The 121,482-nt window shown below is 32.2% G+C and overlaps 3 protein-coding genes across 11 annotated transcripts; 2 read left to right on the forward strand and 1 right to left on the reverse strand.

Moving 5' to 3' along the window:
• Positions 1–1,663: 1,663 nt before the first annotated feature.
• Positions 1,664–13,493, reverse strand: LOC126748802 (uncharacterized). Of its 3 annotated transcripts, none has more exons than XM_050458268.1 (7): positions 13,333–13,493; positions 6,328–6,365; positions 5,627–5,782; positions 5,410–5,549; positions 5,124–5,309; positions 4,834–5,038; positions 1,664–2,490 (listed from the first exon to the last, which is right to left on the reverse strand). In XM_050458268.1, the coding sequence occupies exons 2-7, from the start codon at positions 6,350–6,352 to the stop codon at positions 1,916–1,918; spliced, it is 1,287 nt and encodes a 428-aa protein (XP_050314225.1). In that variant the 5' UTR covers positions 6,353–6,365; positions 13,333–13,493; the 3' UTR covers positions 1,664–1,915. The 3 variants fall into 3 exon arrangements, with proteins under 3 accessions (XP_050314225.1, XP_050314226.1, XP_050314224.1); XM_050458269.1 differs by having other exon boundaries at positions 13,329–13,489; XM_050458267.1 differs by lacking the exon at positions 13,333–13,493 and adding an exon at positions 13,045–13,112.
• Positions 13,494–22,173: 8,680 nt separating this feature from the next.
• LOC126748124 (IQ motif and SEC7 domain-containing protein 1) lies at positions 22,174–106,900 on the forward strand. 5 transcript variants are annotated; one of them, XM_050457144.1, is made up of 10 exons: positions 39,321–39,487; positions 51,843–52,201; positions 94,562–94,807; positions 97,819–98,480; positions 98,967–99,284; positions 99,699–99,979; positions 100,467–100,941; positions 101,003–101,197; positions 102,956–103,126; positions 104,244–106,900. In XM_050457144.1, exons 2-10 carry the CDS (start codon positions 51,909–51,911, stop codon positions 104,468–104,470), a joined length of 2,868 nt encoding a protein of 955 aa, XP_050313101.1. In that variant the 5' UTR covers positions 39,321–39,487; positions 51,843–51,908; the 3' UTR covers positions 104,471–106,900. The 5 variants fall into 5 exon arrangements, with proteins under 5 accessions (XP_050313103.1, XP_050313101.1, XP_050313105.1 ...); XM_050457148.1 differs by having other exon boundaries at positions 104,250–104,393; XM_050457145.1 differs by having other exon boundaries at positions 39,331–39,493.
• A 351-nt stretch (positions 106,901–107,251) lies between these two features.
• LOC126748527 (uncharacterized) lies at positions 107,252–113,375 on the forward strand. Of its 3 annotated transcripts, XM_050457819.1 has the most exons (8): positions 107,283–107,360; positions 111,453–111,657; positions 111,713–111,919; positions 111,989–112,370; positions 112,426–112,525; positions 112,665–112,754; positions 112,809–112,961; positions 113,227–113,375. In XM_050457819.1, exons 2-8 carry the CDS (start codon positions 111,471–111,473, stop codon positions 113,284–113,286), a joined length of 1,179 nt encoding a protein of 392 aa, XP_050313776.1. In that variant the 5' UTR covers positions 107,283–107,360; positions 111,453–111,470; the 3' UTR covers positions 113,287–113,375. The 3 variants fall into 3 exon arrangements, with proteins under 3 accessions (XP_050313775.1, XP_050313777.1, XP_050313776.1); XM_050457818.1 differs by having other exon boundaries at positions 107,252–111,657; XM_050457820.1 differs by having other exon boundaries at positions 107,253–111,919.
• The last annotated feature ends 8,107 nt before the right edge of the window (positions 113,376–121,482 follow it).

Below are 121,482 nucleotides of genomic sequence, written 5' to 3' on the forward strand. Positions count from 1 at the left end.
TGAATTGATATAAATGTTGCTTTCTTAGAAACGTAATCTGCATCTCAAATTGAAAGACTTATTGTCAAAACTTACCACATTTGATAAGCAATCTTCCTTATTCGTTGCATGTCATAGAAAGCAACATCCCTACCTATATCATTTTTTAACTAAAATTACTTATAGCATATAAACTTGCTTTAACTGCTTCCTAATCAAATCCACTATCAATTCGGCACCTTATCGTTCGATTAGATTTCTTTGAATAAAACCTAGCTGCACCAAACAGAGTAAAAGAAAAAACGCACTGAAGAAGGCTTTATTTATTTTTATAAAAAATGCACAATTTCAAAAGCAAAATGAGCTGAAAATGAAAATTAACACACATTTAATAATGGTTCAAAGCCATACACTGTATAAAATAAGAATTGATTCTTTTTATGAAATTGAACATAAAAAAACCATCCAGGGAAAATATTATATACAAAAATGCGTGTGGCTCAATAAAAGAAAATATGACTGCTTTTATTAAAAAAAAAAACAATATTTTTCTTTCATATGCAAAAGACTTGTGCCGGACCGATCCAAAAATTTAGTAAAATATTTTACAATTTTATTTTTTTTTTACATTTGGTTTATTTACACAGAAAAAAAAACAAAAGAAATTCAGTCTTTTTTCCTAAATTTTTGCAAGGGTTTAATTCGGTTTTTCTATTAATATAAAATCTCTCTTAAATAACTTAAAAATTGGTTCTGTACACCTAGTATTTTTTTTTGTCAAATGTGTGATTTTTATGTTAAAGATGTCAAAATATTATAGGTATAAGATTATGTTTGAATTTTGACAAATTCACATTCATTTAGTGCATCCTAACTCTTTGCAAAACGTCATAATACTAACTTTTACTAAAGATATGAGCCAAATAATGTACGTGAATAGTCTCTATACAAGATGGTTCTCCAGGGACTTGTGAAAATTTCTATGGATAGTGTCAAAACTAAAACCAGGAAAACATTGAAAATTGGGCCATGCGCTGCAAAAGTATTCTTACTTCATTAAATAGATATTAAAATTCGGTAAAATCATCAAAATATTTTCCTAGCCATAGTTTCAATCATTCATATTCGATCGATGGATTAAGCTTCTGGAGGACCACTCTATATATCAGCCAAAAGTTTAGATTTAAATTACATACATACATTTTGAGTATGTAACTTGCAAGACTTTTTAACATTTCCCGCTATGTATTTGTTTTAACTTAAACTCGTTGAATTAAATTTGTGAAAAAGATAGCTCACATAACTACGGTTTCTTTAGCTCTAAGAAAACTACAAGAGCTGCATTTTCATAGAATATCCTACAGTTTTTTCCATTTTTTTTTATAAGAAAAACTTAATTACCTAATAACAAGCAAAAGTAATTTGTATAATTGGGTATAGACAATCACATGCTATCTCATTCCTTGTTGCATAAAAATTAACATCTTTAACTATATCAGAAATTAAAACTAAATGTTTATTAAAGGCAATAAATAGAGGTTATAAGGATTTATATGAAATTATTAACGATTTTTCTCAAAAATAAATATCACAAAAAAGGTGTATCATCAACGACCGCATATTTTGCAATCTGCTCAAAATGAAGTCAAATAATTCGAGGCTTGTGTTTTATACTTTATGAAAGTAAGATTAAATAATTTTATATTTTAACTCTCTTATTCTACATATAAATATTTATTTTTAAAAATTATCTAATAGTACTAAAATTTGCATTTATAGGCCAGATTTTTAAGTTAAATCTGAGACCTTTTTTAGGGTTAATTATATGTTTTATAATAAAAAGAAACTTGAATCAACGACTCAAGTTCGCTTATTTGTCGTAGTTGTAGTCGTTCATCAAACACCTCACCTTTAAAACCCTGTTATGCCGTCGCACCTAAGTTGTGAATATACGTAGTACTTTATTTACAGTACCGTTGCAAATCGGACATCTCTTGATGCTCTTCAGCGTTTTTTTAGCACAAGGATAACAGCAACAGCAATGGGCAATGTTAGTATGTAAAAATATACTATTCTTAGGAGCATTATTGCAAAATATGCATAATTCGGGATCTGACTTATCAGATCCAAAACCGCTCGATCTATTCTGCATAACAGGAAGGTTATTTTCCGAGAAAAAACCGCTGCTTGAACTGTTGCTCCCGACAGACGAGAAACTATTCAAAACTGAGCTGCTAGCTTCTGAGCCCAGGTCAGACGTATGTTGTTCTGAGCCCTGACTTTCCGAAGCTTTTAATTTTTTAGGTGTTTCGTGTTCCGAAAGACTGCTTTCAGAGCTCGTGCGATTTCGTTTTAAACTAGGCACCGTTTTTTGGGGTAAAGCGTTTTCTGAATTTACACAGCGTGTTGGGGAATTAGGTGACTTTTCCGATGTTCTGGATATCTTTTCAATATTTTCTGGTTGCTTAGGGTCTAGAGGATTTGTAGAGGAATCATCAGTTTTTGACGTACCTATAAAAAAAAACAGGCTATACCTGACACTAAGTAGAAATATGCCAGCTTATGCAAATTTTTAAGCTACACACTTTTAAGTCTATTACACATTAACTTTTATATTAAAATGATAGTCAAGGATCAGCTTCATATTTGCTTTATTAATGCTATTTTGTTACTAAGGAAGTTCCAGTAGATTTACAGTACACTATAAAAAGAACCCTTATACAAGGTGTCCCAGAAAATGCGGAAAATCTGTCGGATTCAGGTAGAAAATAAAAAAATAATATGGAACTCCTATAAAAAAAATGTATTTTAGGCCCTCCTTACAAAGATACGGCCCCTTAAAGACACCGCTGGAAATCGGTTTTTCTTGAATAACTTTTGAAGTACTTGGTATAATTTAATAAAAATTTCACGTGATCTCAACACTTAGGTGTACATTATAATGCTTAAATTCTTAGCACCCTGTATAATAAAGACTTAATAGAAATAATTAATATGGATAGCTTGAACTTTAAACTAAAGAAATGGCACTCTTCTTCATTTTCGATAAAATGAACATAATTAAGAAATCACTGTTTTATTTTAATTAAAAAGAACCATAATATATGTATGTTCTTTTTTTCAACGATGCGACAGTTATTCAAACAGAGAAGTTCCATTTTAAGTTGTTTAATCTGAAAAAGTACATGTTTTTAAAAATGCAGTGTGGTTCTTAGAAAGATATCTTAACACAATTGTTTAAAAAATGTAAACCTATGTTTTTCTTAAAACGAAAAAACAACCTGAGAATGTAATAAATAAAGAAGCTAATAATTCAAAACAATTAATTAAAAACTTCATAAGTAGGTTCAACTTGGGTTCCGTGCCGTCTGATACACTCGCGAGTACGACGAATCGTGGACTGCTGTTGTCGCCACAACAACCTTGGATTGTCCTTTTCACATCACAATGAAGATTCTCTGTAAAAGTTTCTCCCGAGTATCGACAGAGCCAAGGTTTTGAGGTGACCCCATAGATAAAAATCCGATGGCGTTAGATCGGCAGATCGAGGAGGCCAGGCAATCCTCTTCCCAGCGGGTTGAAAAACGTTATTCAGGTGGTTTCTTGCAGCAACGCTGAAATGAGGTGGGGCTCCATCATGCATAAAATAAATGTTTCGGCGGATCGCAAATGGCAAATGCTCTATTAAATCCAGAAGATTGTTCCGAAGGTGCTCCAAATAAAGTTCTCCATTCAATCGTGCCGGTAATACGAATGACCCAATCAAAAAATTGCCAATGATACCTGCCCAGATATTAATTGATTGGAACTCATGTTGATGCTGAGAACCCCATACATGCGAGTTATGTAAATTCACAGTACCATTTTTGATAAACTCTGCTTCATCGGTAAAAAGAATAATGCGAATGAAGTTTGGATTAGTTCGCTGCTGATCGAATAGCCAGTACGCAAACTGTATTCTATGAGGAAAATCTTCAGGAGTTAGTTCATGCACTTTTTATAGATGATATGGATATAACAGCTGTTCTTGAAGTACTTTATAAATTATTGTTTTTGGTGTATTAAGCTGAGTGGCTAATTTTCGAGTGCTCGTTGTAGTATCAAGTAACAGTTCAAGTATCAGCTACAGCATCCAAAATATTTCCCTCCAATTGTGCCATCCAATTGTATTTTTAAAAACATGTACTTTTCCAGATTAAACAATAATACATAACAAAACAAAACAATAAGAAAATAGATTTTTTTAATTAAAATAAAACAATGATTCCTTAATTTTTTTTCTCTCCAAAACGGTTAATTTTATCGATAATGAACAAGAGTGTTTTTTCTTTAGTTTAAGGTTCAATCCATCCATATTTATTATTTCAGAGTCTTTATCATACTGGGGTGTTAAAAATTGAAGTATTATAATGTACAAATTTGTCCGCCCCTGGCAAAATAAACAAGCTACATGTATTTTAAAGACTTTGTTTTAAGACGTCCTTAATAGTGTTAATCAAGTATATTTTTTATTAAATTATAAGTACTTCATAAGTTATTCAAGAAAAACCGATTTCCAGCGGCGTCTTTAAGGGACGGTATCTTTGTAGGGAGGAACTATAGGAAATTTTTTTTAGGAAATTTTCCACACATTTTCCGGGACAGCCTGTATATTACTACACGCGTGCTACATTTTTTCTTTTAAAATCGTGGAACTTCTAGTTTCACCTTATGATTTGAGATATTGTTGTTAAGTATGGCATTTCCTCTTGTACTGTTTTGGACGTATATTGTGAATGTGAAGAACCAAGATTAATATTTAACCACTGTTCTTTACATACTTACATTAAATGCCAATTTAGTAAATGGACTTACCTGTACTTTGTAAGTGTTCCGGAACGACGATCTGATCCAATCCAAAAGATGGGCATTCCTGGCTCGAACCTAAACCAGAATCCTGACTTAGACCGCTCAAGCAACTTCTTAATGTATCCAGTTTAACTCGGGGCGGTGTAGCTTCCTTCTTTTTCGGTCGGTTTTTCCGCCTTTTCGGTCGCGGGGGAAAGTATTTTTTGCGTTCCTGTAAACAAAAAATTAATTTTAAAATTTACAATCTGAACTACTTCTTAAGTTTAATTCTTTTAACTAAGGAGATATTAACTTACCTGAAAACATTTTTCGCAATAACGATACATAGGATTAATATTCTCTCCCTTACATTGAACACACGTCGAAAAATCGGTCCGTTTAAACGATGACTCTTCCGTACTGGAATCAGAATCTTCCACGTCGGTAATCCAACCTTCAAAAGAGTTCTGACAGATAACGGCCGCTGCGGCTGCAAGCATCATCTGGAAAGTAATAATAAAATTTAGGTTAACTACCAAAACACACTAATGTAATTATTTTTTTATTATCAAATAGGTGTTACCTACAAAAATGCGTACTAACCTCTGAATCCGTTGTGGAGCCTTCAAACAAATTACCATCATCTTCTGACAAACTAGCCACTTCATACTCAAACTGTACATCATACTCACTGCCCTTTTCATCAGAATCTGTGTTTAGATCTGAGCTGTCCTGCACAAAATCTAAAATTTTTTAAATTTAAACTCTGCTATTCTGAAGCCAACTAAGGTCTCTGTGATAGGTTTTCCTTGAGACCTACCAGTTTCTCTCTCTTGAAAGCTGCATATGCTTTCAGTTCCATCATCTGAGGCTTTTGAACTCTCGCTCTCCAAGCGATAGTAATTTTGGCGTGGTCTCTTAATATCCTTAATATCCAAAGTGAAATCATCATATGGGCGTTTTCGCCATGGGGATCCTGTAATAGTGTTAGGTTAATAAAGTTAACAAAATTAAATAATAAACTACATTATTACAAGGGCCAGAACAAAAACTGATGTTATTGTTATTATTATCAATGCTTAAGCAATTGTTTTTAAATATCCTTGATACTTTCTTAATATTTTTGCTTTTTTAATTCTATTCTGATGATTTTAAACTATTCTGGTTCCCTTTTCAGCCCTTACTGTTTTCATAAAGAGTGTAATTTAAACTTTTCATTTTAACTATCTAACATATTGTCACCAAGGGATTTGTATATACAATTTTATAAACAATAGATGAGTAAGATTTTTTTACTTAATTTGTGATGTCATATATTTGCTAAATATAAACATCCTAGTTTTGTAGGATATTTGTTTTGTGGGTAGTGGTATTCAAAATTTTTGTAAATGTTGTACAATACTGTATAAGGAAGAACGGAATCTAATAAAGTAATTTGTATATACTCCTGATAAAGAAAATACATTATTCTATACTTTATTAATTCAATGAGCCTATATTTAATTAAAAAAAAAAACTTACCATGATTCTCCAAAGAAGTCGACATTGTCAGTAAATCCCTGAAAAAAAATTGAAAGAATTAATTTACACTGGATATTGTCATACTAAGTTGAAATTTGCTATTATAAAGAAGTTCTCACACTATCAGTATTTAAGACTATATTATCAATAAATTTAAATTATTACATGAAGATAGTTATATTACTAAATCATAAAACCTGCTATGGATATGGGTGGTTATATGGGACCATAATATATTATTCATAATTGTAAATTATTATACTTAAAAGCCACAATCACAAAAATTCTAAAGGTAAAGGATGAGTTTCTCTATAAAGAACAGAGCAACATTTTTGGCACCATGATAATGAAATATTTGTATTTCATTTGTGATTGATAACAAATTAATATTTATATGTTGGTTTTCTTATTTAGTTGTTTTTAAATGAAATCAAATCACATCAAAATAAGCTTTATTGTTATGAACAAATATTTGTTGTTAACAAAGCAACTTAAAATTAAGAAAAAAACAGAACAAAAACATTAAAAAAGAGAAATGTATACAAAAAAAGAAGGAAAATCATAAAACTCTAAATAAGCATAAAACTCTTGAACGTTATAGTAGGCCTTTTCTATCAGATACTTTTTAAGCCTATGTCTAAAGCATTTGAGTGTTGCAAGATCTCTTATGTTGCATGGCAGGTGATTGAATACCTTTATACCTTCATAAGAAAATTTATTTCTGAATAAGAGCGGATGTGGGAATGGGTAGTTGCAATGGGTATAATTTATTTTGAATACCTGTCAAAACTCCTGCTTGTTCCCAACACAACTCGGTTGCACCCTGTTAATTACTTTCTTTGTCAGATACTTTGACAAGTGACCAAAATTATGTCTGCTTTTATAAATTGAATCATATTATTTAAATCATGAACAAATTTAATTTAATTCTGTTTATGACAACTAACTCAACATTTCACAAATATATTGATAAAGTTCTTCAATCTTTCTTAAAAACTCTTAGTTTCATAATCAGGTTAACAAAAGAATTTAAAAAGTTGGATAGTCTTACCTTATATAATAGCCTAATTAAGTCTAAATTACTTTATGCAGCAACGGTAGCCAACTATAATAGACATACTTAAATATGTGCAGCTAGAGAGAAGAGTTAAATATTTTTTGTTCCCCCAACCACATTAGAAAACACCTCGGCTTTTATTTAGGAAAATTAACCTACCAACCATACCAGACCCATATCGAGCTTGCTCATAGTCACAATGTTTGGTAAATAAATAAATTATGCCTGATGGCAACTATATATGCTTTATTTTAGTATAAAGTAACAATATCTCAATTGGTCTGAAAAAAAAATATATATATATATCAGCTAAGAAGAAAATTTCATGGATACAGTAACAAGAAACAAAAGTCACTAAAAAAAATGGTTTTAGTATAAAATAACAATATGTCAAACAAAAAACTAATGGATTAATAATGGTAGGTTAAAAGATCTGACAAAATTTAAAAACAAACAAACCTGTTGGAAATAAATGCCTTTTTTTTTTATTGTGTGAACTCTCCAGAGATGGTAACTTGTGTGATATTGGTGAATACTGAAATGCATTCAAAACATAGAATGTTTCTTGATCAAACAAAATACACACACAAACATATGCATTAGTTAGGGTGAGAACTTTCGGATGGTTCAAGTGAATGTTTCATCAATCTCTGACCGACTTCAATTTAAAAAATTAATGTATATCATTATGGTGTCAAAACACCCAAAATAGCATGTTATTAGTGTAGCCATAGATGCACAATCAGGAAAGTCATGGATTAGAAAAATGCTATGTTTTCTTTAACTGGCAACTATAAATGAGATGAAAGTTTAAACCTTCCAACAAGTGTAGCAAGTCAATTAGAATTTGTATAAAAACTGCAGATCACCTGAGTTGCATTGGTCATTGAGCGGTTGTATGGAAAACTGATGTTCAGAAACACTCTCCCCTACTTAAACTATAGATATTTTAAGAATGTATGTTGTACGTTTTCAATACTTTCAATATGACACTGATATAAAGGCAAATGAACTTAAGAAGTGTATTTAAAACTGGTTCTAACTGGTGAAAAATATAATGTTTTTAGAGTAGGTATATTGTTACAATGCTGAGTAGGTAGTATTAATAAGAAAACCTAATATTTTATAACTATGGGTTACTTACTTACATAACCCTTAAGTCCTTAAAGACCACTAATATAGGAATAGGTGTATTGTCTAAATTGATCAACTATTGTCGTAAATCACTGTAATGGATAGGATTGATCATAAAGCTATAAAACATCACTGTGCACTTGGCAACATGAAGTGGTAGGTTATTATTTTTACACAAGCTGTTTATTAGGCTAAGATCATTTTGAAGTAAAAGACCTGATAGTAGATCAGATATGTTGTTTATTTTAAAACATATTTTATTATTATCAGCAAATAATAAACAGTTTACTTACTTTAAAAATATTATTTATAAATGAATTAAAGAATAATGGTCCAAAAATTGAGCCCTGGGGCACACCAGATGTGGAAATTATTTTGACCATAGTACTCAACATGCTGTATGCCTTCGGTTAAACAGGAAGTAAAAAAATTGTTGTGGAAAAGCCATAATATTAAACAAGATTATTTATGAGAATGCTATGGTCAAGTCTGTCAAAAATCGAGGTACAGTATTGTGCATAAATATAGCAACAAGTGATGTTTTCAAAAATATTATTTGCTCCTTTATTTATTCCATATTATTTCTTTACTTTTAAGTACACGCCTCTGTATTATTCTTAAACATACCGAGATATCATAAGAATGCCAATGCAGAGTAAGGAACTTCATGTTTGTTTATTTAGACAATGTGCATAAATATAGCAACATTCTTGTTTCAATTTTCAATTTACCTGCTGTAAAGTTGTTATTTTTGAATCTCAGAATTAACTTAAAATGGGTCGCTCAAAAACCGTCTCTGGTGATGTAAGAAAAATTATTGTGGAGCATTACGAAAATGGTGTTAGGCAGAGTGACATTGCAAGAAGCTTACGGCTTCATAGGTCAATTGTATCCAGAGTTTGCAAAAAATTTCGCCTTACTGGAACAGCTGCACCGGCGCCCATTCTTGGTAGACCCAGAAAAACAAATTTGAGGATCGATAGGCAGCTGCTACGAATTTCCAAAGAAAATCCTTTTTTGTCTTCTTCCCAAATTTTGGCAAAATTTAAAGAGGGTGGAGGAGTAAACCTCAGTTCCAGTACAGTAAGGAGAAGATTACTTGATGCCAACTTACCTGCTCGTCGCCCCGCCAAAAAACCGTTACTCTCAAAGAAGAACGTCAAGGCTCGTTTTCACTTTGCCCAATCTTATGTCCACTGGTCTGTAGCTGATTGGAAGAAAGTCGTATTTAGTGATGAATCTAAATATAATTTATTCAGGACTGATGGAGTGATGTACGTCAGACGCCCCAGTGAACAAAGATTAAACAAAAAGTACATTTGCCCCACAGTTAAACATGGAGGTGGAAATATTCTTGTATGGGGATGTTTCTCGGCTCGTGGCATGGGACCCATAGTAAGAATAGTGGACAAAATGGATCGTTTCATGTACAAAGACATTCTGCAAACACATTTAGTGCCATATATGGATGAAGTCATGCCAGTAACAGCCATATTTCAGCATGACAACGATCCAAAACATGCTTCTCAATTTGTTAACAGGTGCCTATCCGATGAAAAAATAAATGTAATGGTCTGGCCATATCAGTCGCCAGACATAAACCCTATAGAGAATTTATGGCATTACATTGACACCAAAATCAGGCACCTAACATGCTCTAATACAAATATTCTCTTTGAAATAGTGAAAAAGACTTGGAAAGAAGTGAACAATGACTATATTATTAAATTAATTGAGTCCATGCCAAGACGATGTGCAGATGTTATAAAGGAGAAGGGGTACTACACGAAATATTGAATTGATTTTAATTTAGTTGGGTTATATATTTTTTTAAATCAAAACTATTTTTTGTTGCTATATTTTTGAATAATAAATTTGCATAAAACAATTTGGTGTTTTATTTATTATGATACAAAAAATATGATATGAAAATATAAACAGGCTTTAACTATTCTTGTATATAATATATAAACCTTACTTAGGTAGTGGAAGGGATGCCCAAAATATTTTTAAGGCGCAAAAACGAATAATTCGGTGCATATTTGGACTCACTCCCAGAACATCATGTGAGGAGTATTTTGATGGTTTCGTTATTTCTCAGTTATTTCCAACAAATCAGGATGGGTAGTCACGGGACATGACGACCATAACAAGAAACAGAGAAGCTCTTGGAATACCTGCACACGGGTCAGCTTTCTTTGAAAGAAGCCCAACTTATCGAGCAGTAAAGGCATACCACATGTTACGACGAGCCGTAATTTATTTAAATAGAGTGTTAAGCGATTTCTTATTGAAAAAAGGTTCTACTCTTTTAAATTCAATAAATAAAAATGTGTGTTTGTGAATTACAGATTTTTAAGTTTTTGTGTTTATACGGGGTATTTGTTGATTTTAACGTTTTACTTTATAATTTTATTTATTTTGAAAAAAATTGTTTTAGATCTTTTTAACTTAGGTCATAAGATTTTAATTTGAGTCAAAATTTGTTGACATTTGCTTTGTCTTTTTATTAAGGATTTGGATGGCAATAAAGGAATTTATTTATTTTTTTTTTTACGTATAAATACTAAAAGATAATAATAAGCCTTTATTTCCAACAGGCAACTTGCCCAATAACAGGAAACAGTTGCAAAACAATGAAAAATATAGTTAAAAAAAACACACACACAAACAAACCTAAAAGAACGAAAAGAAAAAAAGTAAAGCCACAATCTCAAAAGTTATCCAAAAAATTAGAATAAATAACTATTAATATGATATAAAAACCAAATTAAAAAAGTTTAACAAGATAACCACATATTCAACAAACTTAAATTAAATTAACTGCAATATACCTACTAACTATAACACATGGGTCTTAATCCCAAGAGTAATGACCCACCAAGATATCGACAATCACATGAACCGGAGAGAAATTTATACCGCACATGTGACAGATCCGATTAAATATAGCGCATATTGTAAATAGTGGCGATTTCAACAGGATGTTAGTATGAGGCCTTGGCAGAAAGAATGTTAGGGGATGTCTAGCATTAAGACTAGGCACCATGAAATGTACACCAGAAAGAAGTACAGGACTATCAATGAATCCATTCAGTAACCCATGCAGGAATTTTACAAAGAAGATCATTCTTCTGAGGTGTAATGGATGTAAATTGAAGCTTTCCAATAGTTGCTGATGATCAAACCCTCTTACCAGATATATGCCATCCTGCCTAAAGGCCAAAAACTTAGCAAATCTACATTGAACAAATTCAAGGAGACCAACATGATTCTGATAGAGCGGGTTCCATATACTGCAACCAAACTCCAGTTTTGATCTCACAAAGCAATAGAAAAGCAGTCTTAATGTAGATTCCAAAGTACAACTCTGAGAACTTCTAATTATGAACCCAAGCCTTCTCAGGGCTGACTTGACTATGTTGTTGAAGTGTGGAACGAATGTAAATTCAGAGTCAAAGGTGATACCAAGATCAGTAATTTGCTCTAATCTACTCAAAATAGTATCATTAATAAAGTAATTAAAATTTAAGGGTGTTTTTGATCTAGAGTAACTGACCACACTACATTTAGCCACATTCAAGCCTAACCTGTTAACAGCGCACCATACCTCCAATGTATTTAGACAGTTCTGAAGAAAAACACAATCCTCCAAACCATATACATTTAAATATAGCTTCAAATCATAGGCAAAAGCCAGCCATGACAAGTGAGTGACTCAATCAAGTCATTTATAAAAAAACTAAACAGGAGCAGACCCAGGTTCGAGCCCTGTGGCACACCCGATGCTACGTTAAAAAGTGTTGATTTAAACCTGAATATTCCACATATTGAGATCTACCAATCAAGTAGGAATGAAATAAATTGAATAATCTCCGTGAAAAACCATACTGAGTTATTTTATGCAGCAAAATATAGTAATCTATCAGATCAAAGGCTTTTTGGAAGTCAGTATAAATAACATCGACTTGAGTATTAACATCAAGTGGTTCACAGATGTGGCTAGACAGACGGGATTAGTTAGTAACACAAGATCGCCCGCTAAAAAAATCCATGCTGGTCTATAGAGATTAGTTCTTTTGTGTGACCGATTCAGGATAATTTCGAAAATTTTTGAAAAAAAAAAATATATAACAGGAAAGTTCAATGTTGCTATCTTTTTGCACAATACTGTATATGATGTCTACCTGCAAATTTAACTGAGTTAGAAATTAATTCAGTGGTAGTAACTAAATTCATGTTGGCAAAAGTCAATTATATTTTTCATGCAGGGATAGAAGGTAGAATGATGAACTCGTTCAAAATGCTTAGAAAAATTACTTATAATAGTTATTGGGTGGTAGCTTTCAATTTTATTTCAGATAATTTTTTTATGTACAGGAATAATTTTGGAAGCTTTCCATGAATCTGGAAATGTTTCTGATTTTCAGGATAGAAAGAAGGCTGTCAGGGGTTTAATTATGCTACTTTTTGATTCCATAAATGCGGTAATGGTTTTAATGAATGTAATAACTCGATATACTCACGCCAATGTATCATTTTCAGGTTCTGTCTTGCTCAGTTTTATCATGTTGATCATGTTTATTTATGAGATTATTTTTATGAGGTTTTGCAGATAAGCATATTTTTTCAAAATGTGCAAATTCCTTAGTTTTTATTAAAATAACAAAAGGAACAAACCGCAATAAAGCCAATAATTCAAAACTAGGATTGCTGATAATACAGTGCCAGGTGGAAGCAAAAATACTGACAGTATGAGGGCCGCGTTAAATGAATTTTAATATAGTGCATGTTTCAAATAACAATTTACTTGCTTGCTAATTCTTGTATTGAACTTCTGGTCCTGGGGCCCTAAGGAAGGATAAAATAGAGTTTGAGTTAATCTGGATCAGATACAAAACAAATAACAACTGGAACTGGATAAACGAAGGAAAACGATAAAAGAGAACGACGAACCAAGGACGGAACGACTAACAACGTACGTCACAAATGTCAATTGTGACATTGAGAAGCGACTAATCATAGCAACGTTCTCCGATGTTGCCAAAGCTAAGGTTTTTCGTGCCTTCAGTACCCCAATTAGGATGTATAGGAACCATCCATACATCTATGCTATCCTAATGTATTAATCGTATCATAAACATATATCTAGATTAAAGTTATAAGTGTAGTTAGGTTCTTAGTTAGTACTTAGTTCTAAGTTTCTGAAATTTTTAGTTATATTCTATCGAAATCAGGAATAAATGTTACTAATGAGTTGACAATGTCTTTTTTTATTTGTTACATGTATCAATAGGTATGAAGGGAATTACAGATACTAAGTTAAGATGCTATAAAATCCACTTATAAGATAAATAATAGAAGAAACACAAGAGCAAATAAGCACACAATACACAAATTAACAGAAATTACCTACACCAATAAAATAGAATAATAAATATCTAGACATATTACTGGTCAGTTCAGTTCTGTTTCAGTTTATTTAGTATTACTGCCTTAAAGTAATTCAAATAAACTGAATTAATGTTAATAGCAAAGGCAGACGTGTTAAAAGATTCACAAAGTGTGTAAATGAGAGAACTTTTATAAAGGTCTGCTCGTGGATATGCCAAATAAAAAAAACAACTTGGCTGGCCAGTGTTCTTTCTTTTTTTAAAACAACAGGTAACTGACTAAAAACCTTAGGACAATCTATTTTGTTTTTTGGCAAAGCTATCAAAATGCTACCAAACATATATAGGCTATCAAAAAGATGAAGGCTAACTTCAATACTTAGCTCCTTAGTGGTTCTAGTAATAAATGAAGATATTTTTTGGGGATTTTCTACTTCTAGATAAAATGTGTTCAGAAAATTTTAGAGTGGGGTCAAAAATTACTCCTAGATCCTTCTGCTGTGGTACTCTTTGAAGTTGATCATCATTTAAGGTGTAATTGACATACCAGTAAATGACATACAAGCACACTTACTGATATTTAATCTAAAGTTATTTAATTCGCACCAAGCAAGGAAATGGAAAACATTTGGAATTATCGTTAAAAAATAATCCTTTTGCATTTTTAATATTGCAATCCAAACTATTGATAGTAGCCAAAAAAAAAGAGTGGTCCAAGATTGGCTCATGAAAGACCACAAGTACTTTTAAAGACACATGACTTAAAACCTTTAATTTCAACATTCTGGAATCTATAAGTGAGATATGACCAAATTAGGCAAGTAATGTATGGAAGCCTGAAAAATATTTGGAAATTTTACAGTCCCTTAGTCTATCAAATGCTTTCTCCATATCTGTGCAGATAACATCAATCTGGAATTTTCGATTGATAGCTCCATGGATATACTAACAGAATAAGGTAAGATTTGTAAAAGTTGAGTTTTATTAAAAGAACCCATGTTGACATGTATAATCAGATATTTAACCAAACAGACGATCAAGGATAATTAATTCAAAGACTTTGTTAGTTTAATTTTTTGTTACTGAATAAATTTAAATTAGCAGCTATGAAAATTGTATTTCCCTAGATTTAAACTTATTATTACTGGATCTTTTAGATCTAAGCTTAACTCTGTAAAATATATTTTATTTTAATAAATAAATAAATGATTTAAAGCTTAAAAGAAAAAAGCGTTGAAAAATTTAATAGACTCCATTGATGCCAATCGAGTTTCATGGCTTGGAAATGGTTTTTGATTTGTTGCAAAATCAATGCTTCAACAGCGTATGTTGCAATACTTCTGAATCACTGACGTCATAAAGCAAGCCTACTTGACCTAGTTAAAGTATGCCTCTATATGGATTGAGCAGTGATTTTTTCATTCATGTTTTGGGTTAGCACAATCCAACACTAGTAGCACAATATTTGTTTTATGTTCGACTGAGATTTTTGCATCTCTCAATATGCAGCAAATCGAATACTACAGAGCATGGGTAATTTGCTACTTTCGCCCCTCGTTATATGTAATCTACTAGTTGTTTAAATTGTTCTTATAACCATAACACCGCTAAGTGACAAATGACTAATATTTTACGCACTTTGGTGACAACTTCGCCACTAAAGTCATCAATATCAATGCAGATTCTATTTAAGATGTAACATCTCAACCGTAGTACGGTCGAACAGAAATGGCAAATACGAAAGATATAAATTACATCTCATGCATCGACATCGACAATATCACTTTCTCTTTTTCTTTATTTCAGATTTGGGTCGCCTCTACTTGTGGCATCTGGAGGTTCCACCTAATTAATAAATATGAGTGCGGTAGCAATCTACTCCTCACTCCCGTTGAAGTGCCGGATACTGGACTTCCACCATGCATGGAAGAAGGTCCTGTCATTTTTGAAAGGTAGAAGTGACATATATAAGTTATTAGAGTCATATATAAAAAACAGAAAACAATATATAAAATTAGATAAAAATAGTCGCACTCTGGAATTTACGAAGTGTGGAGTACCACAGGGATCTGTGCTTGGACCCCTGCCATATTACCTATATGCAGTTACCGTGACAGTGGCAGGGTTAAAAGCGCAATACTATTTGTTCGCCGATAACACTGTTACAATGAAAAATCATCAGACAACAGATAAATTCAGATCTTAAAACAAAACACTCGAACTTGTTCTTATTCAATAAACTTTAGATTAATATAATTAAAACCATCTATATAAAATTTAAGCCAAAAAGTAAAATTATTCATGAACCAGTTCTTCCAGAATTAACAACATAATTAAAAAAAAGCACTTTTTATAAAATATCTAATTCTAATATTACTAGTTATTTAATTTGTTCTTATAACCATAAGTGACAAATGACTAATATTTTACGCACTTTAGTGACAACTTCGCCACTAAAGTCATCAATATCAATGCAGATTTTATTTAAGATGTAACATCTCAACCGTAGAACGGTTGAACAGAAATGGCAAATACGAAAGATATAAATTACATCTAATGCATTGACATCGACAATATCACTTTCTCTTTTTCTTTGTTTCAGGTTTGGGTCGCCTCTACTTGTGGCATCTGGAGGTTCCACCTAATTAATAAATATGAGTGCGGTAGCAATTTACTCCTCACTCCCGTTGGAGTGCCGGATACCGGACTTCCACCCTGCATGGAAGAAGATCCTGTCATTTTTGAAAGGTAGAAGTGATATATATAAGTTATTAGAGTCATATATAAAAAACAGAAAACAATATTTAAAATTAGTCAACAACAACCCCATCTCCAACAATTTGAGGCCGATGTTCCTCGATTAGTAAATCTGGCTTATCCTTCCGCCCCAATGGAGTTTCAAAAAAATGAAAAATGTCTATAAATTGTTTTATTTACGGAGTTCAAGATACAGGGTGTCCCAAAAATATACCGATAAACTTCAAGAGGTGGTAGGGGACATCAAAACAAAATTTTGTTGTCCCGTACAGATATGTCCGCAAATGAGCTGTTTGGGCTCTAGAGCAGAAAAACTGTTCTTGGTACTTTAGGTCCCAATCATTGGGTCATTCTTTGGAATACTCTGGGAATAGCTTCTACATATGGGTACAGCCGGCCATTATCCTTGCTAGCAGATCTCCTTCCTCATTAGGAACAGGTATTATGAAGACCAAACCTTTCAGATAACCCCAAAAATCTAGAGGATTGAGATCAGGAGAACGCGCGTGCCAAGCAACGGCACTTCCTCGCCCAATCTATCGTTGAGGAAATCGCTGACCTAAATACCGGCGCACGTATGCGTCAAAATGTGGAGGTGCTCCGTCATGTTGAAACCACATGTTATTTGTAAGGTTTATAGGGATATTTCGCAATAATTAAGGCAAAGTATTTTGTAGAAGATGGAGATCTTCAATCAAAGAGGATGGATATCTTCAATCAAACGGACAGGCAAAAAGAAAACAATTATGTTCTCTCCAAAAATACCAGCCGAGATATTTTCAGAAAATTGTTGTTGGTGTCTTCTAGGGGCCACAGCGTGCAGATTTTCATTATGACAAATATGGCTGTTTCTGGTATTGAAGTAGCCATCGCGCGTAAAACATGTCTCATCTAAAACAATATTCTTTCAATCTCCTCACGATTCAAAAAACCATTGACAAAAAGCCAACCGGTGCGGATAATCTTCAGGATTTAAAGCTTGTACGCGTTGTAAATGAAATGGGTACAAAAGTCAAAAGTTATTCCTGGAACTCGATGTACCGAATTTTACATGATTCCATCTGGTGTGCAATGGCACGAACACTTGTAGATTGGTTATCTTCCACATGGTGTAATATTTCTTCTTCAACCTGAACTGTACGAGCTGTTCTTGGGCGACCAGTTCCACCAGGACGTCTTGTTGTTGATGATAAAGAAATGTGTTCTGCACTGTAAATAGCGAATCAGTTAGTGCGCAAAATAATAGTACCAAAAACAGCTTTTTTGCTCTAGAGTCCAAACGGCTCATTTGCGGACTTATGTTTACTGAACAAAAAATATTTGTTTTAATATCCCCTACCACCCTTTGAAGTTTGTCGGTATATTTTTGGCACACCCGGTATAGATATTAATTATCCTGTATGGATGCCTCACCATAAAAGTATTTCGGAAGCTTTATCCCATGGAGTATGAGGCAGCTTTTCAAGCAACTAGAAGACAGCTAGCTCCAACTACTCAACTCCAAACTTTGTTATTTTTAGATTTAGACTATTATTGTAAATAAACTTTTTTATTAAGCAAAAATTATTTTCTTTTTATTTATGTAAAAATATACAGGGAATTCAAATTAACCAAAGGACATTTTTCACACTTTCTCTAAAAAAGGACGATGATCCTACTAGTTTGCTAATTTATTCAACCCTAAATCTTAAATATTAAGAAAGATACCAATAATACCGACTTACTCGCAGGCACCCTGTATATATAGTGTAGATCCATTAAGGTGATATGCACTTTTGCTGATATTGCTTCCACCTTGATAAAATGTTCCAAGAAGATCAAAAATGTACCCTCCCTAAAGCACCTCTTTCTTACAGACGATAAGACTCCAAATTACAACTGCATAGAAATCTTAGAAAGCAGTTTCATGACCGACTTGAAGCTGGCGAAGAGGACCCGAGAATTGTTTATAGCAATGGCGCTCCAAAAATTATATCTGGTCATGACAGAATTTAAACTGAGTAATTTGTCTAACAGGAAGCTTTCTGTATTGTATCAGAATATTCGAGGTCTTAACAGTGAAACTCATGCTTTATATAAATCTGTATGTGAGGGCGAGTATGATGTGGTTGCAAGATCTGAAACTTGTCTACAGGATGGGGTCTACGACAGCGAGTTGTTATCTGGTGATTACACTGTATATCGCAAGGACAGGAACTTGGAGGATATGGAAGTCACCCGTGGGGTGGGGTAATGCATGGTGTGTTGAATGATCTATCTTCAATCAAAGTTGATCTCATAGTTTAGTACCGAACTTTAGCTGCCTTGACAGGACCAGAAATGGCATGAAATACATCTTGGCATAAACTTTTTTTAATAATCTACTTCCATATTTTAAAATTAAAACATTCCTAATTAACATTGCTTTTTAGACTTTTGAGCAGTACTTTGCTTTAAATGTAAATAATTCAATCAATCAATCAATGAGTATTCGACAAAGAAGGCTTATTTCTCAAAGCATTAAAAATCGACCATGTTTCCTTAGCCACATTTTTAGATTTAGCCAGTCTCCTATTATAGTAAATATCCTTGGCGGCTTTTAAAGTTCTCTGATAAATCTTTTTGTAAAGTCTTACGTATTCATGAAAAAAAGCGCTGTCTGAAAATTTCTTAAGATGAAGCATAACATAAGCGCATGTTCTTAGCAGATGTGCGCAAGCCTTGGGTAGACCAGGGGTTATGTTGCTTCTTTTTAAGAGGTCTCAAAGGAAAGGATTTGTGAGAAAGACTAGATAGCGTTTTTACAAATCTAGAGAACTCTGAATCAACGTAGTCAGAGAGAATATTCGAGTCAGTTGATTGACAAAGGTGCCTAAAATGTAAAAAAATTTTATCCGACAAAAAACGGCCTAATTTGCATGGAACCTTTTTACTTTTAGATTTAGTTATGGAAAACTTTGTTAACACTGCTTCATCGTCTGAGAAACCTGAGCTTAAGACAGTACAATCGACGAAATCTGGCTCAAAGAAAGATACGACATAATCTATTGTACTAGAGCTGGTTTTAGTTATTCTGGTAGGTGATTTAATGTGCACTGGAAAAATCAATGTTTAGGTCGCCACATAAAATGAGTTTGCTTTTTAACGGCAGAGACTTAAGCAAGCTTAGTAATTTTTGGAAAAAAACATTTACGTCAGCATCAGGTATTCTGTAAATACAAACAACGTAAAGATCAAAATTATTATTGTGGACAATGGAAAATTCAAATATTTTTTCAGAAACTAAATTATCGAACTTGGTTACCATTGAAAAGTCGTTGCTAGTAGATAATATCACAGTACCTCCATGAGTTAGATTTGTTCTATCAAATCTGGCAACTGTAGTGTAATTATCCACCATCACAGGCTCACCAACATGCAACCAATGTTCAGTTATGGCAACGATTTCTGGAAAATGAAGCTCTTCTAGTAAAAGAAATAAATCATTTGTTTTATGTCTTAAGGACTGAATATTCAGAGAGAAAATACTAAGCTTGCCATTGTCCAGTATTTCAGAGGGTGCTTGATCCTCTGTTCGCGTCAAGTCATTTAAAAATTTTTATTCCTGGCGGGAGATCCACCAGAATAATAATTACTATGACTCTCTCTGATTTTTTGAAGGCGTAGCAGCTTTTCTGATGAGAAGAAGGACCTGAAGGCTGACAGATCTGCTTTAACCTCAGTTGGACCAATACCATAGGCATCATGGTACCGAAAGTAGAGCCTCCGCAAAGAGTCCACAATCGGATGCTGGTGTTCGTATGTCCTTCAAAACACACACTGGAGGGTTGATCATGCAGATAGGTAAGGAATAGCCTAAGAGGTTTTAAGATGGAAGGGTCTCTCAGTCTGGCCAATAAATAGCGATCATCAGTCGCATCTGAGTCTCTTGATAGTCGCACTATTGGTGGAGTCAACGGGTTCATATTTGCTGCTTTATTCGCCACTGAATTATTATCGATGACAAAATCAACCTCTAATAATTCTGTTGCAAGGGATTTAGAGGCAGCAATGGCCTCCCTATCAGAACTCATTTTCAAAGATTGAATCTCTCTGGATATTGTAGCAGATGTTGATGGAATTGAGCGATGTGGCAGGTTATGGCTGTCTGGAGAGTGAGGCTTAGACTTAGACTGAGAAGGCTTAGATTTGGGCGAGGTGGTACTATTTATTTGGACTGGCGCTTTAGAGGTTTCCAAACATGAATTTATGAGAGTGCCCGGTGGCCACATACTAATACCCTTCAGCCGCTTTAAGTGATTTAAGTTCTGCACACCAATTTTGAAGTCGGAATGTGGAATGTCCTTGGTTTTTAGCATTGGGAAACATCGGATAAAGTCCGTCGTTCCCAGTTTTTTTGATGAAGTGTGCAAGCTGATTTCCGGTATACGGAGGTGGGATATTTGATACAACCACGTAATGCCATTCATCTTTGTTCATTGTGTTGTCCTTCGGTGACGTCGGAACCTCCGGGTCTGGTTTTTCTGTATGATCAGTCTGGCAGGCTATCGTCCCTTTAGTTACAGGTTGGTAACTTTTAACATTAGATTTTTTTTTAGCTAATTGTTCTATGGTGCAGATTCTCATACTACATTTTCTAGAAATACCTGAGAGTTTTGCAGCTGCGAAACTTTATCATAAAGATATTTTAATGTTGGTGAATCGCAGACACTGCAGAAAAATCTAATGTCGTTGTATTTCTGCTGATGAAGGACCTTTGTAGTTACCTTGTCCAGACCTGTGCAGCCCATACAGAAATTACGGCGGCATTCCCCACTGCAACGAAGTTTGTATTTCTCCTTATCCGAGACGATTTTTTGGCAGGAATCGCAGTTGAATTCAGCCATTATTCTCAAGTGGACGGTAGATGTTTATACAGGAAAAACTCAAAAATAGTTCAACAGAGTTACACAGGAACTAAATAGTTAGCGGGAAATGTTTTTTAACTAGAGAGCACGCACAACAATTAATGTTCAATATTAAAAGTTCATAATAATTTATAAGTTTTAAAATACTTTTAGTTTAGTTTGTGTTTTTACCATTATAATGAATGTGGCCTTTTAAATTGCATAATACAATTTAAGATCTTAAAGTCTTATTTATTAAAGTATTGTACTTAGTTAGGATTTGACCTGTAAAATTGTGTTCAAGACATGCATTACCCAAAAACCTGATTGATTGAGCTAGAATTTCACATGTGTTATTAATTAAAAAACATTTTAGATCATCAACTTTGTTGCTAATAGTTTGAATATTCATGTAGGTAACAGGTCAGAATCCACTGGTATAACTTTTGACCTTTCAACTTTTTCGTTCCGCGGACTTTAATTCAAGATCTTTTTTTTTTAATAGAAATCGCTATAAAACTAAAGTCTGACAACGTCGGATACTGTTTTGAAAAGCCGCGCGTATCCTTGGCTGTGATTAGTTGGCGTCGCTGTTGGTCGATTCGATTTTCTGTTACGGGTGGGTGGGGGACGTGGGGGTTCAGGGTTGCCAAATGTGATGGTAAACTTTATGGTGACAATGTTTTGGCAATAATTTCGGGCAATTTTATCAACAAAGCCAAATTAGTTTTTATTGAATATTCGTGACCCGATGAAACTAAATGTTAGATCGGCGAAGTATGTAAAGTTCAAAGTGTAGGTTGTTGTATAATTACGGTCGCTGCGGCTGTGCAAAAAACAACAGTAGGAGGGCAGTAAAAGATATGGCTGGGAAAGATATTGATATTACTGCCCTTTTGGCACAGCGAGATGCGATTATCCGCGAACAAAATGAACAAATTATCCGATTAAAACGCGAACTCGATGGGGTAGCCAGCGAAAGAGATCTTCTGCTATGTGAAAATAGCAATTTAAGGTTTGAATTGGAGATGGTTGAGCTCAAAAGACTTCAGGATGAAAGGTAGGAATTTAGAAGTAAAACATAATATTCAGCCTTCAAGAAATGTTTTCTAAATGCTGATGATCTGCTGAGCAATTGCAAGCATTTTTCAAATCAATTTTAAGGTTAATATTAGCTGGGTGCCTATATTTTCATTATATGCATTATAGTCTACAAAGTGGTTTATTTATGTTTATTCAGGTGTTTTTTATTTAGGCAACCTATTGTAACATTAGAAAACTGTTACAAAGAAGCTGTGAGGGGACTTTTTTGATTAAAAAACAGATCATAACAAAATTAAATCTAACAAAGCTTCCTTATAAAGATAGGGAATCTAGATGACATATAACTAAGCTAGTAGTATTACATTATGTATTACAAAACAATGGAACACATGCACAAATTACCTTAAATGTAATAAGATTCTATTAAAAGATAATATATAATTAAATACACAAATTATTCTTTCTAATATATACCGACATGACAAGCTGTACTTATATTAAATTCCTAAAAGCTACCTCTTCCCCAGAAAAAGATGGTATAATGGTTATATAGGAGGAATTAATTCAAAATAATCAAAGATTTCTTGTTAAACTTCTTGTTAATGCTTAGAATCAAGTGTAATTCCAGATGCTTGGAAAGTATCTATAACCCCAATCTTAAAGGTATAAGACAAAAGTCAAAGCTCCAATTACAGACACATTTCAGTGATAATTGAATTTTCTAAATTGTTTGAAAAGTGCCTTGAAAAACAACAGTTTTGGTGAATTTTTTGAAAAAATAATATTTTATTCAATCACCAATTTGGATTTCAAAACAATAGATCTACGAAAGATGCTATGTTTGAACTAATTAAAAATGTTTGTTCCCACAATGCTATTAATGAAAAACTCTAGCAGTCTTCTTAGATTTATCAAAGGCATTTGACATGGTAGTGCATAATATTCTTTTCAAGAGATGTGATATTATATGCTGATAACACAGGTCTGTTATTTTCATCAAACAATTGGAATGAAGTATAGGCCATTATTTACCGTTGGCTAGGTATAAGTAAACTGAGTTTAACTTCCCAAAAAAATAATTTTATGGCTTTTCTCCCTACAAATGCAGATCAGCTGAAAGATAAATTTTCAATACTCTATAAAGAAAGAAGGAAAATGTGTTATATTACATAAGAGAAAATCTTTTGTACAAGCATTCTAAAAACTAAAAAATTACAAATTCACAGAAAAACTGATCTTTAAAATTTTTCATAGACAATTACCACAAAATAACAAAACTTAAAAGGCTTAAAAATAAGTAAAACTGATGCCAAAAACAAAAGTTGGAGGAAGTAAGTTAAACAATAATAGACCAAAACAAAATGTATTAGAAAATATGAAAATGATGTTAGAGCACAGGTCAAAAAGTTGAGCTCAAAAATTCATCAAGCCTATAACATGCCTTAGGTAATAAAAGTGATTTTAACTTGTTTTCAAACTTTTTAATATCTAATAATATGTAGAGGAACAAGATTGTAATTTTTTGACTAAGGTATATGACTTTACTTTCTGGTAAGAGAGGATGTAGGGATTTGTAGTGGAAAATCATCTACCTGACAAGTCATATGACCAGTGTTAGAGGAAGGTTTAGGACCTTCATGAATAAGCTGCTTGCTGTTTCCAAGATAAAAAGAGAAAATAGACAATATTTTGAGATATGAGGGGTTTATAAGAATGACTTAACCCCGCAGAACATAGGGATCTAACTGCTTTTCTTTGAATCACAAAAATAATTTGCTTAAATCCCAAAAATGCATGCCATAACGAAGGTGAGATTCAATAAGAGAAAAGTACACTGACTGTGCAACCACTCCTCCCAGCTCATATCTTCTGCAAATTCTTACAGCAAAACATCCATTGGATAATTTTAATGTATGATTTAGCATATGATGTGCGAATTGAAGGTGATCAAAACCAATGGTAATATCAAGGAACTTACAGTTTTCTTTGTTTGCAACTCTTCACTAAACATCATGCCCTGGATGTCACACTTAAACCCCATAATAAAGGTTTTACCCACATTAAAAATAAGCCTGTTTGAAGCATACTCAAAAACCTGAGCTTAGAGCTACATTAGTTGTAATCAGGATCATTATAACTCTACAATATGGTGGTATCATCAGCAAACTGAACCACTTTGCCCCACAATCTCAATGACCCTAAGTCATTTATATGCAGCAAAAATAATAGGTCCTGACACTGAACCTTCAGGAACCTCCATTTAATTATTTTAATAACAAAAAAAAGCATAATGTTAAACCATCTATTAATCAATATACTTATGTTGGATTTAACAAGTTCAAACTTGATTTCATCAATGCTCTACTAAAACTAACTTTTAATGCTCAAGGTGGCTATTTTCTATAATCATTACTTCAGGACTTTAAAGGACCAAGAATCAGATAAACACCCATATACTGTCACTCTCTGAGTATGATTTGATAGATAGGATTCCAGCCATTGCAATGCCACCCCCTTAAACCATATTTATTGAGCTTAGACAACAGTATTCTAAGATCTACATAATAAATGCCTTGGATAGATCACAAAACACTGCTGCTGCGGATGTCAACTTGTAGTAAAATCAAAAACTGTATCTGTGTAGGATTGTTATTTGTGGACGCCTATATGATGCAAATCTGAAAGTTCTTTTCAAAGTAATATTTAAAAAATTTTATCAAAAAAACCTCATAGATACTCTACATTGTAATAGTGTGAAGAAAGAAATGTCGTTAATATTAGAAATTAATCAATTAGTTGTATTTTCCCAAAATAAATAACCATTTTTTCCCTGGTGTCACATAGTTAATTTCATAAGAATGGACTTAAAAGAATCCTTGCACGCAAGTTTAGTAATTCATTTTGCTGTAGATTTATCACATTTTCTGCCTAAAGTATATAACATGCTGCCATGTTCTATTAAAAAGCTTGTTGATGAAAAGTGATTCCAAGACTAGAACACCAATAAAATTTTTCATTCTACAAAACAAGTGAAGCAAAATTTGTGAATTTATTTGGTATTTGAATTTAAACATATTTTATATTTTTATTCCTTTTTAATATTAATTCATGTTTATTACTTAATGTCCACTTTTTTGTTTTTGTCATCTCTCCAATTTGCCATGCTCATCATTTCATAAACAGAGATTGAATCAAAGCTACATTATCAATTAAGGCTTGATCACTCCTCAAAACTAAAAAATAAGTAGACACATAGGTATTTGATTAAATTTATTTAGCTTTACTATTGGGCAGAATATTGCTTATTGCATTAAGTACTTATTATAGTAGTAGTTACAATTATGAAGTTTTGAGGTATTAATGTATTGTAATTTATCAGTTATATGTAACATATTTGATTTCATTTGATATCTTAAACTAAATTTCTACAGTATTATGCATATGTAGATGATATAGGGCTTTATTACCTGCTTTACCAATCTAACCTAGAACTTAACTTTAAATCCAAGACAATGTTCGAATATATTTTTTGGAAAATTATCAACTTTGAACCATATTACCTTTTCAATTAATAATGAAAATTTAGTAATCAAATCTGAAGCAAAATATCTTGGACTTAATTTAGCCTCAAAAATTACTTTTTAATCATCAGTTAACCAGATGGTACTCAAACTTAAAACTGCTCTAATAAAATAGAAAAATTTTAAATTTTAAAATGAGAAAATTAAACTTTAAAAAATACAAAATTTATGCTGTAGATTAGTGCATGGACTAATTTAAGGTGCAACAGAAAATTTCTTAAAAAAACTTAATTGGCTCAATGTTATGAATGGGTACAGGTTGCAAAGCTTGGTATTTGTTTATAAGGTTATTTAGATGGGTAAGCCAAGTTACTTAAAGAATAAAATTGTATTCAGAGAACACCTTCAGACACATTATAACACTATTTCCTTTCCTGAAAGGCTTGTCCCTTCCTATATTTAAAACTTCCATATTTAAAAAGTCTTTTACTTAAACAACAATCAGGGCTTATAATTTCCTTCCACAAAAATTTAAAAATAGTAAAAACTTGAAGAGGTTCAAAACAGATGTAAAAAGCTTTTTGATAGAGTCACAGTAGTTATTGTAAATATAATCACACTAATTGTTGTACCTGCTGCCTCGAATCAGCAGCCTGCAGTTTTAATCCATAAAATGAGATCTCTGCTGTTCTTTTTTTTCCTATTTATGGTAACCATTTTCTTTCTTAATATATATTTTTTTAATCTATACAATATGACATAAGTAATAGTACCATTAATTATAAATAATTCTTTCTAAATTTAGCATCAAACTAATGAGTTAAGTGTATGAGAGGTCTAGACTAAACTCCCTCGTATTTGTATGTTTATTTTCTATAAAAGAGTATAACATGTACTCAGGATCAATATTTCCTTAGTGACTCATATTAATATTTAAAGAAAATATTTGATATGTATGCAAGTATATAATATTTTACTAAGATCTATATACAATAAATCTAACCTAAAGTAAGAACATTTGTACATTTCTTGAATTTTTTCAGAATATTGCAAAAGAAATCTAATCATCTGCATACCAGTTGCAAAGATTCTATTAATTCCATTCACCTATATTTAGGACTCCTTGCCATCATGCCAATTATGTTTATATGTTTTTATTCCCTTACCAAAATACTGCGAAGATATATAATGAAAATATCTTATACCCATTTATTAGCAGCTTCAGTTTTTTTAAATATGTGATCAAAGCTATTCAAGACTGACACATTTTCAAATTCAAATTGTTTATTCATGTTAACACGAGAGTATACATAAGTCAAGGAAAGTTAATATATAATTCATCTTAAATAGTTATGCACATTTAGAAAATAAACACAGTTGATATAACAGTTAGGTTGAAACAAAAATACAATTTTAAAGTTTAGGCACCTAAAAGAATAAGACACTATTCACTTTTAAATCTAATAATGGGAAGAAAACTAACACTATTTGGTAGGTAATGGGTGTTTTTAATGAAGCTAAATAGATGGTTCATTCATACAATAAATGTAAAGTCCATAAATAAAATTGTTTACATCATAAGCAACAGAAAGTTACAATCAATAATAATTATAAATATGAATACTTACATATTTCCTCAAATATAAAGCACCATCCACAGTAAAATGAGGTAAAACTTATATATATATAATAGAAGCAAAATATATAAATATTTAAAATATGTGCACTAGAAAGAGTCACTGTAAAACTCCAAAAGGCTGTAGAATTCTCAAGAGTTCAAACCCAGTCAAGGAATGTAGATCCTTGATGTTAGGTGGAAGTTTGTTGAAAATTCTCACACCCTCAAAGAAAATGGATTTCATGACCAACGATGATGTGGGGATGTGCAGATGAAGTTCTCTCTGCTGACCAGTTTAATATAGGGAACTTTCTATTATTAATTTATGGCGATTTTTGTGAAATATACTGATTATTTTAAGTATATAAAGGTCGGCCAGTGTTAGTATATTTTGGTGGATAAACAAAGGCCCACAGGAATCTCACCTTACAAATGTATCTTAAAGCACGCTTTTGTTTGTTAAACCGCAACCATGCATGTGATTTGATAAGAGTGAAATATATAGATATTCCTGTTTTCTGTCTAAGTACCTCACAGTGTACCAACAACCAGAAGATATTTTGCTTGCAAGATCAGTTATATGCACCACAAACTTCAGTCTATTGTAATTCCAAAAAATGCATTGCTTGCTTGTTCTACGAATTTATCATCAACAGTAACCCTCTCAAGTATTCTTTTGAAGCACAAAAGTCTAGTCTTTTAGGAATTAAGACAGAATATTTCAGTCAAATCACTGTTTTATTTTCTGGGGGTCATCTGGTATTCTTGCAGATAATGTCTTACCATCTGGACTGTGCCAGAGGATTGTTGTGTGGTTAGTAAATAAAACGATTCGTTCGTTCCTCATATGTCAATAATAGCAAGATCATTGCATCAAGGAAGAAAAGTATTTGTACATATGTATATTGTGCTCAATGCATGCATTCTGATAATATTTTTATGGCTAGTAACTGGATTGAGCTGTTATTGTGTTGAATTGTTATTTTATAAATAATTTTATCTTTATTAGATTTCATATCTCCAATAATTTTTATTAGATATTAGATCTTTAAGTGTAGTTATCTTGTTACTATATCTTATCATCACTATTATTAGATTGCTGTATAATTGGCTCTATCATTGATATCAATATAAAATATACATATACCAAAAAAAGGTTATCTGTAAATTATTATGGTCTAAAATGTTATAACAAACTTTCTACTTACATCTCTAATTTAACAGAAAACCAATTAAAAAATAAACTTAATTTCTGAATTATCACTTTTAGATGACCAATACAAGACTAACTATTTTCTGCTCTTGGGTGCGAGATATTTTAAATTTTTTATGCATCATTTTATTTAATATTGTTAATGTCATTTCAATTGTGCAGTTGTAGTGTTTCTTATTTTGTATCTTAATATATAATGAAAATGCAATTTTAATTCAAATGTGTCATTATACATTGATATAATTTTAATTGTGTGATTTTTTTATTGATGTCAGAAAAACTAATCTGTAATTATACTGTCTGTAATATATTGAATTTGAATTTTAAAAAAAGTTAGATAGATACAACTGTATTTTCAGATACAAATTGATTTATTAGTTGTAAACCGGTACAATAAGATGTGCTTGTTTAAAATTATCTTCAATATTACACCTATTTTAAAATAAAATATTTTGTTACCAAACATACAGATTGGACATTTAAATATTCATCAACCGTACAATAACATTTTGGCAAGACGATTTTCCTTGAAATAGTTTGAAATTTCTTGGCATTTAATTTGGCTGGCAGATGGTTTTACTCCCAACATAATTTGAAGGTAATTGTTAAAAAATCTGAGAATTTTCTGTTCCAATCAATACAAAGTTTTCCTTAAGCTTTGTGAAATGTGTATATGCCTCCTGTATTAAATACCTACCATGTTTTTTTTACATATACCAGAGGCCGATATATGTAATTTTAAATTTAGGCCAAGGGCAAGATCTTATGATTAATAAAAGCTGATTTACAAGATTCTCTATATGGTAGATTAAATAATATATATAATTCACCCGTTGCCATGGATTTTCCAACATTCTGCCGAAAAATACCCCTTGTGCATGAAATATAGTGAAAAGCTGACATATTTCTATTTTTTCTAATAACTCATTAAATGTATTGTCTGTTAGATTTTTATATCAAAATACATTAAGTAGATACTATGTAACATATAAAAACTAGGTATTAAATTAACTTAATCAGATAAGAGAGTGCCCTCATGAAAATTTATTCTCAACTATGCATTATTTAATTAATTTTCAAATTTTAATAACATATACTTTTTTTCTACTTTAAATAATTTAATCTACCTATATAGTTTTCATTTTTAATTTTATATTCCATTATATAATTTTAATGGAGTGGAAATCTCTCTATTTAATAGAAGGAGATAATTAATAATGAAAATAGATGAAATTTGTAGATATTTGCTAATTATATTATTTTTGACATTACGTCCCCTCATTAAAATGTAAAATTTGTGTTTTCGCTAAAATAATATTATCATTATTTAAATGCTTTAGATAAAAGAATATTTAATCCTAATTTGCTAATTTCAACGAAAAATCGTTGATATGTTGGTAATGTTAAGCTGATAAATTAATGCTTGATATTCTTTTGACGCCCCCTTATTTGTTTGATAAAATTTATTGCCTAATATGAAGCAAATTCCTAATTTATTTATACTAGCCTCAGTTTTTGCATCTTGTTTCCAACATATCAATCGGTTATAGAAAAATCTATTAGATTGACATTGGATAACTGCATATCTAAAGTAAAACATGACCCTTGATATGATAACAAATTACTGGGAAAATTGATCAATTCTCCTTAAGGATGGGGATACTAAATAATCATCAAACATTGAAAGTTGTAGATGTGAAAAGACTTAAATACATGAAAGTTTTGCCTACAAGGCTTTTCAAAATTGCAGTCCAGCCATACCCCTCATTAAAGTCCTGACACATATCCACTAGCACTCACGAATTTCCAGTGCATTGCATAAAACATGCTCACCTGCACGGAAGTACCCCTAAAGCCTCAGTAAGAGCTTACAATCCTACTAAAACTCTTGAATTAATAATGATTTTAATCAATTTGGATTTGGAGAGAAATATAGCAGAGGGGTGCTTCAATCAGTGTAATGAACCCCATTGTTTGCAGCTGGAACAAGACAACCCCCATTAGCCAAGGGCTTCCATATAGAATTCAGTTGTAATAGTTTGAAGAATTAATAGCCTCAGAAGGGTTGAATAATAATATAATTTTTATGCAGGTTGATTAACTAGCAAAAGTAAAACAATTTAGAGTATAAAACTTATTTTAATTTGGCATTGATGTTTTGAATGCATTTTTTAGGGAGGATGCAATATCATGTTCCAGTTTAATTAACATTAAACATTCATCTAAATTACAACAAAATGTGGTAATAACACAATAATTATCAAATCCTATCTTCTATATCCATTGAAAGTTCATGTGATTCGTGTTCCCGCGCCTTCACCAGCATTCCGTTAAGAACCTCTAGAACAATATTAAATTTACATTGCTACAGTTAGTTTCTTTTGTTAAATAGCATTAGACCTGACAGTGGCAACATTCACATGCACATAATATGCATCAACTTAGAAAATTGTTTTTATCAACGAATTTGCTTTGTTCTTACATGTAAACTTATTGTCCTTTCCTTTGTGTCAAGTAATTTGAACTATTTAGTAAGAAAATATTTTATAAATACAGTGTGTCCCAGGATGAGCGAATTTAATTAAAAATTATGAAAAAATTTGTAGTTTAAATTTGACCGTTTGGCATCCATCCAGCCCTGCTTGATTAAAAAATAAGATTTAGCATATTTTTATTTTTTTTAAATCAAGCATGCCTTGATACAAGCATTTTTTAAATTTTATGAGTAGGTAAAGTAGTATTTCTAGGCAAGATATAACAAAAGTTTATAGGAAATAGTTGTTTAGAATGCAAAATTATGCCCGAATACCAAATTTCATAACCATAGGCCAACTTTGATTTTTATGTTTTGTGTACCAATTCATTTTCTTATTCATATTTAATTATTGGAGAAAAACTAACTAATTTATTTATCTAATAGTTAAATCACTGATCTAAGAGTAACAAACCATCCTCAAAAATATGTTTGTAATAAAATGTACATAGTACGTCTAATTCAACAAGAAAATTTATTTTATTTACTTATTTTAAATTTATTCAATGTAGTTACCTCCATTATCGAAACATTTTTCAATATCTTTTCTAAACATTTTAAAAGAATTTCAAATTTCTTTAATGGAAATTGAATTACAAGCATCTCTAATTCTTTATTTTAGTAATTTCCTGTCATTTGGTGAAGGCTCGGTATAAACAATTTGCTTGAGCCGGCCCCATAAATAGGAATCAGAAATGGTTAAATCAGGTGACCTTGGCGGCCACTCAATTGGGCCGCCTTTTCCAATCCATTGATTTGGAAAAGTTGGATTCAACCATTCTCCTACTCGAATAGTGAAGTGCGCAGAAAGTTTGGCGTTTCATTGGACCAAAACCGACCATTTTGGGATGAAATTACACCATTTGTCGTGAAAGTAGATTTGTTCGAGAATATAATTTTTTTATGAAAATTCCTGTTCTCTAAAATTTTACCTTTTTTTGTACATAACTTTGACAGTGATGATGTTTTATAGTAGTTGCCACATTTAATTGAGAATGTTTACATTTTAAAAAGTTCGACAAAAACTCGTAAATGTAGCAAAAAAGAACCCAATATAATAAGCGGCATGCATTCCACGAGCAAAAAATTCCTACCAATCGTAAAAAGAATTAGTCCAAGGGCAATAATTTTTTAAATAATTTATTTGGTTTTTGTTTAAACTTTTAAAAAAGTGACAATAAATAATTACATAATTTAAACGTAAAAATCAAAGTAGGACTATGGTTATGAAATTCGGTATTCGGGCATGCTTGATTTTAAAAAAATTAAAAATATGCTAAATTTTATTTTTTAATCAAGCATGGCTGGATGCCAAACGGTCAAATTTCAATCTCAACATTTTTTGTCATTTTTACGTATAAATTGGCTCATCCTGGGACACACTGTATACCCTCTAATATAATAGTATGATTATTATAAATTCTTACTATAATGGTTGGCAATAAAAATAAGCAAAACCACATCGTCTTTATTTAGTCTGATCGGAAGTGCGACACTCAAAAATATTTAAATAGAATGTCTCCCGCCGAACCGAATTTGTCACAAATATATATATTTTCTTATTTCAGTTTTTAATGACTACCTAATGCTATTAAATATGTGTACAATTTTGAGATAGACTATTTAGTTAATTGTAAAATTAATAGTTTATTTGTACATGAGTCTAGTCAGGAAATATCATTTAAATATATTCATTTGGTTAGTCTGTAGGGCAGAGGACAAAATATGTAAGCGAGTTTTCACACCATGAATATAAGCTTAATTGATCATTGGAATAATCAACTATTAATCTTTTTTAGCATGGACGTTCACCTCCTTCTATAACCTAATAATTTATTAATGAACCTACATAGGACGAGTAGCGGTTTTTTCCAGTAAAAAGAACCATTATAGCTAATAGCGTTGACCTATTTTAATATTGTTGCGCATTGCCAGAAATAACTCATTTTTATTAGCCTGTTGTTCTCTGTAGCATTTCATTACTTATACGAATTTTGACCTGCGGATTTAATATTTATCTAATGGAATACGCACTAAACTAGTCATCTGTTGTAATCCTTATAACATCTATTTCAAACTTACAAGAATGATTATAACATCTTAATTTATTTTGGTGTCATGGTTGTCTGCCAAAGACACATAAAGAACCAGTGTAAATAGTGGGGATACTCCGTATTCTATACTTTATTTAATCCTGTTTAGACCGTATTCAAGCGCTTTTCCTGCACTGTGGGTAATCAATACTGCTGTTAACTTTATACGAATTGTGTATGGGTTTCTAAACAAGGGAAAGTGAACGGATATCCTGAGGCGACTACGTAACACCTTGTCGGTTGTTAAACTTTTATTACATTTATTAATCGAATTCACTAAACGAGGTGCTCAGTTTAACCTGTATATGAAATACTTACTTCGGTATCATCGTCTTTAAAATATTTTATGTATGACATGTACCGCAGTGTGTTGTATAATCGTTAACCTTTCTACTAATATAAATAACTGCATACAGAAATGCAGTTTTAATATTACATCTATTGAGGTCTAGTAACATTCAGTAGTTTTAACCCTTGATCTTATCTAAAGTCATCAGCCTATTGAAGTTAATTGTTTGTGATTTTGTATTTATTTGTTCACTAATGGTATATCATGTATAAGTCTTTCTTATTTAATATAAAAATTCATTCGATATGAGTTGTGTGGCCCTAAAATTAATGATAACATGTTAATAAATAATTAAAGATTTCTATATATTTTGATTTGTTATATATTGGTCTAGTTGACATATGCTGACAAATGCAATATTTTCATTATTTTCCCCTACCATAAGTAACTAGCTCCACTGTATTTCAGACTTATATACATCTTCTTATTCAGTAAGTGAAATGCTTTTTGATGTTTTTTATCACTCTCTGCTAGCAACCTGCTTCATTTTTCGACCAAAGTAATAAACCTATTTATTTCAATCCTATTGGCCATGTGTTACTTGATATTTTCTTTTTTCCTGTTCTTCATGGGAAGTTGATAAGGCATATATCTCATCTGAAATTTGCTGTATCCATCCATGAGGGTGTGGTACCATGGCATTGAGTTTTTGCAAACTGCCTTTAAAATTCGTCAAATTATAAATTTACTGTTCATATTGCTTCACAGACAAGGACAGATAACTTATTTTTTTCCTAACTTTTATTTGCAAATTTAAGTAAAAATCTGATCAAGTTTCCTTGATTAATAAAAAGACCATTAATATCTAAAAAAGAGTACTTTAGACATGACATACACATTTAGTAATTTATCCTGACTATTGCTTGTATTGTGAACTATACACCTTCCACTTTTAAGTTCTTAAGCCTTTATAATTAAAAACCATCAGAATATTTAGGTGTTAATTTTTTTTGCTATAAAGGTTGCAAAACCATTATCACAGTCTGCATTAATTTCCAAAAATATACCAGATGAGTTTGATTCAGAAAGCTTTCACACCTAAATAATCAGCACATTAGCCCGAAAAAATTGATTAATACACTCCATCATACTTTCAGAATATAATCAATATTAATTTATCAAATATTTCATTACGGTAAAAACATAAAACCTAAATATTCCAGATGATGTTCCATTCTGTAAGAGTTGTATTGTGTGATGCAGACCTCTACATTCTTCAACTTACAGAACTCATAGGCATTTGGTTGAATAGGAATTCAATCACCATGGGCTGCATGATTTGATGAATTTTCAATTGCGGATTTATTAAAATCCTTGTCAGTGGAAGAATCTGGAGTTAAACTATTGAGGACATGACTTACTAGAGGGGTTTGTTCATACGGCTGTCTATTCCAAAATATTTCATAGTATTGTCATAGTTAGCTACTATGTGCCAGTGTTCTAAAGTTCTTTAAGGATATAGCATCAGATCAAAATCAGACAATAAATTCAGACATGTAGTTATTTCAGAAGTCTTCATCTAGAATATCACACCTACATGTCCCGAAAAACACCATAAAAAAGATGGTTTCAGTAAAAAATCACCAGGAGTTAATGAAATTTCAAATTCAGATGCATCCTCACTTTTAGTGAATGGATTTGTGGTACTTCTAAATAACACTCAATTAAGAAACATATGGTATTAAATGTCTTTACTTTAATAAATTAATACTTTTACATTAACTAAGATGTGCGTTATTTCAGGAGATTGTCCATACAGTTATCGCATAAATATTTGGCCATATTATCAGTGAAGTGTGCAGTGTTCTTTTAGCCAGAACTTTTGTTATTATAAAAGTGATCGTCACCTGAGTTAAAATGAATTAGCAAAAAAGTATATGGTTTCAACGAGGAATCTTCATGATTATTTGATGATCACATGAATCTCAGATTCCTTATCATCTTCACTTGAACGATTTGATGTAGAAATATGAATCTGGCTTGACGTGGAGCAACTGGTCTGAAACTACAAAATCACCGGAAATTGAAGGATTCAATGAATCTTCAAATTCAGGTTCATCCACAGCTTTAGTGGATGGATTTGTGGTATTTTTAAATGTCAACTAAGAAACATAATTATGGTATTAAGTATCTTTACTTACTGTATTTCAGGAGATTATCAATTGTTATTATCAATCAAATATGCATGGGGAGTATTTTTTGGAACAGCATTGCTTATATCAAAAATGCCAATGGTAACTCATCTGTAAAATACCAACATTATTTGTTGGGTGTTTTCACGGATCGCATTGATAATATTTACCTTTATTTCTCAAAGACATTTGACAAGGTGAATTGTGTTCTGCTTGTTAGAAAACTAAAAGCTTTTGGGTTTGATAAGAGCATGGTTCGTTGATTGGAAAATTACCTTATTAAGGGAAATTGGGAAAAAATTCAGGTATATCTCTTAGGCTATTAAGAATTTAGACCTCATGCTCTTTCAATGCAAAATCGCCAGGATTTCAAATATTTCATGAATCTTCAAATCTAGAGTCATCAAGAGAGCTGAACAAATACTGAGAGCACACACCCCAAAACACAATACCATATTTCAGATGAGACTCAATAAGAGCATGGTAGGCAATTTTAGCCACATCAAGTCCCAGAATGTGTTATTACTCTAATAGCATAATGGTTGGATGATAGCTTCCCTATTAAAGAGGAGATTTGATTTTCAAATTTTAATTGCTTATCAATCATCAGACCCAAAAATTTGAATGTTTCAGAAAGACTTAGTTTATATTAGTTTTAGAAATATTAAAAGTTAATCTATTAGATTCACACCATGACTTTACAAGAATTAAATCTTCATCAACAATATTCTTTAACCTCTTGGGGTCAGTGTCATGCCAAAGTATTGTTGTATCATCCGCAAAGATAGTAAATTTGCCTCTAATTGGAATTTGAGAGATATCATTGACATATAGCAGGAACAACATTGGTCCAAGAACAGAATCTTGGGGTACACCCGCATCCATATCCAGACGGGATGACATATCATTGTCAAAAAATACCCTTTGTGTTCTTCCAGATAGGTAAGAATGAAACCAGTCAAGAGCAACTCTTCTAAATCCATAGGTTTCTAGCTTCTGCAGCAGTATTCTGTGACTTACACAATCAAACGCTTTAGATAAGTCCCAGAACACCGCCGCCGCACTCTCCCCAGCGTTCAACCCCATGTACAGACTTTCCAAAAAATTGAAAATAGCATCAGCTGTACCCAGTTTCGTCCGGAATCCAAATTGCTGATGGTTAAGAACATTATGCCGTTTCCGAAATTCCATCATCCTGCTTAGTTTTTACCAATCTCTCTACAGTTTGCCAAGCGTGGGAAGCAGGTCTATGGGTCTGAAATTTGATGGGTCATCATAGTTTCCACCCTTAAATAATGGTACAATCAAGGCATCTTTAAGTAAATGTGGAAAGGGCCCAGTTGAAAGTGAAACATTTATCACCTCAGCCAAAGAATCAAGGGTTGGCTGCGGTAGTGCTATTAGGACCTTTAGTGACAGCCCATCCCATCCAGAAGAGATCTTATTTTTCATTGAGGATAGAGCTTCCATTATTTCACTAGAATCTGTTGGTCTAATGAAAAATGTTTCAGGCACCTTAATGTTGTGTAAGTATGAGCGAGGATCTCTAACAGACTGAGGCAATAATATTGATAGGCCCAAAGTAACACCCTGGAAAAATGATTAAGTGTTTCGGCGGACACCGTGCTATTAGATACAGAAGGGTTCCCACGTTCACCACGTAAGTCATTAACAATTTTCCAAGACTCTCTAGACTTATTTCTTGATTTTTTTTTTTTACTTATTTTACTTGAGTAGTATAAGTTTTTTGCCAGTTTCACCGTATCGCGGTAATTTTTGCGATATCTATTAAAGTAGGATATGAATCTGGAATTGTCTAGGGCAAACTTTCTTATGGAGTGCAACTACCGAAGATTTTTACCAGAAATGAAGAGACCCCTGCTATAACAGGGTCTTCTCCTTTTTTCCCTAATTGTCATCATGGGGAAAGTTGACTTGAAAACATCCACTAAAGTTGAATGAAAATTCTTAAAAGGATCACCGTTGTCAAGTATGATACCATTCCAGTCTATTGAATTACAACATTCTCTAAATTTACATAAATTTTTTCTAGTAAACAACCTTCCCCTCTTTTCGTTCCTCTTTTTTTTTCTTAAGGTATACTTTTTTCACTTAGAAGAAAGGAACATAATACGGCTTCATGATCAGACAACCCAGCATTTACAATTCTACATGCAACCTAGACCCTGCATAGAGCAAACATAATCACAGAGCATAGAGCAAACATAATCTAAAAGTGATGCTGAATTAGCAGTTATGCGAGTAGGTTGATCTACATGCAAACTTAAATTAAAAGATTTCAGCACTACATATCAACAAATAATTAGGCTATTAGGAATTTAGAATTTTTAATGTTTGCCATGAGATAAAAATTCCAATTTATTAGTCAGACCTTTTCTTATTTCAGAAGTGACTGAGAATCAAGTATATGGTTTCAATGCAAAAACACCAGAATTTGATGAATCTTCAATCACTAATTTTTCAAGTCCTTCTCTCATCTTCAGTGGAAGGATTTTGATTAAATTTTTAAATGTCAGTAATGTAATTAATAACTTTTACATAACTACTTGAGTCGAGAGGATGTGTCTAATTACAGAGGATTGTACATACAGTCAGCTATCCCAAACATGACTTTCAACAATGTCAACTATTTTTGCTCGCCCATATGCCATCTGGTTCGGTGATACCTAGATAAACTAGGGGAATTGAGGTATATTCTCAAGTGTCATTTTTTAGCCAAATCTGTTGTCATTTCAAAAGTAATATTCACCTGATTCGATATGGTTTAATGAATTATAAGAAAAGTATATTCAATATATGGTTTCAATGAGAAATCACAGACTCCTTGTTATCTTCACTCAAATGATGTAGAAATGTGAATCTGGCCTGATGTGGAGCAACTGGTTTAAAAAAAAAAGAATTAAATTAGTGACATATTGATCACCTTTGACTTCCTGTGTGCAACCTGCTACTCATCCACCACTAGCTGGTATAGTTCATTTGAAAGGCGTTTTTTTGCAGTTATAGGTGAAAGTAAAAAATGACTTTGTTATTTGCCCAAGGTTACTAATATACTTAATAATTATAAATTGTAAGTGATTGAAACTGTTTTTTTATTAAAAAAACCATATAAAAATAAAATTCCTTCGCACGCATGTAACTGTCAATGTGAGTTTGGCACCTACACTTTATCAATAAATGTTGTTATTTGCTGCATAATAATAATTGAACGCGTCATCCTTCTCCTACGCCTAGCATCGCAACAGTTCACGCTACCGACTTAGCAGTTAGTGTTACTTTGAAAGCGAGTGGCGCGGGAGCTCTTGTGCTACCACCTATGCTAACTTACTGCTGCTATGCTATAATAAATAGAAATTAGAATAATATAAAAGCTATGATGTAATTCGGGAACTGATCGACGACGTGCGTCTATCGCGAGTGAAATTATTTGGTTTGTGTTGTGATCAATTTTGTTTATAGTTTTGTGTGACATTTACTCTTAACGATATTAGTACTAATTAATATCCTCAATCAATCAACGACATTGAATTATGTCACATCCAATATAGTTTACGATGTCTTAACTCATCTTTTTTTTTCAGCTGTCATATAATGTTATTAATTTTGTTGCTATTTCAAGTCTGGCATCGCCGCCGTATGTCCTTAAAAATTTAAACAAATTACACACCATATGTATGGGTTTACGTAAATGTTGATATATCTCCTTAAGGTTGTTTTATAACTTGTTCGCTGCAAGTAATTTATTTATTTTTTTTTTACTTTTGATTTGACCTACAATTCACGGTGTTTGTTAGCAAATAGAAATTGTGTCAGTCAACTGTATTGTTACATTTAAAACTGTGCATTGCCTGCTGAAAATGAAAGTACGGGAACTGTTGATTAAGTAAATTAACAATAGGTACATGGTTTGCTTTTTAAGTTGGTACCGCAACTAAACAGCATTTAAAATAAATGTTCTGCTAAATTGCATTGTATAGAGTTACGGTTTACTGAGTTGAATTTCAGGGACAAATGTTTACTTTCAAAGGTTTGGTAATATTTAAGAAAATTAAGTCAAATTATGCACCGAATAATAAGAAAGGATATTGAATTTTATGTTGGGGATATAAATTTTAATGCAGTCACCTTTCCTTCGACAGGCTTTCCCTAGTGAAATGAATATAGAGAGTATACAACTACTACTGCCGCTTTTTTGGTCTTCTAAATTGTTGTGCATATTTTATGCTAATTAAATACTGACAAAAAATTATGTTGTATGATATCAAGAAGACTCTTGACCAGTCCTCGAAAACTAGACAACATGTTTCTTTTTTGTTAGGTTTTGTCATGCATAATACTCAGAACTTTACTGATAGTTCTGCATTAAAAATATTGTGCTTCTCACCAGTTATGTGAATATTAAAATATGGATCTCAAGTGTTTTAAATTTGTAAATAATATGTACTCCTTATACAAGCATCTTATATTTTTCTGAAAGCGAGTTATTTATACTCACATCATTAAATAAACTAAAACCAAAGTTTATAATCGGTCCAGATCTCATTCTTGCACTTATTGTTAAAGGTTGCAGATGTTTTGTTTAACTTATGGAAAAGTATGCCCGTATTGATATAATTAACTATAGGCCTCCATCTATTATTTGTAATTTCTGTAAAGTTTTTGATTTTCTAATTTGTGATACACCTTTTGCTCTAACCAAAAATATAATTATTTTACAACCGCATAGGTTTTTTTGTCATAAGAAATCTGGTTGACAAAGCTGTAAAAAAATGAACAAACCATAATATAGTAAGAATACAATAAAACTAGATTTAACATAAAATACAAATAAACAAATTACGATATCAAAAATTCAAACTCAAATTTACATGTAAATCGATCAAATATTAACACTATAACAATAAAACATGTTAAAAAGGGACACAGTACGTTTAAAATATCTCTGCTAAAAAGTCTCCTGTTTCATAGTAGCCTTTTGCAACAAGCAATCTTTTTACATTTTTTCGAAAGAGCTTTTTATTATGAATCTCTTTGATATCTGCAGGACGATGATTATAGAGCTTTTTACCATCGAAAAAAAAGATTTTTTTATTGATGTACTGTTAGGTATCAGTAAAATTACATCATTGGCCCTCCTACTGCTATATTCATGTCTTTCTTTTACATCGCTGTGGTTTCTATATTTTTTATGAATAAGACAAATGGGCTCCAAAATGAATAAAGAAGGCAGAGTTGAGATTTTGTGTGAAATAAAAAGTTCTTTGCATGAATCCCTTGCTCCAATTTTAAAAATGTATCTGATAGCCCTCTTTTGCAGCACAAAAACACTTTTGAAGAGTTGGTCACACCATGCACCCCAGAAACATAATCCATACCTTAGATTTGATTCAATTAATGCAAAATAAGTATTTTTGGCAGCACTAAACTCAACCTCCTGGGACACTACCTTAAGAGCATAAAAATTTGATGCAAGTTTATTGCTTAGTAGCTTAATATGGCTTTAAAATTTTAATTTATTGTCTATGCTTATTCTCAAAAAAATATTTTCACTCAAATTATTTTAAGCACTTGTACCCGAGGATACTTTACTTAAACTGCATTTAAAATTTATAAGGCTGGTTTTGGCAATATTTAGAGTTAATTGATTGCAGTCACACCATTCTTTTATCACAGCAATGTTCCAAATTCTTTCGTTTAGATTTGCAGCACTATTGCATCATCTGCAAATTGAGTAAATTTACCTGTGATGTTTAGACTAGCCATGTCATTTATGTACAGTAAAAACAAGATGGGATCCAACACTGATCCCTGGGGGACCCCATGTTTGACAAATTGCCTATCTCTTAAATATGAAGACCATTGAAGAGACCTACCACTAACTTCGTAACTAACCCTCTAAATTCGTACCGCTCAAGCTTCCACAGCAGCACTCCATGATCAACACAATCAAATGCCTTGGTCAGATCACAGAATACCACTGCAGCAAGCTTCCCATTGTTGAGTCAGAGATATAAAGACTCTTTAAATGAAACTGTTAAACCCAAACTGCTCACTCAGAATTATATTTCTTTGGGTCAGATATGGTACCATGAGGCTTTTTACTAATTTTTCAATAATTTTGGACAAGGTTGAAAGCAATGCTACGGGTCTGTAATTAGAGGGAATTTCAGAATCACCGCCCTTATGCAAGGGAATTACTCTTGCTATCTTAAGACATTCTGAATATATGCCTATAGAACAAGACTGATTTATGGCACTTACAAATGTATCTAATGCCGCATCAGAAATATTTAAGAAGTGCTGCACAGTTATTCCATTCTTTTTTAAAATTTCTCTTAAAGTTGATTTCAGTTCTTCAAAATCGACAAGTAAGAAAAAGAATGAATGACTCAGCTTGGTAATCAAAGTATAGATGAAAATCACAAAAATTTGGAATTTTACTTGCTAAGTCCCCACCAATAGTGCAGTAAAATTCATTCAATTGATTAGGTTCTATATTTGATCCTAGGGATGAAACATTCCTTTGCTTCCGTCTCAGTTCAGTGACCATTTTCCAAGCTTTTCTCTGAATATTACCTGAATTACTTAATCTTTTTTTGAGATAATTATTTTTAACTTTCTTAATAATTACTCTATACAAAGCTTTATATGTGTTAAAATAATTTAGAAAACCATTGTTATTAAATTTGCAAATATGTGACCTGAGATTTCTTGCAGATACCTTTATTCCCTTAGTTATTGTCCTACTATAAATTCTAACCTTCTTTCCGCCAACTATGCTAGACTTACAAGCTATATTAAAATGACATGCCACAGCTCCGATCAGAGAGCCCCGAATTTATAACATTACACTCAGAATTGTCATTTTCAATGTTGGTACACACATAATCAATTTGAGTTGCAGAATGAGAAGTTATCCTGGTTGGACCTTTCACCATATTATTTAAACCACAAGATTTTAAAAGACAAACAAGTAAGTTGGTATTATTATTTGTAAACTCTAATGAGTTGACATTAAAATCTCCACACAAAATAATTTTGGAACAAAAATCTAAGCTACATAATAATACTTCCAATTTAAACAAAATGTCAGCTAGAACCAGGGGATCTGTATAAACATATTACATACATATTAGCAGTGTTCTGCTCAAACACCTTGTCTTCATTTAAATAGTCAAACTAAGTAAATTTGTTGGGATGACTTTACCCAGTGCTCACATAATAACACAAAACCTGGATATAGGCTCTCTAAAAATATAAGTTCATCGAATTTCTTAATTTAAGGATCTACGACAACAAATCTTAGGATAATAGTTCAAGAAATTTCCAAAGCCATAGTGGCCAAGTTGGCTATCTTGACTTTTATCATTTTGCATTTTCAAATTGTTGCTCTTTTTTAAACGTACCTGTGTGGACGTAGTCAGTACATTGAATTGTATGATGCAAAATCTAGTTCTTATAACGTTGTTTCCCCCAAGGGTCTGTGCTTGGACCATCATAGTTTAATTATTTTAATAATGATACTGGCGATAAACTCGACTGTGATTTTTTACTTGACACCGATATTCACTCACGATTTGTGATTGCATGGGTTTTCAAAATAATCTTAATTTGATGATAATTGGTGTCCTGATAATGGTTTAAATGTAGGAACATGTAATGTTATGACTTTCACTAATACATTAAAACCGATAGCCTTCAATTACAGTGTAAATGAAAATCCATTAATACGAGTGAGTTCTTTTGGGGATCTAGGAGTTTGTTTCGATTCAAGGCTGTCGTCTTTTTGGGTACTATAATACCTGGATCTTCTAAGTCATAGGGTTTTATTTTAAGAAACGCTACAAATTTTAAGAATGTGGAAGTTGTGAAAGCATTATATTTCTCACATTGTTTGGTTTGTTTGGTCAAATGCACATTTTAGAGGTTTCAGAGGAGATTATTGAAATATTTATGGTATAAGTGTGATCGAATGTACCCACATCAGGGCTTTCTACTCAAATATTTACTTGGAAGATTTAGTGCTTCTTTTCGGCTAACTTGTAGAAAATGCTTTTATATAAATTTTATCACAATGACATAGAATGTTCATAGTTATTATTAAAATTAAAAATTGTGGTTTACTGACTTAATAACCGACATCATATTCTTTTTTATCTTTCTACCCCAAGAACCAAGCAAAATTTTCACCGATTGTAGTATCTGTAATAAATACAATAATAAGGCTCAATTTGGTATTTTTAATACTACAAAATCTGTCATATGCAGCGATTTCTGTGTGCGGTCTTTCTTTTTAGTTTGTGCTTTTTATTATTTCTTTTTTACTCACTAGGGGTACCTAATGTCACGCAATAATAAATTTTGTATTATTAAGTATAAATGTTTGGAGAGTGTTACTTTTTTATTATATATTTGTGTATTTTCTGCTTTTTAGACGAGTCTTTTTGACCTGTCAGGCCGGTATTGTAAAATAAATAAAGTGTGGTCACTTTTGCCATTTCAATTCAGGCGCATAAAAATATACAACGCAAATTCCTAAAGTGTATCCAGAGATCGGATTTCCACAAGAACTACTCGACAAATTTCACTTCTTTCTCTTAATAATAGACGTAAGTCAGCTGACCTGTAGTTTTTGTTTAAACTGGTAGATAACTTAACCTAAAATTTATACAGGGTGTTAATCAAGTATGTACACAAAATTTGACAAGCGATTCTTGGCGTAGTTTTAGGACCGAAAGTTCAAATACACAAAAGCTTCGTTTTCGAGAGATAGGGTGTTAAACTTTAAAAAAAAAAGGTTTTTCGTGAATATCTTAAATATCCTTTATCCAATTTTATTGTAATTTGGCGGTGCACTTTGTACTAGTAAGGTGTTGATTCAGTCCTAATTTAATTAAATTTTTTAAGTTCAGTGTCATCGGCAAAACATACTATTTTTCCTTTTGTTTCTATTTTAAGAATAAATTTATGTAAATAATCAATAGAAGAGGTCCCAAAACACTGCTTTGAGGAACACTGCATGTTATTTCTCTTAGTTCACCATATGTATTCGATATCCTAACTAATTGTTTCCTATCGGAAGGTAACTTTTTAAAAGTTCATTCACGTATCCCGCATTGTTCTAATTTCTTTAAAAGACTAAAATCATTTACTTTTGCCAAGTCCACAAATATACTTAATACTGGCTTATTTTGATCTATTGCTTGAGATAGATCTGATGTAAGTTAAACAATGGCATCCTCGCTAGACTTCTTTTGGCGAAAGCCAAATTGATTTATCAAGTTGGCTTTCCTTAAATATACAGTGCATCCGTAAAGTAGCAGATAAATTCAATAAAAATGAAATGAACCATTCCTGAAAAAAATGGCCAAACCCGTCGATTTTAATATTGCGTTTAGGGTTTTCCTACGTGGAAATTAAATATACAGGGTGACTCAAAAAAAAGATATGACGTCATCAATATGTTTTTTTTTAATGAAAACCACCATTTTTCAATGCAGAATCAGAAAGAACGAATTTTTTTACAAAGGATATGGTACAAATGAATAGTGGTTACATAAGCAATTTTCAACGAAAAATGATGATAAAATGTAAAATTAAAGAAATACCTATCTAAATTAAATGTTCGAATTGAGCACCGTTAACAACCTGACAATAACCAAGGCGATTTAAAAATTCTTTTTGAACGTTGTCAATGACACCTGGAGTAATATTTCTAATTTCCTGGCGTATTTGTTCTTTTAAATCTTCTAAACTCGCTGGTTTAGTGACATACACTTTACTTTTTAAGTATCCCCATAAAAAGTAATGGAGGGCAGTTAAATCTGGCGATCTGGGTGGCCATTCGATGAACCCTCTTCTACCTATCCAACGATTTGGAAAACCTTCATCTAGATAATTGCGAACGGGTAAAGCATAGTGTGGCGGGGCTCGATCTTGCTGAAAAAAATATACATGTCGGTTTCTTCCAAATCCGGATACAAAGTTATCGGAGCGTGCATAAGATCATTTTAAAGAAAGTCCAAATACCTTTCACCAGTGAGAGTGTCATCAAAAAAGTAAGGTCCTAAAATTCTTGACACATTGACTTTTTGAGGGTTGTGTATGACATTCTGTGAACCAATGAGGGTTTTCGGTCGCCCAGTAACGACAATTATGTTTGTTCACATAGCCGTTTGGAGTAAACGTTGCTTCGTCAAAAAATATTATCCGTTTTACAAAATTATTGTTAACATTACATATTTCATTGCTGCATTTGCTCACAAAATTCATTTCGGCGATTAAAATCATCTTCCGATAGCTCTTGAAGTAAGAATATTTTATAAGGGTGGAACTTTGCTTTTTTCAATGGTTTATGCACAGTAGATCGCGATAAATTAACATTAGACGCCGTGCCTGTGATTGTGTCTTTGGGATCGTATCTATCTTGGACCGTTAAAAGAACGTTAAGCTTATCTTCTTCAGTTATTGAACCCCGATCAGCTTTTTAAGTATCCCGAACATGATCGAATTCACGAAGCTTTCCTTCAACTCTGCTTACCATGCTTTGGCTAATAGGCGACTGATCAGGATGAGTATGTATGAGATTGTTTAATGCACAACTGAAGTACCTCCTTTTGAGTATGCGACATATCTCCGAAATCAATCATGCGCAAGATTTCGATTCTTTCACGTTTGGTTAATTTTCTCATATTTCATACAATAACTGTAGGTAATAAAGTGTAATTATTAATAAAACATGATGACGGTGCTTTCGCCTCTCAAAAAGAACCAACACCACTTGCAAATGTAAAAATACTTCAGTTAGTTGCACCAAAATACATTCTCTTTTGACACTGACAACAACAACTAAAAAACCAAAATACCAACATTTAATTTAGATAGGTATTTCTTTAATTTTACATTTTATCATAATTTTCGTTCAAAATTGCTTATGTAACCACTATTCATTTGTACCATATCCTCTGTAAAAAAATGCGTTCTTTCTGATTCTGCATTAAAAAATGGTGGTTTCCATTTAAAAAACATATCGATGACGTCATCTTTTTTTTTGAGTAGCCTTGTATATTTAATTTCCACGTAGAAACACCCTAAACCCAATATTAAAATCGACGGGTTCGGGCATTTTGTTCAGAAATGGTTCATTTCATTTTAATTGAATTTATCCGCTAATTTACGGATGCACTGTATATTAAATCTTTCGAGAATTTCTATAATTCTATGTTTAAGAATTTTCTCAACAATTTTCGAAATACATGCTGGGATCGGTGAAACAGGTTTGAAGTTATTTACATTATCGGTTATTCCAGATTATGTAGTTGTATGACAATCCCTATTTTCAGGATTTATTTGGATCTACAATGTATGTATAGAAATTTTCTCCTAACTTCTTTCTTTCCAAGTTCATAGGTATCAGTTAAAAATAAAAACATAGATTGTTCTTTAAAATGGCTTTCATTTAAGTCATCAAAATAGTTTGAAGTTTCCGCATCTTCCGTGAGATTTTTCCCGTTTTCCGTCTTTATGGTGTTTATAGATTTTTTTTTTGGAACGATTTCTACCACATAAGTTATTTACAGTTTTCCACAGTTCCACACTTGCATTTCTATATTTATTTATTTTCAAAGCTATTTAATTTTTTTCATTTGTCGATTTTTCAAATCTATGCAACCTTGATATTCAGTATAGTGCCTTTATTAAAAGATATTTAAGATTAAGAATATCTTATCTATCTAATAAACAAAGCCGTTCCGGATACATGTTTATATAACTTTTTGTCGTAAAATTACTCGAAGAATCGCCTGTCAAATTTATTGTACATACCTGCTTAACACCCTGTATAGTTCAGTACAGGATTGGTTATACAGCTTGCTAGTTTTGGAAAAGTGGTATATTCTATAGATATGGTTTTGCTAATGTTATATAATAACAATATAATGAATTCTAAGCACAAGCTATATATAAGAATATGATGTAAAAAATGAATGACCCTCTTTGAGGTGCTCAACTTTCATTTTTTCTATTAACGGCCCTTTGGTATTAAAAAAAACTTTGAAATAAGTTGACCAACCATTGAAATTTGGAACCAAATTGTGTTTTTTTGGGACACTTTATGTTACATGCCTAATCACAAGAAAGATAAATTTTAAATGTTTTTCTATTTTAGAGCCATTTGGTATTAAAAAACTTTTAAACATCTTAATACTCCAATTAAAATTTAGATATATTACAAAACGCATATCCACAACAATAAATTGCAACTCACTTATGTAATTATGACTTATGCCTGTGGTTACGAATTGGGTTATCATTCACATCTAAGCACCCTAAGTCACAAGCATACATATTATATATATACAGGTAAACATCAATGCAATCTTCAAAAAGTAGTATACATTTTAAATACAATATATCATATAATAATACACAGAATTATCATAATACAAACATACCATATTTACAGAGATCAGCTACTTCACAGTTAAACAATTAAATGATATGGTTACTACGTAGGTAAATATTTTACTTATTTTAGAAATACAAATGAGATGTGGGGTTGTTTCTGGGTCTGTTTGAACATACGTGTTCTTGTGTAGAGTTTTATAATTATATTATTGTTCTGCATATAATTTAATACTTTTCTGAGATAGAGTTCTCTTATGGTTAAAGCTCCAAGGTTGGTTCGGATTGAGACATAACTTCCACAACTTGGAACAAAATTTCGGTCTTCAGGAACATCTTATATTACATGTCCAATTAAAAAAAACTGACATTCTGAACAGTAATCATATTTATCTAATGTAAAATTCATTAGATATCGTAGTTCTCTATTTGGATTGGTCATTGGCATTTAAATTTTTTCTGGAAAGGTGTTAATTTTTATATACTTAAGGCATTAAAGTACAATGAAATACTTCAATTAGGACCAGGAAACTTATATGCAGGATGTTACTTATACCCAACTTGATTTTTCTTCATTGTGGTTTATTCCCAATTTCTTGGTTTTATCACTTTGTGCATCAGATGGGCTTGTACCAACTCTCTCTTTTTTAAGTGATTTTTCTAGAAATTTTAGTTTATGACATTACAAATTGATACAGATTATGATATTGCAGAATTGATAAACTTGTGTAGCTGTGGAACAATTTGCCAGATGGCAAGACTAGATGCAAATAAAGGTATATTTTTTCTTACTCCTTCCTGTATTTCAACGTCAATGTCAGAATAAGAGTAATGAGTTGCAGTAATGCAGCTTCAAATTTTTTGTACTGGTTATAAGAATAATCAATTTTCCTTTTTATCTTCAGTATTTTCTGGCATATTTTGTTCTTGATGCTCTCCTTTTCAATACTCAACTTCAGATCTGTTTTCCATGTCATTTTTTGCATTTTTTGGTGAATTATCTTGATAACACTGAACATATTTTTTAGATCCTTCAGACCTTCATATTTTCCTATTCTCTGTATCTCTCCAAATATAGAGGCCATACTATGGATTTCGGTAAATTTCAAGCCCTTTCAAAATTGAAAACCCATTGGACTCCTATTTTTCTAGATTCATTAGACATCCATCTCTCGTCGAAAACTATATCTCATTTTAATGAAATATATTCATATTCATATGATTTACGAAATTTAAATTTTATGGTTTCAATAAAATGAGAAGTCATTGGTCAAACATTTATAAAAAGTCATTGAACATTGGACATATGCATTGAATGTGTTTAAAATGAGAACCAAGGTAATACCGTCTAATGGGCCTGTTTAATCAAAATATGAGAGAGTGAGAAATTATGGTTTTTCGCCAATCTCTCTTTTTTACCAAATTAATAACGCAAAATATTTAAAAAAATTTCCAAGGGCTTAAAAAATGTCTAAACCGTTAACCGCTATTTATTTCTAATGAATAAACCAGTTAACCAGTCTGAAATGGCTTATAATTTGAGCTTTGAAAAGTGAAGAAACAATTCCTTTAAGAAAAATCATTTTAAAATATGTTCGTCTCTTGACAATGATGGTCTAATTTCAACAAATTGGTTAAAATAGTTACACCCCTAATAAGGAGGATGCGGAGGATAAGGGGATTGCAGAGGAGCTCTTTGAAATATGCTATAAGGCAAATGTTTTGTGAAGATTTAAATGTCTTTTCTTTTTGTAAACCCATTAACAAGGCCTTGGAATATACAGATCAAAATATGTGCATAAAAATTAAAAAATAAGTTTTTTCCTCATGAAAATGGACCAAACAAAAATCCTAGTGCGGTCCTGTCGTTCCGCTTTACATAAATTATTTGATGGTTTTACCGCTACTGCGCACACCTCTGCGAGCGGAATTATGAATTATGTGACAGGGCCGCACTTACATTTTTCTGATTTTTTTTCAAAAATATGTTAATAGTGTAATTTAAGTTTGATGAATGTATAGGTTTCATTTTAACTGTTGCAAATAAAGTCCAATCAGAATTTTTATTTTATTCGAGAGTTACAATAGGAGAGAGCTTTATAAAGAAATATATCAAATATATTATATGTATATATATTTCATATAATAAATAAAATCGTCATTTTTAGATAACGCATATCAAATTTATGAATAAAATAATTTTAGAATGTACGGAATAAATGTGATAAGATAAATTACTTGCAGTTTCAAGTAAAAATATTACATTTAATTATAATCTTTCCAAAGCAAAGTGGCATTATAGTACAACCAGTATAAAACTATAAATCTTAATTTTATTAGACAGTATTAGATCAGGTAGTTCTCGATTCTCGGCTATAACGGAAACGTTTAAACTTTAAGCCCCGGTGACGCATAATTGTGTTTAATTTATAATACTATCCCATATTAAAAGCACGTACCAAAACGACTTATTGAAAAAGTAAACCAACAGTGGTCATGAACCGTTATGCACCTAATATACTATATTGATACTTACCGTGAAAACAACGAATATTGCAGTCAGATTTATATTACAGTTCACCAAACGTGTTTATATTCCGCGTACAAAAGAACAATCGCTTTAAAAAAACAACTTTAATGTTCCATTGAAATATTAAGTGACACGTATGGTTAGCTTGTATGTAAGACGACCCTTATTGGTAGCTGGGACTTAGGACAAAGGGCATTGTAAACTACCATATTGTAATTTATTTTTTAAATAACATACGTTACTTACGAAATGGAAAATCACTAAGAACGCTTTTGCTGTAAAAAAATTCAATGTCAAAGCTTTGAGGATGTTATAAACAACTTAAATAGATTAATAACGTTCAATTGAGTCAAAAAATGCGCATTTGTAAATCTATGTCGTGGGCAAATGATGTAATTGGGGACTTATTTTTTATCGAAGGACCAGAAAAAATAACGTAATTTTATAGGATTTGGGGTTTTAAGGAACACTTTGACATTTTAATCGAGAAACTAAGTATCCTATCTCTGTAAAATTTGAAACTAGAAAATTGAAGCTGTTTGAAATCATTTTTTTATGATATAAACTACACATGCGTATTATAGTTTTATACGCGATCACATAGTCTTAGGGAGTGTCCCAGGCAAAAGGTTTTATTTTAAGATGGTCGTATTTTATTTCTTTGGCGATCTACTTTAAATTCAACATGTGTAGCTTTAATTCTCAATTTACCGGCTCTTAGACGATGAAAAAACTAGAAAGTTTATGAAACGCATATCGTTGAAATTGATTCGAAACTTATAAGATACGACCATCCTAAAAAAACCAATTTCCTTGGGTCACCCTATATAACAATCTAATTCTACATGCTTAGGAGAACAACTATGGCGACCTACAAACACTATTAAGGTTAAACATCAAATAAAAAAAGACAATTAAAATGCGAAGTCGTTACTCCAGTTCTTCTCAAGGACGCGATAATTTTTACTCGAACGTTTACACCCAAAGTGATTCGCGCAGTAGACATTTAAGTCCTGCCAAAAGTGACACTACTATAACTTCCTTGACAGATGTGTGTGACAGACGTGTGGTGCATGTGCGCAGGACAGGGTTTCATCACGAACGCGTTCGAATCGTTTGTACCACTAGGAGGCAGCATGTTAGTCGCTTAGTTACAGTATCTGATGTGTGCCATACTTTACCACCATTAAGGAAACATGTTACTGTTGTCAGGTTAGAAACTTTTACTTATTTATTTTATTTAATTGTAAAAGAATCAGTGAGACGCCCCAAAAAACTTTTGTTTGGTAGGGAGTTCCGCATTGAGAGAATGCGTCAAATGAAAACTACTTATTTAACATTTGAAGTGCGCATATTTATTGTACACATGCGCCTGCTTAAAAATTGGACCGTCTGCGTTGAGTGCATTGGCAGGGATAGGCAAACATTTTACCAGCCAGATCCGTTCGGTTTCATGGTACATGTGGAATTGAGTCAGGGCCGGACTGGAACGAATATAGTTTCTAAATTTAAGTCAGAATAGGCAAGCTCGCAGTATTGTTAAAAAGGAAGTTATTTAGGAAAGATTTACTTCCCCCCTAAAATTAAAACTCGGGGAATTTACGTTTAGTTTCTAGGGATCATTGCGGTTTATAATAACTAATTACTGCTTGTATGTTTTAAAAAATTTCCACATACACTTATGTAGGTTTGAAAGCATATTCTACAATATAAGTAGTTCACTTATTTAGACTTTACTCAAGAGATTCTACTCTACTACAGGCGTGAAACAAGCCTTACCGACAATCGAATAGTATGTCAAATACAAAAAAACATTAAACGCTTCGTTTCTTAGTCTTAAATAGGGATGCGCACAACGTGCATTTTCAGCTAACGGTCATTGAACATCTCGCAAATAAAATATACAGCTATGATTCATTCAGGTCTTGAGTGCGGTGCCTTAGCTTGCAAGAAAAATCTAAAGTAACAGGTTTAAAAGAGAACGATAGCGTCTCCTACTACCCTTCTACTAACTCGAGTTGGTAGACCCAGTTATCCCTCTCAGTCGTTGATCATCCTTATAATTGATTTAATTTTGATTTAGAGTAAATTCAGTTGAAATAAAAAGATTTCTGCTTCGAGTCACAACCATTAACAACAAAAAATACTAAATACGTTTAAAATTCTAAAAACCACAACATAGAAAGATATGTGCTAGGAAAACAGACGTTATATACCACATTTCAGTTAATAATATGTTTGCGCAATATATGTAAATAGTCCTATAAATAAGTATTCAAATGCCTGACTGGAATATTCCTGAAATATCAAATAATGTCATGTATTTTGTGTTATGCCTCATGGATATTTATACTTCTGCTAAAATACCGATATTTTAATGCTGGGAAGGTTTCGTCTGTTTTTTTTTGTCATAGTAGTTAATTTAAATGAAGGTTCGGCAGTTCTATATGGATATGGTGTATAATATTTAAAATCTCGTTTTCATTAAGCTATAACCATCATGTCCTAAAAAGAAATTTCTTTCTTTTTATTGTTTTATGAATTTGGCGCGTCCTTAGGGACGCAGCTTTTAAGATTTACCATTTTAAGTCAACAAAATCGAGCCGTTATCGCGATATTTCAGACCCCAAGAAAGAAAGTGGGCGGCCAATGTAAAAGATGGAACGTTAAGTCTTAAAAATGGCTCTTTTGTCCGAAATAAAAAAAAAACAAAAATTAAATAAATCCAACACATTTGCATCACTCGACCTTTCTCTGGTGGCATGCAGCATTAAATAAATTTTAGTCATGCATGCGCATTAGCAGAAGTTCTCGTCTGCAAACAAGTGGTACCGACTGAGTGATGATAATTGTATATCAGGTGAGAGGGAACAGTTTCAAGAGTTTCAGCGTCATTAATTTTGAATTAATACAAGTTCTCTCTTTTCCCTTAAAATCTGATATAAAGTTTTGACTGTGAGGATGCCCATTTATGAATCTATGTTGCGGATAAATGACGTAACTGAAGACTTATTTTTTTACTGGACCAGAAATAAAATATATAAATTTGGGGTTTTAAGGTATATTTTGACATTTCAATAAAAAAACTAAGTCTCCCATCTGCCATTGTCAAATTTAACCAGAAAACTGGAGCTGTTTTAAATAAACTTTTTTATTGATGTAATCTGCACATGGGAATGGGAACTGAAAAATCAATTCATCTCTTTGTTCTTCCATATGTCTAGCTTAAGATTCTGGTTCTTTTGTACATTAATTTTGATTTAATTGAACCCCTCCCTTTTCCCTTAAAATCTGAAATGGAGAAAGTACTAAGCAATTGAGAAATACCCAATACCTCTTATTAAACCGATTATTTTAAACATTATAACGATATTTACATATTTTCTTCAGTATTTTACTATTCACAGAATAATTTTGAGATATTAAAACATCTGCGACATACATAGTTTTTTACAACTTTCACGCCCACGCACCAGCTGGTAGCGATGGCAGGCAGGTTATTAATATTTCGGCTAAACATGATTTAATTTCTATTGGTCTTTTGGCTTCTATAAAAATTGCATTTCTTTTACTGTAAAAGATTAACATTCTAATTGTGGCATATAAAAGTACAATAATATATTATTTTTTTAATTTTACTTTTGAAGTTTTAATTACGGTCCTTTTATTTATTATGTTTCACATAGTTTTTGAAGGATTTCTTGAAGTCAAAGTTACTCTGTCATTAGCATTAATTTTTTCCATACAATAATTTAGAAATGAAATGATAATATAGAAAAAAGTGTGAAAAGTTCAATTTTCATTCCTATATCCCCATCACCTTCTGATCTATTATAAAAAATGGTAATAAAATGATAGAACTTTACGCACAGTAATGGAAAAAATACTCTTTTCTAAATTTTGCAAGTGACACAAATCCTACTACGGTCCTGTCTCGTAAGAATTCATCGGAAATAAAACGTCTTTTTACGCTTGCGTATAGAGTCGAATAAAGAATTCGCGCGCATTATCGAGCGGTGAGTTCTGTAAAGTAAGATCTGTTACTGGAAGACAGGCAGGCATGCTTTGCAAATTATAAATTTCTTTGAAAGTAACAACTATTTCTCTGGGTCACAGTTTGGTTTCAGGAAGGACAGGACCACAATTCTTGGTATTCTTGACCTAGTGACCCGGATTTTGGAATCCTTTCATAGGCTGCAATTCAGCACTGAAGTGTTTTGCGACTTGAGTAAGGCGTTTGATTGTGTGGACCATGGGATACTCCTAAAAAAACTACAGAGGTACAAGTTCTATCCAGAGAGTGTTAAGTTGATCCAGTCATAACTCGAGAAGAGGGTACAATCTGGGAGGGTGTCTGGGGTTTCTTCGGGGGGAAGTGTTAATATGGTGTTACTCAGGGTTCCGTCCTGAGACCGACACTAATTTATATTAATGACCTCACAAGCATTGAATCAAACGCCACATACACACTCCTCGCCGATGACACCACGGTCTCCTTTGCAGCTGACACACTTGCGGACTCTCTAAGGGATTCCAGGTCTGCACAGTCGCCAGTTAGAGTCAACAGGCTCCTGCTTAAAGAAGCAAATACCGGCAGGTCTGTTTTTGGTCTTAGGGACACCCGGGCTGAAAACGCAGATATGACACTGTGAAATTCATAGGGGTAAACCTGGATCCCAAGCTTCAATCAATGGGGTCAACATATTGACTGTCTGAATAACCTGTCAAAGAATCTATATGTGCTCAGAAACCTAGCATTGAGCGTTTCACATGAGATCTTAAAAACAGCTTATTATGCCACTTTTTACTCTCGTCTGACATATTATGCAATATTGGTCTGGCGGCATTCGGCGAGTGCCAAGAGTTAAGTCTGCAACGTTACAACAAATTGCCAGATAACTCACCTCTCTCGACTTCGAAGATCTTTCCACAACTCAATTTAAGAGTAAAATTAAGGAAATTTTAATAAGTATAGTGAAGAATGTCTGAAATTTCAATTTTAATCTGTGTATGTTTTTTATTTTTTTAAATTTGTATGTAACTAAAACTTAGGTTTCTTTAAATAAAACTATTGTCCCTTTTTTATTCTTTCGTAAGTTATGCTATTAGCAAGTTTATATCAGTACATAAATTTGAATTTGAAAATTGAACTTTTTATTCACACTTTTTTCTATTTCATCATTTAATTTCTAAATTACTGTCTGGACTGGTCTCAAAATTGTGTTTTTCGAGAGTAATTTCTTCAATTACAAAGAAATTTAGTATTTTTCATGTTTTCTTCGGTAGCAAAAAAAAGATTATTATTCATATGTTTAATCATTCATAAATGAACTATCATTTTTAAATTTGCTACATACTAAAATAACTATTTTACTTTTTTTTGTATTTAACCTGAAATAACAGCTTTTGCAGTTTTGACTACGGTCCTGTTTGATTATCATTTATAGGAATTAAAAGACCTTATTGCGCATATGCGTGAATGCGCAGGCACTATTGAGCGGCCAGTTTTGTAAAGCGGACGACAGGACCGTAGTAGGACTTCTTACAAATAGGACATAGTGGACTGAAAACTGCAGTAAAAGGTTTAAATTCAATTAAATTATTAATCCCTTAATTTAGTTACAGGTTCGTATCCTGGGCGGTACAAATTTCATGCTCAACTTGAAGATTTCCTTAATTATTAGACATACGATGATTAATTTTGGGGCATGGCCTTATTTATTTAAGGTTTTTTTCTCACTGATACAAATATCTACAATTTTTAAATTTAATAACTTCTTTTATTAGCTTCTCAGCAATATATAGGCTTTCTCCATAGGGATGATATACAGTTATTCTATTGCATGTATTATTTATATGAGGCACTTTTCGAGTATAACGTCCACAAAAAAAGAGAAGTGAAAAAAATTAAATTTTCTTCACAAATATCATGCTTACATGCGAAATTTAAGCCCTTTTCGTATCTCCGATGAAATGCATACTGGTAATTGAATTCGCACTACCCGATATAAAATAATTTAATACAAAAAGTTGCTCCAGTTACATTAAATTTTAATAGCGTAGCAAAGCTTTTTTTATTACATACTTGGTCGTAATAGCTATAACTAAAACATCAATAATAATAACGGCCTGGCGTAAACTCACGAGTGCTAGCGGTAAAAAAAAACTGTTCAAATTAACCTGCTCTTTACACAAGACCGCAATAGCGTATAAAAATAATATTAGTCAATTTAAAATTATCGACGGCATAAAAGAGGAAATATATTAAATACTGTAATTTTAATAAATAATTATATACAATATATCACCATTCTTGGAGTGGAGTAAGCGAGTAAGTCAGTGAAAACTACCCGAGTTTTTCTGACAAGTATAAACCAACGAACCCAGACATATAATAATAATAATAATAAATGGCTTTATTAATTTATAAGGAAAAAAGTACAAAGCTCAACAAGAAAAATGGAGTGGCGGTATCCAACTGAAGCTGCTCATACAACCATCCTAATACATTATTCATAAAAAATTACTCGATGCAATGGTAATGACTTTTAGTTTAATATTATGTAGGTAATACGTATATAAACCAATTATAAAGTATAATCCAATAATCACTGAATCTAATATTCCCCAAGCTAACTTTATTAGTACCGATTCACTTGTATGGAGGGATAGTAAGAAATCTCTAGTTTTTTTATGGAAACTAAAGGAAAATGAAGTTCTGGTAATGCTAGAAGGGAGCGAATTGAATGCATCAGTTGCTGAATAGCAAACATCTTTTAAAGAATTAATTGTGTCTTGGTATACGGTACCGACCTCCCTGACGAGTCCCCACCGAACCCGCAGCATTGAAATCAGAAAGAGTGTTGACTCTGGCAAATGAGTTTGTCTGACTTTAAAGACCAAACACAAATATGTAACTGGTATCTCTCTTGTAGTAAGCCAGCCAATCCACGCCCAATCCACCGGTAAGGAAAATGTTCATTCAGGTATCGCCGCACTGGCAGAGAAAACTGTGGCAGCATAAATGTCTTGCATAAATCAAATGTTCCGACTTATGGCTAGTGATACATCTTCTAGTAGTGGGTTTGACTGTTGTTCAAGGAAGTTTAAATAGAGGGGCCCGTTCAGATTAGGAGGAAGTTCAAAAGGACCAATAAAAAACCAGATATCACACCACACTAAATATTTACCTTGAATACATGCTGAAAATGTCGTTCCTTTAGAGCAAGTGGATTTTCGGAGTCCCTCCTCATCTAGTAAATGTCGCCTTATCGGTGAAAAGAAGGTCTTTAAGAAATTCCTGGTTTTCGGATTGTTCATCTAGCATAAATTGAGCTAATTAAACTGTAGGCGAACTGGTAAATCTTGAGGTAGCAAATTTTGGACCAGAGTATAGTGATATGGACGAAAACTCTCTTTCTTTAAAATTCTCCAGATAGACGATGGGCTTATTCCTGTTGCCGTACTTAACCAACGAGTACTGATATATGGATTTTCCGAAATACGAGCTAAAACCTCTTCTTCATCATCGACGTTGATATTTTTTAGAGCACCATTTAAGGTTTTAGGACGAAAACACCCTGTTTCGCCTAGGCGGGTATAAATACGTCTGAACAGTTTGGGATTGGGTTGTCTTCGATTTGTGTATCATTCTGAATACCTTCTGGCTGCACCAAGTCCACTATAATTTAACTGAGCAAAAACGCAAATCATAACACGCATTTCACTGTTGGAATTCACCACAAAATTTGTAACTTTCCACATAAAGTCGCCAATTTTCAAGACGATACCGCTTAAAATCACAAAATTATTAAGAAATTTCAAATTAAAATTCCAACTTTAAATACCCTGTATCTCGTTAACCTGCAGCATTTGTATAAGACATGTTAAGCTTAATCACCATAAATTTCTTACTACTCCATATTTATTTCCAAGTATAACTATAGAAGTCTTACATGGGGCCGCTATCCTGGGTAGGGTTTTAGGGTTACATTACAACATTGAAGAATTTCCGAGATTATTTGCCTATAAAAAATTTAAACTTCCGCCTAAATGAGCTTCGAAACTTGCAAGCGAACTGTTAACTAAAAATTGTCGACAATATTTCCGTATCTTATTTTATATAGGCTAATTTTTGTAAACAGTTTTCCACAATTCTTCTTTTGTTATAACGTGCAAAACTTAACTAAGTACATTATAGTAGCAATATTCTTCTTCTTCCGCTGCTATCTATTAATAGATGTTTTCAATCACTTCTCACCATTCTTCCCTATCTATCGTGATGTGAATTAACTTTCAAGATTCCTCGATAGATCTACGTTTCAAATGATTCCAGTCTTTTAATTTTTTTAACCTTCAAGATTCGGCCTTCCCTACTATACAACAGTACGTATCATATTTAACATTTTGTGAATCTTATTCTGATATTGAGTTCAAAGTCAGAGTTCGTAAAGACGTTATTTATTTTAAGTCTCATAATTGAGCTCCTCGCTTTTTATATCCGCCATTTGATTTGTACGTCTGAAGACGTAACGGAAAAAACGTATAATATTCGATATTTGAAAGTTTCGGATTATTCCTAATTAAATATATAACTCATTTAATTAGGAATTAAAAAAAAAAATATGTTCATGTTAATTCTCATCGGTGTCGCCCGTGCATTCCAACTAGGTCCAGGAGCCTTTGGACGTCATTCATATTATCTGCTATTAGAACTGTGGTCATCTGCATACCATATATTGTTGATCCTTTGATGCCTAATTGTTGTCCTTCGAAAGTTTCTTGGAAGATGTTTTCAGAAAAAATGTTAAACAGTAGTGGGGAGAGGACACGTCCTTGTCTTACACCTTTAACAATTTTCTGTGCCTTTTTAACTTCGTTGTCAAATGTAACTTCAGCTGATTGGTTCCAGTACAGTCCACCATTCTTATTTAGTATACTAAGAACATTAAAAGACTAGAATTAGTAAACAACAACGTTGTTTCAGTCCAACATGTGCACAGGGGCAAGGGGGGTGTTTGGTTTACAAACATATTCATTGATTCTCTGTTGTCAAGTTTACACACATTATCAAGAGGAAATTTTTGAAAAATTCTTGTATATCAATTCATATAATAATGTTAATTTAACTTATTGGTGTTAGATTTTGGATTAAAAATAAAAAGTAGAAATAGATATATTTTATTCTAAGCACAAAAATATGATCTTCAAAGCAAAAACAAAAGTATTAACATTCTTATTCCTAAAACCCCTTCTAAAAAATGTAAAATGGCAATACCGCAAGCAAAAACCGATGTCATCTTGCCAAACGGCTTTGTGTTTACATTTGGCATTTGTGACGTTCTGTGTTTTTTCTTTAGTTTTTGGTTGAAAAAGGAAAAAGATCTCATGTGAGTGTTTTTGTGAACTGTTACGATGGTAAAAACTTGTACTGTTTGTGCCGCACTATAGAAAAAAGGTGATTCACGCCGATCTTTTCACAAGTAAATATTGATACTGCCATATCATCATGATGCTGTCATCATAAACGTACTTATAGTCAGTACGCTCTACCCTAACACACAAGTAATAAAAGTTCCCCGGGTAAGAAACCAGCGGCTCTCAAACAATTTTTTAATTTATATTTTTATAAGATTTTTTTTTTAATTTGATGGGTATTAGTATTAATTTCTATGGGTGTAAGTAATAATATTTTATTTTCTACTAAAATAATGAAAAAAGACCTAAATAGGCTAAAAAGACTTATTATATTTAAAAAAAAAACGTTAAAAAATATAAACAGAGGAGCAAACATATAAACATTAAAAAATTATAACATTAAAGGAAGTTTAGTCTGAACCTAAATACATTAAATTAAGTTTAGTCTGATTTTGAAGATATGTCAGTGTCGGAATAATTAGATTCATTACTACTTGAATAGTCGTCTGGGCATATAATTAGGGGTCGTACCTCGTCTATCACTTGCTCGGTTTCATAGTTTTCAGCTATAATTTTTTCTGTGTGATTTATAGATTTTCTCCATGTTTTTTCCTTTATTTGATGTAAGGATTCTTTCCATAGCTTAAGGACACTGGCTTTATCGGTTGTTTTGAAAGCGTGCTTATCATAATAATTTTTTGCTATGCCCCAAATCAACTCAATTGGATTTTATTGGCAGTGGTAAGGCGGTAATCGCAGGACTTATTTGTCATGCCCATATTTAAGAGCCATCTCATATCTCATCGATAATGTACTTCTTATTATATCTGTACGTTATACATCTCTGCAGCAAATCAGACTTTAAAAATATATCATCATGAGCAATATTTTTTTGCTCTAGCCACGTTTTTGTTTCCTCTTTCTTCCAATTGCTAGTGGGAAATTTCTCTTCTACTCTGGAATGGTATGAGGCGTTGTCCAAGACTATAATAGAAGGATTTTCCGACCGTTTGAGGAGTTTCTCTTCAAACCAGTGTTCAAAAATATCGGCATCCATATTTCGGTGGTAGTCGTCTGTTTTTTTCGTCGAAGAGAAAATCAAACTAGCGTCGGAGATAAAGCCCTCATTTCCTGCATGTAGCACAATGTACCTTTTTCCACAACTAGAACTGCTGCTGGGATCTTGCCATGATGATTTTGATGAGTTCTCTTTGGCAAAAATCCAAGTTTCGTCTAGAAACACAAATTGTTTGGGATCTTCCGAGTTTTTATTTTTCAGATATTTTCTCAGAAAATTCAATCTTTTTGTCACTACATGTGAAAGTTCACACAGTACTGTCCATTATTATTTTGGTCTTTTTGTAACGAAATCCCAAACCCTTTAGAACTTTTGCCAAACTAGTTAAACCAATGTCGCAAAGTTCTTTGTCCTTTATTATTTGTAGTATGGCAGCCATCGTCACGTGTTGTTTACTTTTATACATCTCTCCTCCTCTTAATTCTCTTAACCTATTTTTTCGGCACTATATTTGGGTTTTGTGCATTTCCCAGAATTTATAATTCTTTTTTAACCCAATTCTACCTCTTTTTTACCTTATTAAATCATAATAAATATTAGGTTACACTAATAAATAATAATATTTAAACACATTAGTATAAAAAAGCATTTCCTTTAAGAAAAATATTAGTACCCTTTAAAATAATGTTTTTAAACCGCTGGTAACAGTCGTCCAAACCGGTACTCAATATAAATAGTGAATAATACGGCTATAAGGAATTCATTGTTTAACCGGTCCACTTATACCCCGAGATAATCCGTTATGTGTTAGGGTAAAACGAGCCGACTATATTAAGAAATCTATAATAATTATAAAATATTTATTTTCCCTAAAAAATGCTTTTTATTAAATAGGTACCTTTACTCTAATGAAGTACATTAAAAAACGTATAAAGAGTTCATAATTAAATGCATAATCTATTATTAATAAATATTTATCATGTAAATATTTTTTGACGACGTCACTGGTAAAGATTCCTTGTGTGTCGTTGGAATCAACAATGCGATTACGCGGCGTTGCGATGTTGTTGCCTTTTTCTCTAATATAGGGACATTATCTGCATTCATTTAACTTTAATATTGACTTCTTTATAGAGTATCTTATCATACTATTAAAGAAAATGCTTCATATTTTATTAAAAACGAACAGTAGTATTGTTTTGTGCATGTCAAAATAAGTGACTAATTTTTATAATATTATTAGCATAATATATTTAACAAGCAAACAAACCATAGTTCCATGACAACGCTAATTCTAGCCTTATGCTCTAAGTTAGTATAATCTGTGTAAGCTTAATATTTGACGGGCATAGGGACTTACTGGCTGGTCTGGAAAGTCAATTTTGATTACTACTCAGTATAAATATGAAGGTTCGGTTTGACACACTTGGTAAAATTTTGGGGTTGAATGAATATTTCCAACATTGGACAATTGTCGAGTATATTTACGGGTAAAAAAATTGATACTTTCTCCTTGTACTATTAATGGAGAAACCTTGAAAATTATCTGTTATTCACCTGAAAATTTACGATTGGCATAGGTAATTAAATGATATATAAACCGCGTTAACTGTAATCCGTTGAGCCTTTACAATAATAATGTGATGGATGCGGTTTAAAAATTTAATCTCGATTATAATAAATCTTTCCCAAGTCTAGTTTTTAAACGAATATTAAAGACCGAAAGAAAGCCCGCGTTCTCGCCATATATTAAAAAGTAAGGTAGTTTCTAATTATTATATTATTTAAGAGATTAGTAGAGCGAGAAGTTTAGCATACCGAAAGAAAATGCATTTGGACGTCGTTTTATTACAATTATCAAGGTAATATAACCAACTGCAGAAAGCAGAAAGATGTTAATTATAGAAAAAATATCTTGCTTAAATTCATGATCACCGTTATAACGTGCACTGCAGCATTGAAACGCCAGCAAATATCATATATATTATTAGTTATTATTATTATAACCAACAGTTACAAATCATCCTATTTACACACTGTAAAAATCAATATCATTGTGAAACTAATAAAATATTGACGGGGTATGTAAAGACAGAGTTGGTATTTTTTTTCTATAATTAATAATTAAGTTAAGGCAAGGTGATGGCGTTGTCCACAAGGCCCCACATTATCTTTTGATATTTTAACATTTTGACCATCTGCTCGATGATTTGGGTTACAACGTACGGTCGCCTCTAGCCCTATAAAGAACGAAACCATAACTTTTAAACACATGGCCTGAACGATATTTTATATTATATTAAAGTGTGATTAATTCTTATGTAATTTAGGCGATAGCAACTTAATATTTTTTGCCAGTGTTGAACCATTCTTCAAAGATAAAAAAAAAGAAAATCATCAAGAACACTATCGTTTTTGCCTTACTTCATCATTTCCTGGGTACGTATGAAATGTATAACATGTAGGAAATATTTTTATCTACATTCGTATAAAACACCCCCCAGTGTGCCTTTTCCACCCCTTAAAAACTACTGACCGTATGAATTTTTCAACCGTGAAAAGTACATTTCGGCCACATGGCCAAAATTTTCCCTTCTTGGATATTTTATAAATTAGGGGTTATTCTTTACAATGTCACTATTGATTTCATCCCCTTTTTAAGATTTGTTATAATAGAAGAATTACGACTACAGCTTCATTAAAAATAAAATGTTCCCTTTTCAGCGAAATTTGATTCTATTTTGGAGCGCTCGTCCAATCTGTAGGGATGAGAATTTAAGAGGCAAATCTTTGTTTTTTAATTGGAAAATAAGGGGTGAAAAAAATAGTATGGTTAGTAAAAATCGATTTATTTCTTTTGCGGGTGCAACTGCATGTTATTACTGTTAAATACCCGACTGTTAAGGAAAAAACCCCTTATCAAATTTGCACACAAAAAAAGTAATATAGGAGAAATATTCTTCTGCTTAAAAAAGTTATTTTTTTTGTGTATAGTCCTGATGATGTTTAACTATAAAACGCCACCTGTGTGAATATTATTTTTGTCTTCTCCTATCTGTTATTTTATCCCCTTTATGCTCTATTTTATTAAATATTTTTCACTTGATTTGGGTATTGGTAGTTTATTCAGGAAAAGTGGAAAAAATGAAGAGGCTGCTATATCATTTAACTTCATAAGAAGTTGATTTTGGCTCCGATGATAAAAATGATAATAGCTATTTCCATATGTAGTAAAAAATCACCGAAATTAAAATTCAACGATTTTGGACCGGTACTTAAAGCAAAATAATTAACCCCTTACGTAAAGTGTAAAACTTTGACACAAAATGCCATATTTACTTACGTCGCACTCAACGTAATTACGTCGCACTCAACGTAAGAATGATAATATTGTATCTCTTTTTCTCTCTTTAAATTATCTGATATACATCTCTGAATCCTAATCATTATGAGTCAGCTTAACAAATACTTGAAAAGCAATTGTAATTCATAATTAACTGTCGTAATAAAATGCAATGTATCATAATTTAAAATGTATCTATTCAGGAAATATATTAAATTTAAACAGGTACTGGATAAATTCAACTTTCTAATTGAGATATTAAAAGAGGAAAATTTGTAATTTAATTACATAAAAGATAATAATGGTAATTGTTAATTGTTGTCACTATATATATATATATATTTACCTTGAATTAGATTAAACAATACCTTAAAATATAATTAACTAATAAATAAAGATTACGAAAACTTAACACTTGTCTCGTATAATAAATCAGTGTATACAGGTCTGGCCAAATCAGGTCTTGAGTGCGGAAATCAATTGCAATAAAAAAATCTAAGTTAAAAGTTAAAAAGAGAATGCTAGCTAGCGTTTCTCTACTCCCCTTATATGATTTTCTATTGCATGTTAATGCATCGATATTTCGGTACCCAAGAAAGAAATTGGTCAATCATGTGACATGTCCACTGTATTGCGACTTAATAAATTCATATTTATTTTTTAGGAAAACAAATGGTACAAACCTTCGATTCCCAGTCCAACCTACCAATCATGCAATCCTTCCCAACCCAACCCAATAACTTATTGCGTGTATAGTGCTACTCGCCTGTAAAGTATATGTAAGTATAACTCCACTTATTTATGAATCAAATTTCTTCTCACATCCGTCTAAAGAACCCACAACATTCATTACAGGGAGATTCATTACATACCAAAGGGATAAAACGTCATTTTCTGGGGGACGTTGTCAGATCTGAAGTAAAATCATGATGTTTCTCTGCCAGCTAATTTCTCGTAGTATGATGCAATGTTTTTTTCAGTCAGAAGACCTGATTCGTCCTATTGTAAGCAAGCTGTTACTAATCCGAGTGTGGTCTGGTATTCACATTCTGCCTACCCACGATCTGCTTTTTCATAGTTCTATTTTGCAGAGGATCAAAGAGTTCTTAACTGTATATTCCATGATATTAATGATTTTATATTCCAGTTGTTTCAGCTGCATAGAAGTTGCTGAGTCAGTCTTACATCCATAACATGCATTACAGGGTTGTATTCCCAGAATCTACAACGTGGGGAGACCAAGGGAATAAAATGTCTTAATTTTTTAAGTGAAGTTCTCAGATCTGCATTAAAATCATCATATGTTTCTCTGCCAAGAAATTTCTCCTAGTATAGTTTCATTTTTTTCTTCACCCAGAACACCTGATTTGCCCTATTGTAAGCCAGCTGGTACTGATCCCCATGTGGTATCCACATTACTCCTACTCTTTTGCAGTTTCAGTTTGCAGAGGATCAAAGAGTCCTTAATTCTTGTGTAGTCCAGTTGTTCCAGCTGTGTAGGTGTTCCTGAGTCAGACTTGTCAATTTTTTAGGCTTATTTTGACATGTTTCCAGTTTTTCTGATCAGGATCTATATTGACTTATGTTGGTCTTAGCCAGGATATTATTCGATTTGTTGTGGGATGGATGGACTCCATGATCTGTTGATACATGATATAGCCTGTATGTGTATGGCTTGTAGGTAATTCTCACAAGAGGTGAGACACAGCACCTCAGTTTCTTGTCCGAAGGACATTAAAGGAAACCTCCAGTATCTAATATTAGTAAGATATTATATTAAAGCCATACAAATTCATAATTCTTAAGATGATTTTGGATCCATATCCGGGACATGCACCATAAATAGGACATTCGCAGGACATGTTAAAGATGTAGATGTATAATATTTTTTTACGTGCATTCTTTAATAGTGCAAAAAATAAATCCAAGATTAATGCCAAGAAGAAAGCCCTATTTCCTCTAAGTCTTATACTAAAATATTATATTAAATTATATAATGCTATATTAATCTCTTTTTGCCATTTACCACGCCACTGTAAGGGTATACAAACAGCTGTGTTTGAGACACACGACAAGATGCTGGCTGGCTCCTCGGACTGATGCCGCTGGTTACCAAATTGGAACACCTGTCCCTTTCTTATACAAGGTGTTCGACGCATAAATCCTACCTGCGATAATCTATATCCTTTAAAAGGTTGTGGATGAAATTTTAGATATTTAGAGTCATAAAACAAGTTGATAAATTTATAGTTTTTGCTTTTGTACCTGATTCATATATCACCCAAATAAATAATTACAGTTATTTTTTTTATGAATTAGTGTGACGATTTTCAATAAACCAGTTTTCTTTCCTGAGAGACCTTATAGTTACAAACTTTCCCAGTGAATGAAACATATTGATCCCTAGCATTAGCTTTTCTTCAAATATTGAACCTCACTTATTTTTCTGTGATAATATAATAATACACTGACGAGTTGTGGGTTTGCTATATTCGACTCTTTTCTTCTTCAACTCCGAGAGATAAATGAAAGAAGATAGATACGAAGTCATGTGATCATTTCTTGTGTTTTATCATTTATTGTTTCAGTCTTTCTGCTTTTAATTGCAGTTGAGCTTGAACTGCGGTAGAATATCATCACTCACAAAACCGGAGTTTTTCTACCTTATAGTGTCTTATTTTAAGCAGCCTTAAGTGATGTCTAATCATCCTATTGTAATTTAACCTTTCGTTCAGTACTTCGAGTTCCATAAATCTACTTTTAAGTAGATTTATGGTAGTTAATATACCAGTATGATGTTAGGACAATTAAACTCAGTACTAGACTCAAACATCGTTATGTCAGGTCTCGGAAGTTTTGTTATCTACATTAAACTTCATCTTGATGCAGAGGATATTGCTAGACCAAGTGATCCGTTCAGCATGAAGTTGGGTCACCTACAAGTTCCCTCGTAGCTTTTTCTCTAAAATGAAGACTAGTCATTTTTTTTGTTCGGTTTTCTGACATTACATCTGTCATTTCATGACATCTTGAAGCTATTGATTAACCTTATAGTAATCTATCCTTTTCTTTATAAAACTTATAAATCTAATGAATTTGGCTTCTGCGTGGTCCGTTTCTCAGGCATCTCACTGAAATGCCAGAAGATTGATTGATGTTTTGTTTTCTGATCCATGCAAGAAAGTAAAATAGACATAATTAGAGTAGTTCTTTGAATTATGACAACTTTGAATTTGTGTGTACTTGCATTATGAGTGCCTTGGTCCTTTAACTCCCATAGTGATCTGTCCTTTTCTTTATAAGACTTATCGATCTAAAGAATTTGGCTTTTGCGTGCGGATTGATTAATGTTTCTTTTTTTTTATCCATTCAAGAAACAGAGGAAATTAGAGCACCTCTTTAAAGTCTGTGCTTGCATCTAATTAGTGATATGGTCATTATTGTTTACATATCATTCTGGCGCACTCGTGGTGTTGGATCTTTCTTTGTTATTTTTGCTGGCTACTTGGATCTGTGTGAATTCTGTGACTCATTCAGAATGTTTAGCAAAGATTTTCGTAAATGTAGCTATGGATCCTTTAATCTTTATTCAATTCAACCTTTTGTTGAGGACAAACCTGATTTTATGCAGGTATTGAATGCAGCAATATGACGTTGGGCCAAGTTTCCTTAAAGTTTCTCCGAAACACTCTAACCATTGTCCATGTAACAAGCTAGACAACAGAAATTCTTTCGTTTCCAGATATTCTTTTGTGTTTTTTGAAGTAGAGCTCACTCTGGAGCACACGTAGTACTTTCTTCGGTAATTTAGTAATAGGCAATGGCAGGCGGTTAAACCGATAAAGCCTTTGCTGAATTAAATATTGTTTTGTACTAGGCACTATAGTGTTTTAGTTGTACACTATTTTAAGCTCCCTGTCAAGGCTGTTCTTGAAAACAATTACAGTTTCTTTGGATAAGATGTTCCATGGATATACTACTCGGTTGGACAAAAAGTTTCTAGCAATTTTCTTCTTTTACAATTGTTTTTGAGTGTGCAGAAAGATGGCCTTACTTTTGCTTCCGGATATTTCCAATTTGACAATTATATGTCCGTTCAAGACGTTGAAAGTTTCTATAAGTGAGATCTTATAGAAACTTTCAACGTAAGTCTCCTTTCCATCAAAGTTGATAGCTGCCAGCTTCTCCGGGTAAAGGAGGTATTTTAATTCAGGAGGGATTTTGGTTACTCTTTTTTGTACCATCTCTAATATTTCTATATCTTTGATATACTATGGGTTCCACACACAAACTTATAAATGTACCTGGACTGCCAATTCAATGAAAAGTAAATGAGCACTACTAGGGGGCCGCCATTTTGCGTGATTGTGTCCTTTCGATGTTGGTCACTCTGACAAATTTTAGTTGTGCCAACTGCAGGGAAACAAAACAATTAAAGTTTTTGAGAGGTTATCCGAGGTTGGAAGTAATCCTCACCCAAAATGAGACAAAGTTTTAATCATCTTGGAATAGATGCATGCACTTTAAAATATTTGTTTTATTATTCTGATAATCTTGAATCTTATAAATCCTAATACCATGAAAATGATGATATTCATTTAAATTTTCACTTGTATTTACTTAACAAATTCAGTTAAAAACTCTTTTATTTTCTTTCTATTTTTACTATTAGGAGTTTTACTTTCCTTCCATGTACAGTGTTTTCACATTAATAGGTGCAACTATCTATAAAAATCAAACTATATATGATTTTATGAGGGTTTGTAATTAGCAAGGGTTTATCTAGTAAAAATATGTTATTCTGTCAGCAACTCTATATATTATTTATTTATTATTTATCATAAACAACACAGATAGACAATTCACAATAATTCGGTGTTGAGAAACTGATTGTGATACATTATTAACGTATTAAATAAGGAGAAAGATACATCGCCTGTTCTAGACGATATACCCAAGCGTCGTTTACAAATCGCCAAAAACTAGGCAATCCCCTATCACACGTCAGAGGTCAGCGTCGTCAACTTTATTACCGTTATTTAATCTATTTTTTGTTGGCAACACTAAAAACGTTCAGAGTGACCAACATTAAAAGGACACAACCACTATAAAAATGGCGGCCACCAGGCAGTGGTCATTTTTGGGTATCGTGGCCGTATGCATTAGCAGTCCAGGTATATTTATTAAGTTCGTGGTTCCACACTGTAACTGCATACTCAAGTTGTCGCCTTATAAAACTGTTATAGGTTTTTATTATCATTTCCTTTGAGCAGTTTTTAAATGCTTGTTTTATGAGGTAAATAACAGTTATTTGCCATTTTCATAATATGATTTTCCCATTTCAAATCTGTTGTAACTGTCACTCCTAGGTCATTCTGCTCACAAACAGCTGTTATGGTCATACTGTGTATTCCCTGTTTGGGTTGTTTGGTCAGATTCTTTCAGACCATGCTTCCACTGTCTGAAGATCTATTTTTAACTGCTTTGCATTAAGAAATGATTTGCATATATGAATTACTATGATCAGCAAAAAGTTCAACTGTTGCATCTATGACATCTACAAGGTCAGTAAGATACAGGATGGTCCCAACATCGACGCCCTGGATAACTCCGCTTCTTCATTATGCTCTGTTTGTTGCTGATTCTATCAGAGATGTTCTGTGATTCTTTTATTAATCAGACCTCTCTTCACATAACCAAAAGAGAAGATATTTGTAAATGTGGCTTGGTGTTGAGTGTCCTAGTGATAAAGAGCTTAAGGATCACTTTCAGAATCATATTTTCTTACGCTATCTCGAGGACACAGTTATCACAGAGGGCAGAACTTTTGTTTTCAATTAATTCAAAAAAATGTTGTTGCCGTCCGTTTTTTCTTGTCGGATGTTTTTTAAAAAAAAACCCAATGTTGCTTTTAGTGCCACATCTAGGGAGCGGCATTTGATACTGAAATGAACTCAATTTGTTTTTCGGTATATTTTCGTTGCATGTCGTCTAATGAGGAGATCGATTTTACGTTCATATAAATTTTGCAGCCCTGTATATTTAAAAAGGTTTTCACTTGGGTTCCCTTTTGAGAAGTGCGGTACAGCGGAGTACAAAAAAAAGCCATATTAAAAGATGCACACCTGATGGTTTTCGGTATACCTATGTGGATCGGAGCAAGGTCGGGTGGGGTGTACGTACATAATGATTTTCGTGCCTGTCAAAATCGAACAGCTGGTCTGCCTGCTCGCTTATCTGTTCTCTGTTCCGTCTTTTTCTTTTCACTCACTACCTGTGATTTAGTACCATTTTACCATCTTGATTTTCAGTTCTGGGGGTTTTAATATTGGCTTAGTCGAGCAGCTGCTTCCTTAGGGATCACTTATTTTTTTCAAGCTGCTGTTATGTTGTGCTCTTAAATATCAGTTTGTGTTACAGTTTACCACGTTTGGTTTACTTTGTGTCTTTGGATTTTCTCGATAAACATTAAAGATGATTATTTGTATATCTGGATTTTTAGTGGGAACTACGACGTAAGTTTTCTTTAATTTTGTTTATAAAAAAATTATTTTTAGTGTAAAATACGCTTTAAAATGTGGTTTATTACCTGTCATAGTTGTTCTTAGCCAATGGGTCTCTACAATCCAAATTCACTCAACAGTCATCCTTCTTATATTGTTAGACATAAACTCGAACATCACATAAAAATAATTAAGAAAAACAATATTTACTGTTCTGTCAACTTTTGGCAATAATAAAATATACTCACCGGGGAACTTCCGTTCCCTTGCATCATCTCAGTCAACATCAATTTACACAATGTCACATTTCAATATATACATATGTCAAACATGTTATCTTCCTTTATTTGACGACTAGCTAGTGTCACCTAAAATAGTAAGGGCTTCCCCAGACGCTCCACTGCCGCTAAACAGTAAGCATCTCAACGAATTAGACAAAGGATATATTTCTACTATATCCTTCTGTTTATTCGTGTCAATCGAGCCCCAGGTAAGGCCCCCAGTCTTACCAGACAGCACTCGAGGAATTGCGCATTCGTTCCTAATTGAACAGAGGCTTTCACACCTACTTGTGCGGGCATCTTCAAGATGCGCAAACAGATCTGTACAAACTTCTCATAATGGCCACATATCTACTCAAGATCAACTATTTCTCACATATTCACCACTATTAAATTTAGCAGCCTGGTTTAACCAGTAAACACAACTCTTTTTCCAACACACCACCTTACACACATTTCTCTCAAACGTTGCTTTCTGACTGACCCGCCAATTAATATTTTTGGGTGTCCCCTTAACTCAATGAATATTAGAGATCTTTAGCAATATACGTTATTTTAAATATATCAAGTTATTAATTGATTATGGAATTAATTAAATTGAGATGGAATTATTATAGATCATTAAAAGAGTTTTGTTTTAAATGAGAATACATATATTAAAATATAAAATAAAAAAATATATAATATAATAAAATGATAAAAATAAAATATGTTTTACATTAGAAATTTAAACGTGACTGAATAAACCACTTTCTACAAATTAATATTATTTTATGTAATTAAAATCCAAAGTATTATTTTGAAAAAGAAAAATAGATTAGAAGACATGGAGGTAAATTTAAAAAACATGTTTTGTTTTTTCAACCCTATAGCAGGGATGACAATGACACTTAATTGACAATTTTTTTAATAGAACAAGAAATCCAGTGCGTCAAAAGTCGATTTTTTAAAAAATTTATATTTGTATAAACAGAGAGTCGAATCGTTCGATATAGTCGAATGAAATAAGAATACATTAGAATACATAGTGGTAAATTAAAAAAAAACATGTTTTATTTTTTCAACCCTATAGCAGAGGTGACAATGACACTTAATTGACAATTTTTTTAATAGAACAAGAAATCAAGTGCGTCAAATTTATTTATTTTTATTTATATTTGTATAAACAGAGAGTTGTATCATTCTTTTTAGAAATTTAAACCTAAATTAATAAATCACCCTCTATAAAGTAATATTACTTATTTTAGTTAATGTAGTTAAAACCCAATGTGGTATTTTGAAAAAAAAATAGATTAGAAGACATGGTATAAACAGAGAGTTGTATCCATTTAATTTTTTTTTTTAATTTTTAACCTATTTTTAACTTTTTTGCGAAATTGTAAATATTACTTCATTTTAACATTTGCAATTATGCAGGACACAATGTACAGCATAAAATTATTAAATAATTTCTTACCATTCATAAATTATTATTATTTGGAGTGTTTAATATAATTAATAGACAGAATGACGAATTAAAAAATATATATATTTCAGGTAAACACTTTTTTTTTCATTTTAATACAACGAGAAATCAAATGAATCAAACATTTATTACATCAAAAATTGAGAGTCGTATCCATGTAACTTCTGCATTTGTAGCCTATTTCTATGACTTTGACTGTAGGTGCATATTTTTTATATTGTTCTATATATTATTAATACATTTTGCCGTTTTCAGATTTTTATTTATGCATGTCACAATGTATAACATAAAATTAATAAATTTTTGACCCTCCATTAACTTAATTAATGCCTTTAAAGTTTTCAATGTCAATGAATACACAGGGTGTCAATTTGATTTCAGGTAGACACATTTGTTTTGTTTTTTTTAACCATAAACATCTCAACATTATTTTATGTGCAGTTAATACGTCTTGACCAAGATTTTGAAGATTCCTTTATAGCTATTCTTCTATTTAAACTTTTTAGGATCTCTTATTAAAAATTTAAATACAATTTTCTTGCTATTTTAAAACCTATACAAAATTCCAATTAATGAACAGTGACGAAATTAAACAGTCTTCCTGGATCCATATTTTTTTCCGTAAATTTTACGTTAACGATATAAACAGTGCTGCCACTTGTTTCTTGTTACATCACACTCTGGTGCACGTTGTTTGACGTCCAAAGGGTGGAAAGAGACACAAACATGCTCACTTTTAAATCGGCAACAATATGAACTTCGCAAAAGCAAACAAAGATATCGCTTTCAACCCTCTGGGAATTGAAGGACAAACTGGTTTTAAGGTTTGCATATAAACATGCGGGGTTCGATTGAAAATTTAAGCATGTTTGATTTTTAGTTGGGACACCCTGTGATGGGTATTAACTTTTTCCCCCTGAAAATTATTTCACACAAAGAAACGATCCAATTGTAGCAACACCTTATTTTATTTTACACTTATGCTTTATTTATGTACAGGGTGGCCAAATAAGAATGGGAGGTACTGTATCTGGGAAACTATTCAACGTAGAAGCTTGCGATAAAAAAATTATTACTAAAATGGCCAAGAGAATGACCTGGAAAATATTTTCAAGTTTCTAAAATGGCCGCTAGGGGGCGCAACTGCAATCTTGAATCTAGAAAACTGATGTTTCTGTAAATTTTGCTGAATTAACCTAACAAAAAAATAGCTGATTATTAAAGTAGAGACTAATCCGAACCTTTTTTATTTGAATAGTTTTGCTGTATCTCTAAAAATAAAGTGGTGGGGGGTGTTCAAAAGTTGGCTTAAAACACACCCTGTATACTAAAAACGCCTTAGCCGATTTTATCAAACTTGGGCTAGTTGAAAAGAGCTATTATTAAGCTACGAATATTATTATATTTCATGTTTTTTTAGTTTTACATCTCGCCGCTGGAGGGCTTTTTTCGGCTTTCTGACACAAATGACTAATTTTCTCAAAAAACTTAAATGCGTTGATATGATTTTTTTTTCATAGAAAAATAGCTAAATGATGTCTAAATAATCTTGCGAAAACCGCAACTCGATATCTTGTTCCTAACCTAAAATATAGGCCAAAGAATATTTTATACCCTTAAATTTTAATTTTTTTATACTAATTATTTTGGAATTTTTTAAAATTCACTACTTTTGAAAACAAAATTTACCATTTTTGAAAATATTACCTAATACCACTAAAATGTAAGTATTAATAATTCTTATATCAAAAATCAGACCTATTTTATGTTATATATTCACTATGGATATAATACGAAAAAAAATAATTATTAGAAAGCAGGCCATGGAATGCAACAAAACAAATGTCTACTCAAATTATAAACATTCCTCAAATTGTCAATAGTAAGTTGTCAAAAGTTTTACGTTACTTGAGCATTTTTTGTTTTTGCAAAATGCGTTTTACGAACGATGAAGCTGTTGATATGCTTGCGGTTTATTTTGAATGTCTTCAAAATGCTGCAGTAGCAAAAAGAGTTTATGCTGCTCGATATCCAAATCGAAGTCCTTGCGATGTTAGATTTTTTCCCCGATAAGTGGCGAACTTACGAGCCAATGGTAGTTTTCGGCCTAGGTTTCAACGGCCAAGAATTAGAAGAAATGTGGACAATATTAACAGCGTACTGGGATATATTGAAGGAAATCCTCATGTTAGCACAAGAGCATTATCCCTTGAATTAGGCATATTAAGAACAACGATTCAAAATATTTTGAAGGACAATAGGTAAATTCTAATAGCCATCGCCATATATAGATTTATTTATGTTCAGCTTTTTTTTTTAATATATTTATAGAATGCACCCATATCATGTTAATTTACATCAGGCATTGGAAGAAGCAGACTTTGACTGTAGGTTGGACTATTGCCATTGGATATTAGGCATGATACGCGAGGACAGAGATTTTTTATTTAAAATTCTTTGGACCGATGAAACCACATTTAATAGTGACGGTAGAGTCAACCTGCATAACATGCATTATTGGTCTGCAGAAAATCCGCATTGGTTGCGTGAAGTTCAGCACCAAGGGCGCTGGAGTTTAAATGTGTGGTATGGTATACTTGGAGGCAACATTATTGGACCATATTTTTTTTGAGTAATCTCTAAATGGCAATGTTTTTTTCGACTTTTTGGTAAATCAATTACCGTTGTTGCTGGAAGATGTGCCACTGGAAGTCCGGCAAAATTTGTTTTTGCAGTTGGATGGTTGTCCAGCACATTTTACTAGGAATGTGCGAGAGCATATTAATAACATTTTTCAACAGCGGTGGATTGGAAGAGAAAGCCTGTTTCCATGGCCTCCGCGATCCCCAGACTTAACCTGTCTTGATTTCTATTTATGGGGGCGATTAAAGGACATTGTATTTCAGACTCAGCCTACGACTAGAGAAGATATGAAGAACCGCATTCGTAATGCAATACATACCATACCGATAGCCGAAATTGAAGCTGCAGTTCTATCTACCCATGAGAGGCTTCAGCAATGCATAGAGCGTGATGGTCAGCATTTCGAGCATTTACGGGGGCATTAAAACTCTTTCTTTTTAAAATCGGTCCTTTATAGGGCCACAACTTACATTATAAAAGAAATTCGAAATAAATTATTTTGTAGTTTTTATAAATATTAAGGGATTTCCATATAAAATTTTCTTTGGCCTAAATTTTAGGTTAGGATGAAGATATTAAGATGCGGTTTTCGCAAGCATATTTAGGCGTCATTAAGCTATTTTTTTGTATAAAAAAATGTATACCATTGCATTTAAGTTTTTTGAGAAAATTAGTCATTTGTGTCAGAAAGCCGAAAAAAGCCCTCTAGCGGCGAGATGTAAAACTAAAAAAACATGAAATATAATAACATTCGTAGCTTAATAATAGCTCTTTTCAACTAGCCCAAGTTTGATAAAATCGGCTAAGGCGTTTTTAGTATACAGGGTGTGTTTTAAGCCAACTTTTGAACACCCCCCACCACTTTATTTTTAGAGATACAGCAAAACTATTCAAATAAAAAAGGTTCGGATTAGTCTCTACTTTAATAATCAGCTATTTTTTTGTTAGGTTAATCCAGCAAAATTTACAGAAACATCAGTTTTCTAGATTCAAGATTGCAGTTGCGCCCCCTAGCAGCCAATTTAGAAACTTGAAAATATTTTCCAAGTCATTCTCTTGGCCATTTTAGTAACAAATTTTTTTATCGCAAGCTTCTACGATGAATAGTTTCCCAGATACAGTACCTCGCATTCTTATTTGGCCACCCTGTACATATATTTCATTTTAATTTAAATTTCTTACTTTAAGTTGCTTTTTTATTAATTAAATCAAAATGTTTTTTTAAAGCATTATATCACACATCTTAATTCCATTTAATTAACACTGATTGGGTTTTTATTTCAGTAGTTTTAATGGTAGACGTGAAAGCAAGTAAAGGTCAACATTTATTTTAAACATTATTCATGGCAAATGTTTTCCTGTCTAAAGGTTTGGTTTCACTGTTCTAGTAAGTTTTTATTCATATATTCTGTAATTATTATACGTACATACGTGCCCAGCGGAGTAATTTTTCATGTTTACATCGTTAACCAGGTTAAATTTTGGCTGATCTAAGTCAAAGAACTAAATATGCATGACTTTAAATATTATACGGAACAGCTTAGAAAGTATCAAAATTTGGACATTAAACGTTATTCTCAAACGAAAGATATGTATATCTTATGAGGGTATTAAAGTTCGAAAAAAATTAAGTGAATAAATTGGCTTCAACGACCTAGTTAAATGAAAAATGCTGGATAAAACAAATATGAAATGATTTTTTTTAAACAACTGCCCGGACGAATTAAAACAATAACTTCAGTTACGTGAATAAATTAAAAATATGTAATTCAATAATAAATGATTTTTACTGACTGGAAGAAATCAAACCTGAGTTAAATAATTGATTGGAAAAAATAAAAATGGCTTGTCTGAATGAAATTTCAAATATAACTCTATATAAATTGCCTAAAAAAATAAAATTGGCTTCAGCTGCTTAGAAGAAATAAAAGAATGATTTCCGCTACATGAGTAGAATTTAAAAAAAAGGATTTTAATTACTTGGAAAACAATTTTATGTATATATTTTAAACTGCCTGGAAGTCCAAATTGGCTTCAACTGGGCAGAAAAATTAGAAAAGAAGCAGAAGAATTGCACCTCAGTTAAATCAAAAGCATTGGTAGAAAAATGTTTTTATTTGGAAAACCAAATACACTGCTCAACAATCGAAGTGGATATTATAAAAATCTGCAATTTTAGTTTGCCAATGATTTACAATAAAACAAAATTAAATGTAATAAATAAATCTCTATTAAGTTCACTCACAATAGCCCCAAAAAAATTAAATTAACAGATATCTCCTAAAAAATTTAAATTTTTAACACACAACAGGAAAACTTAAAATAAAATTACACCCTGTAAAGCGTGCCCCAAAGTCCTCTCATGAAAATTAATACCTCGTAGGTCCACCCCTGGCTCGTCTTAGTGCTGTCACTCTGTTTGGCATAGTTCTTAATGCGTTGTTAATGTAGTGTTGAGGAATGTTTTGCCATATTTCCGGAAATTGATTGGCTAGTTGTTCTAAGGTTATAGGTGGCTGTTCGAGCTGGTTTAATCTTCGAGACATTTCGGCCCATACATGTTCAATGCAATTCATGTCGGGTGAATGTGGTGGCCAGTCCATTCTGGTAATGCCATGAAATTCAATGCGATTATTGACAATTCTCGCACGGTGCGGGCGCGCATTATCATCGATTAAAACGAATTCTTCGCCTATTGCACAAAAAAATGGTACAGTTATGATCTCTATAATAATGTCTCTATATCGTATAGCGTTCATTGTTTCATTTCTTAACACCACTAAATCGGTACGGCCATCGAAACATATGCCTTCCCAAACGCAAACTGAACCGCCACCAAAAAGGGTAGTGGGCGCCATCAAATTTTCATAGTATCGCTGTCCCCTTTCCCTCCACACCAAAATTCGACCATCACACATATGTAGCCGAAATCTGGACTCATCCGTAAACATATAAGACCTCCAGTTTTGAAAATTCCAATTACTGTGTTCTATTGCCCACCGATTTGCCCGCTCTTAAATTGGACGCATGTAATCTTCTTCTAACACTCTGATTAGAAATTACCCTCCTAGTAGCATGCCTTAAGTATAGCTGTTAATTCTCGAAGCCGTAAATGTTCGGTTTCTTGCGGTTACTGTTTTACAGTGCGAACGTAAAGGTTGGAATAAATTCATTTAAAATTCAGGGGTATGTTCAAAAAAAAACGCTCGGACATGTCGATTTTTATTTTTAACTGCGGGTTTTCTTACTATAATTTTATGTATACAGGGTGGCCCAAAAATAAGTTACGGTCATCAACGTAATTTTTTTAAATGTAAACACCTATTTTTTATTTTAGATTTAGGTTCTACATCAAATTCTAAGTACATTTCATGTACCATGTCCTATACCTAAACTCGACCGTTGAAGATTGAACACAATAAAAGGCTATTTTTGGAAGAGTTATTTATATCAAGCAAGAATACATACAAATATTTTAATTAATTTATTAAGTGTTGAAAATGGCTGCCACGAACCTCTTGGCAATATCCCAGTCGATGCTGAAATTCTTGTAAAACGTTATCGATAACAGAAGGTTCTATCAATCTTATTTCTTCCGTTATTCTAATTTTTAAGTCTTCAATGTTGTTTGGCCGATTAACATAAACTTTGGACTTAAGATACCCCCACAAAAAAAAATCTAAAGGAGTCAGATCCGGCGATCTGGCCGGCCATTCAATTGCACCCCTCCGACCAATCCAACGTCCAGGGAAAACGGTATCCAGGTACTGGCGCACGGGACGAGTGTAATGGGCTGGAGCTCCATCTTGCTGATACCATAAGGAATTATCTAATATATCCGGGTCTTCTAGATCGGGGTATAAAGTGGCAAGGCATGGAACCAAGTCATTTTCTAAAAACTCTAAATACCTCTCACCATTCAAGTATCCTTCAAAGAAAAAGGGCCCTATAACCCTGTTTTCAATCACCCCCGCCCAAACATTTACTTTTTGAGGGACTTGGCTGTGGCACTCCATCATCCAGTGCGGATTTTCAGTAGCCCAATATCGGCAGTTTTGCTGGTTTACACTACCATGAACACAAAACGTTGCCTCATCAGAAAATACATTTTTTTTTGAAAATTGTGGATTAGCATGGCACAAGACCATAAGTCTCTCACAAAATTCTAAACGCCTATCTGGGTCATCTTCATTTAGTTCATGAACCAATTGAACTTTCTAAGGGTGCCATTTATTTATACCTAAATACTTAACGACGGATGTCTGGGATATCTGATTTTCTAACGCAATATTGCAAGTCGTTTTATGGCAATCTTCTTCAACTGCCAGCAAAACATTTAGTTGCTTCTCTGCTGATATACTTGACCGACCTTTCGTATAATTATCCCTGACATGACCCAAATCCCGATCTTTCTGTTCTATTTTACTGACAGTATTTTGAGATATACGTGGCCTATCAGGATACTTGGCATGATAAATTTCACAGACTTCCATCTGAGTGCGCATCCTGTTTCCATAACCAATCATCATCAAAATCTCACTAAGACGTACCATTTTTTGAAATTTTAATTTTATCTTTTGATAAACTTAACACAAGCAAAACTTTGCTTAGGCATCTAAATCAAACTAAATTCACTCAAAATTATTTGATGTCAACAAATTGTGACAAGTTAACAATCAAAAACACCAACCACAAATGTAAATAACCAAACAATAACTGATAGGTTGCTTCATATAAATAACTCTTCCAAAAATAGCCTTTTATTGTGATCAATCGTCAACGGTCGAGTTTAGGTATAGGACATGGTACATGAAATGTACTTAGAATTTGATGTAGAACCTAAATCTAAAATAAAAAATAGGTGTTTACATTTAAAAAAATTACGTTGATGACCGTGACTTATTTTTGGGCCACCCTGTATACATAAAATTATAGTAAGAAAACCCGCAGTTAAAAATAAAAATCGACATGTCCGAGCGTTTTTTTTTTGAACATACCCCTGAATTTTAAATGAATTTATTCCAACCTTTACGTTCGCACTGTATAGCGGCTGCTAAGTTAGACAGCCTAGATTTTTATTTGTGGGGAGACCTAAACATATTGATTTATCAAACACCAATAATTGTGACATTAAAAGAACTAAGAAATAGAATTATTGACGGGTCCGAAACACGTAAACAATTTTTAAAAGAAAAATAACAATTGTTAAGAGAAAAAGCGCAGAAGCCTGCATAGAGACAAGACGGTCATTTCCAAAATTTGATTGTAAATTATGTAATAGTATGGTATTTAATTGTTATTGCTTTTTGTTCACTTTGCTTGTTATACTATTTTTGTTTTTACTGTAATACTATATGTTTTATTCTTTGATAATTCTTCTTACAAAATCATAATTTTTTCTCAAGTTAATGATGTAGTATTTTTTTTGTAAAATTGTATTGAAAATTCGTCGTAGCTACGCCACTGGTATTTAAAAAATAAGCGAATGAACATCTAATAAGTGGATTTGTTAGGTCCCACGTTCAAATGCCCCCTTCAAATTATGACATACCAGTAAGGAACACCCTGTAAAACTGAACGGAAAAAAATAGAATTGACTTCAAATGTCTAGAAAAAATAAAAATTATTTCAGCTGTTTGAATGGAAAAATAATAATAATTTTTACTGACTGAAAGAAATCAAAAGTGGCTTAAATAATAAATTACTAAAAAAATAAAACTGGCTTCAACTGCTTGAAAAAAATTTATATTGGCTTTAGTTACCCAAATAAAATTTAAAATGTATAATTTAACTGCCTGAAAAAATAATGAATTATTTTCACTGACTGAAGGGAACCCAAAAGTGACTGCCTGTCTGGAAAAAAGTAAAATTGGCTTTAGCCTGGAAGAAACAACATATTTTTGAGTGGAAAGAATCAATAGTCTGGAAAAGCATGTGCCTGAAAAAAGGTTATGAAAAAACAATGCTGCCTGTATTTAAAGTGTTTAATTTAAATGCCTGGAAGAAACCAACATGTTTTAATTTTTTTGTGTCGCAAATTTAGTTTTTTAATGTACCATATATGCTGTTTAACTTAAAACTTTAACTTTAAAGTAGCACTTAAAACACATTCTAGGAAATGTATACCTTTTTGCATGTAAATTGCATTTTTTGGTTTTTTTCGATTTATTTATTATTAATACGGGTTTTTGCTTGTACTCCAAATTAGTTATAGTAGTTAATTTTGCATTTTGGTTCATAGTTTAACCTTATTCACATTCAAGGAAAAAAATAAAATTCTGCTCAAATTACTTCACCTTCATTTTTAATTTTAAGTAGTAATTAAATACATGAGAAATTTTAACATCGAACTGTAATAACATCCTTGTATTCCTTCATTTTACCATTATTCTATGAAAAACCTAAACATTATTAATGTACAGAGGGGTAAAATGTTTCCTCGAAATTCCTGGGACATAAAATAAAATTACTATATATTGAAAACACACCATAGAAATGAGAATAGGTTGATCAGGATTATGAATACCTAAGAACCATCTTAATAAAGGCCTATTTAGTTGTGATGTCAAGGGTAGCGAAACGGTATTGAAAAGGGACAAAAGAGACTGGACTTGAAAACATTTTTAGAAAGTAGCGAGAAAATTGGGGATTATCATTACAAAGGCTTGGATGGAATAACCAATAAAAAGGTGAGGTACAATATTAGGAGTTCGTTAAAAAAAAAGTTTTTCTAGCATAATCCTTCTTATATCTGCAACACTTTGCCCATGGCTACACCTTTAAAATGTTAAAAAGAAAATGGGGTTGAGCTGTATCACGTAAAGAGATAGGCCTCTCTTTACGAGAAGATTATAAGATCCCTTTAAAAGACTTTGTGAATTTTCTATTATACATTGTTTATGTATATTATATACAAGATGTTTCACAATTAGCGGGACAAACGTTAAAAATGTTGGGATACAGGGTGATTAAATTTTAAGAAAAAATCTTATTTTTCACGATTTTTAAATATTTTAATCCCTGTAGATATGTTTATGACAATTAGTACTACAGTATAAGTTCGGTGGCGTAAACACTCGTATATACGAACAACTCGGTTTTGTGAATAAAATATTTTTTGTATTAGGTACTCTATAGTGTGAACAGAAGTCTGCTCGATAATGTGAACAATCAAACAATACGTTTTTAAACGATTTGTGAGCCAATATGCCAGTAATATTTTGACTCTCGCTGGTTTTTGACTTGTCGTAGCATGTTTGCATGGTTCACGGAGTTTATATGGCTTTTATTTTTCAGTTTTCACTTGATTTTAAACGCCTGAGTAGTAAATTCGGTAACAACCTTTCTTTGCACGATTCTCAAAATGGGCAAAACTGTTAAAAACAAGGCCCTTACTCTACAAAAAAAGCAAATACCTATTATTCAAGAACATCGAAAAGGTGTGTCAGTTACTATACTGGCTAGAAAATACGGAGTTGCTAAATCAACAATTTGTTCGATCAAGAAGAAAAGGGAGAAGATTCTTAAAAGGGTGACCAACTCATTAGGAGCAAACAAAAAGTGTACGTTAAAATCTTGTGAGTACCCAGAAATGGAAAAACAGTTGTACAAATGGTTCCTTACTCAAAGAGAAAAAAACTTAAAAAACTCAATAAGCAGCGATATATTAAAACAAAAAGCAATCAGAATTTTTGGAAATGTATATCCTGCGACAATGAAGTTTAGTGCAAGTGATGGGTGGCTGCAACGTTTTAAAGTCCGTCATGGAATACGATTTCTAAAAATATCCGATGAGAAATTATCATCTCAGCCGGAACTGGTTGGGCCGTTTAAAGAACAATTAAAAGAAGTTATTGATGAGCTTGGAATAACGGAAAATCAACTTTTTAATGCCGATGAAACGGGGTTGTATTGGAAACTTCTCCCAGATAAAACATATGTTTCGATTGCTGAAAAAACGGCTCCAGGAATGAAAATTGCAAAACAACGGGTGACCTTCTTAGGATGTGCAAATGCTACAGGTTGTTTCAAATTAAAACCGCTGGTGCTTGGAAAATCAAAAAATCCCCGCTGTTTTAAGCACTTTAGAAATCCGGTCATTTATAAAAATTCCAAAAACGTATGGATGACTGCAGAGATATTTAAGGATTGGTTTTTTTTACCACTTTGTTCCAGAAGTAAGTGATTTTAATCATAACCATTAAATCCATTTTCCATTTTTGAATGATTTTAGGTGAAGCAGTATCTAAAAGAACAACATCTTCCACTGAAAGCTATTCTACTCTTAGATAACGCTCCTTCCCATCCTCCAGCAGACACATTAAAAACAGATGGCGGAAACATATTTGCTATGTTTATGCCTCTTAATGTGACCCCGCTAATCCAGCCGATGGATCAAAACGCTCTGAGACTCACAAAACTATATTATAGGAAGAGTTTGCTAACTTCAATTGAGGCAACTGATGAACATGTAATCGATTCATTAAAAAAACTTATACTAAAAGACGCCATGTTGCATTTGCATAGTGCTTGGCAAAAAATTACACCGAGAACCTTATTTAAATGTTGGTATCCTGTACTGTCAAAAAATACAGAATAGACAGATGAAGATTCCATACCATTAAGCGAACTTAAAAAATTTAGAAAGACGAAGAGGCTGATCAAGTTGTTTCGGAGACTCTGAGTTTACTAAGGGAGGTTCACGGGGTATTTTTTTTACAATAGGCTGCTGTATTCTTTACTATAAATACAATTTTGTTATAAATGAATATACGACAAACGATATCACTGAATGGAATACGGATGATGCTGGCATTAACCTTAATGATGATCCAAATGATAATGCTGTTTCGGAAGAAGAAGACGACTGCCAGGTCATTGAAGATCCAAAGCCTAAAATAAGATATACTGAAGCCATTGAAGCATTAAAGTTATGCATGCAATGGGCACAAGAAAACTTTGTTAATATTGACGACATTTTATGCCTTAAAAAACTTTATGAAAAAGCTGTAATTATAAATACAATATCTAAAACGAAGCAATTAAAAATTACTTCTTTTTTTAAATAAATTTTGTAGGTATTTTTTAATACATAGGTATTATAAATAATACATACTAAGTAAATAAATAAAGGCTTGAAACTTATCATTTAGTCTCTTTACAAAAAAAAAACATAATAATCATCCTCATCCCATAATGTGAACAATCGGTAGTATGAACTAGGGTTGGTTTTTTTATGTTCATGTTATCGAGCTTGTACTGTAGTTCTATTTTTTCATACATAATTTAATTTTTTGTTTTACCAGTGGTGTCCATATGGGAAAGAAGTTAGTGAACTCTTTAAAAAAAAATAGAACGCCACTGTTTTTTCTTCAAATAAAAATGATTTTTTTAATCCTCATTTAATTTGAAGTAAATTTCGTCTCCTGGCTTTGTTTTCTCTGACGTACCGTTTTCGCATAAAAAAAATAAAATCCATTGTTCAAAATTTATTTCTCGATGTAATCTAAATTTATAGTTTTATACGTTTGGTAATATTTGCGGCATTTATTATAAGGAAAAAATGCTTGCTTTTAATGTGGGATTCGGTACCAGAAAATGAATTTTTGCCATTGTTAATGTTTTTTCTTAAAACTTGATCACCCTGTATCTCAAAATCAATCAACCAAAACAATCATTTTTGGATAGGGGTTTATGGCGCAAAATTGCTTATTTTGGGGCCCTCTACAACCTCTTCAAGTTTGTCCCACTAATTTTGAAACCCTGTATACATTATTATTCCTGTAATTTAAATTAATACTTTTCTTGCCATAAACATTTAGCTTTATGGATAATCTTTTTATTTCTTACTTGAAAAATAAGTCAATGAATTGAATGGAGGTTAGCTATAGGAAGAAGTAATTTGGATGGTACTGGTTTAGAACTTCTTATTTATCTGATTCATCTCTTTGAATTAGAGTTGCCTCATTTCTGAAGTGAAAAATTGATAGATTGTCCAAAAACCTTAAGTGTAAATTTCATCATTGTTTTTGCCTAACTTGCGATGGCTATATCTTGGAAGAGATGAATTTTATGGTTCAGGTTTGTAGAAAAAACATCATATTTTAATACCAGGAATATATTCCCTAAATATTCGTATTGCATTTTGTATAAATATTATCTGTTGTGTTAAATTTTTGTCAACAATAATTCATTTAACTTAATTTATTCTTTAAATATTTACCTACTACTTTTGACGTCAGATGTTCACAATGATGAAACTCTAAATTATATGAAACTTTTCCGGTTCGAAGGACCATGAAAAAGGGGATTTTATTAGCAATAAAAGCATTGGCGGATTTAACGTAAAAACAACACAGGCCTGGGACGGCTTTTAAAGTAATCAACAGAATTATTGATTTGGTATTCACAAAAAGTTATCAAACTCGCATTTTTGACCAAAATAAGAATGGCGAGTTTCAATTTGCCTAGCAGCGGCGAAAGTTCAAATCCGCCGTTGAACAAAGGCGTTTTTTGATCAATAATTCAGTTGCAAACATTCTAAAATTATATAGAGAATATATTATTAAAAAGAATAATCCGACTCAAAAGATTGAATTTCTTGCATTGAAAACATTGCCTCCTCTATTTGTGTTTTAAAATGGGGCCCACCCTGTATTTTGAAAGTTGGAACTATGCTATAAATCTAAATTATTATATAACTTTCAATGGGTACATAAAATCTTTTTCTTTACCCTAATAAAAATATTATAAAACTATTGAATAGCATATTTTGATCAAAAACGTTTGACTCTATATCTGAACGTTTGTAATCAGTCTTTTATTTGATTTTAACATGATGATTTTTAAAAATATTTTAAGAACAAAAAATATCAAAGATGACTTGTTAGAACCTGATAAAATGAAATAGAAACCTTGGACGACCGACGAGATTCTGCAGTTGATGAAACAACGAATAAAAAAGAAGGACGATGAGAGCTCATGCAACAGCATTAACAAAATAAAGGTCCCACAAGCCAAGGAAATAGACATTAAAGAAAAGTGTAGTGAAATACAAACACTACAGGCAAGGCGTGATACTTTCAACGTACACCAAAAGGTTAAAGAGTTAACTGGGACGTCTAACCAGCAACGAGGAAAAACCTATAAATAAGGTTGCTGACATGAAAGACACGTGGAAACATATATAGAACAACTCTTTTATGACACAAGACCCGAACCTCCTAAAGTAAATATTGATACAAATCCAGATATCCTCGTTGACACGGTCAGAGTAGCAGTAAAATCCATGAAGGATAATCCCCGGCCCCGGACCCGATAATATAAATATAGAGTTTTTTAAACTTTTTGATGAAGACAGCAAGAGGTGGTTAACAAATGTGTTTAATAAGATACACAGTTCTGGTAAGATTCCGCACGAGTGGCTCATATCGGAGTTCACGTCTCCTTTGCTAAAAAAATCAAGAGCTAAAAAGTGTGAAGACTTTAGAAGTCTGATGAGCCATCTACTGAAACTAGTTCTAAACATCATACATAGAAGAATCTGCAGGATCTGTGAAGAACAAATAGCACCTACACATTTGGTTTTAGAGATACAGTAGGAACACGGAGAGGGCTTATAAAGCATCCAAGTTTTATTTAAGCAATGCAGAGACCTGAACAGTAGCGTGTTTATGTGTCCGACTTTGTTTAGTACATGTACATATTGAATTTACCCATAACTAATCTTATATTTTGGGAAACCATTATTTAAATGTACATAAAATAATATAAATAAGCTAAACGCTAAATAATCTCTGGTATTTGGCTATTGTTTTGCTGTTGGAATTGGAATTACATAGATTTACACTAGTATAGAAAACCATACACTGGAGGATTTGTTAAATATATTACATTATTTTCGTTGTTTTTTTGGTTTTGCAAATTATGGGGAATAAGTCTCTTTTTGATTTGAAGACTGAGATCGCCGAATAATTAAAATTATTAAGAAAGGAGGTATTGAAGGATTTATTAAAAGTTAAAGAGGAAAACAAAGCCCTTAAGGTAGAGGTCCAACAGCTTAAAGAAAAGCTAAATAAAGTTGAAAGAGAGTCAAATAGATACAAATTGATTATTCACGGTCTTGAAGAGGGCAAGGACGATTTCGGACCTCGGTACTTATTTTTGGATATTATTAACAGCAAATTAGGAGTTGAATGCCGATTTTCTGACGTAAGAAATTTCTTTCGTTTAGGTCAACCCTCAGCTCAAACGCATCGAGCAGCTTCATTAGAGGTGCTGAACTACCTTTTGAAAAAAGAAATTCTTAAGAATTCTAAGAAATTAAAGGGGACACAAATTTATATAAATCACGATCGCACCGATCAGGAACAAGCCGAACATGGACTTCTTTATAGACACTTAAAAATAGCGAAAGAAAACAACAAGGAGGCATACATTAGGAATAAAGTGTTATTCCTAAACGGACAAAGCAGGACCCCGGAAGACCTGAAAAAGGAAGAAGCTACGCAGCTATCACGTCTTGAGTTTCAACGACCACCACCGTATTCGACTCCTAAACGAAAAACTAAGGTATTTTGGTCTATTGTCGTATTTTTTTTTTATTCTCACTAAGGTTTTCTATTGGTAAGGTATTCTATTTCTTGTTTGAGAAGCCTTAGAACGTCCAAATTTAGAATGAAAATTCAGGAGGAAAATTCCTAAATGGAGAAAGAGTGAACAATATTCGTTGTGCAGACGATTCGGTTGTTTTTGCCGACAGCATGGAAGGGTCTCATGAATAAAATAGCAGAGTGTAGTCAACTATATGGCCTGGACATTAATGTTAAAAAGACTAATGATTTTAAGCAAGGACAACATTAATAACTGTCCGCTTATAATCAACCAAAAACCAATAAATCCAGTGAGCAATTTCGGAACTCGCAATGGGATAATTCGCAGGAAATACGAAGCAGAATTGAAAAGGCCAGGACTGCATGTAGCAAGATGAAACATCTGCTCCCAGGCTCTCACATAACATTGCACACCAAGGTAAGACTTCTGCGCTGTTACGTGTTCCCTGTCCTGTTTTACGGGGTAGAAGCATTCGAGTTATGGTTATATCGTACAATATTGAAAATACCATGATAGACCACATAACAAATATCGAAGTACTCAGCAGAATTAGCAAGAAAAAGGAAGTGGTTGGTACTGAGAAATGAAAACAGAGTTCACTTATCCATATTATCTTGTGAGGAAAAGTACTAGAAAAACGAAGTGTGGGTAGAAGACGAATCTCATGGTTAAAAAACCTTAGAACCTGGCTTGGTATGAGTACAACTGAGTTTTTTAGGCCTGAAGTGAACAAAGTTAAGATGGCAGAAGAACATATTTTAAAGAGCTCACGTAACAACAATGTAATAGTCCTTAATAGTATCTTATTATTTTAGGATTTAATCTTCTTATTAAATCCCATGACATTTTATTAAAAAAAAACGTTATGAAATCAATTAACATCACATCAAATAAAAAGGAGATAACCCCTTTTAATATATACCAATTTTTTCATACAATACGAATAAAAGCCAACAATACATTTTTTTCTATTGCGACACTTAATATCTTAATGGAGATTCTGGTCACGATATTTTCCAATAGTCGCAAATAAGTACTGTAATAAATGATTCCCATAAAATATTTTTAATAGACATCGCAATTGTCAATATTTTTCCAATTTAACCACCCTTAGTAGTATATACTACCTTTAGCTTTATTGTTGAAAAAATGTTGTAGAAAAAACTAGTAAAATAATAGTAAACACAATACACATAAATACATATTATAAATATATGCAGAATAAAATACAAAGTATAATTATAGGGCATAGTCGTAGTACAAATAGTAAAAAGTAAAAAATTTAAATAAAAGAATATTTATAACGTTCAATAAAACTATTAAATAAAAATATGGTTTACTGCATAATCCAGCAGGTGTAATTTCGAATGGCATGATTTATTTTTCACTTCATTTTTTTGCATAATATAGATCTTTCAACTTACTCTAACCACGAGGTAGAAAGATAAAGAACATACTCCCCATTTCTAAGTGGATAATTGTGAAATGACCTTTCTGGAATTGCTGATACAAGCTTGTGAATTAAGCAAACGGATTTAAATATAAATAAAGAAGGAAGGACTTAAAGTCTTACTACTTAGTCTCAGCGAATAACGGACAGCTCACTTTTATAGTTTAAAAATACGCTCATATTCAGTCGCACAAAATGTACCCCAGAATGGAGGAGCATATCGAGGATGCGGCTCAAAAAGGGCGTAATATACTGATCTAGACGTTGCCAAGTTTAATTCCCTGGCAACCGATCTAAGTGCAAAACATGCAGATATTTAACAAATTCAACGACGGCTAAACTGGTATTATGAAACTGGGTATTACGACAAGACAAGTTTTAGGAACGTTAAGGTAAAGAAGCTTTAAATCGCACCAAGATTTTTTGGTAACTTGGTCATTTGATAAATTTTACTAATGTCCAGACTAGCGATGTCATTTATAAAGAGTAGAAACAAAATAGGGCTGAGAACTGAACCTTGAGGTAATAAAGTCCACATTCTATGGGCTTACAAGAAGATGTCGTCATATCAATCCTTATAAGCTGACTTCCGTGAAAGCATTCGGGAGGTGTTTCTTTAAATCCGTAGTGCTACAACTTATTTATTAAGAGACGATTTACACAACCGAAAGCTTTCGAGAAATCTCAGAAAATTGTTGCTGCCGAGTGATCCTTGTTTCGACTCTACTAAAAAGGGAAAATATAGCATCCTTGGTGCATTTGTTACTTAATAATCCAAATTGATGGGGAATAAGTATTTTATATGTAAAAAGCAAAGAAAGAAGCTTTTTTTTTAGCCTTTCGACGATCTTAGATAACGTGGGAAGGAGTGAAATTATCTTTAAAAGCTTCATTTTGAATTGACTTATTAATTAAATTCGTAAGAATTAAGGTGCATTCGGGTAAATTTGAAAACATTTTCAGGGTAAGCCCATGTGTCCTAAATGATATTTCATTTCTAATGTCATTTATTATACTGCTAATACTACATGCATAAAAATTCTCATTAGGGAGCTATAATAGTGGATCATGTTATTCATTAAGTTTTTTGTAACATTTACAAAATAATTGTTACGGAACTCAATATTTAACATTTTTAATACTCTTATATATTTTAAAAAATTTCCTGGTGTATTAAACTTTTAACCTACCTGAACCAAATAAAAAAACATTTGCTAATGGTTTACAATTTACAGTTAAAATGTTATGGGGTTAACGAATTCGATTTACGTGTTTTATACCTTACAACAATATTTAAAAAAAAAACCACACGTATGAGGGATATGTAAATTGAAACTGCCAACCACTAATTAGTTATACACACGTTACATATGGGTATCTGGGTTTTTTTGTTATGTACATATTAATTTTTTGCAAGAAGTAGATAGAGTGTGGGATTCTTAGAGGGATTAAAAAAAAAACGTGAAAATAGCTTGTTATGGCTAGGTAAGAAAATTAGTGTTAAAATTAGTAACTCACACTCTTAAAAATAGGTGAATAAAAATTCAACAATTGTATAGATTTTACATACAATTTGATTCTGGAAATGGTACAGAATCAATTTGTGTAGAATTTCTCTATGCTATTGTGTTTAAACAATTGTGGTTCTATAATCAACAAATTGTGTATCAATTTGATTTATTTTATTGTATATATAGTACACTATTTGTGTACTTAAATTCGACAATATTTTATATTTATTTAATATAATTGTTCAGTAAAAAAGCTAACTCTTAGTGTTTTTTTAACATGGTATGTACAGGAAAAAAACACAATTTGTGCATTTTAAATACACACGTTAGTGTAGGTTGTTTTAACAATATATTTTATTTTCTTTCATTTCAACTATTAAATTTTATTACAAATTGTGTATAATAATACTATATATTGTTTTATAAATTTAAATATAGTGTAGGTTACTTATTTTAGGTTTGTATATCAAATTAACATAAGAACTGGAGTTTTTTATTACAATGTTTTGTATTTGTATTCATAAAAATTTAAAAATAATCAATATATTTGTATAAAAAAAATAAACAAATTGTTTAAAAATTTAAAATACATTTTAGAGAATTTCGTCATAAATCTGTGTAATAATAAATTCTAGTGAGCCTGGGAAAAACAGGATAAAAAAAAGCTGTTTTTTTATTTTAACAATTTATTTAATTGTATGAAATATTTTCGAAAATTCCACCATTAATACATTAAAGCAATGTATTAAATCTTGTCTTCAATCGTTTCAAAACTAAGTTTTTTCCATAGATATTTTACACTGTCTCCTTTATAGCTCCATGTAAGTTTAGGGGATCTTGGTGGACACGATATATCTACAGGAGCCTTCCTTCCTATCCAATAAAAAAAAATCTTAATTATTTGTTTTAATAGTAATAGCCTAGGTAATTTTTAAGAAATTTTTAAAATTTAATTTTAAAAGGTTTTTAGTTTGTTGATAATAATTTAATTAGCATAGTAACATATCCAAACTATGATTAAGTAGATACCATTTTGTAATACAAATTGAAATACAAATGCAATAAAGGTTACAAATTTAACCGACCTCTACATTAAAATTGGATAGGTACAAAGATTAAAAAAAATGTAAAAAAAGTAAGTATACCTACTTATCTATTCTACTGTAAAGTTATCAGTTATCACTGAAAAACTAAATAGGTACCAGCTACCTGTCTAAACATCAAAATATCCAGTAAATTCCAAAGTATACAATAAATGCAAAAAAAAATATGGTGCTTACCTAATTACCTACCTACAAACTGCTCCTGGAGTTGGTCCAATAAACCCCACTCCTTAAGTTTATCTTCAACGAATATATCCATTTTTTTCTTATGCAATTTTAACACTTAACGAAACAAAAAAACCTTAAAACAAATTAATGCCGGCCGATTGATTGAAGGACTGAAGAATGAACAGTTGAACACCTGTGGCACTGGGAATTATAGCAATGCTGCCATCAAATGTATCTTAAAGATTACACCGCCAATTAAAAAAGTTACGTTTCCTTTTTCCTTACGCGTGTTATTATCACGATATTATTTAAATAAATAAAATAAGAACTTATGCTGATTGGGCTTATTTTTAAATATCCTATTAAATCATTTTCAATTAACAACTTTAAATCGACTGCAAATTTTGATGCATACCTTTACAACTGTTTAATATTGAATCTGGCAACATTGACGCTAACAACGAAGTTCTAGCGGCAAAGGCAAGGGCGTCGGGCGCGTCCTCCTTTATACACAATTGTGTATTATAACTACACAATACATAGTTTAAAATTCTATAATTGTGAAGGGCTATTAGCAAGAATCTTTTTTATTCTACACAATTGTAAATAAAATCAACACAAGCCAGAATAAAAAAATAATTAAAAATTGTAGTAAAAATATACTTGGTTATTAGATTTTTTACCAAACTGCATTGGATTAAAAAAAAAAATGTGGAATATTTATACACATTATCTTAATAATTAATATCCACTTATGGTGTATTAATTTAATATGCAATAATTGTAAAAAATATACACATTAAAACATATACAAAATGCCTGAGAATTTTTATACAGGACTGTGAGATATTATCTAACAATTGTGTATTAAAATTAAACATTTTTTTTTACACAACAAAATGTGAAAAAATCCATCGGGATTTTTCTGTGTGCATATTTTTTTTAAATGTATGTCAATAACTGGTTATTAGGTTAAAAGATCCTAACACGAACGTTTTAAAGATTTTAAAGTTTTCCCTCTCTTTGAATATATTTATAGTCGTTTTTTACCGTATTTCAGGCATTAGAAGCCACTTTGAGTTTCATCTTGGTATTTCAGTTTGGAGTGATTATTATTTTTATTCCAGATATTTAAGTCACTTAAAATTTTTCTTATTCAGATTTGAAGCGCGTTATTATTTCTGCTGGATTGTTACGACATTGTTTATCTGCTTAGATATTTTCAGTAATTTCTCACATGTTCCAAATATCTGGAGTAATTTTGAAATTTTTTTCGAAAAAATTAAAGTAAATTCCCGTTTTTTTTCTTAAACCAGTTTTTATTTTTCTTAATTAAATTTAAATGAATGGAACAAATCAACTGTGGTTAATGAACTGCCTAGAAAAAAATCAAATTAGTATTAGTATTAATTAAAATTTTGTATTTTTTTGAATATATACTTTTCTAGGTTAGGTTGGGTCACTTTCAATTTTATTCGAATCCCTTGAAGCTAGTTGTTATTTCTTATGGTATGTAAGGACACATTCGGTGTCCCATCATTTGCAGTCAATACCAGAAATTTGGATTAATTTTCAATTTAAAGCTATTCCCTCAAACCATATAAAATAATGGTTTAGTGCTATATTGCGTAAAGATTTTGTAATTTAAAAGAAATGTGAATTCAGTCAATACTATTCATTAGAGCTTAATAAGCACTATTTTTTCAAAAATAATTTTGCAATTCGCAGAACTTATCGTGAATTTTTTCCACACGTAATGCTTTTGTTAAAAATATTAGTAACATTATTAGTATAGCATACATAGGCTCATTCTTTGATATCAATCTTACTATTCACAGGTATTACTACAGTTGGTTATCAACCACCAGACAACTATAATAGCATTCCTTACACCGCATATTAGCAATGCTTATGCGAAATATATCTTTGCGATAAAATAATCTATTACACTTGCTTGTTCAGCAAATTAGATGCGCCAGTGTTAATTAGTCTTGTATAGAAGCAAGTTGTCTTTAAAATGTTTTGGCCGTCAATATCAAATATTCTCGATTGTTTCAGTTTTCCTTCTAAGACGGACAGATCGCAAGTGGCTGGCTCATTGAATTCCACGGATCATTTACAGGAGCAGACTTACATTCAGGCTCCGAACTTTCCAAATCAGACTTACGCTACTCCTGCTGCTAGCTCTGTGTATTGCCGATCATCTCCAAACAATTCTGGATACGTGTCGATCGTTCAACCGCTTCATAAGAAAGGATCTTTGAGGAATGGTGATATATTAAAGCGTTCCAGAGTGCAAACTACGTAAGTATTTAATGGAAAATTTCGTAGATCATTAAAATAGTTAGGGAAGTTTAAATATTGCTTTTGACATGCACATAAGAAATCAAATTAAATATCTCCTCTACTGTTAAACTTTAAGAAATCAGCAATGTATAAAGAAAAATCTGTCTTAAAATTCATATTTTTCAAATTAAAATTTATTAAAAAAAAATCACATCAAGTCGAGTTTACTTGGAAAAGAGGAAACTAGTATAAGGGTTAGTTAATTAGACATATTCTTCAAGGTCATTTAATATGATTTCTATTTAAGCCAAATTTATTAGAAAATAATATTCAGTATAGACCATAAAACAGAAAGTTTTTATTTTGGGAAATAATTTTTTGTCGGAGAACTTGGGTTCAAAGTAACACTTTAGTGTGAAAATTTATACAGGGTGTCAATTTGAAAACTTCCCACCCCTATTATCTCGAAACGGGTTAGGTTTTTATAAAATCGCTAGGACACGTCGATTTTATTATCGAGGGGGAACAATTTTTATGCAGAAATCACTTCGCCTCTTTCAACCCCCTACCCCCCAGAACCTCCCTCTCAAAAATCTTAAATGGCAATAGGGGTTGAGTGATACCTCATTTGAAAGAACTTTTTATTCTCTACATTTTGGCACCTTATTTTTTAAATTTGAGTGCTGCATTGCCAAGTTAGGGTTATTTAAACATTGTTAAATTACTTATTATTAAACATTATTCCTGTAAGTGTTTTAATTACGTTAAAGCTATGATTTGCATTGAAACATGTTATTTAGGTTAATATTACATTGAAACATGTTATTTAGGTTAATATTATTTTTACTAAACATTTGCATAGCCGTTACAATTATGGTCTTTACAAAAGCACGCCTAAAATTTATTTTATTAATACATCTACTTTAAGAGGTGTTCAAAGTGTTTGTCCAATCCATTGTTCTCCAAACAAAAATAAAGTCTATTCTCAAATTCTTCCCGAACGTTTTGAAATACCTCTTCTGGAATAGCCCTACTTGCCTCTGTAATTCTTCTTTTTAAATCTTCGATATCATCAGGCTGAGTTTTGTAAACAACCGATTTTATGTGCCCCCATAAAAAAAAATCTAACGGCGTTAAGTCTGGTGACCTAGCAGGCCATTCTATCGGTCCCCTTCTACCAATCCATTGGTTAGGGAATCTGTTATTCAACCACTCCCGCACTGGCCGAAAATAATGCGGCGTAGCTCCATCTTGCTGAAAGTGTAGTTCGTTTTCTTGCAAAATGTTACCAACTTGATTTTCCAGTTCAGTTGTTATCAAAGGATCAATTACATCTTCAAGTAGGTGTAAGTAGAGCTCTTCAGTTAAGTTTTCTTCAATAAACAACGGTCCTATAACAGCATTTCCAAGAATACCGGCCCAAACATTAATTTTTTTGGGCCGCTGTGTAGCACCCTCTCTGAAAATGTGGGGATTGTCCTCACTCCAGTATCGACAATTCTGTCTATTGACATGGCCGTTTAGGAAAAAGGTACATTCATCACTGAAGCAAATGTTGCTTACCACAATTGCACGAGTGTTTATTAAGTTGGACATAATTTCGCAAAACTCTATTCTCCTATCAAAATCGTCCTCATGAAGTTCCTGTAAAATTTGCATCTTGTACGGATGATATTTATGTAACTGTAATGCTCGTCGTACAGTTTCATGTGACATTCCAGTTAGACGTGCTACTGTACGGAGAGAATTGGTGGGTTCTGCAACGAATGTTCCCAAAATCTCTACTTGAGCATCTTCGTTTAAAACACGCCGACTTGCCCTTTTTTTGTTTCCAACTGAACCCGTTTCATTAAATTTAGCTACTACGTCCAAAATGTATCTGTGACTTACATTACAATTAGGATTTCTATTATTAAAAACTTCTGCCGTTCTTCTTGCGCATCTTCCTTGCTCGCCATAAATAAAAATCATTTCAATTCTTTGCCTAAGCGTGTATACCATAGTAACTAACAATAACACACAAATTATCGAAATAAATTTTAACTGATTTAAATACCTAGTGACATTGACTGGTAGGAAAGTTCACTAAATACTATTTTAAATTTCGGATCATATCATCGAACTGTATTGAGACGAATTCTATTGCAAACGAAAATAAACAAAAAAGAAAAAAAATTAAATGTTTATCTTTCATGACCAAAAGAATTTGTCGGATTGATAAACACTTTCAGTGAGAAATGCACCGGTTCGCTTTATGGTCAAACACGTTCCAATAGAAATCATAGCTTCAACGTATTTAAAACACTTACAGGAATAATGTTTAATAATAAGTAATTTAACAATGTTTAAATAACCCTAACTTGGCAACGCAGCACTCAAATTTAAAAAATAAGGTGCCAAAATGTAGAGAATAAAAAGTTCTTTCAAATGAGGTATCACTCAACCCCTATTGCCATTTAAGATTTTTGAGAGGGAGGTTCTGGGGGGTAGGGGGTTGAAAGAGGCGAAGTGATTTCTGCATAAAAATTGTTCCCCCTCGATAATAAAATCGACGTGTCCTAGCGATTTTATAAAAACCTAACCCGTTTCGAGATAATAGGGGTGGGAAGTTTTCAAATTGACACCCTGTATAAGAAAATAACGTTTATTATAGGTAATGAAATAGGAATTAACAATTTTAACTTGAAAAGTTATTTTTTTCTACATAGTGTTAAAAGTTACATTATCAGTATGGAAATTTATAAGAAATAAAATCAGGTCGATTTTATACTAAATTAATGTTTACTCTAGACAAAGAAATAGTAAAAACCAAAAGTGAATTGGACACTTTTTTTTGAAAGAACGCTTTTTTAAAAAGTTATATATATTTAACAGTAAAGGAGTGACATGTTTCCCCAAATAATCTCCATATTTTTTTAAAAAGTATTATCACAGTTTATATGTAAAATCGTATATTAGGTTTTATTCAAATCCACTAGCCAACGTCCAATTAGTTTCCTGTTGTGTCTAATTTTTTTTTCTTGCCTTAGGTACGAATTATCACAAGACATACTAGACAAACAAATAGAAGTCTTAGAAAGGAAATATGGAGGCGTTAAAGCACGAAATGCCGCACTCACTATCCAAAGAGCATTTAGGCGATACACGTTACTCAAAAAATTCGCAGCGATCACCGCTATGGCAAAGGCAGAAAAACGAATTAGTAGAAGGTTACCTCCAAGTGAAGATAACAAAGATTCCTCAGATCCCCAATGCTCAGAATACATGTGCACAAGCTTCGAAGCACACGATTATAATAATATGCGAGTACTTCCCGTTCGTTCTTTATCCTTACGTGAGAGACGCAATGTAGATAGTATACCCATTCCCAGAAGCCAATCTGGGACACCTACTGGTTGCTGGGAAAACTATTCCTCTTCATCTTCGCTTCAGCACTACTATTCGCCCGCTGACATTAAGTCTGAATCTTTAGGGCCTCACGTGACTGGTAGTCCAAGTTCCTGCAGCACCCCAACCTCATCAAATGGATATGCAAGATCCAGAAACAGTATAAGCAATAGAAAAGTTCCACCAGAGGTACCAAAGAGAACATCTAGCATCACATCACGTTCAATCGAGCAAAATAGGACAAAATCTAATGGTTTATCTAAAACTGCAGAGAATGGTTCGCTGTCCAGTGTTCAGAGCTCTGGTAAGTTCAAACATATTGTAAGATTTAAAAAAAAGTGGATTTTTCTGTAATTTTGTAATTGTCTGAGCCAGTAACGTTAAAATGTTGTCAGGTTTCCTTAATGTGTAAGAAATATTTCTTCAGAATATTCTCTCAAGGTTTAGAACCGTTAAACATGATAAACATTAAACATTAATGGGAAAGTTAAACGATGGTTCAATTAAGAAATTTATCCTCAGATTCATTACTACTTTATGCGATCTAGGTCAATTTAGTTCATAGGTCCGTTAGACAATCATAAATTCAACAAAAGTACTGAAGCTAGTTCTCTATTAGAGCGAAAATTAGAATTCCAACATAGCTTCAGTTTCAAAGTAGTTCCCAATAACTGTAAGATCAAGACTTGTAAAATAAAAAAGAGACCATTAAATAACCATAGCTTTAAGGATATTTGATTTTTTTGTAATACTTTAAATCTGAAGAATTCTAATATCCTTTGTTTTATAGGAAGTGATAGCAGCATATCAACAGAAAGGATCCAGTGTGAATTTTCCGGATCGCCAATTTGGAAAAGAAAAGGAAATCATGCCTCCGAATACGCCGAGCCCACTTTGGAAACCAGCCTGGGCAACATTTCCAATGCCAGTTCTTCCACATACACTTTAGCCGAACGTACAAATGATCCGCAGGGCCAACAAAGCTACAAAATATCCGAAACTATTAGGAAACGGCAGTATCGAGTAGGGCTAAATTTATTCAATAAAAAACCGGAAAAGGGTGTTACTTACCTTATTAGACGGGGTTTCCTCGAAAAATCGCCTCAGGGTAAGTTTTTGCTTTCTAAATTTTTTGTTGTATTTGAAAATATTCGATAACTGTAGTGTCAAAATGTCATGCTGAAACTAGAGAAACTTTAATGCATAATAAAATTATTAATATTGTTATTAAAGCCAAATTAGCACCACATACATTTTCTTAATTTTTTCACATTTTAACAGAATATGTATTAAAATATTCTTGTAGTTGATTACGATAATACGTTTATTGTCTTCTTTCTTTAAATAGTTCATTTAATACTGTCATCATTTGACTTAAAGTTATTTTTTTGTAAAATTATGTAAAAAAATATATTTTTTTGTTCTTTGGCAAACATAATTCCTCATTAAGTTCAACAGTTATCAAGTTGTTTTCAAAGTTGAAAACCGAAACAAAATCAAGTAATTTAGAAATTTGTTTCAGGAGTAGCAAGATTTTTAATTTCCCGCAAAGGTTTAAGCAAGCAAATGATTGGGGAGTATTTAGGGAATTTACAAAATCCGTTTTGTATGACAGTTTTGGAATGTTTTGCGGCCGAACTGGATTTATCTGGAATGCAAGTTGATGTTGCATTACGAAAATTCCAACAGCATTTTAGAATGCCCGGAGAAGCACAGAAAATTGAGCGTCTGATGGAAGTATTTTCTCAGCGCTACTGCCAATGCAATGTCGATGTTGTAGCGAGATTACGTTCGCCAGATACGGTGGGTATTTATATTTAATATATTATCACAAAACTTATAACACTTTTGAATCCCATTCACTCTTGCTGAGACAGTAATTTTGAAACCTTGTATGCCAATTTATATGTGTTCTACCCTAAATGGTCTACCCTGCATAGTACGTTTTCCTAGATAAGTATATCAATTGATATATTTCTTGCAAGGACGAATAATCATTTATTGCGGTAACCTAGGCACAAGGCGTAATAATACATATAATATTTTTTATTAACCACAAAATTGCGAAATTTCAAACAACCTTTGAACATTAATAATATGACCTTCTTGTGTCTGTGTTAAATTAATTAAATAAATTTGGAATATATTAAACCTCGAACAGTATAATAAAAAATGTTTTTTAAGTAAAAATGTTTTATGAGAACCTGGACTTCCTTATAATGTTTTTCTTAATTTAACTGTTCATACTATTCTTTTCGTCGAAATAAAACAAATATTATTTTATTTTTAGATTTTTGTTTTGGCATTTGCTATTATAATGCTAAACACAGACTTACATACCCCCAATATAAAACCAGAAAGGCGAATGAAAGTGGAAGATTTTATTAAAAATCTAAGAGGCATCGATGACTGTGGTGATATTGATAGTGATATTCTAAATGGAATATATGAAAGGGTTAAAGCAAACGAGTTTAAGCCTGGCTCGGATCATGTTACGCAAGTGATGAAACTTCAAGCTACTATTGTGGGCAAAAAGCCAAACATGGCATTACCTCATCGGAGATTAGTCTGCTATTGCAGATTATATGAGATACCTGATATAAATAAAAAAGAGCGACCAGGAGTACACCAAAGGGAAATCTTCTTATTCAATGATCTTTTAGTCATAACTAAAATCTTAAGCAAGAAGAAATCGTCAGTTACCTACACGTTTAGGAATAGTTATCCGCTATGCGGAATGGTTGTCACTTTATTTGAAGTTCCACGTAAGTCCTTTTAATTTTTGTAAGTAGTTTTTTTTTTAATAATAAATTATTAAAATTGTAGATTACCCATATGGAATCAAGCTGAGTCAAAGAGTCGATCAAAAAGTCTTAATTACCTTTAATGCGAGAAATGAACACGATAGATGTAAGTTCGTCGAAGATTTAAAAGAAATTGTTAGCGAAATGGATGAAATGGAAAATTTAAGAATTGAGGCTGAATTGGAGAGGCAAAAGTCTAACAGGGTCAATCGATCCGGTAAGTACAAGTAACCACATATTCATTGTGTAACAATTATAATTAATTTGCCCTAATCGCATCAGTTTAAGACATCTTAATTTATCAAACCAAAAACTTATTGGGTAAATAATATAAGAATATTAAATATTCAGTGGAATTACATATTTGTAAACAAAATTTGAAACTGTATTTATTTTTTAATTGTTTTTAAATTTTGGGATTTTTCATTTTTTTGGTATATTTTCTTAATCTCAGCTATCAAAAAAAGCTTTCTGTTCCTATAGGAAAAATTAGGTTAAATTATCAAAGGCAAAAAAGAGCTAGTTTTGTAATTTGATAAAATCCTATTATACAGCTTTTCATAAGGCTTATCATAAATACATTGTTAAAACTATACATTATAAAAAAAATCGTTAACACACAAAGAGTGTATCAATACAAAGAAACGCATAAAAGACATAATATACACGAGCCAACGCTTAGGTTTGTCATATTTTATATATTAATCTAACTGCTAATTGATTAAAAAACGACTATTACACGTTTCTAATATTAAATAATATATATATTACCGCAATTTTAAATTTTACTACATCCATAAAATGTGTCGATTTTATATTAGATCATCATCTTAATTTAACCAAAATTTACATCATACCGAAATTAGTTAATTAGGTAGACTTTGTACCTAATATTAATGAAGTAAAATCGATATTGATGTGGATAATTCATATCTATTTAACTGGAGATTACTCATTAATACGCTGTTACGCACTGATCATTATAATTTTGCTTTTTTGTAGGAAGTAACATAACTAACTATGTAATTGCATATTTTACTATTTTGCATTTTTCTCTTTTAGCCGATGCGATTTTGACCAAAAATTTTCATATAGACAAAAAGCATAACATAAATAATATAATATTAGATATACAACAAAATTATCATAAAACGTCAGCCTGTTAAAGGTTTTTTTATTGTTATATTTCTAAATATTCACCAAATCGACAAAACGATACAACATATTTCTTATGTCTTGGAGTCTTATTGCTTATGTTATAATATGACAATAGAGTAACAAATTAATATGTTCTATTTCCACATTCTTATTTAGTAGTATTCTTATTTTATACAAGACCCCAATCGAAAATTACCGCGCTTAATACAATTATTAGAATAGCACGCGGTCTGGCAGTATTTGTATCCTTTATGGTTTTCTCAGTCCTAATAATTTTTCTCAAATTTTGAGCAGTATAATATTATAATGGTCTTAAAATAAAATATATATATTTGTATAGTAGTGATGAGAACTACATATGATAGATTCGAAATGTTCGGTTTAAACGGAGTTAACTGGAAGATTTTAATTCTCTTAGCATTTATCGTTAAGGATTGTTATCAACAAAATGGTTCTTCTTCATACCATACCTGTAAAAAGACTGGTCTTCGGGTCATTTTATTTAGTGATTTTTCTCATTATTATATTTGAAATTGATTTCCAAATCCTTTTTCAACACAAGCAGCTAACCTACAGCCAGTTTTTTATTTTATTTACACAAAACCAATAAACCGAGATATGTGTAAGCAAAATACCACTATCTGTATTGGATTTAAATTTAAATGAATCTTTACTGAGTAAATATTTTGGATAATCAGCCAAAAAATAATACTACTGTAAAAATTTAGTTTGGAAACTTTAATTTGTTTACTCTGCATATGGCTTATAAGCCCTTAAATATCATTATATAAAATATTATTGAGCGAATGTGTTTTAGGAACAGAAAATAGAGATAGTGGTGTTGCAGATGTCGAGGTGTACCCTTGTCACCAATGCCCCTGCTCACAGAATCCAGCACAGTCGGGCAATTGTACTGATGATGGGTCGCACGATACGCAAATTAAGAGATCCGCACTCAGTAATTCATTGCTGGATATACACGAACAATGTGAGTAATTGCCTTTAAATTTTTGTTTTCTTTCCGCAATTAGTACAATTCCATAATTATAGTAAAAATCTTTTTAATCAACATTAAAAATACCGTTATTTTTCATGGTTGTTATTTACAAAATATATCGAATTGTTTTGTTCATAAAACATAAGAGTTGTACCTTATTTATACCAAGTATTTTACCTTTTTTAGATTTTTTACAAGAGGCTTGTGGGTGTATTAATATTTAACCATTTATCTAGTTTTGACTTACTATGTTTAAAATAAGAGGGTCCTTTTTAACAAAATATGTTTTGCTTGTTTCCAAATTTGTATTATTGAAATTGACGAAAATATTTAAACATACCAAAAAAATTATTTATAAATATCTCTAGTTTACCAAGCAATGAATAAGTCCTAAGTCCAAGATAAAAAATTAAAACGGCTGCTTAACTTACAGTTAAAAAGGTCACTACTCTATTTCAATATACATTTCAGCATTTATTCGATAGATATTTTTTACGCTATATTCACACAATGATTGTTTTTATCGCATTTTCTTCAATACTTATACAATACTCTATTTTTATTGTACCTTCCAGTTACTCCAGTGTATTATTCCCTTTTCTTTAACCGGAGTTTAAACATTCTCCTTAGTCTTTTGTTGGCAGAACGTTCAAATCTTGTTGGTTTTAATGCATTTTATTTCAAAAGGCTGGGGTTTCAAAATTCTTAATTATATTTTAACGAATGCCTGCTATAGTACAAATGACATATGAATCCCTTTAAATTACTACTAAATAATTTGTATGTAATAAACAGGCTAATTATATTCAGGGTCAAGACAGTAGCTTGTGGCACATTAATTCACACACAAAGTATGCATTAAATAAGATTGCCTCGAAAATAAAGCTTAATTAAGTGTTTGGTAAGGTAATAAAAATACCCACCTGTGATATACCATTAATATTGAAGCTTAATATAAGTTGAAACGTCGGCGAATACAAAAACAATTTGTACATGAATTTCCTTAACATTTTCCTTCATTTATCTTATTGCCTAAATTTGAAACTAAACCAGCAACCATTCATTAATAACATACTGGGCGTTTTTTAAAGTACTAACTTTAATGTAGTTGCAGGAGATAAGGCCCAAAGACGTGGCAGCGTCGGATCCCTCGATAGCGGAATGTCGGTATCATTCCAGTCGACTTCAGCTAGTACCTGCTCCAGGCCAGACAAAATAAGTGGTAAGCAAGGAAAACCGGGAATGCATCAGCATCAAGGAGGTTTTCTCGGCAGCTTATTTACGAAACGTCACGGATCCGGCTCCAACATAACACCAAGATCGACGGAAGTGTAGTTTTTCGCAATATGTCATTTTAAGACTGATAGCGGAAGTCCAAATGTGTTTTTTTTAGTATGTTGCACCATTTACCTTTATGAGATGTTCACGTATTTTCGACTTGAGATTATCGTAATATTAATTCGTTTTTTAAAGAGTCGTCAGTTTTTATTTGTAAATTACTGATTGGTTCAAAAATTTTTTAGGAATTTAGTAAGACCTTTAAGACCAACGGTTGCTTGATAATATTTAAAATTTAACAACAATTTTTACAATTATACATTTTATTTTTACACTTGGTGGTTTTTTGAAATAGTTTGTACCATGCTGGTTATTTTTTATAGTCTGCAAGAACTAAGATGTTTTATGGTTTTTAAAAGACCATAGCTACTGTTCACGATGTAGTATTGTTATAGCAATAAAACTAATTGAGCAAAACTTAATTAGGTGGCAGTAGTTAGTATACTATTTTTTAACTGCCTTAAAAGCCATTTATTGTATGGGAATTTTTGCTTTTTTTTCGTACACTTATTGGTAAACCTTAAAATTAAATAACTCAATATTTTTTACTCAAACTTTGAAAAAGACTAGCAGTCTTGATTACAATGACTGTTAACTATGTTTTAGACATATCTATCATTTTGGAAAATATTTTTTTATTATTTTTTCCTCATCCCTGTTTACTTTACACCCTATGTTACTTTTTTTTAAACAGGCTTATGATATGCAAAATACTTTAGTTGTATAAAGACGCGAGTAAAACTTTTCATAATTTTACAACAAAAAAATTAGGCAGTTAACTATGGGGCAAAAATGTGACATTTTTCATATACAGGGTGGTATCTTATTTTTTTTCTCATATGACCCGAAGATAATTAACCGAATTATATTGAGGAAAATCTGTCCATTTAAACTTTCAAAAACTGTATATACTTTATAGAAACAATTATATAAAAACCGACTTTTTAGGTTTTTTTTGCAAAATTATTCTAATTTCAACCTTAAAAACCTTTTTTGAGGCCGTCCTAGACAGAGGTTTAAATTTCTATTTATTAATTCTATGCAAATCAGGTTATTTATAATGACTAAGAAAGCTATGGGTTGTTTATGATACTTGAATGCTGTATCGAAAATTTATTCGTAAACAATCAAATATAACTTAACAAACTGCTGTAAAGTTTAACCATCAAGTATGTGTAAAAACCGATCTATTACCAATTTTTTATGTCACTATTTAAATAAATATCAATTTAGAAAATATTATCTCACACGCACGATAATTGAAAAGAAGAAGAAAATTCACGCATTTAGAAGAAATATGAACTTAAACCTTTTACGATACCTTACCACTTACCAAGTCCAATAATTCTTAAATACCATAATTTACTTGAACTATAATAGATTTTTTTATATAGCCATGAGCTAAAGTTTTAGATAGTATTTTCTAAATTAATATTTGTTTAAATAGCGACGTAACACCCAACAATATAGGTAACTAATTATGAATTCGTCACAACTATATAGATCTTACTTAAACCGTTCTGTTCTTACGAACTTACTAACAACGTTACCATTACCATGTCTTATACCATGTAGGCATCACAAAAATATAGGTTTTCTTGCTACAAATTTACAATACTTACCAGGTAAGCCAGAAAACATGTTAAAAAAATGATTAGGGATAGGGGCAGAATATACTTAAAACTAATTTTTTCTAACCTAAGATTATTTGTTTTAGTGAGCCACTTCGAATTTTTTTCTAAAAGAGGTATAACTGACCTTGATTGATATAATAAGTAAGCCCAAGAGATTCCTACTGACCTAGAATACATTAGATACATAAGTCCGATAAAAAATATTGAATTTGATTTGATATTTGATTTAACGGATTTGGCAAGCCGTTTCAAATGTTTTATTAAAATAATTTTAGCAATAAAATCAGTTATACCTAAAATATTTATTACGAACTTGTCACATCTCCTAAGCTGTTATCGAATGCACATTAAATGTCTGATTTAATCTCCACATATGATAACTTTATTGCCAAATTAAGTATTATAGCAGGAATTGTGGTTTAATGTATCAGTTTACTTAAACCAGCTGGCTGGTTTAACAAGTTCGAGTTATAAATTAACTATTTTTTTTATTCTTCGTTAAAATACTTATATCTGAGTGTATATTTATTACAGCTAATGTACTAATAAGCCTAATGTGGATATGGTTAAGATTGAATTGATTTGAATTAAGCTCTCAGGCAGCATTATATAAATTAATAATTAGATCTAATTGCAATTGTATATAGGATTAATTGACACCGTAACCATTTGAAGAGAGCTAAACACGTTCTAGTCGGTTGTAAATAGTTGAGAATCTCATTCTACTGATATTAATTTAATTCTTACATGTGCATTATGAGTTTTTTAATATCAAATAAATACACTAAGTGAATATTGTTGTATTATTTTTAACATATGAATAGGACGTGTTATAAAGCATATTTATTAATGTTACTAGACAAATGCAAAAACTCAATTTATGCAAATACAAAAATATTTATTTCCAAAAACTTAGCAAAAATACATTATATAGGAAAACGTCAATTTGTTGCAGTTGCAGTCCGTTATACATAAAGTAAAATCAATTTTACGAAATTACATTGAAGACACTTTTTTTCTCAATTAAAAAAAAATTAATTGATTGAGTAAAAAGCCTTGGGAATTAAAAACAATTTAAGTTGTTTTTTAAAACAATTTATATTATTAGTTTCTTTAATATGTTGTGGCAAATGGTTATAAATTTTTATTGACATAGAATATGACTCCATTAAGGTAGCATGTAAACGACACTGGGGTGTACATACACTTTGTTTATATTCAATATTAAAAGAGTTAATAAATTCTCTATTGGGGTAAGTTTCTATGTGGATTTTAATATATAATTCACAGAATCCGTTCTACCTATTGGGGCAATCTGCCTTATTATATTTTTTCGTGACACTAGTCACGGAGTTTATCCATGATGAATTTTTTCAACATATGACCCCATAACTTAAACGACCATAATATAAAGTAAGGATAATGTCGTCCGAAAGATAATGTCGCAGCTGCAACTGAAAAGATAAGAATATGAATTAATCCTTGAGCAAACTTAGTCAATATGTGCGTCCCATGATAATTTACCATTTTTATTTATCTTCATCCTCAAAAAATTGGTAGAAGTTGCTTATTCTATACTTTTACCATTTTCAAAAGAAATACTTATGTCATATATCCCATTTTTAGAAAAAAAAAACGTATTAGACTTTTTTTGTATGAAGCATATTATGTTCCGTCCAGGTTACGATATTACGGACTAGAGCTTTGCAATCTATGTTAGAAGTTATTTTGCTTATTTGAAGGATAAAATTTGAATCATTGCATATAGTGCTGCAAAAATATTTTATTTAGGGTAAGTCGTTATTCATAACAAAGAATAAGGTTGAAGCAACTTGACTACTAGTACCTTGCGGAACTCCAACATTGTTAAGTAGCACCAGTGAGTTTGCATGTCTCAAACTTCAAATTATGTAAAAGAATCTTATGTTCTACTGTTCAAAGTAGAAACACTATCAAACGCTCGGTTAAAGTCAAAAAGATAACTATAAGTTTATTTTTTTTCTCTAAAGAATTAAGTACATAATTTATATTCTGATACAATACGCTTTCTGTGTTTTTATTTTTTACAAAACCATGCTGAAAAGGGGTAATTATTTTAAATATAGGTGTAATTTTTGAACACTTTAATTTATTTGGGAAACTCTAGATTCGATAAATTTATTAGAAAATAAGGGTTTTTTGATTTGTTGATAACATCGCTTTAATACAAAACTCAAGGCGGATCCAGATATAGGCGTAAATTTTGTGGGAATCAAAGAAAATAATGCGTGCTGTCGCCGTTTCTCGCATCCTAGTTTCCAACGCTTGCGGCCATGCGATCATATGCAGTTATGTGGTTGTAGAACTCTATCTTCCATTGCACAGTTTACTTCGTCTCTCCTAATTGCTATTTCATTTATGTTCCATCACTTGTAATACTTAAACCGAGATATTTATATTCATATTGTATTTTCGATTTGTGTCTCTTAGTTCTAAATACCTTCCTTCACTTCCCACCACTACATACCCTGTTTTTGATGGGTTAATTGATAAACCCCATTTTGTGTATTCTTCATCTATTTTCCGCAACATGTAGTGGATATCCTTATCTTTTGCAAGTATTACTTGGTCATCCGTAAAATGCAAGCTGTAGAGTTTATGATTTCCAATTGGAATACCCAGGTTCATATTTTTTTTTCCAGGTTTCCAAAACCGGCTCCAAATAAATCTTTTTAAACAATGTATAGGTGCAATGCAGCAGCCTTGGCGAAGTCCTTTGGTTACCTTCTCCTCTGTCACTCTTTGTCTATTCTTATCATACATTACATTCGATACTGGTTGATCTGTCAAATGGTGGATATCCACCGATCTACCAATAATTAGATAAAATGTTGGTTGAGCCCAAATGATAAAATACGCTTAGTTTTCTACGTTTTTTTTTTCAGTAAATTTTGGGATGCGGAAGTCCCCTACTCACCTCTATGGATCCGCCTTAAATATTCCATGGATACGGATCTTGAGTGTTTTGGCAATCCTTGGATAAGAGGTAAGTAGTAGCTCTTATCCCGTAGCAAATTCCGAGTATTCATGAGCCAGTCGTTTAGAAGATCGACCAGTTGTTGACCACAATTTCTTAATCTAGTAATTTTGGACGTGATCCGGGCCTGGAGTTTTTCAGTTATGTAGCTTTTTTATGACGTTAGTAACTTCGTTAACTGAAGATGGGAAAAATGCCATTTGATTATATGCTTGACACTTTGCTCGTTCTTCATCCAGCAATTCAGTGGCAAGGTTGCATTCACTAGGTGTTGTTAATTGATTGCCCCAGAACTCCTCGAGGTTTTCTTTAGTAGGTAAATACTAATGGCAGCATTTGTTGGTTAAAGGGTGTCTAGACATTGTTCCGGGGTATAATTTTCTGGGTCCTGCAGTATATCCTGTTGCGTCTGACGCATTATTTCTCCTACTCTTTCTTGTATTTTTCTGGTTCTGATACCTCCGATGTATTCCTTTAGCCGGCCGATGTCTTTCCTAATATCTTTAATCTTTTTTAGTAGTCTCCTTTCCCATGGTGGTATCGTCTATCATTAAGTGTAATACTTTACTGCTAATTTATTATTTTTAGTCCTAGGGTTTTAATGACAGCGGTAGTCGCACATTAGATAAAGCTGTTCAAGTGTCGTAACTGAAAGAATATAATCAGGTATAATTATGTTGGCAGCATTAAGAAGAATAGCGAATTTGCGGGAAGAGTTAACTCTAGCAAGAGCTGGTCTTGTTGAGGGGTTTGTGCCTTCAAACTCTGCCATTGCCCTTCTAAACTTTGTTCTAAGTTTAGCATGCCCTCCATCAACATGTTCATTGTTCTGGTCTTCATTTTGGGTTTCCTGATTTATTATCATTTCTGGTAAGGGTGCTTGGTCTAGGTTTTCTTCCGCTTCTGTTCTCTCGTGGTCGGCATTTTCCTGCAAATTGTCGCTTACTGTCTGTTGATCATTTATTTCTGCTGCAATTTCCCTTTTAATAGAATTATTTCGGGTCTCTGGGATCAAGTTGTTTCTAGAAATGACGCTGTATTAGTCAGCGACTCTCTGCTCAGTCACGTTCATATCTGGATATTGTCTGCAGAATTCAACATGGAGCTGTTGTCTATTGCCAATCATCTGTTGCTCCAGATTTGTTACCGTAAAGAAAATGCGCATTATAGATTCATTCATGGCAGATGTCTATTTTAAGCGCTTTCTCGGTAACCCTGCTTGAGTGACCACTGGCTGAGTTTCCTGTGCAGCACCTTCAGCAGGTAGGGTCCTGATTGGTGTTTGGTGACCCTGTGAAACTTGGGGTTGTCGTGGAGCTGTGGTTCCTTGTATGACAGGAGCCCGCCTCCTCAGCACCCTGCCACCGACGGTCCGTATGCTGTCATCTCCAGCGATGGCTCCAGACATGCCCTGGCGATCCTTAGGCAGCAACCTTTCTCCGAGGGTTTGGTTGTTCTCCATTTTCATGGGTGTGTGCCACCATTTAACCCTGGTGGCCCAGGTTGCCCTTTTAGTCGCCTTTTACGACAGGCAGAGCATACCGGAGGACTATTTTTTAACCCCTGTCCCCCACGGGGGTTATTATTATTTCAAGGAAACGAAGAGAGAAACTGTTTTAATTATTTCTAGTTGGCTGATCTATAATGCCAGACACTACGCGGCATATAGGTGAATCCTGAGTTTTCATTTCTAGTTCCCATGTTGCGGTTATTAATTTGTAATCGGATGTTCCTAGTAGTGCGTGTATGGTAATATTGCATGAATCAGGATCCGTCGGGAGAAACAGATCCAGGAGACTAGGAAAGTCTCCCTGTCTATCAGAGAATTTGGTTGGCTCCCGTATTAGCTGCGTGAGGCTGTGATTAATCGCAAACTCCTCTGATCGGCGCCCCTCGTCATCAGTCCTTAGAATACGTCAATCAGTTGATATGTTAAATAGATCCTGAAAATATGCTACATATATTTTACATATTGTATGAAGAAGCATCAACATTAAATTTGGCACTCATTAAATAAATCTCACGGGTTTCCTAAACTTGGGACACCATCTACATTCTTAGTAATTATACGGCAGCAGTACGAGAAATAATTTAGAATCTAAACCTTCTCCTATACACTGAGTTGAATAAATGCCTACACATTTTGATAAACGTATAATCAACCTAAACATAATTTCAATAAACGCAGTTATACACAGTCCGAGACATCTAATAAAGTCGTTAAAAATGTATGTTACATATTCCTAATATTTTGCCTCCCTCTATAATTCGGCACCAACCTAACCCATCATTAAAGTATATGGATTTTGATGAAAATCATAAATTCCAGCAAACATTGGTCTCAAACATGGAGGAAAAACCGAAAAAAATTAATTGTTGTAATACAACTTTTCGAATTTTGATTCTTGGAAAAATATTTCCCAAAGAAGGAGAGGCAGACTCTTTTAAGTTTCTCATACCGATGTACACAATTGGTCTTTTGATTTTTTGTAAATCTTTATTTGTAATTCTGTATATTATTATTGGATTAAAAGGTATAGTAAATTACTCGATTATTACTAAAAGAAGTTCATAAGATATTGGTTTTAGGATATTATGAGATAGAACAAATAAAATTTGGAATAGTGGAGTTTGTTTCACTTGTAGGAACCATGTGGGTCATATTCTTCCTTGTAAAAAATCGTCATATACTGATAGAGTTGGCTGAACGCATTTCAGATTTCAGCAAGTTTGGTGAACCTCCTGGGTATAAAGAATTTGAAACAAAATGGAATTTTTTTGCAAAGATACACTTTGGTATGATTAAATGAACTTTTAAAACGTTGAGTCTGATTCTTTTTCTATTATTCCAATTTTTTTTTTTAGTATATGCTAGTGGAGCGGGCACTTTTGCCTTCCTAGTATTCGCCCCGATGCACGTTATAAAATGCAACTCAATCAACATCGAGAAAAACGCGACCGAAATCTGCTCGATGATTTTCCCCATTTACATTCCGGGGGTGGGCTACCACTCCTTGAACAATCTCCCTTCGATAATAATCATCGACATCTTCGAATATGTTATCTTAACGTATGTACACGCGATCACCGCCACCGTAATGTTTTTAAATTTGGAAATAGTCGAGTATCTAAGAATAAAAATCAGACACATGAATGCCTTGATTTTAACCGCTTTTGAGGGTAAGCATGTAAGTAAGAGGAGGAAGCAGTTTTCTGAAGCCGTGCAGTATCATAATGATATTTTAATGTAAATATTTACTTCTAGAGATTTTTCAAATTTAATGATTTTGATATTTTTTTAGTATGAGTAAGTTAATAAGAACCTTCTTTGGTAGGGAGTTAATATTGCACATTATTTTAACAGGAGCTATTATGGGAGTATGTGCCTTTTTAATGATCCAGGTAAACGATGTTGACTGTTCAATTAAATATTTCAGATCCCTTGTGAAATAAGATTTACTTTCAACACGAATTTCCCCCTAAACTTTCCTTACAATAATATACTATAAATAATATTACAATGGAAAATCTTATATTTCAGGATAATACTATAGAGGTCATTATGATCTTTATCGGATGGTTATTTTGCATTTTGATGGGCTGCATCTCCGGCCAAAGGTTAATAGATGAGGTTGAAAGCTTGGATTTGTTTCGGGATTATATTTTTAAGATGTTTATATTTCAGAGTGAAACTATTCCCAGAATAATGTATAATGTCGATTGGTACGATTTTGACAAGGAACTAAAGAAAAATATAATAATATTTTTAATAAAAACCCAGCATCCAATGTTTATACAAGCCGGGCATGTTATAATGAATAACAAGCAAATTGTTGAGGTAACAAAAACATACTCGTTCTTCCCAAATTTGGAATATGAAAAAAAAAATAGAAAAACCAAAATCTCATTACGGCCCTGTCGTCTCGCCTTACAGAAACTGTTCAAAGTGGTGCTGCGTGCGCCTTAACCATGACTTCACTCATGCGTAGAATAAAGCAACTGTTAGAACTTGACACGACAGAGCCGTAGCTAAAACTTAACTAGATAACAAAGATTATACTTAAATAATAAGAATTCAATCAATGTAATTTTTATTTTTTCAGATCTTGAAGATGGCGTACTCCTGCTACACCCTATTTTTAGCAGCATTTAACAATATTTGACATTATTTTCAATACAATTCTACACAATACAATAGTAAGGAAGACTAAAAACCTTTAAGCAATAAATGAATACTGAATTAAATTAAAAAGTTATATTTTTTCTTACAGTAACTACTCTTTACATTAGCTTAGCTTATTTTTGAATAAATATTAAACAATATTATAAATAATAGTGAACTAAAATATAACTTTCAATAACCTTGTCCTCATTTGTGTACTTGGGGCGTCGCACACGCGTCTTGGTCAATACCTGGGTCCAACCCATCACTCCTGCTTGGATACAAAAGTTGTCATGTTAACCCTTTTACTTTTTTCCCTATTTTCCATACTTTTAAGATTGGAGGTCCTGCTATCTAGGAAGCTAGCAAATTCTTGAAATTATTTTTTTCACATCTTTATGGCTCTTCTGGCTCTAGCTGCTACGTGCCTTCCTTGTGAGTTTTCAAGTTTTGGAATCTTTCTTTGGCCGATTCCTCGCATGTTTCATTCCACCAATAAGACTTTTGGTAACTTTTTCTTCCCTATGATAATTTTTTTTACGGATACTTCTTTCCGCTGCAGTATTTATACTCCCTAGCAGATCTTATAATAAGTCTCCATATTCTGGACTAAATTGTTCCATGTAAATCTTCCAGTTGGCTTTCTTGATATTCTAATTAGGTCTGGGTTCTTGTACTGCCTGTTTGGTGATGCTTAATTGTGATTCAGTATGTTGGATGGTGGTCGCTGATTCCTATTTCATCTAGTACTTTCCACGTACATAGGGCACTGATGTCTGAGGCTGGAACACTGATTTTGCAGCAACTGGTTTAGGTTCTTGTAGTGGCTCCGTCGTTCAGTACTACAAGATTGTTGTTTTCAAAAATCTGACCTAGGTTTCTTTCTGTTGGGTTTGTTAGAACCCCATAGCTGCTTCTATCCGTTCCAGTCGCCCATAATTATAAATGGTCTCTTTTTTTGGTTTAAGAGATCCTGTATGTTCTGGATTATCATTCTGACATCTGGTGGTCAGTACACATTACCAACAGTCATGTTGTGTGTTTTGATGGTCATTGCTTGTACCCTACAATTTGCATTAGGGATAGCAACATTAACTAATTTGTATGGTGAACCAGTATGAATTAGGAATGCAATTCCTCCACTGACATTCTCTCTCTCTTGGCGAATTAGTGATGAGTAGTTTGGAAAGTTGAAAGTTTGGAAAGTCTTTTGTTGGGTTTAGCCAGGTATCATTTAAAATTAGAAGATTTTGCTGTGTGTAGCAAATAGACATCTTTCTGGGTACTTATTTTTAATGTTTTGGCAGAATTCATTGGATTGTCACTAGGTTCTTACTGGTGGGCATTTGTGTCTTTGGGGATCTGTATGTTGGAAGCTGTCTGATCCATCAGACAGCTCATGGTCTTCCTTCTTAAACCTTTGGTTGGGGTTGGGATATATTCAAGTTTTCGATGAGTTTCACAATAGTAGGTCTTCATGTTCTTGTTTGCTGTAGCCTAGGGTTGTGGACCTTCTTCTCTTTTTTGTGTTAGACATCATGTCAGAGTATAGTGGACTTTGGTTTTTCCTCTCGTGTAGATTCATGCTTCTTTGTTTTAGGGCTATGAAGTCGTTACGTGCTTTTTTTTGAAGGGTGGCTAAGAAATCTTTGTGATCATCGTAGAGTTGTGTGGCTTCAGTTAGATTGTGTTTTGTTTTGTAAGTTTTGGGACATCGGCCTTGAGCTTCATATTATGAGACATTTTCTATTGTCATTAATTTCTTTATTTGTTTTGAACAGAATATGCATCAAAACTGTAATACTTCAACTTTGCGAGAAGACGCCAGTGATCGAGCGTATCTAAGGCTTTGGAGAAGTCCAATAAAAAAATACATTACTAAACCATCGTCATAGGCTTTAATCACATCATCCAAAACTGCAGTTAGTGCTGATCGGTGCTGTAATCTTTACAAAATCCGCATTGAGAGTCATGCAATTTTTTTTTGAGTGAAGAATTTGAAGATTTCATCATAAAGTATCTTAATATTTTAGATATAGTGGGAACAATGCTAATTATGCGCAGGTCGGAGAAATTCTTTGGACTGGCTTTTTTAAAAAGAGGCAAGCCTATTACCATTGCCTATCTTCCATAAATGTAAAACGGTATTATGTTCAATGCAGTTATTTACCAAATGTAAAATTATATGTTCATTATATGGACTACATAGCTTGAGCATTTTGATATTAATGCCATCTGATCCTAACGCGTTTATTTTTATAGAGTTTAAATTGGTACGAATTTCTTCCACTGTACCTAGTTCAAACTTAAAGTGATTCTCATTGTTATAAAGGTTATTATTATAGAAATTAATTTAGTTAAGACCATGCGGAGAAATGTTTTGTAAAAAAGATGAAAAGTTATATTGCTATATAACTTCGCATATGCAACTTTCCATTTTATTGATAAGTGTTCTTTTTGTCAGGAAATTATTTATTATATTTATATTATTGTAATAATAATAATAATAATAATACGTTTATTATAAAATTGAAATACAAAATACTTATTCTACTTTACGTACAAGTACAAGGAAGAAATAAACGATTAGTACCGAAGCTGCTCTATTTAGAAGCTTGTTGGTACTTTTTCTATATACATATAGTCCAATTCAGGTTTAAAGGTCAATATCGGGTTTTTCTTGTCCGAGAAAATATTCCATCAATGGTATTTCAATACATCACTCATAATTTATTTGTATCTGTCCATATTCAATTATTCTTTTATCACATACAATAAGAAAAGACAACATTATTTAAATAAAAAAACTCACAGTAGCACATATGAATCAACAAAAGAACATGGGAATTATTAAACGTTATCGCTCTGTTATTACAAAAATAATAAGATTAAGCTACAAGTTATTCACCAAACGATGAAATATAGCCGCATGTGTCTGTTCAATCCATTGCCTTACATAAACTTTACATATACATAAATGTTGCTGTAGACATTTTTTCCTGCATGGGTCTTAGTACTCTTGGTATAATATTATAAATTTTCGGTGCTAAATATTTGAAATGACGCTGACCAATAGTTTTTTTGTTCCTACCAACACGCGTATTTTGATTAAGCCTATTTCTTGTGGGGTATGTGTGCGATAGTTTCAAGAATAATTTTTTCCCTATATATATTCATACTTAAATTGAAACAGTAAAGTTTCCTCATGTCCATTATTTTTGTTTCCTTATAAAGTAAATTGGTTGGAAATAGTCGATTTTTTCAAATATAATTTTTAGTACACATTTTTGAATGATAGTTAATTGCTGTAAGTGGCAATCCCGAACACCACCCCACCCGATCATTCCATATGTCAAATAAGATTGAACCAAAGAATAGTATATTATGGTAAGGTTCTTGATAAGTCCAGTTCAGAGATCTATTAGAATCTGTGTCGGAGATGCCGCACTAAATAGTCCATGCGTCTATGTTGTATTTATTGTCGCATGATATACATGTTTAAATGACAACATGTTATATAATTTATCTATGAAATCATTTTAAATATACGCAAAACCCTATGTTGTACACTATTTTTCTTTCGAAAATGTCCATTTTTAAAAAGAAAATAGTATCACAAGAAAATAATATCAAAAAATTGACCGCGGACTAAAATCCAAGCATTTTACAAATCATTTTAAACACTTGCAGCACTCCCAGACTGTCACCTCTTTTTAGCCAGTCTATTAAACAAAGATAAAACACCTGCGATCTGGCGATTCCTACTTTAAGTTGTGCAAGTGATTGTGTATCTCTCTCTATCCCACTCATTTTGAGGATTACGGGGCCGTATCCAGATAAATTTTTGGGCCGTTTTTGTATTATTTTCGTCGTGTTTTTAAAGAGATCTTTAAGGATGGGTCTATCGGCTTTAAAATAGTTGTTGGATGGGTCTATCACCTTTAATAGTTGAGAGGGGGGTCATGTGAGGTTATTGTTTGATGTGTTTTGTCGGTTTTGCTTTTTTACGCGTTTATTAAAGTGGAGAATTTAGAATTTGGCCTGTATTCGTTTAAATTTTTAGCAGTTTTTAATCTGAGGAAGTGTGTTTTTTATTTGTGTTTGTGAATTTGTTTTAATATTATACTTAAAGACCTTAAAATGTTTCGACCCTGGGAAAATAGGCAGAAAAATTTGGCAAATGAAGAGGACAGTGTTTGTGGCGGCTTATGGAGACCGTGGGTTCACAAAAAAGACAATAATATTTGTGGTGAAAACAATAAGAGTGATCTGGACAGTGATTTAGACTCATATAGTTCACTCATCTGATGGTTAATTTTCTAGTGTTGAGGAAGCAGAGGAAGAAGCCAGGGAAGTAAAAGCTACAGGGGAAAATCAAGGGGTTTTAAAACGTAAATGTTTAAGTACAGACGCCAAACAAATTTGTTTAAATGTCTATAACAATCTAAGGAATGATCCTCATATCACAAATGATTGTAGTGCTTTACAAAAAGCAGCGTTTTTAACAGGGGTTCCATATAGTACAATATGCTATTTTGTAAAAAAAGGGATTAAAGACAGAAAAAAAAGGAAAGATGCAGGACAATCAAAGGGACTTGACATGGATATTGCCAAATTGCTAAGGGAAGTTGTGTATTCTAAATACAAAAACAACGAGGTTCTAACTATAGAGATGGTTAAGGACACCTTATCGGAAAGGAACAAACATTTCGCAATCTCAACCTTGCGGAGATACCTAATAAAACTTGGATTTAAATTTAAGATGGTTAACAAAAGGGCTGCTGTAATGGAAAGTACTCGAATTGTCAGGTGGCGTATAGAATATTTGGAAAATATTAAAAAATTTCGGTAGGAAGAAAGATCCATATATTATTTAGATGAAACCTGGTATGATACACATGACATGGCAAAAAAGGGTTGGACTGACAGTTCTAACAAATGTGTCCTAAAAGATGTTCCACCAAACAGAGGATCTTGGATGATCATTATTCATAATGGTTCAAAAGAAGGTTGGGGAAAGATAGATTGAAATTGTGTATCAAAAAAATTGAAGAGTGCAATGTGGACTATCATAGAAACATGCATGCAGATATATTTGAAACCTGGTTTGAGAAAACATTAATTCTAAATTTAAAGGAAAACAGTCATTGTTATGGATAATGCATCATACCATTCAAGGCTTTCTGAAAAAATCCCAAACATATCTTCACATAAATTGGAAATTGAGACATTTTTATTAAAACATGATCTCTATTTTCATGACAATCTTATACAAAGAAATAATTATTGGAAGTTGTAAATACCAAATCATGGGAAAAGCAGTATGTAGTAGATAACATAGCTAAAAAGTATGGTCATACTGTCCTCAGACTTTCTCCATATTATTGTGTATTTAATCTTATCGAGTTGATTTGGGGACAACTAAAAAGGAGAATTCGTAGGAAAAATAAGTATCCAAAATTTGATAAAAAAGTTATAAATTTGATTAAGGAGAAAGTTATGAATTTAGGAGAGGAAGAGAGATGAAATTAGAAGAGGAGAAAGTCTGAGGAAAAAATTATAAGATATGAAGAGGAATATCGTAATTTGCATCAGATTATTTTGAGTGGAGGGGACCGTTTCATTATAAATTGGGATAATGATGAATCTGATGCAGAAATTGAAGATCTGTGGCTAAACTAGTTATTGTTGATCCTTGTAAATCCTTTTTTTATTAACTAAACAAGTTAAAATTTTTTTTTACAGTTTACTGCCTTTGTTTTTCCTTCAGCGATACAATAAAGACTGCTTCTTTCTGCATTCTCTGGGAAAAAGTCCCTTTTTTGCCAAAGTAAGAAAATCCTTTTTTTATTAATTAAACAAGTTTAATTTTTTTTTTACACTTTACTGCCTCTGTTTGTCCTTCAGCGATACAATAAAGACTGCTTCTTTCTGCATTCTCTGGGAAAAAGTCCCTTTTTTGTCATAGCAAGAAAACCCTTTTTTTTATTAATTAAACAAGTTAAATTTTTTTTACAGTTTTTTGTCCATGTTTTGTCTTTGAGACACTATAAAACCAGTTTAATTATTTTTTTTTACAGTTACTGCCACACTTGTTCTGTCCCAGAGAGGCAAGACTACTTCTTTCATAATTCACAGGAAGAAAAAAGGCTATTTTACATCTGAGTAGTAATTATTTTAAAAAAAAATTGTAAATTTATTATTAACTAAATTTAAAAATTATTTCTGCTACTCGTGTACACTTTTTAAATCTGTTTTAGTATCCAAATGCTTCAGTCTTCAAATTCTTCTTTCATAATTCACAGGAAGAAAAAAGGCTATTTTACATCTGAGTAGTAATTATTTAAAAAAAAAATTGTAAATTTATTATTAACTAAATTTAAAAATTATTTCTGCTACTCGTGTACACTTTTTAAATCTGTTTTAGTATCCAAATGCTTCAGTGCGACTGTGCGAGATGAAGTTGGAATCCATAGCGGCAACAAAGAAACTGGTTCCTTCCTTAATGCAAGAAACTGCTAAAGAAAAAAAAGGAAAAACAGAGTTTAAATAATTGTATTAACTCTTTGGGCCAGATTCAAATGAGTAATTTTAAGATTTTTAGTTTTTAGTATAAACATTTATTTTTGTTAATTTTCATCTAATCTCTCCTATAATGCACAATAACTAAATATGAGTCAAACAAATTAATAAATATTACATTCAGGATGCAAAGTGTGTTTTTTTATAAGTAAAACTTGTATCTTTTACACACATAAGATATAGACAGCTAGATGATTTTTAATGTAAAAGTTTATTTAAAAAATATACTTCCACTTTTCTCACTACAAAATTACTTTTCTCCAAAGATGTTGGTACTAAATATAGAGATGGTGGTTTTCATGAGTATATTATTTTATTAATATATCATAATATGTATTAATTAAAAAAAAAACAATAATAAAGGACATTGAATGTGGCCAAAATCCCCGTTAATAATAACCACCAAATAAAAATAAATCTCAATACCCAAAAAAAGGAAATTATAAAATTTGAACATAAGCCAAAACATTTTACCCTTTTGTGTCAAAAAATAAATCTTTAATGCCTTAATCCACAGAATAAATGGGTCTAAGTAATTCGTACTCACTTGTTATAAACATCCCACTTATTAAATTAAAATTTTTGGTTAAACTGATTTTATGTACTTAAATCTTATAATTGAATTAAATATAATCTTGCTATCAACTATCCTGAATTTCTAACTTAATAAAACTTACCCCAAAAATCCCGAATAATAAAATTTTAAATATAACTTTTCACGCCTGAGTGGCTGTGATTGAGGTCAGACGTCTAACAAAATAGTACGTGGGCGCATGTAGTCAAATTTTAGGAATCAAATGTATAAATTCTTTAAAACATGCTTAAAACATTTATTTATTTAATGGAATGAATAAATATCACGTAGAATATTACTTTATGACTCTTTCCACATAAAATTTTGCGATTTAAACATGCATGTCATGTGACAATACAAGCAACACCGGCACACGGACTATTCGCGGCACATCAAAGATTCTAATAGATCTCTGAACTGAACTATACTTAGGTATTGTTTTAAATATTTAAAAGTGGAAACTAAATCTCTAATTTTATTGGTCAACTCCTTTAATTGTAAATCCCATTTTAGATGCTCGTCGACAATAATACCCAAATATTTTATGGACGGTGATGCAGGAATTGACAACGATTGACTAATTTCTAAAGCACCTATTTGGGGAAGATTTCTGGTGTAAGAAGTAAAACTAATATATTTTGTTTTTTTTGCCCATTTAATGTTAGTTTGCTTTTCTTAAACCAATCTGCAATTAATTGAAAATCACTTTCGGCTGTTTGTTTTAGGGCTTGCTAGGTCTCTCCTGTGTAGACAACAACTGTCTCGTCGGCAAAACTTATAATTCTTTTCACAGTTTTTATAGAAAAAAGACTATTTATACATATAATAAATAAAAGTGGTCCCTTGTATCTAGGTTGTTGAAAAATTAATGCTTTTTGAATTGGAATTTAGTATAAATGCGAGTAATCTATAGTTATCACAGTTATTGGTGTCACCTCTTTTATGAAGTAAAACAATGACTGATTATGATTATTCAAGCTTTTCTGTCCCAGAGACCTTAGTGCCTTGGCTGTTACAGCACCAATTCGAGAGATGGATATT

Source organism: Anthonomus grandis, chromosome 22, assembly GCF_022605725.1.
Source record: "Anthonomus grandis grandis chromosome 22, icAntGran1.3, whole genome shotgun sequence".
Taxonomy (NCBI): Eukaryota; Metazoa; Arthropoda; class Insecta; order Coleoptera; family Curculionidae; genus Anthonomus; species Anthonomus grandis.

What these genes read in the sequence shown, in the direction of transcription:
- LOC126748802 (XM_050458267.1), bottom strand. Translation starts at nt 13,097, where the DNA reads ATGATCAACATGATAAAACTGAGCAAGACAGAACCTGAAAATGATACA. An exon ending in GACTTCTTTGGAGAATCATG is followed by an intron (nt 5,783 to 6,327) that starts GTAAGTTTTTTT and finishes ACACTATTACAG; the next exon opens with GATCCCCATGGCGAAAACGC. An exon ending in CTTTCAAGAGAGAGAAACTG is followed by an intron (nt 5,550 to 5,626) that starts GTAGGTCTCAAG and finishes AAAAAATTTTAG; the next exon opens with ATTTTGTGCAGGACAGCTCA.
- LOC126748124 (XM_050457144.1), top strand. Translation starts at nt 51,909, where the DNA reads ATGCGAAGTCGTTACTCCAGTTCTTCTCAAGGACGCGATAATTTTTAC. An exon ending in GATTACGTTCGCCAGATACG is followed by an intron (nt 99,980 to 100,466) that starts GTGGGTATTTAT and finishes TTTTATTTTTAG; the next exon opens with ATTTTTGTTTTGGCATTTGC. An exon ending in GCTGGATATACACGAACAAT is followed by an intron (nt 103,127 to 104,243) that starts GTGAGTAATTGC and finishes ACTTTAATGTAG; the next exon opens with TTGCAGGAGATAAGGCCCAA.
- LOC126748527 (XM_050457818.1), top strand. Translation starts at nt 111,354, where the DNA reads ATGTTACATATTCCTAATATTTTGCCTCCCTCTATAATTCGGCACCAA. An exon ending in GTGCCTTTTTAATGATCCAG is followed by an intron (nt 112,526 to 112,664) that starts GTAAACGATGTT and finishes CTTATATTTCAG; the next exon opens with GATAATACTATAGAGGTCAT. An exon ending in ATAACAAGCAAATTGTTGAG is followed by an intron (nt 112,962 to 113,226) that starts GTAACAAAAACA and finishes TTATTTTTTCAG; the next exon opens with ATCTTGAAGATGGCGTACTC.